This window comes from Molothrus aeneus, chromosome 1 (genome assembly GCF_037042795.1).
Source record: "Molothrus aeneus isolate 106 chromosome 1, BPBGC_Maene_1.0, whole genome shotgun sequence".
Taxonomy (NCBI): domain Eukaryota; kingdom Metazoa; phylum Chordata; class Aves; order Passeriformes; family Icteridae; genus Molothrus; species Molothrus aeneus.
In genome coordinates, this window is record NC_089646.1 from 146,814,625 (window position 1) to 146,958,803 (window position 144,179).

General features: G+C 38.1%; 1 protein-coding gene across 2 annotated transcripts; it reads left to right on the forward strand.

Annotated features, from left to right (window-relative positions):
• The first annotated feature begins 31,333 nt into the window (after window positions 1-31,333).
• KHDRBS3 (KH RNA binding domain containing, signal transduction associated 3) lies at window positions 31,334-121,506 on the forward strand. 2 transcript variants are annotated; one of them, XR_010785112.1, is made up of 11 exons: window positions 31,334-31,827; window positions 57,736-57,854; window positions 67,007-67,123; window positions 69,203-69,349; window positions 75,563-75,702; window positions 86,156-86,348; window positions 98,456-98,538; window positions 113,833-113,891; window positions 117,174-117,323; window positions 118,699-118,755; window positions 120,766-121,506. XR_010785112.1 is itself a non-coding variant. In XM_066566702.1 (9 exons), the coding sequence occupies exons 1-9, from the start codon at window positions 31,740-31,742 to the stop codon at window positions 117,263-117,265; spliced, it is 1,038 nt and encodes a 345-aa protein (XP_066422799.1). In that variant the 5' UTR covers window positions 31,334-31,739; the 3' UTR covers window positions 117,266-117,782. The 2 variants fall into 2 exon arrangements, 1 of the variants encoding a protein (XP_066422799.1); XM_066566702.1 differs by lacking the exons at window positions 118,699-118,755; window positions 120,766-121,506 and having other exon boundaries at window positions 117,174-117,782.
• The last annotated feature ends 22,673 nt before the right edge of the window (window positions 121,507-144,179 follow it).

Here is a 144,179-nt window from a genome sequence, read left to right on the forward strand (position 1 = left end):
TTATAAAGCCAGAAACATCTGGCCACATTTGTGGTCCTATTTACTGAATATACTTGAGCATCAAAGTACTGATAAATCAACTTTTAGCAAAATCTGCAAGAGAAATATTTCAGATGTGTCTTAATATTTCACAGCTGGAAGAGGATTATTGGCCTCTTACCTCTCATATCTCAGAGGGCTGAGAGTTTGAAAGACGTGTCTATACCACCTCCTTCTCATATCAACTGCACCACGTTATTCCCTCTAAATAACCTACAGTTTGGACTAGATACATCAATTTTTTTTTTTTTTTTTTGATAACTAAGTTGAAATATTTTGACCTTGGACAATGCAGCAATTGAAGGTACTAGGGAGAGAAACAGCTTGTGAAATGACTGGTGTCAGAGAAATTTGAGCCAGATCAGGATGGAGGGGGGAAAAAGATGTTGGCAAGTGAAACAGAAGTGGGAGGAGTAAATCCAAATGGGGCTCAGCTCAGCTGGTATCCACCACTGAGGCACCTCAGGTAAAGCAGGTTTCTCCTCCTGGCCTTGAACTCACTTTGCATGCCTAGAATTGCCCTGAAAAATAGGATTGGTCCATATCTCTTTCTTTCTACCTGGGCTGGAAGGTAAAAAGAGTAAGAAAGAAGTTTTACAGTGTGTTGAGGACCCCATCCAGTCTGTTCAGAGCCACATGAGCATCATACCAAGCACTGTCTGGAAGCTGCAGATTACATTTATATTTGCAGTGATACCTGATGGCCCTACCAACATTTTCTATATAACACATCACCTATTGGATTCCTCTCAGGCAGCAGACTGCACTAGCAGAGAAGAGGATTTCCATCCCTATTGGTGACATAGATAATGCTTGAACAGAGATGTGCAGCTTCTTTAAAACCCCAGTGCCTGAGAAAGGCCTTGGATCAGGGTCACATTTTGTGAGTAAGTTTCCAACCGCTTGTACTGAAGGTGAAGTGCAGCTTCTCCTGCATCTTTAAAAAGACAAGAGTGAATCATCATCACATGAGCCCTTTGACAGACTGCAGGGACTTTTCCTAAAGAGGACTTTGGGCTCTAGCTTCCAGATAGAAATTCTCTAAAAGACCTTTATTGGAACTGCTCATCTCTGGATGACAGTGAAGGTTGGAAAATTATCCAGATGTTTGGCAAATTTAGCAGACTGCATGGAGAGAGCCCTGAGCTCTGAAAGGGTTGAGTTGATCTAATACCTCATGATAATTTGGAGTGACCTGCCTATGGTTATATGCTCTTGTTGCATCTTACATCCATAGAGAATTTGCACATCACTAATCCAGGAGAAAAATGCTGAGTTCTCTACCTTAGAGTTTTTTTCAAACATAACAGAGGGAAAAAAGAGAGGGGAGGAGGAAGAAAGCTGTAGCTCTTGCCAAAAAGAGACCTCATCCAACCTCTGAGTGCACACTCCTAACTTGCTTTCTTTGCCTAAATCTCCCTTTACATCACATGAAAAGTGAAACTCTGAGATCTGGATGCAGTCCCAGGCACCAGGGAACTCCGCTTGTAGGTACTTAAGTTGTACACTGAATTAATTCTACAAGAGTCAATAGTGCAAAAAATCTCAATGCCCAATAACCACAGGTCAAACCACAGTAAACAGATCTGAGCTCTGCTGCACTTTCCTAATGACCCTCTGGCTAAGTTAAATTTTCCTCTTCATTGCTCAAAGATGGTGAGTAATGCAGAGAAAGTGATATATCCTGGCATGTGGAAAACACTTTGGAAATCCCCCAGAAATGGGTATTTCATCGTGTAAGTGAAAGCCATTCTAATCACTATTTGAAAAATAGGCCTTCGTGTCAATCTGACTGATCTCATGAAAACAGGTGTTACAAATAGATTATTTAACTTTTTAGTAACTCTGTTATTTTTATTCTTGTTATTAATAATGTTGGGATCACTGTTAATCCAGGATTTTACTTACTTTTGTGCCATTGGGATTAAGTCAGACTGGAAGTTTTTTTAATGTGCTAAATGGTAGCTGCTGCTCTCAGACAAATCCTAAAGGACAAGCCATAAGGGGTGAGTGCCAGTGCCCTCACCAGTGCAATTACTAATGGAAAAGATTGGAGAGCTGAATGGGATCAAGAAGCAGTGTGTGAAAGTGGAAGAGAGGATTTTGAAAACAACACATTATTTCAGCATTAGTCATCAATATGCATAATTTAAGCTAATCAATAGTGGTAATTACAACTCCTTACTGATCTAACCATTATCAGATGGTAATATTATATAAATATCCAAGTTATTGGAATGGATTGCCATTATTATTCACAGCTGTATTAATTCTTATAGTAACATAATGGTCAAAATCCTTTTCATCCATGCGTGGCATATTAAAATTTTAGTTTTGGTACAAAGAGATCTGCTCCATCCATTTTAACATAATTCATCTGCTGATGAATTTTCTGATTACTTAACCCTAAAGAATTATTCCCCCTAAACTGCCATTTCCTCTCCTCTAGTCACAATCTGCATTTCAGAATAGCAGGACAAGCGCTGGGAGGTGTCAAGCATTTATAATTTGACTTCAGTGAGAGTTGCAGATGCTCGATACTTTTCAGGTCATGAACCACCGTCTGCTTCTCCAGCTCCTGGAACACTAATGCTGTCCATTGTAATTTCAGTTCACTTGCAAATCATGGACTTGATTGTCAATTGCTGGAGTTAATGGCTGTCTTGCCATTCATCCCACATGGGCAAGAGAGAGATGCATGCAAAGCACAACAGAGATTTATTTTGCATTATTTTATTGAGAATTCTGTAAGAGAACTAAGGAATAGTAGAACAGATTTTATACACAAGTCATAAAATTAATTTGCCAATAGCATGGGACTGCACTTCATGTTCAGCTCCCAGTGAGTCAGAAAAACTCGTGGTAAGATTTGGTTAGGCTTTGCCCCAAGGTCAAGGATCCAGGTAAACAACAATGTATTCATTTACCAACAAAACAAAATTAAATAATTCTGTAAATAATAACTTAATTGGATTATTCAGTAAAACTATCCATAAAAAAAAATCACATAAAAATCAGATTAAAATCTGAAAAGAGATAAATATATAAAAAATTTTGCCAGTGCTCACATATGGCCATGTGTTTCTGTGCCTAGAGACTAGATGGTGTTTTGGAGAGGGTCACATGAATTTCAAATATTTATCTCTAGGGTGTACAGTATTTCTAATAAGTATTTTTTAGGCAAAAATACAGAGTTGCACTGACGTTTCAGCAAGGGTAAGATCTGATGCACCACTGTTTCCCAGCTGATCTATGCAAACATAGATCACATAGCAGTTCTGAAACTCCCCAAATGGGCTGACCACCCAAGGAGTGCAGTCTGTGAGTGCCCCTGTGAATGAAGAGCCACTGAACACATTGTGGTTGCACAGAATTGCACAAAATCTTCTAGCTCCACTGAAACTGAAGTTTCATGCAAAAAAAAAAAAAGATGTGACACAGAAAATGCTGACATCTGGTAGCCATAAACCACTGTGCTCTGCAAAGCAGAGATATGAAGCAGAAGGAGAAAGGTAAATTAAATGTCTTGCATGATGTTACAAATGAAAAATAGTTCCATTAAAAGTTGAGCATTAAAGAAATCTCAGAGCTGAGGTGACAGTGTACTACTGTCAAGACCACTGCAAGTTCACAGCTCTCTATTTATTGTATTTTTGGAAGGATTTTGATCTTGAGAGATCTTCATCACTTATAAATGAACTAGTCATTAGTAGCCTTTTATGTATCTCCAGAGAGCTATCACAGCTCTCATTAACCGCTGTATCTAAACAACTGAAATCTCCTGTTGCAGTAGCACGTGTTCTCAAGTCTGAATCTTTACCCACTACCATGTCCTATCTCACAGAAGCAGAATAAAGCCTGAATAAATTAGGGTAAACCACAAAACTTTCAGCACTGCCTCAGTGAGTGTTTAGGATGTATACAAGATATATTGAACTTAACCATTCAGGCCCAAAGATTCCTTCAAGAAAATAAAGCAAAAAGTAAAGGACCAACACAAATTTTTCTACTGAACTGGGTAGACAGAACTGGGTTTTTTTCACCAATTGCTGGTGATCTAGTTTATATCAGTCATTTGCTAGCTATGAATTTGATCATTTAGGTCAGAAAAGTTTTATACAAAACTAGTGTGGACAACTATGGAATTCTATCAAAAAAATCAGCTGTGTTTCTTGTTTGCTCTTTGCCATGGTTTCCTAGATGAAAAAAAAAAATCCAGAAACGAGTTTTCACCTAGTTCTCATTTTCCACACTGCCCTTTGCAGGATTCTTTGTCCTAGAGCATGTGAAAATACTATATTTGCTTAAAAAATGAAATGATTTTGCTTCTCTCAGTCTTACCATTATCCTTTATTTTAGTTAGAAATTTAAACCATATCCACACTGAGTTAGAGAACAGATCCAGCCTGCTGAGTCCTGTCTGCAACAGTGGCCAGTAGCTGCTGTTTATAGAGAGGTATAAAATCAGACTAAGATCCAGCAGTGTTTTCCCTCACACACATTCCCAGTTTCCAGAAAAATATAATGTGTTGCTTCATACTCATCTTTTTGCCCAATTTCTTCCCTTCCTGCTAACTTGAAGGATTTTATGAAACACTATAACTGCACAATCACTGTCCTCTTTTATGGGCACAGACAACATTTCCCCCCACCCCCCTCTTTTATTACATTTATAGTCTTTGCCTGCCAAGATTCTTTTATGGCGGTGGAAATGATTGCCTCACTCTTGATAAAGCCTGGAGTGTCCCTTGGTGCTCCATATAACCTGTCACAGGCTCTCAACAGCAGCTCCTGGTGTGTTCCTGACACTTGTCGCAGCTGCCCTGATGCGCTTCCTGACGTGGCAGAGAAAATTCTGCTTTACAGCATCTCCCACACAGGGCTCTGCACTGCTTCTTTCCAGGGTCTGCTCTTGCTTTCCTCACTTGTCTCAACTCCTGGGCTTTTGCCTTTGGAGACAATGAAAATTTATAGCTTTGCTTTGCACAGTAGCTACACAAACAATTTGAAGAAATACATTGCCTTTGCTGCCTCACATTTCTGTTGAGAGTGTTGTGTGCAGGGTATATCCCCAACCCTTTTATTTAATGTAACTGGAAACCAGGCAAGTTCACCTCACAGTATCTTGTACAGAGCAGCTTGCATTGTTGCAACCTCTTGGCTTTCCATTCAGCACAGCCTTGTTGCCTGGTTCATCTGCATTTCCAGCTCACAGAGGATTGCAAGTGTACTTTCTGTACTGAAATGTGGGACCTAAAGGCAATAAAAGACCAGGCAATGGTATAAAATTGATTCTTCTTCAGAGATCTAAATGGGAAAGAATTATTGAAGATACTTTTAGGGCCCCTTGCTGAATCATCAAACTCTTTTGCAGTGGTAATTGAGACAGCATATAAATACTGCATAGATATCTCTTCAGGCCATCTTCATAGAGCAGTTGTATTCCATTAAAGTGCTTTTCTTGTACAGGTTAATCTCTCAAAATAAAAGTGGAAAATACAGCAACAAAACAAGATGATATTTTCACTACTCAATAAACCTCTCTTCCCTTGTCTGTAAATAAATGATTCCCAGAGGCACCCTCTCCAGGGCTCCTGAAAACTCAAAAGGGCAAGGAAAGGAATTAAAAAATATCACACACTGCTGCTCATAGTGTTTATTAAAACAAACAAACAAACCAACCAGCACATCAAAGGCTGTCCTGCTTTATCCTACATTTACACGGTATGAAAGTTAAATCAGATTTGGATCCAGTCTGCCTGTGAGAGAGAGCTCCTTGTACCCCCATTGATTGACAGAAAGGTGAAAACAAACTCCCCACTGATGTGAAGCAGGAAAGCTGAGGTTTTTTTGAAAATGAGAATGACGAATCAGGCTTAATGATCAGGACAAATCCTAAGTGTGAAGAAGGCATAGAAGAAGTGCATTATCACCCATTGTAATTTTTTGCACATCCCTAATTTTATGTTTTTTCTTGTCCTGTGATTTTTTTTTCCCAGTTCCAGAACTATATCTACAGCAACTGAACAGCATCTGATTTATTTTGGATACTAAGACAGTGTAACTACCAGTGACAAAAATACATTCTCATTACAGCTGCACACATAGGAAAGTATTTCAACGCTCAGAGTTGGATTGATTTTACATTATATGTAAAAAAATACAAACGTCTCTCCTAAAAGAAGTGAAATCCTGAAGTTTAACAGCTAGATTCCAGTAACTGGGTGCTTATACAAATTACTTTTATTCATAATATATCTAATTATATATAATATCTGTCATTCTGTTTTGACATCTTTGTCCTTCTCTTCCTGTCCCAAACTGGTGTACTGCATATTTTTCCAGACAACTGTTTCCTGCTCAAGAAGTTCTTCATGGGCCTTGTATTTCCTCTCAAAAACGGTGTTTGAAGGAGTTCATAAAATGCTTTGGGATATTTGAGGGATGAGAGGAACTATATAAATCTTAGTTGTTATTAAAAGAGCACTGAATGAGTTGTCTAGAGTATGTGGTTTGGATCTTTATTGTAAATCATAGAAACCTGCATTACTGGTCTGCTTTACTGTAGATGAAACAAGTATTGGATGACACCTTGTATTTCACCAGCTGCTTTCCTGCAATTTTTAGAAGAAAGTAACACAATATATGGTCCACCTGCTGTGAGAACATCTGAAATACCACAGACAGTAAAAAGCCTCTGAGTAAAGCTCTTCCAGAGAGTTTTTTGTTGACATGCTTTATGGCATATACATATACCTTACATATAACATATACATAACACATACCTTATTCAGTTTTCAGACAGTATGTCTAGTTTCCCATGAAAAAGAACTATGCTTATAACGCTATTAATTTTTTTATGTGAATGAGAATTCAATGAGTATTATTTTTAAATGTTGTTTTCTTTTTTTTAGGCTTCTGGATTTTATAAAATTTTCTTTTAAGTTTCCACAAAGGATCAGTCAGACCATTATTAACTCATTGCTATCAAATACAAATTTAGATCCTGCAAGAGTCCTAACAAAGGACTAATTTTGTATCCTTGACCTATGTAAATAAATTTTCAGATGTTGGTGGAACTAATTACAAGAGCATTACTTTCTGCTTTCATCAGGACTTCAAGGCCTGATTGAAGCATGGTCGATACACACCACTGTCTTCCAATAATATTCTTATTTCAGATCTTGATTTAAAAAGTAGTGTCCTCTTTGAAGAGTGTGAAGGAACTTTATAAGAATTAATTCCTGTAGTGACCTGGAAGGGGGCTGCAGCCAGTTGCAGCAAGGCTTGGTGACTCATCTGATAGATCCTCATCAGCCACATTTTTCATAACCCACACAATTCTCATCATTAAATTCAGCTCAATTCCCTACAAGCACTCTCTGCCTTTGATTTATACCCACAAAGCAGACACTAATTGTGCTGTATGTACACAGTGGAATGGGACTTTAAGGGATAGGTTTTTAGTAACTCTTAGGACACCTTTCTAGTTAGTGCAGTGTAGAGGATCCTTTTTAAGATTGCTTTGTTTAATTATTTAAGAGCCATTATGGTAACTGGATATATTCTAACTGTAATTTATTAACTCATACACTTGAATTATCCAAGTCTCTATATCCACCTCACAGAATTACAGAGGAACTAGAATAAGATAATGGTATTGAAATGCTACAGAATATTCCCTCTGCTGAGAAGTAGAGAAGCTCTCTTATCTCTCATAGCAAAGGGGTTCATAAGCTTTTTCTAACTATGCACTAAGAGTAAAAGGATCATTTTATACTAGAAGCAGATGCTCGTATAGACGCTATTAAGAAAATGTGTGCATTTTCAATATATGTATGTGTATGTATAAGTACATATACACATGAATGTATACATAGATAAGTCTTCAATCTAGTACTGTGATTAGCTTCCCTTTTTTGTCTAAAAATGATAGTATGTCAATCTGTTCATTCTCCGTTCTCTGCTCTTCTGAATATGCTTCTTCATGCTCTGATCCTTGTATTTTTCCACCTTTTGCTTTCTTCTTGTCTCCACATTTTATCTATGTTTGGATGTTGTGTTAGAAGTTTCCTTACTCACTGTGACGTGAGTGGAGTCACCATCCCTGGGTGTGTTTAAAAAAAGCACTTGGTGCCATGGTTTAGTTGAGGTGTTGGGGCATGGGTTGGACTTGATGATCTTTAAGGTCTCTTCCAACCTAGTCATTCTGTGAATTCTATGAATTCTGTGTAAACACTGGCCACTCACTGCAACTTCTTCACCACTATCCTCTGTCCACACTGCTTGTCTGCCTTCTGCCTGCCTTTGTGGGACATTTTCCTTTTCCTCTGGAAAATGACAGCTCTGGGAGCAGCACCTGGAGAGTTCTCCGATAGAGTGTCTGCTCTTGCCATCAGCAGCTGCATTCTCTTCCTGCCATTTGGGCACTTTTGAGCAGAGCTGTCATTTGCAGAAAGAATGGAGCACATGGAGCAGCAGCCCAAGGAAAGAACGTCTAGACTAAATCATGTTATCAACCAGCCCCCTGAAAGCCATAGCAGCTACTCACAGACCAGCTCAGTGTCATAAATTCATTGGGAACTGCTTAGAAAGGAAAATTTTCAGCACTCTGGATTCTTATTTACATCAGTCTCTTCAACAGAATATTGCTTTAGTTTCAGCATGAATCTTTCCTAAGCTGAGATGTTTCCCACAATTCTGCTGTGCTCCAGACAACAGGTCATAAACATCAGGAATGTGAAGGAGAGCAATTATTAGCCCTGTATGCCGGGCTGCAGCATCCCTGCTGCTCAAATATACTGGCATAGGACAGAAAACTGATAACAGTAATTCTACAGAGCTTTTGAGCCAGAGAAGAAGAGGATTGCGAACAATTACTGCCTTGGAGGCTCAGATGTTCTAAAGCAAAAAGGGGGAAAACTCATAATTTACCTGGACTGACCACTTTTGCAATAAAAAAGTAATTTTCTCTAAATGAAGAGCCTGCCAAAACAGAAAAGTTAAGACAAGCATGCCTGAGAAAGATGATTAACAGATACAGAATGCTTTCCTGTGTAATCACTAATACACAATATCCCTCTTACACTTAACCTTTATGTGCTACCAAAGGACAGCACCAAGATTGTCCTTCCAGCACATGCCTGTTACTGAAAGCTTTTAATATCCTCCTTCCATCTCCACCAAAGCCAAGATATCAGGAACATAGAAAGATTTAACCACTTATTAAACAGAGATACCATGTCAGGCAATATGTTCTTCTCTACAGGGCACTACTGAATTGAATGTGCAAGAGAGACAAAGTGTCTAACAAAGAGAAAGCTGCTGCAGGACAAAAATTTTCTCTCCTCTCCCAAGAAACTCAACTAGCAAGGAAATCTCACAGAGTACAAACCAGAGCAAGCCGATGACAGCAGATCAGGCAATGGAAAATCACAGAAATAAAGGTGTGGAAAGAGACTTGTGGACATGAACCATTTTGTTCTGGTTTTTGTTTGTTTGTTTAATTGCTTTTTTTAGAGGGTTTTTTAAGGTTTTTTTGTTTGGTTTTTTTGGTTTTTTTTTTGTTTTTTTTTTTTCTTTTCTAATATTACATCAATAGCAAACAAAAACTTCAAAGAGTCATAGCTTCATAGAACAGTTTGGGTTGGAAGAGACCTTAAAGACCATCCACTTCCAACCCCTCTCCCATGGGTAGGGATGCTACACACTAAATCAGGTTGCTTAGGGCTCCATCCAAACAGGCTTGAACCTCATACAAAGTTGCTTGCTGGATCCAGCTTGGGATTTAATTGCTTTGATTACCTGTCTCAAGATGAAGTTGACTCTCCTTTCCTCTTTTTCTGCAATGTGGACTTGGAAACCCAGGTCTCACTGTCATGTTTCACACAACCATTACCCAAACACGGCGCACACCAGACCAGGTACAGAGCACAGCTGGAAACCAGGCTCTGAGGCAGTCACTGCTATCACAAAACCACAGAATACCCTGAGCTGGAGGGGACCAACAAGGATTATTGAGTCCAACTCCTGGCCTTGCACAGGACACTCCAAGAGTCACACCATGTGCTTGAGAACATTTTCCAAATGCTTCCTGAACTCTGTCAGGTTGGTGCTGTGACCACTTCCCTGGGGAGCCTGTTCCAGTGCCCTGCCACCCTTGGGGGAAGAACCTCTTCCTAATAGCCAACCTAAACCTTCCCTGGCACAGCTTCAGGCCATTCCCTTGGCTTCTGTCACTGTTTACCTGAGAGAAGAGATCTCTCTCTGCCCTTCCTTTTCCCCTCATGAGGAAGTTGTGACTGCAATGAGGTCTCCCCTCAGTCTCCTCAAGGCTGAACAAACCAAGTGACTTCAGTCCCTGCTTGTATGGATTCCTCTCAAGGCCCTTTGCCATCTTTGCAGCTCTCCTCTGGACACTCTCCAACAGCTTTATATCCTTTTATATGCTGAAGAAAATGAAATAAATATCATTCTATAACAACAGGTATTTAACACTGTGGGGAAGCTGCCATCAAGGATGGTTCCAGTGAAAGAAAACACAAAAAAGGGCTCTCCCCTGGCAATATTCACACATCTTATTGCACAGCATAGATGCATCACACATACTGACACAGAGAGGTCAGAATGAGTCTGTATCCAGCTTAACTACCCCACAGCCTCAGCATATTGACACCTGCACTATCTGGGGACACCAAACAGTGCAAACAGTTCAGGACTCCTACATTCCTATGCTGAAAACCTCTGAAACTGCTGCTGGTACAGATCACATTTGTTTCCTGTCTTTAAAAATGTGTCTAAATCCATAATTACCAGTTGATGCATAGTCATGAGTCATACAGACAAAAGCCACCAGCAATTCCATGCTCTTCAGGTTCTGAAAACCAACCTGATACATGCTTCAGCCTACAACATATCTCCTCACCTCTGCAAACTTCTGCTAATTGGAGGACACAGGGGCTTGGCCATAATTTTGGACAGAGTTTGACTCAGAATAAAAAAAACCGCCAATAATGGATGGGTGCATGGCAGCCATGAGTTTTAGACTTCCATGTCCAAAATGATTACCTAAAATGTCTCCTGTGACTTTTATAAGGCCTGGAGCATTCAGAGGCACCTTCTCACGGTCATATGAGATCTCAGGTGCAGTATTAAGGTGAGAAAGTAAACAACAAAGAAACCCCCAAAGCTACACCCCCAAAGTGAAATACAATTTCATTTCAATGGAAAGCTACAATATTAATATAAAAAAAATCAGAATAAATTATCTTGTTTGTTTCACTTTCAAAAAAAGGGATTTTTTTCAGTCAGCAAAACAGCCATTTAATTAGGCTTTGGAATTCACATGCAATTGAATAAAATCATGTAAAAAAAGGCATAACTGCCTCAACTCATTATACACTAGTGTTTGAATGAATGCAGCTTGCCCCCATAGCCCCTTCACAGTGACTTTCCACAAATCATCTCTGAGGGCTGAGGGACTGAGTGGGCTTTGTGCAGACAGGTCAAGTGGACCTTTGTGCTCTTGGAGAGTCATAAACAACACAAAAATCTAGTGCATGTAATTAAGCTGAAGGATACAGACTCATTAAATCATTTCCATCAAATGATGAGAAGTTTCCAGCAATCAGATTGCTCAGGATGCTGCTAAAGGAATTGCTCTGGATGCAAATTTGACTTGAGGAATAGAATGCTTTGTGCATCTTCTTTCAGAATCTTGCCAAGGCAGAATGAGAAGAAAACAGTGTATTGAAGTTTCCAGTCTGAGCCTCAATTACTGCAACTGTAGTAAAATAATCCTATGAAAAATTCAGAAAAAAGCATCCTGCAAACGCAGGTAGGGAGGTGCCTGCACCTTGTTGAACACAATAAAAGGAGGAGGGTACTTGTGTGCATTTTGCATTCAAAATACAAAAAAAAAAAAAAAAAAAAAAAAAAAAAAGATTTATAGCCGAAAATCGGCTGTAAAATGTAAAAGCATCGGGGATGAATGAGAGACGAAGCCACCGGGAGGCACTATTGCCACTCAGCAAGTGCGTGATCAGAGCCGCTCCTGCTGCCTCGGCCAGCAGCGAAGCAGCCTCGTGTGCAGGTCACCGTAGGAACCACAGCACCACTGCACTCAAAAGACACTTATTGAGAGGTGCATTTGTACCTGCCTGGAATGGTGCTGACAATCTTTGCAATAAAAATGATGTGCGACTTCTGCTAGTTACCAGAGACTAAAGTGGTTGTGGGGGTTTTTTTGTTTGTTTGTTTTATTGTACAGCATCATCTAATTTAATCCTGAATAAAAAAGAGGACTGTCATGAACAAGATGAAATCTTAAGGGATTATGAACGAACTTCCTTGTAAATTAGAAATCTAGGAATGTTTGCAGAATGAATACTTACCTTTCAAAACTGCAAATTGCTATGCAAAAAAGGAAAATGAAAGTAACGATAACATGACTCCTTGCAGTTGAAAAAACCCTTTAATTTTGCATTTTATTAATTTTATACTGTATCAGCCACTTTGATTTTAATCTCAGAAGAAAAAAACAAAGCCGAGTGCAATGCAGATGAAAGAATCAAAAACCACAGAAGCCTGAGACATCCTGTTCTTATATTGACACTCATCAGAATAAAAGTCCACAAAATCCAACTTCTCTTTCCTTCCAGCTACAACTAAATAAAATCTTATTTTTCATGTAATTAACAATTCTTTGGCAATTTGAAGACTATTGTACATCTTTTAAAACTCTGCATTCAAATATTTTGAAGTAACTTAATAAAAAGATTTGACTCTCATTTATGACGTATCACAGTCAGAGAAGGGTTTACCTAGTATTCTTCTTATGCATTTACTGTACTTTTAAATGGTGCCATAATCTAGATAAATAAAGTTTATTTAGGATTTTTGTCATTTTATAATGAAAATAGCATATGAAAAATTCAATTTAAAACAACACTTTATGATCTCTATTGACTCATCTGCACAAGAGCTTAATTCCTGAAGCAGATCACACATATAACATTTTCCTTTTCTGCTGTTATCCACAATAATTCAGATACAAGATATTTCCCCATTTTCATCTCAAGGAAGAAACACACCTTTAATTATTGATAAATGCGGTATCAGCTGCCTTGACTGCCCAACAACAATTAACACAGAAAGATCAGCTGAAAGCATTAAGTATAGGAATACAATGCAAAGAACCCAAAATGAACAATTTTAAGGCACATTATACTTTGAATTATTTAATTCACCACACAGAACTCATTCAGAGAAACACAATGCACATCTCAATTGAAACTCCTCCTTAGTGCAGAAGTTTAATGTCAAAGTGAGTCTGGTAGGTTAATCCATGGCAATTTCAGGTCTTGTCTGGCAAATTTGCCTGTGCCAAGAGCGTGTTCTCAGGCAGATGGAAACAGCTGGTTTAAATTTGCTTCTACTCAAAGCTAGAAGAATGAAAATCAGCTCCAGGTTTGATAGCCGTGCTCCTGCAAGATTTGTCACCTGAGATGATGGTTGTAAGCAGAAACTGGAGTCAATGACCCTAAATAGTTTTGGTTTTATGGCACAGCCACACACCTGGCTTGTGCTCTGCTGTGTGACAACGCAGAGGAAGGGGGTTTGCTCCATGGGTGCCAACCCAAAGCTGATTGCTGCTCTGTCATAGCTTACCTTTGGACAATTTTCTCTGCCTTGGATCTTCATCTCCAAAAGATTAATTCTGTCATTATCACAGTATTGTACAGATAATTCAATTTATGACTGCCATGCTCTTAAATACTGTTGTAATGAGGTTCGTATAAAAAACTTCAGAGAGGTCCTTCGAGCTATCCTCTACATAAACTGGACAAGCAGAAATTACATGCCTCAGACTCAAGATAACCAGCAGCTTCAAGAAGAGCTAAAATATCTGCTTATTTCAGGTACTTATTTAGTTCTTATTGCTGGACAAAGGAAACAAAGAGTAATCATTTAGTTCTACTCCAGAGAGAGAGAAAGAAATTGCTCAGTTCAACAATGTATTCACTGAAGAATGGTCAGGCATTGGAACAGGCTGCCCAGGGAAATGGTGGAATCATCATCCCTGGAAGTGTTAAGAAAACATTTAGATGTGGCACTTGGGGACATGATTTAGTGCTGGACCTGGCAGTACTGGGTTAATTGTTGAACTTGATGATCTCAGAGGACTTTTCCAACCTTCAGAATTCTATGAATCTATGGTAATATTCTGCCTGTTTTCTTCTACCTTTATTAAAAAACTTGTGCAATTATAGTCAAGTTAAATGTGGGATTCAGATCTACTTGTCTTTATGGGAGATTTCAAGTTCCCAGACAAAACTGAGAATATCATCCTGCCGTGACAAACTGACAGATCCTGAAAATTCTTGAAGTTTGCAGGAGGTAACTTCTTGTCACAGGTACTCAGTGAGCCAGCCAGAAAAGATGCCCTCCTAGATCTGCTGTTTGTGAAAAGAGAAGAATTCATGTGGGATGTAATGGTGAGTGGCTGCCTTGGCCACAGGGATGACAATGTGGTTGTGTTTAAAATTTTCAATGCAATGAGAAAAAGGAAGAGGAGACTTGCTACCCTGGACTTCAGGAGAGCAAACTTAAAGCAATTCATGAGCTATTTAACCTGGGATTATCCTGGGAATCTGCTTTTGAGGACTTGGAAACCTTCAAGAACTGATCAGTCTTTAAGAAAACCTTTTGGAAGCAGAGGATCAGGCAATTCAACTGTGTCTTAAATGGGATAGAAATCAAGCTTGGCTGAACAGGGAACTCCTTGTGGGGCTCTGGAGGGAAAATAAACTGTATGACCTGGTAAGTGAGCTCAGGCTTTTCAGGAAGAATACAAGGTTTGGATACTGTCCATCACAGCATCTTCTGGAGAAGTTGTCCAGCTATGGAAAGATCAGGCACACAGAGCACTGGGTGAAGAATTGGCTGAAGGACAGAGCTCCAAAGGTTGTCACCAATGGTGTTCCTCTGGGGTTGTTTCTAGGGCCAGTCCTGTTCAATATATTTATCAACAATCTGGATGCAGGAGTTGGATGCACCATTAGCAATTTTGCTGAGGATACAAAAATGGGAGGTGTGGTTTGCTTTTTTTGAGACACAAAAGGTCTTATAGAGGAAACTAGGCAGATAGGGTAATTGAGTGATGATCAACTGGACGAAATTTAAAAGCTGAAACTGTGGATTCTGCACCTAGGATGGAGTAATGCCCAGCAAAAGTCTAAATAGGGAGAGCAGTGGCTGTAGATCAGCCCTGCAGACAAGGATCAGCTCACCAGGAGCCAGCAGTGAGCCCTGGCAGCCCAGAAGGCAAATCCCATCCTGGGCTGCATTAAACCATTAAACACAGCATGAGCAGCAGGGAAAAGAGAGGATTATCCTGCTGTGCTCAGGGCTGGGATCACCAGGTGAGGATGTGAAGGCTCATGACTGTATCCAGAGGGTAACAAAGATGGTGGTGGGGCTGGAAGCCATGTCCTGTGAGGGGCACCTGAGGGCTCTGGGCTTGTCTGGCTTGGAGGAGGCTCAGGGGTGACCTCATTGCTCTCTGACAGCTTCCTGAGGAGGGGAGGGGGAGAGGGAGGTGCTGAGCTCTTCTCCTTGGGATCCAGGGATGGAACTTGTTGGAATGGTTCAAAACTGTGCCTGGGAGGCTTAGACTGGACATTAGGAAGCATTTCTTTACTGAGAGGGTGGTCAAGCAGTGGAAGAGCCTTAGATGTGGTCGTTGCTCCAGACCTGTTAGTGTTTAAGGGGTATTTGGGCAATGCCCTTAAAACACTTTAATTTTTGGTCATCTCTGAACTGGTCAGACAGTTGGATTAGATGGTCTTGTAAGTCACCTCCAACTGAATTAGTCTATTTTGTTTAGTTCTATTCTTGTGATTCACAGACAGTGATTAAAAATCAGCTCTGTCCCCTCACTGTGCTGAGGGTCCCCACGAGTTTGCTTAGGAACCTGTGATGACCTCTGTGTGTGTTTTCATTCCTGTGCTAATGAGAGTTAACAATATTACAGAATCCATTTTAAAAGCTGCCATTTCCAACACTGATGTCAGAGGTAACCTGCAGGTAGAAAATAGTTTCATTTGTTTTATTAAACAATTTGTTCACTTAGCCTAAGCCTTCTGGGGTTAGAAGTAACCAGAACAGCAGCAGTTTCTTGAACCTGTTGCACCCAGAACATCATCAGAGGGCATTTAGAAGGTTATATTTCTAATGTTGTTATTACAAATCAAGCCATTCCAGGCAGATACTTCCAGAAAAATCTGAAATTTGACCAAATGAAATTCACCTACCTTCATTATTTGGAAGATTAATTTGTACAGGACTGAGAATTCTTTGTTCTTTTTCCCTAAATGATAATATTTTTTCTACAAGCTGGTGGGAGTAGAAAGCTATAAACAGCTGCTGATGGGTTGTGAACTGAATAGAATAGTCATCATAATTAATAACTTAGTAATATCCACTACAATGTCATGACCTGGCAGAAACTTTCATCTATAATTAATTATAGTCCTCATTTTGGATAGGCTTTTTTTTTTGGTAGAAAAAGGAATGACAGTATTTCTGCTTATCTATTTAACTGCTAACATGAGTCTAATTTCATTAACAGCAAAATTTTGAGTTTGATTTGGAACAATAAAAACACAGTTGCATAAGCCCTGAAAATTCCCTTAAACTAAAGATTTTAAAGATTCCCTTAACTAAAGATTTTCTTGCTTTTACCAAGGTGGAAAATTAGAGTTTTTTCATATAAAAATAAGTTAGGAAAATATGCCCTTGCATACACTTATTGTCTGGAAATTGCTGTTGATTTTTTCCAAGTAGATAATGTAGCTGTTAGAGCTAAAAGACAGGCTTGGAGGACATTTGTTTTAAAATTTACTCCATGGAGACTTCCAGGATTTATATACTTTCATATGGGAAAGGGCAAAACAAAAACAATGTTGAAAACTAGGTTATATAAATAGAACATGCACCTAGTTATGTACTATAAATCATGCAGATGAGTATTTTTAACTGGGGGAAGGAGACACATGAACAATGAAGAAATATAGATGTTCCTAAACTCTGAGGTGATGATACTCTGTTCTGAACAAACCAGAAATGCTCATAGACATTGAGCTTGCTTCTCAAAGAGAACTGATAAATGAGGGAAGGCCTCTCAAGGTGTTCCCTTAGGTTCCCTAAGTTTAACAAAATCAAAAGTACTCTTCAGTAAATGCTTTTTCCTCTCATCTTTCCTCAAATGATATGAATTATGCACAAAGATTGTTTATTTCAATTTGGATGCTTTGGAATTTCTGTTGTAATAAACAGGGCTCTGAGGACTTTTCTGTAAATGCTTTTCCTGTTTATTTATGTCATTTTTATCAACAAAACCACTTATCTCAACCCCAATATCTTATGTCCCCCCCAAAAAAACCCACAAACCCAAATATTATTAGGTTGGAGACACTGAGATGTGTTTAAGTTGCTGCCTCTCTGCATCTTTCCATCCACAGAAAAATTGAACACGAAAGTTTATCTTCCTGCAGGATTGATAGTGAGATGTTTTACATTCATTATATACTTAGAAAATGGATTCTCTGGCTGTTTAAGTTAATTTTATAACTAAATTACCTGTAGGATTTTGGAATAGTCATGCACAATTAAAGAGAAAAGTGCAAATAAAAAAAAACAATCTGAGGATATTTCTTTATGGTAAATATGGCTTTTTTTTTTTTTTTTTCAAACAGATGTAATCCTGTCTTCTTTCCCTCACAGCCCAAAGCATGAGCTCTGTCAGGATCCAGAAAATATGTAGAGCAGTGCCTAAGATTCAGACACCCAGTCTGGAAGATGTCTTCTGAGATCAGCCAGGAGACATACTCAGAAGGGACAAAAGCTGCCAAAATACACTTGTAACTTTTTTCTTTATAAAACCTGAGCTGCAGCAGTATCTGCCATTATATTAGCCCAGCAGCCACAATATTTACCCAGAAACTGTTGAGAACTAACTTGTATGCTTTGGGAAGATTTTCCTCTCTTGGAAAGCTACCCTAGTCAGCAATTCACTCTTTCACATCCATTCTCCCCTTGCCATATGAATCTTTCCTCCTTTTCAACACAGGTAAACACTTTGAATGTACCCACAGGCTCCTGTGTTTTGCATTCAGTAGACATTGGATTTAAACAAGAAATAATCTTGAGGGCAAGTTCAGACTCCAGGACTCCACACTCTAAATTCAAGGCATTAAGCACTGGTGTCAAAGGATTTCTGATTGAGTGTTAAACCCAGCAGGATCTTTTGCACAAGAGCATCACAATGATTTTAGCACAATTTTTTTTTTCCATTTTTTAGATTAGATATCATCCCTCGCAACTGGCTTTAACTCTGGACTCTCAGAAGGTTATCTAGGATGTCCTTAACAGAACTCTGTATGGTGCCTAAATTGCAAAAAGGACAGAAAAAATGACTTCTCCCACACTCAGAGTTTTCCACTGGAAACTGCTGAGGTACCAGCAGTGCCCTAGTGAATTTGATTGTCTCCTCAAGGGAACTAATTCTTCCTCGAGCATTGCAGAGAAGGCATATGGTAGGTTCTGGCTTCCATTTCTTGGGGCCAGGCACCTAAAAAAAAACATTGCAAAAAATCCCTGCAGTCCTTTATCCATCTGTCTTTAGTGTGCTGGTGTGAGACAATTTCACTCCAAGTTCTTCATATTGATGGAGTCCTTAACTGAAGTACTGCCATAGAAAATAGCTGAGCAGATCAGCTCTTCCTGGATAACTTTGCTCACTGAAGCAGATGATAGTCATCCACAGACTTCCGCAATCTTGAGAAAAGCAGGAAGACACAGAAGGTTCATTTCAGCTAAAATTTTGGTGGTTCTCTGTTCCCATTATGACTGTGCTCATTAGAGTCCATCATAAGAGGCCATCAAATATGTTTGAAGTTAAACACCTACACAACCTTTTGCACAATAAGGTCATAGCTATTACCAGTTATGCTGGTATTTATTTTTTACCTGCTCTCATCCTAGTTTGTTTATAAGAGGCTACCAAAGAACTGTAATGTCCTTAAACACCATCCAGACATGAAAAGCTTGCTGGAGAACTTCAATCCCCACAGAAAAAAATATGGCTAAGCCATAGAGGAAGAAGTATTTACATTTTTTAAACATTTTTTAAATCACTAGCCTTACAGAGTAGACTTAATCTGTGAGAAAAAATCATCTTATGATGGATTTCTTTGGGGTTAACATCAAGGAAACAATGTGTTGCCATTGGATACACCTCAGCCATTTAGAGGAGAATAATTATTGTCTGAAATCAATATATTTGTGTCCTTCACTAAGATGAGAAATCCCAATCATTCCAACCATTTTTGTCTGTAAACGGAGAAGGTGTTTTTCAGGGACTTTCCATAAGCTACAAACAAATTCCCCATGGATGGGGAAGGGCTCAATTCAGTTGTGTAAGCACAAGCGCCAAGTGCTACTAAATGCTATGGTGTGGATAGATAGATAGATAGATAGATAGATAGATAGATAGATAGATAGATAGATAGATAGATAGATGATATGTGTGTGTGTGTGTGTGTATATATATATATATATATATATATATATATATATGCACCTTAGGGAGCACATATAAATTATATGTATATATTCTATAAAGCTGGAGGTCAGGTGTGCAATTCCAGATTTGTCATGTTACATCAGACACGTGTTTGGTCCCTGCCTCCCTGCCAAGTGAATACTCTGTCACTTTTATGCTGAAAGAGAGCTCAGTCCTTGCTGTGCACTCAGTGCTGAAGCACAGGTGGTGACCTTGCTGCCCACCTTTACTGATGGTCAGTAATTTAAACAAAGAAGCCAGAACTACACCCATGATTGTCAGCAATTCTTACTCGCCCTCTATTCCCCCTCCTTCACCTCTTTAAGATGTCAGCTAGAGGTAATTTTTTTTCATATACAAAATTTAAGCTATACATTTTTATTTCTCGGACACAGTTCATGCAAAACCTAGTTTAGAAATGAGTGTTATGATTTAAACATCCATTACTAGGCTCAGATTGACAGCAAAAAGAATTCACTGAGAATTTCTTTAAAAAAATGTCACACAGTTCTGGTGACCCTGATAGAAAATGTAAGAGATCACTGTTTCACAAAGTAAATAGCAAGTCTCATTTTCCTAGAAATTCTCCTCTGTTCAGATTCAACACACTAAAATTGTTTCAGTGGTAGAGCAACACCTGCCTGCAGGGGAGCATTCCAGGAAACTGACTTACACATTGTACTAAAACCACACCCTGCAGACAACAGAGGGGTATAAACAAAAGCTGGATCACCTCACTGAATATTGAAATAATGACATAAAACTGACGATTCCAACTACTACTACCAAAAAAAAAAGCAAAAACCAAAACCCACCAAACCTCCCAAAAAGCCACCTATCTTAACAGGAGCTCAACAGATGATTTATTGCGTGTTGCTCTCAGATCCTATTTTGAAGGAAAGAATGAAACCCAAACCAAAAGGTCCTACATGATGTTAATAAAATCTTCTTTGCAGAAAGAAATCAAAATATAGGCTTTAAACCCACCAGATAACCCTGACCAAATGGACCACAAACAAGGCTATGGACCCTTGTTGCACTCTAAGGCTCCCTTGCTCGTGCCACCGTTGTTAACTGTAAGACACAGTTTAACCACACACTACCAACTCTTCATCTCCTTTTTCCCAAGGTGTTAATAAGGTTTAATTAGCAAAATGATCATTTACAGTAGAACTACATTTCCCAGAGTGGTTTTCTTTTTGCAAAGCAGTTATTTTTCAATATCTGTCAAGATCCATATAACAGAGAACTTTCTTAAACGTTTGTCAGGGAATGGATTTTAAGACCCAATTGAATCAGTCAATACAATTGGTATTGTAAAGCTGTTCTCAATTCAGGGTTTTCAGGTATTTGTAAATGAAGACAAAAGATTAGGTTCTTACAGGGACCCTATCTTGTCCCAGCTTACTCCACTGTTGCATCTGTACAATTCTTTATATTATAACTGATTACTTCATAACAAAATTTAAAAGAGGAATAAAATTTTCTAAGAATTTCCTCAGCTCAGGAAGTGTTAAATGAAATGTAGCACGGGAAACATCTAGGGCTACATTGTGTGCTTTTTGGGGCTGCCTTATATTTTTTTTAAATACACAAAGGGTTTTTTAATATGAGATAGTATTATTTTAATATGCATTATTAGTATGCATTAACATAATATGCATTATGTTAATGCATGTTAACATTTATTTCTTCCAAAATTTCTTATATTGGTACTAATGTCCTTTTTTGGTGGGTTGGTTCTAAGACACTGGAGAAGCACAAATTAATTCAAAACTTCAGGGCTTCTTTTTTCTCAATTTGGATAAAGAAACACATTATAAAAAGCAATAGATGTGTGTGAGGCCTTAGGGTTTTGTGGGTTTTAAGGGTGGATGTTGATAGCTTTTTTTAAACCAGGTTAGAAATAGTTCCAGTAAAACTCCTGCTGTGTTAGCAGATCTGGATAAAAGTAATCAGTACAAAATGATGTATAAGTTTTTTTCTTTAATAAAAAACCATACCAAACCAAACAAAGCCCCAAAAGAAAACAGAAGTTGAGAGCTCAATGTAAATAAGGAAAAGCTAGCTGCTGCTGCCACAAATGAGTGGTTTAGGTTGCTTAAAGAATCGCCAGCAAGGGATCAGCAAAAGCAGGTTTGATATAAATTTGCAAAAGCATGACAAAGTTTGATGGCAAGGTTCACTCTACTACTTACTATATAAATAAAGCCCACAAATAAAAAAATGGTTGAGGAGTAACCTATGAAGACTTTTGCTGAGACCAGGGACACAGATGGGTAAGGAGGGAAAAGAGTAAGGAATGCAATGGATAACAGAGATCCTCCTGCTGATTCTCAAAGTTCAGAGTGGATGGCCTTGCCAAACTTAGCCTGAGACTGGATCAGCAGTTCAGGTCTAAAGGATTTAGCATAATGAGACTACAGAAAATATTTTCCATATATAGTGAGGGGTACTATACTGGCAGGAAAATTTAGGCTTTTATCTTTAGTTTGATATAAGAAAGGTTAACTGGGCACCTCTAGGTTTGAAAAATATCACATAATTGTTCACAATCTTTAGGTTGGGTGAATATTACTTGATTTAGAGCACTACAACAATGCAGGATGCATAAAATCACCCTGCATAACCTGAACAAGGGGGATAAACTTTGTCTTACAGCTTTAGGTCCTGCAGTGAGCTCTGTCCTGGCGCACTTGCAGCCCCCAATGCTTTACATAAAAGGAGGTGTGAAAGTGCAAGACAAGGCTGTTACTGGGGGCATTGTATCCAAATTTTGGCCAGACAGTTCAGCAGGTATTAGTGTTCCCTGGACTCTTTCCTTGGGCAAACTGTTGGATCAGGTCACCTTGTGGGGTCATTTTCACTCTCCTTTTCTTTGATTCTGTATCATGCAGCTCCCTCTAAGATTGTGCTGTTTGTGCTGTCAAGAAAAAAATATTCATGTTGATATTTTTCCTGCATGTAAAAGACAACAACATCTGGCAAAGCAATGTTTTATAAAGCTGTACTTGACCACTAACCTGTTGTGTTAAGGACATTTGAATAGTCTTCCATATTGAAAAACCAGCAAGACTTTTAACACCGCTGTAGATAAATACCATAATCTTGAAATGAAAGCATATGTTTCCTTCACACACTCCCACTTCTATGCTTTAATTTGTCCCAGCCTACCTGAAGTGTTTTTACTGAAATTAGATCTGTTACTAGTGTAAAATTATAGCTGTTCTATTTCTATGATATTAAAAAAAAATAGAAATGTATCTGGTTATACTTAGCATTGGATATTTTTAGTATTGTTTCCTAATCTTGCTGTGGAAATCTAATGCAATACAGAACATAAGAGATCACATTATTATACTTATAGCTACAACATAAGCAATCAGAAATAAAAAAACCCTCACAAACTCAAACAATAATGGATATTAAAAATCTAATTATTTGTGTCGTTTAGAGAATAGTATTTGTTTTATAATACAACCATGAATATGGCACATTTGTGTAACACATTCTGTTTATTGAAAAACAAATCCAAGATGAGATAATTTTAACTGCATATGGTATCATGGGAACCGGAGATTTGTGGCAAAGCACCAGGAAAAAAAAATCACAGTAATGAATGAAAAAATCAGTGGCTGAGAAACTTACAGCAAGGGACCCATTTGTTCTTTAGGATTTTTATGCTAATTTCTGGGACTTGCTGGAGCAGCAAAGTAGAAATTTTAGGATGAAGGCATCAATTACCAAATACTAATGCTATAAAGATATAATTCCCTTCTCAAGTTAATTTCATACACCCATTCACAGCCTACTTTTCAAGCACTGCACTTTTACTTGAACTCTGTAAGAAGTAAAACTCTTCAAAAGTCAATAAAACTTAACAGTTTCTTTATGAAAACAAAAGTGGTTTCCTTGGGAAATATTATGTTTTAATCCTCCACTAATTTGAAAAAAGATGATAAAATATCTAGAGGCCCCTAAATAAGACCAGGATTGAGATATTAGACTACTGAGATATTATTTTTAAGGAAGTGTGTGCTTGGATACATTTTAAGCCTTACTAAGCACTTCTTACCTGAGTTTACATTTGCGGCTGTTCACTGCCAAAATAAGGCAGTGCATGAATAAAATTCAAACTATGGATTTTTAGTAACTTATTTTGACAAAAATTTATTTCTCAATATAAGTCACATAACTGCATTAAGTCAGAATCCCAAATTAATAGGGGAAATGATGGGGGGGGAAATGAGGGAAGGACACTGCATCTAATGAAAATATTCCAGCAGGAAAGCAAAGATATATTTTTGCCTTAACATTTCACTTTATACATTGATCTATAATGAAATAGTCCTGCTATAATGAAATTGTCCTGCTTCTTACTTTCCCTCATTTTGCAAAAACTTAATAAATAGATGGAAGTGCTGCGATACTTGTGACTGTATGGTCAGGACTATTTTCTTTCCATTTGAGTTCTAAATTAAAAATCTGAAATCAGGCCATTATCATCCATTGAATTCTCAGGCACAGTTTATAGAAACAGGTGTTTGGGGTTTTTTTTGGGTTTCTGTTTGCTCTGTTTTGTTTTGTTTTCCAAGTGACTCCTATTTTTCTTCTCACCGCCACGTTTCCTTTAACATCCCCCAAAGCAACAGCTCTCCCAGCTCCTCTTGCTGTATCTTGCAGTGCCAACTCTTCTTGGGGTGTCCTGTGTAGGGCCAGGATTTGGGCTCAATGATCCCTTTGGGTCCCTTCCAACTCTGAATATTCTGTGATTCTATGATTCTGTCTATCTACTGTCTTAAGCTAAAGAACTACTAACTTAAATACTTGCTTACTGCAAAAATTTAAAGTAAATTTAGGTAAGTAAATATCTGATTTCAAAATATAGGACCAAAACACAATGATTAGAAGTTTCAACAGAAATTAATCTAAACTTATGTGACAGATTTAAGGAACAGATTTCTTGTGAGATAAAATTCATAAATATAGCAGGTGACAAAACTCTGCCTTGCTATCCAAGGTATTTTTTAAAATTATTAGCATTTACCAATGCATACACAGCTGAAATATTTTCAAAAACAATTGTTTTGCATATATCTTCTACCTGGCTTTGTGATATTAAAAAATTAAGCAATGAGATACATATGCAACCGTCAGCTCAACATTGTGGTATTGATGCGTAGTTTGAAAGAATTTACTTTAGAAAACATCAGACCTATTTAGAAACATTTAGACCTATTTTGTGTTATAAGTGCAAATTACACTATTTGGCGTTGGATATAAAATACAACATCCTTCTCAGGAACTGCTGGTGAGCTGAGAAAAACTCTGATGGCAAAGACTGATGACTCTCTCTGTTCCTTAACCCTCTGCATCACAAAGATACCAAGAACAGGATGCTGAGAACATTTTGCATTGTTTGATCCTTCCACTGTATCCTGGCAGAGTGGGTGCATGTATAAAATCCACGTTTCACAGACTGATCTGCATGTGTGCTTTGAGTAGGAGCTGAGTCTTACTGTCTTTTATGGTGAGTTCCTCTGTCACATGTTGCCTTGTAGAAGGTATAGAAGGAGAATGGTTCCATTTCCAAACAGAAAATATTTATGCCTTTTTTTGTTTGTTTTCTCCCCCCCAAAATTGCTTATTTTGCTGCTTTGCTTCATAATCTCACTTCAAGTATGCAAGGCCACTTAAAAGCAGCATTACTTTTGTACCCACTTGGTCTCAGCATAGTCTGCAAAGTTTTCATGAACTATGTTCTGGCTTACCCTCCAGCTTTTTAAATAAGATTTTTTATTCCAAGAGAAAAATGGACATTTTACTGCCAACCCTCCTCCCTCTTAAGAGAAGCTTAAGAAATGCTTTTTCTAAGACTGCTTTACTATTACTGTGTAGAGTTAAAGTTTAAAAGTAAATACAATAAACCACCATCACCAAATGGTCTCTATTATATAATAACTTTAGTTTACTCTGACTCTCTGAGGATCTGAGTGGTCTGAAAAGTGTTATTTTCTGATATATTATCAGAAGAAAAGAAACTGTGGTTTTCATGCACAGTAATGAAAGAAATAGGCTATGGGTAAATCAGAAATGAAATATTGCAGAAAATAGTGGTATATAGAAGATATTAGGGCAGCAGATTTATTTCAGGATTGGAGTAGCTAATATTCTTCACCTTGTTTCCAGTCAGTAACAAGGAAAAAGGCACTGATATTTTCAAAGCTCAAGTATCCAGTAAACTCATGCAAGCAGACAGGAAAACACAAATTGTAATTTTGAATTGAGTTCTGTTTCTTTTTCAAGAAAACATCACCATACAAAGATAAATATTGGGAGCCACATCATGGTCTTACCAAGACAACAGATAACTTATGGCTGATGAAACCTGGGTAGTTAGGAAAGGCAATCTGTGAGAGACAAGCTTTTAATGGATGGAATATAAGAAGAAAAAATTAGCCACAAACAATTTCACCCTGTAAAAAGCTGTCCTAAGAACAAAAGAGAACATTCATTAGCACACAACACAATGTGCTAAAAGATGTGAAAGCAGGAAGAGGACAGGTATAACAGAGATAAGGGTGTACTGGGTTTGGCATCACCCACGTTCAGAGCAATAAAAGAGGTATGTGGGAGGACCAGATGCATCAAGGTTTGTAATACACGTTGATTGTCCCAGCACCAGAGAAGGCAGTCACAAAGTGCTCAAAGCAAACCACTTTTGTAAGTGTACTAGGCAGAAATATAGGGAATTAAAGAGTGTACAATTTTGCAAAAGCTCCTAGCAGAGGAATTTAGCAATGGTACAACATTCCTTTATAGCTACAGTGTAAGATCAAGAAAGGATTACTAAAAATGTATTTATATTCAAATATGACACAAGAGAAAAAGACTATCTAGAAAAAGTTTTCTTACCTTGATAATGTTCATATCTTTTGCATCATTAGAACTATAGGAAATGTGTATTAGCATTATATACGTAATAGAAAATGACAAAAATCTAGATTTTTAACAAATACCTGTACAAAACAAATAATGGGCTGAAAAAACATTGCACCTTATTCAAAACAAGATTATGAAAGACCCTTTTAATAGTACAAAATGCTTCAGAGCAGACAATACAAAGTTCATAAAGATGCCTACAGGTACATCATATGACCAAGACACGCATGTCTGCAGCTCCAGGACTACAGTGCTCCTACAGGACTACACTGCAGCTCCACTGCTGCAGCTGCCATTAGCAAAATATCTAGAGGAAAGAAAAAAAATCCTTCAGATCATGGCATAATTGAATATAATGACAAAGGTGGTGAACTCACTGCAATGTATTGACTCAATTACTGCACTAGAAATCAGAGAGACTGCTCTGATACAGCGTGTTAGACCTAGAGAGAAAGTAAAGTAGAATGATAAAATTTATCTGCTCTAGATGATGCAATTGTTTTTCTCTACAGGTCTCATACATTCTATGTACTGTGTTCTACCTTAACTTGGCTGATTACCTTGATTAGGTCCAAAAAAAAAAGCCTAAACTTTGAATTATGAGGCAAAAGGTATAAAAGAGAAAGATGTAAATTTTTAGAGAAAAGCTTTTGAAAACAATTTGTCATGGGCGTTTTGATATGACAGCACACTCTTATTGATTTTTTCATATTTTGAAACACATGCAAGTTGGAAAAAAAAAAAAAAAAAGAAAAAAGCCACAGGAATATTGGAGAAAGGAGTGCAAGGGTACTTTCATCACCCCTAATAGAAATTGGCAAGTAACAGACTGCAATATTAAGGAAGCCAGAACCCACTTAGCAACATGCTAGTCAGAACTGCGGTGAGTCACATCAATCACTAAATATGGTATTTGTGACAAACCATTTATCCAAACAGACCCTGCTTGCACAGGTCTTCAGCTGTGTGCACTTTAGAGAGTTGAAGTCTCAAATAAATAATGCTTCTGTAACAGTCTGTTGTGGTCTGAGATTTAAATCAGGAACCCAGGAGTTAATCAGAGGCAAGGACTACATTAGTGGCATGTAAAGTCTGCCACAGAATTGGAAATTCTGTCACCCCAGCAGGGTGACAGCCTGTGGGTGCAGTGCCTTCTGTACCTCAGTGAGGGTGCTGCAACGGGCCCCCCTTGATCAGGTGCCTTGTAGTAGATCCCAACCACAAGGCTGATTTTGCCTAAATTACTGCCCACTCTGTTTGGTTCCTCTCCTGTGACAAGTGTTCCATCTATTCAATGACCACACCAAGCTGCCACTGACTGCTGTGCTCAAATCCCACAAAGCCAACCCTGTCCTGGGCTGCATCCACAGCCCTGTGGGCAGCACAGTGAGAGAGGTGATTCTGCCCCTCTGCTCTGGTGAGACCCCTCCTGCAGTGCTGCATCCAGCTCTGGGTCTCTCAGGACAGGAAAGATACGGATCTATTGCAGCAGGTCCAGAGGAGGCCACCAAGATGGTCAGAGGTCTGGAACACCCTCCCTGTGAAAACAAGGCTGAGTGAGTTGGGACAGTTCAGCCTGCAGGAGAGATGGGTCTGGGGAGACCTTATAGCATTTCAGCACTTAAAGGGGGCTTATAAGAAAGATCAGAACAAACATTTTAGCAGGAGCTGTTGTGATAGGACAAGGGGTAAGGTAATGGTTTTTAAGTAAAAGATAGTAAACTCAGACTAGATATAAAGAAATTCTTTACAATGAGCATGGTGAAACACTAGGACAGGCTGCCCAGAGAGGTGATAGATGCCCCATCCCTGAAAACATTCAAGGTCGGTTTTGATGGGGCTCTGAGCAACCTCATCTAGTTGAAGCTGTGTCTGCTCATTGCAGGAGCAGAGTTGGACTACATGACCTTTCCAACCCAGAGCATTCAATGATTCCAAGGAAATGACAAATATTTAGTTGTACTTGAAATATTTAGAACAAAGACTTTGGTGAAATTACTGCTTGTAATCACTGCTTGTTACGTTGATCCAACAAATAAAGAAAATCTAAGTGCATTAATTTGTACAGAATCTGTATTTCAGAGAGAGGACACAGCTCAGTTTCTGCCTCTTTACACCTGGTCCCCTCACATCTTGCTGGTACAAGAAAGTGAATCTCACTCCTGAGAGTGAAGATACCAACACATCCTAATGCTTCTAGCACATATGAGTATTAATGTTGGCACCTACAATTTTATCTTATAGATAGACACATTGTCAGGTCAGATAACTGGTGCTAAAAAGGGAGCAATGGATATTAGTCTGACATGGCTCCTGACTGATGTCCACCTACCAAACTAACTTCCTGAGACTACCACATGCATTAAACAGAAAAGTAGATGTGTACTGTTAGAGAGAAAACACATTTAAATCATGAGTTTTAGAAGTTTGGACACATGGCTTTTCAATTTTCATGAATCTTACAGGTAATACTTACTGGGCAGCTCCTTGAGCAAGGCTGCTTTTCAAGCTCTGCATAGATTTCAGCAGTAGGAAAGCAATCATTCCTTAAGAAGATGGTATTTCCTGCCTTTCCTGGACAGTAGAAGTGATGCTCAGAAGGCTTTTCCCAGCTAACCACATCCTGGGCTGCTTTCTAGGGCCCAAGGCTTGTAATTTCCCATCCTTTCTGCCCTCATCTTACTTTATTGCATCCTAGTGAATTTCATTGGAGAAAACAATATCCTGCATTTGTTACGTGCAGGTTTCAGTTTGAACAATAGGGTACAACATGGATAATTTTATAATTCCTATATTATTACAGACCTGGAGAGAACCAAGTCTTCAGACTTCCAGTAAGTCTTTCTTTGTTGAAAGCCAGAGGGAATTGGTATAATATGGGAAGAAATACTGTGGTTTCTTGAAACACCAAATGTTTGTTTAATCAGTTACCGGGGAGAACATGACTCTTTCCAAGAAAAGTGCATTGTTTTTTACACAATTTGTAATAACTATCTTTCTGTCTGAGGTCCTGCATGCTTTAGTACAACTTTAAGCACATTTAGGCTTAACTGGAAAAATAAGGATTTTTTTGCTCCAGGTCACTCAATAAAGATTACACTCCTACATATTGTTCTGTGTCAAGAGTTGTATGTGCCTGCCTGCTTCACAACAGATGGCTGCATTTCAGTACTTTTATATAGAAGATGTATATGGAAGGTTGAAAAAAACATTCATTTTAATTCGAATTCTTCCAGCTGCTTGTATGCTTTAGTTCTATCCATTGAGCTTGATGTCATGCAAAAGAATTTTTTAAATAGAACTTTGCAGATTTGTTTCTGTTCCTTTTGGATCAAGATTTATTTGGAATGGTTGTACAGAGAGTATAAATCAAGTATGCTTCATGTTGTAACATACCAGACATTGTTTCACGGGGCATTGCAATCTCTGAAATGCAACAAGGAATAAGACACCTTAAAATATAAGCTTTTGGTTTTCAGGGTGAAAGAGCACTTGCAGTTCTGAGAAGGGAGCCTTAACCTCTGCTTCCAAGCTTTGAGTGAGCATTTCTCATGCTGGTTTACTTTTACAGTTTCTTCCTCCCTGTATTGCAAGGATATGAGTAAGATATATTGCAGATTTTTTTTTTCTTCACGAAATACAGAAGTACACATATGGTTATTCAATTCACAGATATAAGAATATTTTTTCGTGGTCTTTTAAGTCTAGATCATCAAAGTCTCTTATTGGCTTACCCAATAAACACTGATTTAAAATGTTACTTTATGGATTTGGCTTCAGTGATTTAGTAATTTTCCTCTGCTTTGCCCTTGTGCTCTGTGACAGAGAAGAGCTGGTCTGGCTTCCTCCGGGCTTTTGTCACCCAAGATTCATTGATGAGACACCTAAGGACTAATAAGGAAGCGATATAAAGCCTCAAAGCTAAAGAATAGAGCCAATCATGACCTAGTACAACAAATGCATCCTCTAAAAAAGGTCTTTTTAAGGTCTTAAAGGTCTTGCAAGGTCTTTTAAACTTTGCTTCTCTTACCTGGTTTAGAACAGGGTGAATCCCAAACCCAGAGCCACACATCTGGGCAACTCATCAGAAATACGGGTTTTTAGCTGGTATTTATTTATTTACGGAAGTGGTTTGTATTACTAGAGGCAAAAGCACAGAACGCTGGATAGAGAATACGCTGTTTGTGAGAGAGAAAAAGAAAATAAAATCGCGTTTGCACTACTTTAAACACATAGATCTGCCTTTCTCCGTAAGGTCTAACAAGGACTGAAAGGACGCCGTCCTGGATCCCCGACCTCTCTCACAGATCCTACGGCCCCGGAGAGGAATCGTGTGTGGGAAGGGTCGCTGTGGGGTCTGAGGAGCTCTGTGAGTCTCGCTGGTGTACACATCGCCCCTCTCCCGCCCCGCTCTCGCTCGGCTCGCGGTGCGGAGCTGCTCTGGGAGCGCCCCTCAGCACCGGCCCCTCACCGACCGCGGGGAGGCGGGGCCAGCAGTAGCCACCAATGAGAAACGACGGGTCTTCTCTGATTGACAAGCCACGCCATCCAATAGGAGCCTTCACTTGAGCAAGGAGGGGACACTTGTGGGGCTCTGCTATCCCCGCCCATTGGAAGGAGCCGGGGCGGGGCACTGCTCCTGGGCGGGGCTAAAGGCCGCCGGGGGGCGTGGTCTGAGGTGGTATATAAAGCTGGTGCGGCGCGTTTTCCGCGCTCAGTGGGCGCAGTGTGGTTGGCAGTGCTGTTTGTGGCGTTGGTCTGTGCGCAGCACCTGCCGCCGCCTAGCAGTCTCTTTTGTTGTGTGCGCGGCTCCCGTCTTGCCTGGGTCAGCGGCTCCCGAGGCGCGTCTCTTTGCCGTCTTACCTCCTTGTGCGCTTCCGCAGAGCGATTTGTCCGCGCCCCTTGTCCGCTGAGGAGGGGCGTCCCCCCAACCCGCGCCCCTTTTCTCCCCCCTCCTGGCCGGGGGCTTGCGGCGCTTCCTTCTGGATGCGTCCCCGCAGCCCCGGGCGGGAGGCGGCCAGGGGGAAGCGCTGCCTCCGAGGATTTACCGCTGCCTGGGACTCGGACCCGCTCATTCCCCGAGGGCGCACCCGGCGCCCCGGCTCCGCTGCCGCTCCGGGCCGCCGCCGCTGCCATGGACGAGAAGTACCTGCCCGAGCTGATGGCGGAGAAGGACTCGCTGGACCCGTCCTTCACCCACGCCTTGCGGCTGGTCAACCAAGGTGAGGGGCGGCGGGGCGGAGCGGGGCTCCTTGTCCCGCCGTGGGGACGGGCCGGAGTGAGCGGCGGCTGCCGCGGATGCTCAGCCCGGGGTTCTCCTTTCCTTATTGCACCGCCTGGAGGGTTTTTTTGTGTGGAGGTTCTCGGTGCGGGGGTTCACCCTTGCCTGGCACCGCCTGGGGGGTTTTGTTGTGTTCAGGCTGGCGGTGTTTGCCGGCTCCGGGCGCCTTCCCCTTCCCGTGCCGGGCAGCATCGCCCGGGCAGCCGCGCACGCTGGGTGCCCGCCCGCACTGCCCCTCTTCCCTCCGTGTTTTCTCTGCCGTCGCTCGCTACTCGAGTTAGAGATTATTCCGAGTTGAATGGCTGTGTCTGCCGTGCTCTGCTCGGGCTGCATGTCAATTAAAACCCCAGAAGGTTTTCCTATTTTACCCCGTTGTGAACAATGAACATTGAATTGTTTACATGTGTGTGAGCCTTCGTAAGAACGAACCTGCTGCCGATGGCCTTTCTTAGAAACTTTGGGCTCTGCTACGTTTTAGTAAACCTTCATAAAAACATAAAGCATATTTTGTTTTGCAATTATATAACTCCAGATAATAAATTACTCCCACCCCTTCTGCATCTGTCAAGTCAGATGTGCTTTAAAGTGCTAGCTTTTTGTTTCAGTGATGCAGTACTGACTAGAAAAGTCATTCTGTGTGAATTAAAGTACGATTTAATGTGCATTTGGATATACTGTATAATTGGCAGGTGACTTTCAAGAACAGCTCTGGAGAGACAAATGCTTGCTCTAGTGCTTAGGATGCTCAAGTGAAATACGCTATGAATTGATCCTTTAACACACCAAACATAGTGATAGCCAAAATTATTTTGGCTTCAATTGCAGTGGTTGCAAAGCCGTGCTTGGTGTGCTTTTCCTTCTGTAACAGAAACAAGTTAAGTTGATGTGGGCTCTTCTAATATGTTGTAGATTTTGCTGTGTAGTAGATGCAAATGCCTGTCTCAGAATCAGAAGGAGAATTACTCTTGTCTGAAGTACTCTGGAGTTAGGGGAAGCTGTCAGTTTCAACTGTGGAATGCATATGCTTAGTGAATTGAAGGTCCATGTCCATGGGTGGTTGGTATATTACATTTTTCCAAACTTTGAAACTGTAAAAATGTCCCTGATCATTGTGGGAAAAGGAGAATTATGTTAAATAAGCAGTTATTTGCTGTAAATGAAAAAGCTTGTAAAAATTAAACTTGATGGCTATAAATTATTGAGGTTCCTCTCCAGGTAGTGAAAAATCTTTTTGCATGTGTAAATTAATCCAGGGAGTTACAGAACCATGTGATTTACTATTTTGTAAACAGTGTTAAAGAAAGTAGATCTGTTCTTTTGGCTGAGTTGATGATATTTTTTGAGGTTCTCATTGAAATGATAAATTGGAGGACTGAAACTTTTGCCTTTCATCACAGTATCTGCATGCATATATTCAGCTCCAGAAAAAGAACCTGTATGTGCATCCAACCTCTGTAATCTAGTAGGTGTCTTGATTTTTTCGTTTACTTTGAAAGTGAAGTCTTGAATTATATCTGAAGTGTTTCACATGTTAGAGGTGGAGAAAAGAAAGATTGAGGGTGACTAATCAACTGGCAATTAAAGTTTAAAATGGAAATTTGTATAATATCTATGTATAATGGTTTAATTGTAGAATCAACAAAGAGCTAGATCAGATGAAGTCTCTATATAATACAGGTGGGAAATATGACTTCAGGAGGGGATGTATTACTAACCCATCCTGCCATGACACTAACTTTATCAGGGATTGTTTTTTTCCTCAATTGTAATAATTCTATGCACTTAAATGAATGATAATTATTAGTGCAAATGTATATGTAATGGTTCTGGCTTGGATTTTGTATGCCAGGTCTACTCAGTATTTTCTGTATTAGTTCATGGGGAGGCAAATGAAATAGCTTGTCTAATTTTTTTAACTAGGTTTGTTTATCTTTTAAGTTTAGAATGAAATAGGTTTCTAAGTTTGGCTTCTTTTGGGTATCTGTGAGAGAATGTCTTAGCAAAGGTTTTAAGTGCTTTAAATAACCAGCTTAATTATGTAATAGCATTTTGGTGTCTTAGTGGCATTAAATTTGCTATCTGTATTTACTTAAACTGAAATACATCAGCTGGCTTTCTTCAGAAACTCAAGAGTAATTTGTAAGAGTTGTATGGATGAAGTAGAATCCTTTTGAGATGCTGAAGTAATTGAGGTGTGTTTGCTGCTTACACAAAAGAGCCAAATGGCTAAAAAATTTCCAATCATGTTGAAATTTGGTTTCTAGGGAAAATCCTGGGTCTAGACTTCTGAAATGTGGTAATTATAGTTTTCAAATGGAAGTGGATGAATTTGCATATTATACTTATAATTGCACATTATAATTTGTGTACACACAAATTACATAATTTTAAATTTAAAAAGTGAAGCTTGACCTGCTTCAAGTTCCTGGGTAACATTTCAGTTAAAAAAGAACAATGTGGAAATAACTAAGATGCTGTAAGAATATTTTTTGGGGCAGTATCATTAATCTGTCTTTCTGAATTAAGATATGAGAGGAGTTTCTCTGCCTTGAAATACTGTTTTGAAAGCACAAAAATCAAATATTAGTATCCTTCAATGTTCCTGCATAGTAAGTCCTGATTTTTCTTGTTGAGAACTCTGTTCAAGGATTTGTTGCCCTGTTTCCTTGGGACACAAATACAATGCTTAGTGCTTAAATTTTGTTTTAAACAGTCACTGAAACATTTAACTGCTGCTTAAATTGTAGAACAGTGGGAATCTTTTCCAGGAGACTAGACTTTATCCCTTGTTCTAATTAAAAAGATGTATTTATATACTTGAACATTAAACCATCCGAAAAAGGGGATTTTTTTTTTTTGCCTCTAAACCCTTAAGCATGTTATAGATTGGAAATGGACTTATTTGCATGTGTGATAAGATGACCATGCTAATAGGATTAATTTGCAGCTGGTATCAGACAGTGGGAACTGGAATTTTGTCCAGTTATTAGTTTATAGTAAGTTCTGTAAATGAGGAACCTGGGGAAAGATGAGCTTCTTTGAAGAAACACGAGCTTAGTACATTTGTGTTTTCCTATTTTCAACTCTCATGGGCTCATCTTTATGCGAAATCTGAAAAATATTTGTCTGTGCGAGTGATGGTAGTTCTGAAATCCACCCTTATTTTGAAGGCTGTTTTTGCAGTTGAGGTTGTTTGTAAATGTTGGTAAATGTGCAAGTGTAGTGTTGATCCTCATAACTTGGTTCATGAGCGATGCTCTAAAAGTACTGAAAGATCCGTGGCAGAAAAGTTACTTTACCTTCTTTCACGTTTATTTATAGTAGTGATTCAAGACGAGCAGTTAGTGAATGTTGAATGAAGTATGTGAAACTGCAGATGGAAGAAGCAAACTGTAAATAAAACATGGTGATACCAGACACATTTCCAACAGGGGAGATGTGAAAATGGGTGCTTGGCAGTTGTTTGGTTTGTGTGGATAATTAAATGTGTACATAATGAAAGTTAGAGTTGCTTCCATTGCTGAAAGACAACTCTCTTGTGCAGACTGGACCTCTGCAATATTTCCCTATAAGCTCATTTTAGCTGTTTTGAGACTGGTAGTATCTGAATTTGGCAAGGCTTTCTTTAGAATGTTGATGAGATGATGTACAGGAATACCAAGCCTTCCTATCAGAAGATGGCTGTATGTGCTGACTGTGTTGAATAGCTTCCCTGAGCCCGTGGCTAGTGGTGATCAGCAGGGGCTTCCTGTTTCTTGTGTCAAATTTTGCTTGGGACTTCAGTAATCAGAGCTGTACCTCCCTAAATATCAGGGAGAATGGAGTCTGAGGGAGTGTACTCACTTTCTGCTTTGTGAAGGATATTAGCGGTCTAATTTTTTTTTTCAGCAGAGATGGCTTTGTAAAAATGGTTGAAGTAGGAGCTAAGCAATAAATTAAGGTTCCATATATATTACTGATTTTTGTTGTGGTTTAAGCTCAGCTTGGTTGGTAGGTACTGTGCAGCCACTCATTGCTTTTCCCCCTCTGGAATCTGGGGAGAATGGAAAAAAAGGTACAACTTGTGGGTTTAATTACTGAAATAAAGTAAAATATAATAATTATACTGGAAATTAAAAAGAGGACTAAAACCCAAGAGAAACAAGTGATGCACAATACAGTTGTTCCCATCTGCTGACTGATGCCCAGGCTGTCCCTGAGCAGCAATCAGTGGCTCTGAGTCAACTCCCCCCAGTTTATGTACTGGATGTCCATCCTGTGCTGTGGAATATTCCTTTGTCCAGTTCAGGTCACCTCTCCTGGCTGTGCTCCCTCTGGGCTTCTGGTGCACCTACTGCCCAGCAGAGCGTGAGACACTGCAAAGTCCTTGATTTAGAGTAAGCACTACTTAGCAACAACCAAAACATCACTGTGTTGTCTGAATCACAGCACCGCACCAGGCACTAGGAAGAAAATGAACTCTATCCCAGCCAACCAGGACAACTTTCAATAAATCTGTGTAAGCTTGCGGGGGGTTTTGTGCTTTTCTTTAATTTATCAAAAATAAATGTGATTGTGGAGTGACAAAGCTGTGTTGTAACGTAAGTAATCAGTTTGCCACTGTAGCATCCACTTTCCTGTTTCGTGGCATGGCACAGACACATGGTACTGCTCATTCAGTCACTAATGGTGTTGAATCACCATCAGTGTAATGCCCAAACTCTCCTTTTTTGTTGTTATATTATCAATCACAGAAACAATACTTGTTTCAAGTGTCCTACTCTCTGAAGATTTCAGAGCACTTCATGAAGGTTATAGGTGTTTTGAAAATGAGATATGGCTGTAGAAAGCTGTGTTTTAAAATTACTCGGTGCATCGTATGAAATGCAGTAAGTTTTGTGCTCCTCAGGTTTTTTTCAGACTGCTGGTCACTTTTAGTTGCTATTCTTAGAAGCTAACCAGAAATAAACTCTTCTGGGTTTAGTCTGATTACTAGAAGACAGCACTGTAAGCAAAATGTTTAGGTGGAATTGGGTATTTCCCAGGCCAAGTGTGATGAGAAATTCAAATGGCAGTAATGGGAATGGATATGATGTAATGGTTGCACCATCAAGCTAGGGAAGGCTGACTTGGCTTCTATTTCTGTTTTCTTAAAGCAGCATGAAGAGTAGTAACTCTTGGAGGGCCGAAGGGATATTTCTGGGTCTGTCTCTCATCTCAGCTATCTGTATTTGGTAAAACTTCAGTTCACATTTTTGTTATGATTGCTCTTTGCTTTTACTTCAGTGAAACTATATTGGGGCAGTCAAAGGGCTTCCTAAAAGTTAGATCTCAATCTTGCTCTCTTAAAAGGCTGCGGAAGTGGTTTATCAGATATTCCAGTCATGTTAACAGGGCTTCTGCAAAATGCAGCTGAAGATAATCATACTTTCTTCACCCCTGGGCTCATCTGTTCTGAAGCCTGACTGAGCCTAGAGCCACTCACTGCAATCACAGTTAGTGTAAAGCTGACTCCTAATTCACTTGCACACTCACTTTGGCAGTCAATGAGAGAGATTAAATTCAAAGGTTTCAAATGCAGGCTGACATGGTTTGTCACTTTCAATCCTTTTTGACACCAGCCATGCAAATTAAAGCTGTAACCTTCTGAGTACTTATTTATGGGGGGAATCAGAAAGAAGGTCACAGCACTGTTCCTCTGGCCTGTGGCTTGTTGGACTTTTCTTGTGTATATTTAAAATTTATGTATGTGACCTTTCTGCCCTCTGACTTCAAGTATAATTAAGAAACAAAATAATTTAGGATGCACTTCTCTTTGAAAGAATCAGGTATCAAAGTTCAGAGTTGAGAAGAGTCTGTAAAGTATTCAGTGTGGTACTGCATGACTTTTTAATTAGTATTTAGCAGGGTTCAGTAAAAAGCATGTTTAGATAGATAAATTGGTAAGTGACACACCTAATATTTTATGGTGAATTAACTGACTGTTCTAAGCTGAGCTCTGCAGGAATCTTGCAAGCATAATGTTTACATTATTAATACTGTTTTACAAATAGAAGATAACAAAGGACAGGGCTTCTATACTGGGCATGTGGGATATCTTGATAAAGTGGTGTAGTCTACCCCTGAGTCCTGGGAAGGCAAGTCTCACCCATGCCATGGAAGCTGTTTGATAGGGGTGGTGATAGTTCTGGGAATTATTTTAGAGCCATATATTTCTAGCCAAGTGTGATTTTTTTTTTTTTTCCAAGTGTAACAGTAGCTAGAAAATTAAGATCTTTATGGCCTTAAGCTGAGGCCATAAGGGCATGTGGACTTGGGAATTTAATTTTCTTGTGGCATTCTACTTAGAGAAGTCCATATGTCTTAATCTTTGAGGAAATCATGGGAAAATACAGTGCTTTGCAAGTTTGAGAAGGTCTGTAGGCCTCTTGCTAGTCTGATTGGTATGTGAAAAGGATCTTTGACTTGTGTTTTGAGAGCCTGACTGCCTTCAGGAGTGAATAAAGATGTAAAGAGGCCCTGAAAACCAATGGTGAAATGTCTGGCCAAGAAGTGAAATGAAGAAATGCACAATGCTTTAGCAATAGATGATTAACTCTTAAACCAGATATAAGAACCAGTAGGTTTTGTGTGTCTTGACATCTTTGCCTCAGAATTAGTTGCATTTATGGATATTTGATCCCTGCTAAATTGTTAAGCTCTTTGAACTGTCAGTGACTTGGGCTGTACAGTAGCTGTAGGTTGGCTGTTTATGCCAAGGAACAAATTAAAGAGCAGTAACTGGAGAGGTAGCATGAAGAAGCATTGTTAGACTGACTGATGTATTTTGTACCTCCACAGCTGAGCAGTGCATGTTTTATTCTTGTGTGTTTATCCTATCTTAAATTTTTCCTTTGCTTAAACTTGCCTTTGTCATATTTATCACTTACGGTTCTTTTATGTTGTGTTGTTGTTTTTCAGCATTTTTCCTTATTGTCAAGGCAAACTTATTAAGAAACTAGGCAGTTAAATGGATTTCCTTTCTATTCTCCATCTCTAGTTACTATTTGCTGGATGCCTTTCATTTCTTATTTTGATGTGTTTTTCAGACTTTTGGCTGCAGGTAGCAACTCAACTTCAACAAAGTTGCAAGGCAGCAAAAAAAATGTCAGTTTAATTCTTGTAGATGGTAAATCTTTCACTTTTTTGGCTTGTATGGGTGTTCTTTTATAGATCTTTATTTTCTAGGAAGAATTTGTTGACAAAGTAATTGGAAACCTAAAATATTAGAAATCATTTCAGTAAACCCATTGTACTTGAGCCAACAGAAAATTTTTTATAACAACTGCTGCTGTGCTGATCTTGGTATAAAATAGTGACAGTGAAAACCTGAAGTTGCAAATCCTTTGAGGATTTACAGATTTTCTTTGACTTTAATAATCCATCAGGATTGTTCAAAAGGAACAGTCTGAGTAAGATGCCTTTATGTGGACAAGACAAAGAGCATAGGAAAATGTCTTAAGTACTGTGTGCAGTTTCAGACCCCACAATATAAATCACAATATAGCAAAGATATAGCACTATTAAAGGGTGTTCAGAGGAGGAATATGAAGATGAATGGTTTGGAGGAGAAGCCATATGAGATGTGACTGAGGTCACTTGCTCTGTTCAGCCTGGGGAAGAGGGGACTGAGGGGAGACCTTATTTCAGTCTGCAACATCCTCTTGAGGGGAAAAGGAGGGGCTGGCACTGATCTCTTCTCTGGGGGCCAGTGACAGGACCTGAGGGAAAGGCCTGAAACTCTGTCAGGGGAGGTTTAGGTTGGATGTTGAGGAAATGTTCTTCACCCAGAGGAAGGCTGGGCACTGGAACAGGTTCCCCAGAGAAGTGGTCACAGCACCAAGCCTGACAGAGCTCAAGAAATATTTGAGCAAGGCTTTCAGCCATATGGTGGGATTCTTGAGCTGGTCTTGTGCAGGGCCAGGAGTTGGACTTCAGGCCTTGTGGGTCCCTTCCAAGTCAGGATATTCCATGATTCTATAAATTGCTACTGCTCTCACTGCTGCTGCATTTGTTGAATGCTTAGAGAAGAAATGTGTCTGTAGCCTTTTATTGCCTCAAACCATTCAGTGACAGTACTCTGGGAAGCAGATGTGTTTGAAAGCAAAAGGTTTTAGATGTTGTCAGCCAATTTTTCCTACTGCTTTGGGATAAAAGTGATGATTTTCAGATGTAGAAATGGAAGGACTGCTTCTAATGTGGTCATTCTTCCTTTCATGTGTCCTTCTCTGTTTGCTGGTAGTGGACAAAGGTTTTTGTTACTGGTTCATTTTGATCCATGTCCTAATTAGCTAGAGGTGGTCAATACCAATCCTGATGTGTCCATGGTAAGAAGCCCAGTTTCTGCTCCCTGCAGTATTTGAGGGTTAAGGTGATTTTTGTTGCCTTTCTTCTGCTGTTAAGCAGAAATGTTGTGGTGCCCTCCATGCTGACTTCAGTGATACAGCTCCATGGGGTAAAGCAGTGGAGTAAAAAAAAATCACCCTTTCCTTCCCTGTCCACCTCCAGGCTAATGCTAAATGATAAATTTCACTTCTGTTAAAGTGAAAGGCACTATGGTTTTCATGTCTCTTTGGTTATTTGACATTTTATGGTGTTTAACTGTACCCCATCTCCCCTCCTGAGCTTGAAGGAAAACAGATTTTTCTCAGCTATAGAAGCACAGTTTGAGTATGATGTTCTTGATCCATTTGTAGAGTTGTAAAAGCTCAGAAGGCACTTTTTCACTTTATTAAGTATCCAACTGCTTCATGACCACTTCCAGCCTATTATTTTAGGCTCAAGTAGTCCTAATTTTGGAGAAACTTGGTCACAGATCAGTTTTCTGCCTTCCTTTAAAGGATTCCCCAAAATCTTTGTGGTAGTTGGAGATGTTTCTCAGAGGAAAAGTGTTTGTTCTTAATGATTGGTTGAGTTTCTCCATTTAAAGCCTGGTGTGTCTGGAGGAGCTAAGCTGTTTCACCGCAGATGGGCTGCAGTGATACCTTTAGCCCTTGTTAACACTTGCTCCCTATGTAGAGTTATCCCAGTAATATCCTAGGCTGGATTGTCTGCAAGGTGAAATGCAGCACCTTGGTACTGGATCTTAAAGACTGGAAAAGGCTCTTGTGGTCCAATTTGTCTTGTGTTACACAGATTAGTCTTAAAGATTCTTTTTGCTTATCATATACCCTTGACCTTTTTATTACACCATGCATCCATGGTCTGTAAAAATGATTTGTTTTTTATTGGCCTACTGTATAAAAGCATACAATGAAAGATTTATCATATTTTTAAGGCTTGCTGTTCTTTAGACCTTTTTGTTTCTGCAGGCACCTGAGTCTTCACAGAAGCCTGTTAATACCATGTGAAACAAATGCTGGGGATGATGTAAGTGTAGTCATAAAGTGCTTGTGAGGGATGTGGTGTTTTTGGCCGGGGTTAATTTATTTTTTTTTTCCCAGTAGCCAGTGTGGGGTTGTTTTGGATTTGTGACGAAAACAGTGTTGATAACACAGGGATGTTTTCATTACTGCTTAGCAGAGCTTACACAGAGGCCTTTTCTGCTCATTCAAGCCTTTTCTGCTCCTCACCCCACCAGTGAGGAGGCTGTGGGGGAACAAGGAATGGGGTGAGACACAGCTGGGATAGCTGGCCCCAGCTGACCCAAGAGATGTTCCAGACCATATGGCATTGTGCCCAGCATATAAAGCTGGGGGGAAGAAGGAAGAGAGGAAATTTGGAGTGATGGTGTTTGTTTTTCCAAGTCACCATTATGTGTGATGGAGCCCTGCTTTCCTGGGAATGGCTGAGCACCTGCCTGGCCGTGGCAAGGGGTGGATGAGTTGTTTTGCTTTGCCTATGTGCATGGATTTTGATTTACCTATTGTTAAACTGTCTTTATCTCGACCCACAAAGTCTATTAATTTTACCTTTGCAATTTTCTCCCCCATCCTCCTGGGGGGAAGGGAGCTTCTGTGTGGGGCTTAGCTGCTAGCTGGGGCTAAACCATGACAGAGGATTAATGACCTCTGAAGAAGTTTTCCAGCCTTATAACGTCTGTGAATTTTAGGATTTTGGGTGATTACAAGTTATTAATATGAGCACACTTTGGAAAGATTGGAAGCATTCCACAGTGGGTTTTCTGACAAGATTCTAATACAACATCTTACATGTAGTGATGCAGAGCTATTGATGATGCAGCTTTTGCAAAACGATTTTTGAATGCATCTTTGCCAGACAACTCTATTATGATTAGGGCACTAGTTACTAGAGAAATCATTCTGTATGTTTCATTTTTGGGGGGGACCCGTTTCCGGGAGGGTTTTAGTGTTTCGGGAATTATTTCTGGAGCGGTGCCAGGAGGGGGCGACAGCGGCCCGACCCTGCAGGGCTCCCGGGATCGGGTGTGATCCTCGGGAGAGGCGGGATCGGGGCGGTGGGATCGGGTGGGATTTGTTCTGGGTCGGGGCTGTGGGATCGGGTGTGATCCCCGGGAGAGCCGGGATCGGGGCTGTGGGATCGGGTGTGATCCCCGGGAGAGCCGGGACTGGGGCTGTGGGATCGGGTGTGATCCCCCAGGAGAGGCGGGACTGGGGCTGTGGGATCGGACGTGATCCCCTGAGAGAGCCGGGATCGGGGCTGTACATAGGGATGTGATCCCCGGGAGAGGCGGGATCGGGGCTGTGGGATTGGGTGTGATTTGCTCTGGGTCGGGGCTGTGGGATCGGATGTGATTCCCCGGGAGAGGCGGGATCGGAACTCCCGGTGTCGGGCGTCAGCCCCCCGGGAGAGGCGGGATTGGGGCTCCCGGTCTCGGGTGTCATCCCCCCGGGGGAGCTGCGCTCGGGGCTGTAGGAATGGGTGTGATTCCCGGGAGAGGCGGGATTGGGATCGGGTGCCAGCCCCTCCGGAGAGCGGGCTCGGCGCCAGGCGGTGCCGGTGCCATCGCTGTTCGCCTGCCGCAGCAGGTCCCGCAGCCAGATGTGTCCTGTCTGTCCCCAAGGCGCAGGTGTGTCCCTGTCCTTCTGTAACCCCAGCCCCCGCGAGGGAACGGGGGCAGGAATCGGAAGAGTAAAAACTACAAAACTCTGCGTGAATAGAGGGTACTTGGATAAGCGAGGTACAAGCTGCACACACACAAGCAAATGAAAACAAGGAATCCATGCTCTGCTTCCCATGAGCTGGGAGGTGTTCAGCCATCTCTGGGAAGGCAGGATTCCATCACACCTGACTGTGGCTCGAGGAGACAAACGCTTCCACCTGGAACATCCTCCCCCTTCCTTATTCCTCCCACTCCAAATGTCCACCTCTTCCTTCTGCCCCTCTCTTTATATATTGAGGATGACACCATATCATACACGAGGGTGGTTGTAAACTAAAGGGGGAGAAATGTAGATTATATGTTAGGAAGAAATTCTTCTCTGTGTGCTGAGGCACTGGCACAGGTTTCCCAGAGAAGCTGTGGAAGCCCCATCCCTTGGAGTCTGTTCCAGGTCAGGTTGGATGGGGCTCTGAGCAGCCTGGCCTAGGGGAAGGCATCCCTGCCCATGGCAGGGGGTATGGAACTAGATGAAATTTAAGGTCACTTCCACCCCAAACCCTTCTATGACCTGAAGTAGCTTTGACCTGTGTTGTTTTCTTCATGAATGCTTGAACTATTAAGACTGCTGTCAGTCCAATTTGAAAAATCTTGAATAAAATTTTAAAAGCAACTTTCCTAGACTCCTAAATTTTAAGCTCTTAAGATATTCCTTTATTTTCAGCTGATTAAATGGAGAGTACAGGGAAATTACCATGATGGTATTTATAAATTATTTATTTATAGGTGCACTTATATAGTTTGCAGACCTGAAATAATAGGCCTTGTTTGAAACCCTAAGTAATAGTTCACATAGTTCAGTATAACATTAATTAAAAATGCTGGTGTGTATTTCATTACCACATAAGTGGCAAGTAGCTGGCTGTGGGATCAGGTCTATAAAGAACTCTAAGCGAATTATCCTTTAGATTAATGCCCTGATAGTGGAAAATGGATGTGATTTGCTCTCTTAACTTTTAGGTTATAGTTTAGATTTCACTGGTGTGCTGAGCATTGTGCTAACATAATGTATTTTCTGCTTCTGAGTAGGCTGTAGGTCCTGAAGGTACCAATCCCTTATTCCTGTTCCTGTGTTCAAAGCAATGACCAAAGCTTCCAATGACTGCCTGGGCTAGGAGGCTGCTTGCTCTGATGCCTTGCAGGAGGCTGATGCTGATTATTTAGTTACTCTACACAATAACTAAAGTACTCAACTTGCTGGATAGCCTCCTGCTTGGTCATTTTTCTGGGGAATGCAGTGAAATGGATAGGAAATAACTGAATCAAAAGTACTTTTTCTCCCACTTGGATAAAGTATAAGGTAAAACTGTAGTTTTCATTCTTTACTGTTCTTTCAGACTATTTTGCTGAACTTTGTATTATTGCACTGGAGTAGTAGTAACTGGCTGGAGCTCTACCTTGTATTTCAGTAAGTGTTTTAGCAGTGACTTCATTATTTCGAAGTCTGTGCAAATGATGCCATGGTATGTCTTGTCAGCATCTCTATGAGGTATTTTTTAGCTTCTCACTTGGAAAGGTTTCATTGCTGCTATCAAAGCAGAGATTTGAAGCTTTTCTGCAGACTCATTGGAAAAGAGCTGAGTGGAGGGAATGCAGAAAGCAAACGTAGTTCCTTTATTCAGGTTTGGTACCTTAAACATGGCTATGCATACTGTCAATAATGGATGTCAAGCTGTGCTGTAATAAAACCAATGTTAGCATTATTTTTCTTTCATTTTATTGATCACTAATCAGCTGTTTGAGCTGTATCAATAATATCAATAATATTTTTGTAATAACACCTTTTCCCCTTACAGTACTTCATCCTCAAAACAGCCATCCTGACGTGGGAGAAATTTTACATGTACCTAATTGAAATCCTAACAGAATAGTGAATGCAATATCAATTTAAGCCACAAAATGAAGAAATAAGAGCAGATGGCCCCTTCAGAAAAATAGATTAAACAGAACAGATATTCCTGGCCAGCTACATAGTTAATCTCATGCTTCTTGTCAAGGGGTACTGCCAATATATAGTTATTATGCAAGGATAAAGTATAAGCTATATGAATTTAGTGATAAAAGCTTTCCTTCATTCCCAGCTCTTTTTGATAATTTAGTGTTATATTCGTATTTTTAAAGTTACAGTTATAGCAAGTATTAGTAGTAGTCTATTAAATTAGTTGTGTCTTGCTTTAGAAAGGGATCCTGCAAAAAGAGCAGGTCTGGGAATGTAGTTCCATTTATGATCTATGAAAATTCATGGTAGCATTTCTGGTATTTTCTGTCTCTATGACACACTGATGATTGAGTCTTTAAACCTACATGTCAGATTTGGTAGAGGGATTTGTGAGTGTGTCTCTCCTGTTGGCACGAGAAAGAGTTTCTATTCCTTGTGGTTAAATGTCCTTTTCAGACCTATTAGTGGACAGTCAGATTTTTCAGTTCAGTGAAGCACCTTTATTTCTTGGGTGTATGCAAAATAACACATTCCAGCCTCTTCAGGTGGTTATTCTGTATGTGACTGGACATGTCATTCCTGCACTTGCTCTAAGTCAATGAATGGAGAGGGGGAAGTGAGATTTGAGACTTAGTAACACATGACCTTTTCTCTAGGAAGACTTCAGGGGTGCACAAATACCCATTGCAACTGTTTGAGTTTCTTCCCAAATGCTCTTTGTTTTCTTTGTTTCTCTCAAGTAGCAAGGAGCAATAGAAAAGTCTACCTCTTAATTGGTTATTGCTGTCTCAGCTGTCCTTCATCTTTTAGGTACCCAGACTCCAAATTTTTTAAGCAGCTGTATTTTTTTAAAATTCATTCCCTTTGTCCTCTGCCACATCTAGAAGATAACTTCATTCTGTACTTTTGGAAAATGGAGCATCAACATTTTCTTTCCCATATAAAAGCAATTTAAGCATCACTGAATCAAGAAGTAATGGCACCTCAGGTAGTTTGCGTTGGCAATTTTCTTATTGTTTCTTGGCAGACAGAAGTGATGAAGGAGCAGAAACTTGAATATATGGGGCTGTGAAGGCAGGTGGGGAACAGGCAGGGCAGGTGTGTGGTTAGAAGCAGCTTCTGCAGGTTCCCAGCATGACTGTTAAAAATATGACTGGTTTTGTTTTTGCTGTCTCACCTTGAATGTAGGTGAACTTCCCTGTGAATTGTTCTACTGCACTTAAAGGTGTTAGCTGTTTTGTGCCTGTGACACTTTGTAGTAGTTGATTTTCAGTGTATAATCTGTAGAAATGTACTGAAATATGCTATTTAAACTATTGAATATAGGAATTACTCCCCTAAGAACCCATGTGCTCGTCACTGGGAAAAGTATTCAGTGAACGTTTGCATTCTGAAATTAGCTGGATGAAAACTAAAACAGTAACATGTCTAAAGTAAATTTATCAAATAACTTCATGACATAATTTGGCTGCAGTAAAACTTGGGCATCACATTTTAGATTTCTATATAAGCATTTGATTTTAAACTGTCTTCAAAACAAACCATTAAGACAAATGAATTTGTAATGTCTTGACTGCTGAGTTGCACAGAACATGCAGTTTTCCTGATTCTTACAGTTATACCATAACCACGTCTGTTGGAAAGAAACAGACCTTTAAAAATACTTTTTACTGAAGAAAGATGCTTTTTGTAAACAAATTTACTAGGTCAAAATATAACTTAACCAGAACTAACTGCTTAGTTACATTTAAGGTAAACATGAAGATAATTTCTTTAGAGAAAGATTTTTGAGTCAGAACTGTTTCTTACCACACCATAGTAAACCCACCAAAAAACAAATTAAAAAAAAAAACCCACCATAAATACTACTAAAACTGTAGTGTATTTTAGCTTTGTAAGGTGTATTTCTGCAAAAGCTTACTGGCATAAGTTGGTAGTTACTTCAGATATTTGTGCAGGTATAAAACATGGTTGTTGCAGTTTTTCTTAAATTTGGAAAGATGCATAATGTTCTACTAGGTCAATGCTAGAAATACTAGTTTAAGGAAAAAAACTCTTTTCTTCACAGATGCCATGAAAGTTGGAAGATTGCCTTTTTCAGGGAAGGTGCTGCATGGATAGGCACATGGTCCTACAGAGGCAGAGATTTATCCAGAGCTGTAGATGTGGCTGCTTTCCTGCAAAAACTGGTCTGTTGAAAGATCTTTGGTCCTTTCCTTAAGATTTACAGCTGGATTGAGTCCCTAAGATGGACTTTCAAGTTTTATAACACTTCTAGGGGAGTCTGATCTTGTTCTACAATTCTGCAAAGTGGTTCAACTAATTTCATAGAAATAAGTTTAGTAGCATAATGTTTGGGAAAAAAAAATTGAACGTGGTAGCAATATGCATTATTCTGTGTAATATATGTCTTCATACACAGAAAATAATTTGGATTTGCCTGCTATTGAGCATGTGAAAGGGATTGTAATTAATGTTATCCCTCTTCTAGTTAATTTTTAACTTGGATGTTTGAAGTTTTTAACATCCAATTTATGTTGAAGCTCATACAAAAAATTACCACACAAATTTCTTTAAGCTGCACTTTCCCATAGGACAGTAAATATGCAGGCTGCCTTTTCCTGCCAAGTTACATTACTGCAGCCCAGGACTGTAATGGGTGACAAAATATAAAGGTACTGCTTACAATAATTTTGTCAAAAGGTGCTTTACATCTTTTATCTGCTGGTAGTGGAAGTCATGGCCTCCTGAAGGAATCTTGAGGTGGTTTGGGTTGGAAGGACCTTAAAGGTCATCTGGTTACAATCCCCCCTGCCATGGGCAAGGACACCTTCCACAAACAAGGACCAGCTTGCTTAAAGCCCATCCAACCTGGCTTTGAGGTTAGAGGATTAGGGTTGTGTTAACCTGATCCAGGATGGTGTGTTGGAATTAGCCCCTTTTCGTCTACATGTGCCAACCACAGTCCACAGTTTTGTTTCCTACATCTGTGGGTCAGAATGCTCAAATGCTTTAGGTTGTTACCTTTTTCATAAATATTATGAAAGCATTTTTAAAATTTGTGATTTTTTTTTGGTTGTTTTGCAGAGTAAAATATGCAACTCATCTATTTTATGACCCATGACATACACCTGTTTTGTGGTTTTGTGTTCTTTCTGTACAAGATTACTTTTTTCATAGCACACTTGCAGATCAGTAGTTTGTGCTTTAGTAAACAAAGTTTCAGACACAGAATTTCTCAGATTCTGAGAAATTTATATCAAAGGAGCAGGAAGCTTGTGTTAAAAATCAGCAAAATGAGAAGATTACAAACAGTAGGTTGAAACAAGAGACTTTGCATGAAGATTACTCCAGCCTATACTGTTTTCAATGGTTCATCTTTTAGAGCCTCTAAGCAGTGATTGCATTCACTTTGAGTTCACTCAATCACTGCAATGCCACAGAATAGACAGATGTTTTTTATCAATTCTGTAGTAAGATTGAGGTTATACTGGTTGGTAGAGCTTGTGTAGGATCAGTGGGTGTGAGTTTAAGTCATAGCAGTGTCTGGTGCTAACTCTGAATTTCACTGAATTAAACATAAGAATATAAAAGCACTATAGATACTTCCAATAGCTTTATCTCTGTTCCTTTCCCTAACCCTGGGTGAAATATGGACAGTGACAAGTTTTTATTGGACAGAAAATGCATTTTGGACAATATTGCATTCTGGGAAGCAGTGGGAAGAGCTGCATGCTGTGTGCATTTTCAGCCTTGCACAATGGAGAGGGAAAACAATGGACTGCTGTACCCTGGGTCTGTCCTTATCTGTTTCTCTGGACTGTTTTAGCATTTCTATGATGAATGAATAACATTGATTTCTACCATGCTTTCAGGTAACAAATCATGGCTTTCTATGTTCCAGTATGTAGTGAGAAATAAATCTTGGGCTGGGGTAAGGATTTATTAGAACTAGTATTTTTTTTTTAAATACCGAAGATGGAACAAATCTTTCCTCCAAAAAAGAATTTCAAAACTCTTCAAGAAAACGGCAGAAATCTTGCCAAAACTTGCATGAGAGGAAGGATCACCACTTCCACAGTGCTGGCAGTGCTGTTCTGGTGCAGCCCAGGTGCTGGTGGCCTTTGCAAGTGCATCTTCCTGGCTGGAGCTCAGCTTGTTTGAGCTTCAGGTCCTCTTCTGCAAAGCTACTTTCTGGCTGTTTGCTTTCCAGGCATGAGGCTCTCTTGTATGAGGTTATTCCTCCAAAGGCACAGGACTTTGCACTTCCCTTTGAACTGCACAGGACTGCTGCCCATTCCTCCACCTCTTCCAGGCACTCTGAGTGTCATCACATCCCTCGGGTGTTTGGATCACTCCTGGTTTTCTGCTGTGTAAAGCTGCTGGAACTGCACTCTGTGCCATCAGCCAGGTCACTGATGAACATGTTAAATATCATTGACCCTCAGAGCTCACCCTGCTGTCTGGCCCCTGGCTGGCCTGGTTGTGATGCCCCTGACAGAGTCCTTTGAGCCAGGCAGGTCAGTTTTCAGTTTTCAGTCTGCCTCATGTCTCTGTCCTGTGCCTCATCAGTCCACATGAGGATGGGGTGTGGGAAACTTATCAAAAGCCCTACTACAGATGGGGTGGACACATCAGCTCTTGTCTCATCTCACATTGTTCATAGTGCTGTTTAGTGTGTGTGACTTCCCTGCCATAAATCTGTGCAAACTGCTATCATCTTGACCTTCTGTGCTTGGAAATGGTTTTCAAGAGCTGTTTACTACATCACCTTCCAAGAGATCAAGGTGTCTTAGCTTGCTGTGGTGTCCCAGATCCTCCTCCCTGCTCTTGAAGATAGGACTGCTTTGCCTCAGGCATCAAGGACATTCCCTGATGACCATGGCCTTACAAAAACAGTGGCCTGTTGATGGCATCAGCCAGCTCCCTCAGTATTTGGGCATGTTTCCTGAAACTTCTGCTGTAGTGATGGTTTCTAGTAAATTGTGACTTACAGAAGCTGTAAGTTGTGTTTTACTGGTATTTATCAGTGGGTTATGACACATTCCTGAATTAAGGATTGCCAGAGTGTGAGGCTCTACCCTGGCCTTTTGTCATTGGGATGGAGGCCCCTGGCAAAACTCTAGTTGGCTAAAAATGATTTTTAGAGAAGTAGAAGATAACACTTCTTGGTCTTGCTGATGGCTACATAAATCTTGCATAATGTAAGTAAACAGCTGTGCACTTATTTATGGAAGTATCAGTTATACAAAACACAGGGATGTGTTTTGTTAGCATAGCTATCTTCTAGTATTGAGTATGGTTTGTTTGAATCTGCTGGCAGATTTTTAGACTGCAGTCTTTGCCAGTGCCTTAAAGTGTTGTCTTAATAGTACTCAAGTCTATCTGTTGTAAGGGTCAACAACTGGATGTTCTATGGCTACTACCTCACCTTGGCAATAGTTTAAAATGTGATATTTGCACATGGAGAGCTGCAAGTTGTGTCCATTTTTCAGCTGAAATCTGATTTACACCTTTTCTTGTGAAAGTTGTCAGGGGAGTCACAGAAAGTTTGTAGTACTCAGCAGTGCTATGTACATGATAAAGAAGGAAGATTATAGACCCTTCTTGGTCTCTCACCAGAATGTCTAGTGAAATCTTGTGCAAGAGCTACCTGGCTGTGTTCATATGCTGAAATGAAAAAGGTGGAACAGCTGCTTGTAAGGACTCTTGATACAGAATATTAATTTCATTTTGCCTGGGTCCTATGCACCAAGCAGTGTTAAGATGCTCTGTATATTAGATTTTATTTTTAAGTTAAAGAACAAATGAGTTGACTTTTTGTAGTTAGTGAATGCCTGACCTTGCTAATTTAGAAATATTCATGCTTAAAGAAAGATCTGCAGTAGGTAAATGTACAGTAGGTACAGTGGGTAAATAATAGAGCTGATTTTAGCATTTTGTTATAAGTTATCTTCACACTGAGATAAATAATTTTCAGTGGAGTAGGTTGAGGATATGGGACTGATGTCTGTCTACATCTTGTTTTCTTCCTGAGCAAGACTGATTAAATATCTGTTAATACCTTATACATGATTTTGACAGTTCATACTATGGTACTTCCTCCCTTACTGCTAGTATTAATCAGCTCAAACAGATTTTAGTGGAGTCATTTCTGATGTGAAGGTAATAGGTGTTCATTTAGTTTTGAATTGCTTAAATAAAAAAGCACATTCAAAATATTTGTCATATTGGTGACTGAAATGTATTTTCAGATCAGTGCAGATAGTAGTACCTAGACTGTAAAATAGAACTTATAATGCCTGTGAATGCAATTTAAATAAAGATTGGTTTGAGTCCTTCAACAGGCATGTTATTATTAATTTGAGGGTTCTGAATGCTGTAGACATCATTCTGGCATGAACTGCTTATTTTATTGTAAATTGAAATTAGATTCATTGTCAGTTGCTTTTACAAAATTAAGGTGGTATATGAAAGACAGTTATTTGGAATTCAACTATTGTAATAATGAGCATTAGTTGAAACAAATTAATGTGTTTTTTTAAGCACAATTCACACTCTTAATGCTTTATTTTCTCTACCAGTTCAGAATTAGGACCTATTATGGATGCAAAACTTGCAATTTTTGAAAGGACTTTTTAAAGGATTAAAATGTTGGCTGAGGAGAATAGGTGAAGTTTTCTGAGGCTCTTAAAGGAATGGGGGTGGGTACATTAATAGAAAAACAGCATTAAAAATTGAAAATTCTGTTGCATTTTTTATTTGTGTTTTAGACACATTCAGGATGAGTCTAAATTTTGCTATACCACATATATTTAGTTTCCTTATTTTAAATATTTTGAGGCTATTTTTGTTTGATTTTCCCTCTTTCCCTAATTTTCCCTCTTTTTTTTTTTTTTTTATGAAGACACACTAATTAGTATTTACTTTGGAAACATCTTAGAGGGTAGAAAAAGTGATATTTGTCCAAGCATTTACTCATATCAGAAAATGTTAAGTTGCTGAACTTAACTGTGTGTTTTTCTGGGGTGTTGGGATGCCATATACAGTTGAAATTGGGAAATTCTGCCTTTTTTTTTTTTTGTGTGTGTCTGCACAGAGAAACTACTTTGAAGCAAAGTAGGCTATACTAGACATGTTTTAAGATACTCAAAAGTAGGAGGCTAAAGTTGCATCTTCTGTTTAGTGCAGAAATTGGGAAGGTTGTGCAGCTTTCATGCTGGTCAAGAGGACAGGGAATGAGTAGTAGGTCTTTTAGAGTCTGTTGCAAAGAAGTCTATAAGGTTGATTTCAGCAAGCCTTTTGGAATGCATTAAAGCTTTGGTGTGGTGATTTTAGTTCAAGCTGGTGCTGTGCAGTGCTGTTTTCAGCTCAAAAGATGAGAAATATTGGTTGGAGAGGTACTGATTCAAAGAACTTTGAATCATCCCCTACTAGGACAGGGAATAAAGGAGTCCAGGGTAAAAGATGTATAATCTAAAGCACAATCAAGACCATTTTACTACAACAATAATGAGATTAAGCTCTCATCAATTTAATTAAACTTAGAATTGTAATTGAGTTCACCCCTTGTGTACTCTGGATTTACAGAAATCCTGGAAGGTCTGTGGGCAATTAGCATCCAGCACAGCAGAATTCTATGACTTGGCTTCGTTAGGAAAATTTAAATATATTTTTTTAAGAACAGGTATTAAGATGTGTCTTCTTGGATATAATTATGGGTTTTGCCACAGTGAAAAATTCCAAATAAACAGTATGGAATGCTGATGATACTGTCAGTTTTTGTCCATTAAGGAAAAACTTTTTTTTTTCTGAAATTCCTCTACAACTGACTTGGAGCCTCCTTTTCCTCTGGGAGCTTGTCTCTTACCAAAGCTTGACTGTGTTCCTTCAAGGGGGGGTCTTCATGAAATGCAAACTACTAAGTTAAGGTCAGTTTTTTGTAGTACCATCACTTTGATTTGTTTCTGATGTGAAAGCAAAAGGAATCATGCTGCCAAGGGAAATGGCCATCGAGCTCAGCGTTCTGTCTCCATCAATGGGCAAAAGCAGTGAGTTTTCAAGAGCTAAAAGGACAGAGAAAATATGTAAAGATACTTAGCCTTCAGTTTGACTAAAGAGCTTTCTGAACTGAGGAGGGTGTGACTTTTCTAAGTCAACTGTGAAGTTGTGAGAATTCACTGAGAAATATATTGCTGTTGGGCTATGCTTCAGTAGTTGTACAACATGCTTGATTGAGTCAGTCTAAATTTTGATGTTTCCTTTTCTTAGATACAAGGCAATAAAATTGCCCAAATAAAGCAAAATCTAGTTGCTTCTATTGTATAATGTTAGTAATTTTCAAACCCACTTGATTTAGGAGCATTTTTAAAGGATAATGTAATTCTTAGAATATTTTCACTTTCAAAATGAATGTGGAAACTACTTCTAGTGCAATTGCAGTGCAGTTCCATCAATGCCCTGTTCTCTTAAGCTGTGATCATGTGGCTGTCCTTGAATGAGCCTTGCATTTTTCACTTTTTCTTCCATCCAAAGCAGGAAAAAGTTAGTACAAAATAATTTGGATATAATGGTGTGTTTGGTAAGACATCTGAATCTCAGGAAATAAAGTAGAAACTTTCTTAAGGATTTCCAGGCAAATTGACCTGGTTTCTGTTTCTCCTGATCTTGTTTAAAGGAAATGTTGCCTTAAGGACAAATGCAGTAAACGTTTCTGTTTACTTTGAGGTTCTGTTTACTTTGATATAAGAACATTAGTTCTTATATCTATTATATTGATTTACTACAGATAAATAGGGCATCACTTTGCTCAGCATTAAACACAAGTATTTATATTGGCTTAGCTGAGGGAGCTAGAATCCTGGATTGTACTTCTGCCCCAGGAAGATTAATTCTAATTGAAGAATAATATGAAACAATTCTACTCTGTCCTTATCTGATGTATTTACCACTATTATTTGGTGAATTAACTGAGGACTAATCATTGCTTAGATCTCTGCTATGATTAAATCTAAAGAAAAAAATCCATCCATGCAGTTATTACTGCATGCAGGTAAATTCCTGTTGCATTAGCTGCATCCTTGGTCTGAGAACATGAGATTTTAATCTCTAGCATTATGGGAAGTTTAATCACATGTTTATTTACTGTTTGTGATCTAGGAAATGGCATTGCTTCATATAGCAAAGCAGTGCAGAATGTAATCTAAGGATTAAGAAAAGGCAAATCTTCCTATCCATTTGACCTTGAAAATCTGATTGGATTTCCTGTGTGATCTGGCATGATTTTCCCTAATTATCTAAAGCTTGATGTATGTGAATGATATTTCAAGAGCTGTGCAGATATGGATAAAATTCTAATGCTTAGCTGTATTTCATGTTCATTTTAGATTTCAAGTGCAAAGAAATAAAAAAAGAGTAAAATCTGAGATTAAATGTGATCAGTGGACTGGACTTTGTTCATACAAACCCAAGTCTTTTACAACAGCAATGAAGAGGCAGAAAGTCTTAAATCAGTTTGATTAACATTAGACCATAGCAGGAAGAAATTACTTAATCTTGCTTTGTACTGCTTTGGCAATGGGCTATGGCTGTTTGTTAGTAAAGTAATTTGTCTTTAAAACAAATGGGGAAAATTGTGATCCATTTTGCTGAGAGCTGATTTGCAGCCTGTTAATGGGTTTCAGTAGCTTCTTCAAGAAAAAAAACGTTGTTTAAACAGTGCAAGTAAAAGAATAAAGGGGTTTTGCTTAAAATGGTCAATAAAGTGTGTAGATACTTGAGGTAGAAAAACTGATTTAAGGAGTAAGTAATGTGTTTCTTTTAATAATTACTTTAGTGACTTGAAGTTCAGTATCTACTAGAGCAAGAAGAGAATGGTCTTTTTATGTTTTTTATCAGCTCAAAGTAGTCCCATATTATGAGCATATTTAGCATTAATCACATTGTTGCAACCAAGTTCTTCAAATACCAATTCAAATAACTTTTCTGAGCTAAAGTATTTAGGAAATACAATTAGCACTGTATTGATCTCTTAAGGGATTTATGCTGCTGGCTCAGCTGAAGAGTGTTACTGAAGTTGAACTCTGTGCTTAACTCAACTGCATTTTAAGTGCATCTGAGGTGTCTGAAACAACTCATTTCCAGGTGTAATATTTTTTTGGTAATTTCTAGGAAGTTCCTTAAGCCACTGCTGATTCATCAAGTTGTGATTCTCACTTTCAGGTGGGCAGGGGGTTTGCAGTGTATGCCATGCTGTGCCTTTGGGGATAACAGCATATGACTCAACATGAGCAAACAAATTTTTAGCTTTACCAGTTCATAAAAACTTGGTGGGCTTTGATGTTGAAGGTACTTTTATTTTGTAAGTTTAGATTCTTCAGGAAAAAGTCCTTTACTGTAACAGTAATTACAGTGACTGAGAACTCATAAATGTCTTGCATCAGGCTGGGTTCAGTTGAACTACTTGGGAGGTCTTGGTGCATTGCTCTGTCACAAAAAAATACAGCAAAATGTATTAATTGAATTTAATATTTAATGGAGTTTAACTGTGCTTTTCTGACTTAGAAAAAATTTTAGTCCTAACATTTAAAATCAATACTGAATCAAATAGTATCAAGTTTTGTTGAAACTGCATTTGCTTCAGTCATTAAAAATGGATGTATTTTAATTACAGTTTTAATAATCAGCATTTCATGGTGTAAAATATTGCTAACGATTAGCAAATTTCTGGTCAGTTTTAAGCTTTGAATGTTTATACTAACAGTGTAATACCAACAGCAGCCTTAAAATGTAGTGTTGTGTTTCTACTTGTATAACATAAAAGCCTCTACGTACCTAATCTTGTTTTTCAAGAGAAATCAAAGAGCTTTGTCACTGCTGCCCTTGTTATATGAGGAAAGAGCAGTTTTAGAGGTATATCTGTATTTGAATGCTGTGACAGTATTATGCTTTTACACATGAATCTGATATTTGGAAACTGACTTCTAAATGGTCACCTGATTCCTGAGTGGGAACGTCAAACCCTCTAAAATTTTAGTCTCAATTTCACCTGGAATTGAGTTCCAAATTAAATTGATGTAACTTTACATTTGTTTAATTGCCCATAATTCCCTAGTCTGTAATGTGGCATTTCCAAATTTCCATTTTGACATAGATTTTGAATATTGAAATATTCTTGAATATTGAATATTCTTCAGTTGTTGTTAGCTGGTGGGATAATGGGGCTGGAGAGACTTTTTTTTTTTTTTAACTGAGCATGATGAAACAAAGGACGTGCTGGAGCAAGGTTGATTTGATAGGGGCTCTCCAGAATTTTTACATTGCTACAATCCATAGGAATCAAAAACTTCATAGAGACTTGACAAGAAGTTTTGAAAATTCAGCTGGGGAATTCTTTTCCTTCAAGAAGCCTTCAGATAGTCTGAGGCTGGTTTGACTTTTTTAGTTTTCAGGGACTGAACAGTAACTTGGATAAATTGTTTATTTCCTGTTTTGTGTTAGTGAAGTTAAAACTTGAATGGAAGTTAAGTTTCAGTTGTGAAAAAAGACACTGGCATCTTAATTTCTGTAGTGGTAAATTGAAATGGACTGGTATTCATTAAACAAATATCCTAATAATGCATGGATTTTTTTTTTTGTAGTTAGAGATTTTTTTGTTTATTCTGTTTTTAAGAATATAAAATAATTTCAATTATTGGACATAATTGAATATGGATAATGTGCCCATAATAGAATATGGACATAATTTCAATATGGACCTAATTTCAAACCAGACTGTCTTTGAAAGTGTACTAAAGGCTGGTTTCTCCTATATTTTAATTGGTTTCTTTGTGTTCAAGTTTTCATTATACTCTCCTCTCAGCCTAAGATCACATTCCCATTAAAGACGCTGCAGGGTCTTGATGAATGTCCTTAATTTCTAGTGGTCCAGTAGAGTAGAAGGGTGTTTCTTGTTGTAACAGATGAACAAGATATATGGAGGTACTTGTGGAGGACCAGTGCTAGATTCCCACAGGAGAACTTCTCTGGCACTTGTGCAATGAGTTGGGTTTTGGTGTGTTCTAACATCTTTAAAGCTGCAGCATGATGGACCCAACCCAGCAGAACTGCTTCACTTCATCTCCCTGTATGCTCCTCATGAATCCTCTCTAATGAAATAAAATCTGCAGTTTTTCATTAGCACACTGGAGAGTCAATATTTGGAGAAAAGTATAATCAAGAGTCAGTTTTGTGTGTACCTCTGGAATGAATTGAGCCATGCAAGCCAGAGTTTGAACTTCTAAATCCCATTCCTAATAATGTCATTGTTGGTATAACACTAATCTCGGATTTTTGGGTATGATCTATGTGCCTCAATTACATTTCTGAATTTCCAAAAGATTAACTTGACAGTTGTTCCTAAGTCCACTGTAGAAAGCCACCATTAAAACTGATACTTTATTTATAGAAGAGGAAGAAAATTGTTCAATATTAAACTATGCTATGTTTTTTAATTTATACATGCTCAAAGGTATCTAGGAATAGTTTTCACAAGCCATATAAAAAAGCCATATTAAAAAAAAAAAGTACCCTAAGTGTTAAGTGAGCACAGTGTTTGTAGTGCTAATTCAAGGTGCTGGTATAAACATGAATATACAAAAAAGAGAAACATGTTTTATCCTATTGGCCTTGTATAACCAATTCATGTGTTGATTAGACAATATGTCATAAGTATGCCCTACAGTATTAGCTTTGAAATTTATTTATACTGAATTTGAAGATTCTTGGGTTTTAGATTGTTGCATTTAACTAAAAAACAACTTTTTCTTTAACAGAAATTGAAAAATTCCAAAAAGGGGAAGGAAAGGAAGAAGAAAAGTATATTGATGTAGTCATCAATAAGAATATGAAGTTGGGACAAAAAGTTCTGATTCCAGTAAAACAATTCCCAAAGGTAAGCCCAGTTTTCATATTTGATAAATTTAAGTTCTTATAAAAGATACTTCACTAGTAATTTAACTATTCTTTAATGTAACATTTGAAACTATTACCTTACTTTTACTAAGGTAGAAGTGATTCTACCTTAGAGCTCCTACATTCTGCATTTGTTGGAATAAATGTGCAGGAAAGGGGTGCTGATCACACAAAACAGTATGTTGAGAGCAATAACTGAACCATATTTCTGGGATAGCAGGATCCCCCTCTTCTGAATATCAAAAGGAAAAACAAATTTTGAAGTTGAATCTGATGCCAGACTTTGAAACTTTCTTATTGTAGCTGGAAGTGCAGCTTAAAATGCACCATTAAGGAACTAATTGTGAAAATTTTCTTCTCATCCTCTTAAGTTTCAGCCATTGTTATTCTTGAATGAATTATAGCTTGACTGCTAAATTATGCAGTCTGTTCTGGAGGGGTAGAGACTGCTTCATTAATATCTTTGCCCACCATGAATTCTTAACACTTCTTTACTGCCAAGTATTATCCTGCACTAAAATATTGCTGCCTGGAAGCATTTATGCAACATTCAGTAGGCTGTGGAACTTTATTATTTTGGTACTGCTTAAAATTTTAAGGTTAATGTTATGACAATCAGATTAGCATTTTTTAATTTGTTTGAAATGGCTTTTTCTACCTACTAGAAATTTCAAGACTATCTGTTCATGGAGGAAAAAAAGTCACCATTCCTCCCTCCTATTTAGGAAAATCTTTCATAATTATTTTTTTTTTCTGCACAGTATCAGTGTTTTTCTCACAGGCCTGTGCGGGATAACTTGCAGGGATTTCCTTGGTGCTGTTCAAAGTTTCATTAAATATTCCTTGAGTGAGTGCAAGGCTGCATATCATGTGGACACCTCTTGGGAACTCTGACTTAAGTCATCTTTATGGCTAAGTAGAGCTATATACAAGCATGCAGAAACATGAAGATGGGAAGGTAAAATATAGGAACCCCTTGTTCCATGGTCAGTGTTTGCAAACAGGATGGTTTTCCTCTGAATGTTGAGATGTAGGTACTTGAGCTCAGGGGCAAGAAAGGCAAACTGGCTATTAAAAAGGGAAACACTGCTTTCTGAAAGATACTTCTGCTTCTTTATCTAGTGTCAACTTTCCTTATAGGACTAAACACTGAATTTATTTAGGATAGCTAGTAGGAAAGTCCTTGCCATATTTTGAGTGGCTGGAGTTGCTCTGCTGTTTGATTCTGACCCATAAAAACACTGAGCTGGAATAAAGCCTGGTGTGTGCTATGGAAGGAAGCCTGAACTTATGTCCAGGCAGGTCCAGGGGTGCAAAATAAAACAGCTGTGCAGAACAGACATGTCATGTGAGTTCCTACATCTCTACTAGGACTGCTCCACAGAAAGGAAAATACCTCTATTCGCATAAATCTCTCTTCTGCCTGAGTGAATAAAATCGTAGATTCTTAATATTTAAGAATATTTTTACCCCAATATCTGGGGGCTCAACTTCTCTCAGAAATTTCCATTTTATTGCATATAGATGGATTTTTGATAGAGGTTGCTCATTAAAGGTTCTGTAAAGTCAAAATGAACAGAAAATTTCTCACTGTATAGGGAGTATCAGTTCAGAATTATGATAGGTACTCCTGATACCTGTGAAAAGCACCTGCCCTAAACCACAACAAGTCACTGCAATTTTCTGTCATTTGGTATTAGAACCAGGCTTGTGGTTTTATTTTGAGATTTAATAAATTATGATATAATGTATGAAGTGACATAGCTTCAACATGGCAAGCAAAGAACCTTGTCGTGGGATACTCTAGTCTTCAGTAAGTGACATGAGTTTTAGATGCCTGAACATGGGAGAGCAAAGTCTTTTTGCAGCAATAAATTTTTGAGGTGCTAATCCTATTTCTATTTCATATGTTCAGAGGGGGGATCAGGAGTTAGAGATGCTTTGTCAAGATTTGTGGAATAGATACGGGGTTGTTCCAATCATCTTGGTTCCCCTGAACTGTATGTAAGAGTGCATGTATTGGATATTTATCCATGTTGGCTGATTGGTGACAGCCAAGTTGGCTTCACTAAGGACAAACTGTGCATGACAAAACTGGTGAACTCCCTTGACAGGGTTGGTAGATAATTATTCCTTGGTTTATATTTGCCAGGGATGACTCTGGGAAAGAAAGATGCCTCTGCTGTTTATGTATATTGATATTTAATTAATCCTATCCTAATTTTTGTTATAAAAGACATCTGTGAACCAAAAGAACCCCTCAGTGCACTGCCCCCAAACAAGACCGCTTGCTAGACCTGAAATGTATATTACACTGCCTTTTCCTTCTTAAAAACTTTTCTGTAACTCTGATTCCTTGAATAAATCATAATAGTCTCAACACAGGTCAGGCAGTGCAGGCTCTGATCAGATCAGCCTGGCATGGTAATGCTTGCTCACATTTCCTGTCCTGTCAGATCCATTCTCATGAGCCCATGGCTGGGTCCTGTGCAATTACCTCTGACAGCCCTGCAAGGTGACAGGTTAAGTGCAGCAGAAGCTCTTCAACTCAAGTGCAGAGCAGCTGGGTTTCTGTTGGAAAAGAAACCGGTAGACCTCGCATTCAAAAGTGTGTATTGCACTTTCTTGGGCATCTTTGCTCACCCTGAGAAATGATGAGTTTTTGGTCTTTTGCTTAGTGCACAAGTGGTTGAATGTTCCTGGTGATGTGCTTAACTGGGCTCCTGCCTAAGAGCTCTTGGTTCTTTTTGTGATACTCTGTAATTAAATCCTTTAATTGGAACCTTTTTCTTACTCAACCCTTGGCAGTGTTAGTTAACATGCTTAATCTTATGCTATAGATAGTTGGTCTAAAGGGGTTTTTTTCATCTCTGGGCCTTGATGGAAGGTGATGGAATAACCCAGACAACCTGAATTTTGTCTGTGCTATGCAATAACTCAAGATGATTAGTCCCAGGAGCTATGTTCAGTTTCTCCTTGAAGCTGGTTGTGCATTTGAATAAATTTCTTTGTGTTATTTACAAACTCCTGTAAAAAAAGTCCCTGATTTACTATGTCTTGATATGGTGACATAAAGTCCTACCTGGTAAGACAAAACCTTGTGGAAACTCCTTTATAGATTGCAGGCCCAGTCATATCTTTTCAAAATATGGTTGTGCAGGGTCTTAGAGTTCTTTGGTTTAGTCCAGCTCTGCAGATGCCTCCAAGAGGCCTGAAGAGCTGTGATACAGAAATTAATCTGAGGTATTTAGGTGAAGCTTGAATACGTTTTGGTAATGCTGTCTGCAATCCTGTTCTGACTGGGACATCTACTACAAGTAAGGATTAGTGAGGTTGGGCTTATGCAACCTTATAGGAAAAGGGCCAATTTTTTGAGGTAGAACTGATTTCTAAATCAAGTTACCTGTAGAAAGGAGTCCATGTGCATGCTGGGTGTTGAAACTGCAGATAGTGGAATGAGATCTTGTCAGCTTAGGGCACTGAGGTTAGAGTGACTTGCTCTTTGATCTGCTGAATACCTCAACTGACTGTGGGTTGTTTGTGAGAATGTGGTGCTTAATACCTGTGTTTCTTTTGTGTTTCATGCTTGAAAATAATCTTCAAACTTGCACAGACTTAAAGGCGTAAAAAGTGAGCTGGCCACTCAAGGAAGGTCCTGATGTAGTTGTGGAGGGATTCTGGATCTGTCCCAGCTCTGCTATGAAGAGCCATCACGTAGGAAAGGCGTTTTAGAGCTTTGTTGTGTACTTGTGAGGCAGGAAGGTGTTACCCTCTCCCATACATTTAATGAATATGCATTGTGAAGTAGTTTAGTCTCAGAACCCTGATTTTGCTTTGACAGTTTGCTGAACTTGGGTGTTCTGAATTAGGTGAAAAAAATAGCTTCCATGGGTGGTAAATGGAATCATGATGGCTTTCCTTGAGATGGATCAAAACTGTGGGGAATAATTATTTCCATTTTGACAGGCTACCATTTTAAAAATTGCTCATAGATCTACAGTTAAATACTGGGTAAATCTCAGAAGTTAGGAAGAAATGGTCTGTTGTTCCCCAAAGTGATACTTTAAATATATTTCCTCAAAAGTTACTGACCTGTGGAACTGGTATCCATTTAAGCCTTTTAGCTCAACTTTTAAAGTGAAAATACCTGTTCTAAAATATAATTGTCATATACAATATATCTGTCATTGTTATGTAAAGTCATGGAGAGATTAATATTTTAATCACATGACTAGTTAGAAAGCAATTTTTCATAATATTTCTTAAAGCAGAAATGAGAAAATGTCATTGCATAACCAGAAGTAATGTGGAGGAACAAACATCAAGAGTAATAGCAGAGAAAACTTTTGAGCAACTTTATAGCAAAATTGACCAAGCTTTCTGCTATGAATAAATGTTTAAAGACCTATTACCATGTTACATGAAGGAGAGTAGTTTGTGGTGTAACATTGATGCTTGAAGCACTTAGCTTTCTATAAAAACTTTATCTTTCTGAGATGAATAGGAAAAACCTTGAAGCTTGCCTTGTTTCAGGGGAAAGTGCTCTGAATCTTAACTTTTTTTTTTTTCTAGTGACCCTGTCACATTGAAACCATTGCAGAAAACTAATATGTGAAGAAAGCTTTCCATGGCTTTAATAACAATGGAGTGCTTAAAGCTTTGCAGGAAAGCATTTGGTCAAGCATTTATACTTTCACTAAGTGTTTTAAGCTGGATGAACCATTCTTAGCAGACTTGCCTTGGTTGGGGATAAACAAGGATTACTTCTTCTATTATATCCCCTTTTCTGTAATATATACATTTAAAAATGCAGTAGCACTGGCATTAGACTTTTTTTTTGTTATAATTCATATAGTAGGTCAAATGGTTCTGAAGAGAATATCATGTTCTTTGAATGTTCTTTGTAACTGTGTTTCTCCAGAAATGTTTTCAGGGAATAGTTTCAAGCAGTGCTGTGGTAAGGAGGCAGATCTCTAGACAACTGTTCAACTCATGTTTTGATTTGGTGATTCTGAGGAAATGGGTGCTACAAAGTGATGCCCATACACTCCATTCTATGATAACTGAAAAAATGCTTCTTAAAATGAGTATTTATGAACAGCTAAGAAAGGAGACTATTTTGAAGCAAAAACCTTATAATAATTTTTTATTGCTTCTATTGTGAAAGATGTTTTATATTTAAAATGTATTTTAAATTGGAGATTTTTGTTACAGACTTCAGGATAATCTGTAAAAGGGAAACAGATACATTCCTTCAGTACAGTATTTGCCAGCTAATGGACACCATGGTCAAGAGAAAAATCCCATGTCCCAGGAATCTGAGGAAGGGCTGTTGCACTGCCTGTTGTATCTTTACCCACAAAGTAAACCAGAGGTACAGGTTTCAGTGATCGCAGATTTTAGGAATAAGAACATCTCTCAAATCTTGCATCCTTTTGCTCAAACAAATGTATTATTGGATGATATTTTGTTCAGAGGGTACCATTTATCAACAGCAGAATATTATTTGGTTAGAAGTGTAACTGAGGTGCTAATTTTTCCCATTTTGTCTAATTGTTTGCTCCCTGGTCTGTTAATCTGAGTCTTGATATTGTTTTTGCAAAGATGTCTGTAATTTTGCTTGAGATACCATATTTGCCAAATCCTTCAGAGCTGCTCTAGAAGCAAATTTGAGTTGGGAATTTCATCTCCCCTTTTGTATGCCATTGTCCATAGTTTACTGGTACTTACCTTATACATTAGAAGCTGTCTTGGTGCACAGACAATTCTTGATTTGACAAAGGTCCAGTGTAGAGTGACATTTATGGTTGACTCTTAAAGAGTTCATCTGTCCTGTAGAACTGAAAGCTTCTCCAGCTTGCACTGGAGTACAGTGTGACTGCTTTAATACGATGTTAAGCTGAAGTTGGTGAAGGTGAGGACAATTTTTAGTATTTAGAGCAGTTTGGAGGCAATTGTGCTGTTTGAGGGGGGTGAGTAAAGAGGGGAATCTGGCATGTCTGATTCTGATCCAGCACTAGTGAATGTGACTGGTGTGACTCAGGCAGAGCAGCTCAGATGTCTGTTTGTTACTATCCACTGTATCTAATTCAGAGATAGTTTATAAGCTTGAGTTCCATAGTAAACCTGAATTTATTCTTTGTTCTTGTGATCTTGGGGCAAATAAACCCCAAATGTGGAACATGGGAAGCACCCATGCAACTTGTATGTGAGCAATCGTGTGTAAGAGCTAACCTGAATCTGCCAGGCTTACTTGCTGCTGTAACACCAGCAGATAAACAGGATTTGTTAATTTTGTAAATAACATTTCTTTCACTGTGTGCTGGATTTGTACCTTTAGGTTTGAGATATTCTATTATTTGATTGAAAACAGTGTATAAGTAATAATAGTAACTTAGTGACTGATACTTTGAGTGTTTCTGAATCTATGAAATATCTCAAAATAAACCTTTGATCAGATGTTTCCAATTTGATGTAAAAGGGAGATAAACCAATAGTTTGAACAAAATGCATTACCTGTTCAAAGTAAATGATCTGTTTTCTACTGAATGGATTCCTTCAATATCATAAATGGATTTTATTTATGGAATAATCAACTGAAATGTTCCAAAGCCTCTCAGTTTGCTATTTGGGAGCAAAAATTTGTGAGTGCGTTTCAAGCCATATTTTACTAACCTTTGTTTGTGTTTTTAAGCTCCACCTAGAAGCATTGTGCTTTTAAATCAGCAGAATTTCAGACTTGCAACACAAGTTTCTTATGCTTCAGACTTGTCAAATCAAATATTTGGAGCCTCAGTGCACAGAAAAGAATAGTTCAGTGGATCTCAGGATGCAGACAATACATTTTTATGTTCATTAAATGTGTCTAGAACATGTCATCTGTGCAGTCCTTGTATAGCTTCTGTAGTGTCTGACTTTGGCACTAGAGATTTCATGGTTTTTAAAAATGACAACTTTTGGAGGTATTTAAGTTTGGTACATCAAGTTTTAGATTTACACAACATTAAACTACTTAGTTTTAACTGAAAGAATATAGCTGCAGTAAAGAGTAAATGTTTATTTTTGTTCCCAGTAGCTTAAAAGGCTGTTATAAGTAGACATAAGTAATCTTAAGTAATGCTTGAAAAACTGAGATGGCGTTCCTCTACATGAAAGCTTTACTTTGAGCTGAACTATGAGCTTCCTTTAAGGAAACTCTCGCTAAGGAGTAATTGACATCTCGAGGTTCAAATTTGTTACAAATTGTTTCAATTTGTTTGCTCTCCTTAGTTATATCTTCAGAAACAATAAAATCAGAAGTCCAAGATAAAGGAATCTCTAGAGAACATCTGTGCCTTCAGATGTTCAACTTTCTGTTGAGATAATGATTGTAAATTCAATTGCACAGGACCCCATCAGTGGCCTTGAGTCCTGAATATTCTCAGTAAGCGAAATTTCTGCCTGTATCTGTTCAATCTTTCTGATTAATATTTTTATTGACTGTATCTTAGGAGCTATATGAAAAAAATGGACAACTCTAATAAAAAAATTAAAGAAATTCCCTGAGAATTTTTTGATGTGACCTGATAATTTCAGAAAAGACTGGTTCATACAAGGCCTTAAATTTAATAAGCCTTGTGGACTTTAGTAATCTGTAAGCCATTTTCTCAATAGTATTGTGTCAGGTCTACATTGAGAATTGAATTTTTAACTAGTAAGGAGAAAAAACTTATATTTCCATATTTAGTTGACCGTTAATGCTTGTTATTCTTTTTGTTCAAAGCTGAAAGAAATAAACTGGAGCTGTAGACTTTCTGCATTGTAGGGTGAGTGCAGCTGGGCCTTTGTTCCATCAGCACTTCCAGTGGAGCAGCAAGAGATTTGGGACTGCCATTGCTCCATTTTTAGGTCCTTTCAAGTAACTCCAGATGAACAGGGAGATCAGTGCAGCCCATCTTGGCTCTTCAGTGACATGGTAGTAGAGGGAAAAAGAAAGAACTTACAAACTATTTCATAAATTTGAGGCCATAAGGCTTAAGCTCATTTGCTGTTCAGCATCAGTATATTTTATTTCTGCCTAAAACTATATTTTTAATGTGATTGCATCACTTCAGTTCTTGAGTACCTCAACCTTATCTGTTGTAACCAGTTTTCGAGCATTGTTTATCAGGGCGAAGGGGGAACAATACCTTCTTTACCCTTCTTTTTCTGGTTGGGACATCTGGAGAAGCCCTTTCTGTTGCTTTTTGTGTCTTTTGCCAGATTCAGTTTCAGCTGTGCTTTGACCTTCTTCACCCCAGCTCTACACAACCATACTTCATCTCTGTACTCTTCCCAGGTCACCTGTCTTAACTTCCCACTGTCTGTATATTTATTTCTTGCCCTTTAGTTTGACCAGCCTGTCCCTGCTCAGCCATGCAGGTCTCTTGCCTGAATTCTTGCTGCTGGGAATCACTAACTCTTGTGTTCAATAGAAGACTTCCTTAAAGATCTGTCAGCTCTCTTCCACTCCCTCATCCCTGAGGGCACTCTCTCAGGGGATCCCACTGACTAGCTCCCCAAAGAGCTGGAAGTCTGCTTCCCTAAAATTCATGAGCCCAACTTTACTCCTAACCTGATCCACATCCAATGCATGATCGCTGCCTCCAATCCTGATGTCCCCATTTGCTTTGGTGACCAGCAGATCCCAAAATGCCTACCCTCTGGCAGGTCTGTTACCTGGGTCAGGAAATGGTCCCACATCCATTTCAGGAGTCTCCAGGGCTGCCTGCAGCTCACCATGCCACGTTTCCAGCAGATGTTGGGGTGATTGGAGTCCCTCAGAAGGACAGAAGCCTTGGGCACGATGCCTCCTCTTAGCTGGAGCAAGAGGGCTTTGTCAAGGCTCCTCTTGACCTGGCAGCCTGTATTGGACACCACGTTATCCTTGAGTTCAGATACTTCTATGTTGCTGGAGCCACTGACATTCTATTAATTGTACTATGTGATTGTACTGAATATTTTTTAATTTATGATCTAATCATTTGCACCTATGACCACAAGCTGTTTCAGCAAAATATCCCTTTTAATTTACTCATTGCTCACTAATTTACAATTAAAATCCAACAAGGTTAATGTATTGTTTTGTTGTTTTTTTTTTTTGTTTTCTTACAGTTCAACTTTGTGGGAAAACTTTTGGGTCCACGTGGTAATTCTCTAAAGCGTTTACAGGAAGAAACACTGACAAAAATGTCTATTTTGGGAAAAGGTTCCATGAGGGACAAGACAAAGGTAAGGCCAGACTATGCCAGAGGAGTTTTGATACTTACCTTAAATTTCTGAGGAGGGGAACAAACCTTGTAATGAAAATTGGAACAAATCAAAAGCATAGGAGATCCTAATGTGGATTATTGGTTAATGTCTCTCTTTAGCCAGTCAAGCCAAGATTCCACATGCAGTGGAATCAAGCCAATACATGTCACATAATGGAAGGCAGAGAATTTTATGGGAGCTAAATTGCTGTTAAAGAGGGATACTTGGATGGGAACAAGTTGTGATTTTTGTGTTGGTCTTCATGGGAAATGAAAAAAAAACTGAAATGCATAATATGTTCCCAAGGTTGTGAGATGTAGCCAGTGGGTGAATGAGCTCATTTTCATTTGTGTGCTGTTATAAGAGTTTTAGTGTGTAGTATTTTCATAGAACCACAGAATATCCTGAGCTAGAAGGTACCCACATGGATCATCAAAGTCCAATTTCTGGCCTTGCAAGTATTGGAGAAAGTAATGGAAGCATTGCTAAGTCATGTTACAGAACTAAAATAAAATACAATAATAAAGTGAACTTAGCAAAAAAAGCACAGAGTTACCTTAAACGTTTGGTTATGGGAATGATCTTAAAAAAACCTGCATTGAAATTTTGTATGTTTTGTTGAAGGTGCTGATTTAAATGCTTTTTTTACCAGATCCTATGCAGAAAATGGTGGCTCTTATATTGCTTATATCAGCCAACTTGATTGATAAACACAGAAAGGAAGTTTCTTAGCACTCTGCTTTCTGCACAAACTAACTGCACAGTGATTTTTTTTTTCCACTTTAGGAGAAAAGGACAGGGAACATGTGGTGCAAGTATATACTAAAAACCAGTATATGGAGAACTCAACTAGCTTCCAGGGCTGGTGACTCATATGTTTTGAGTAACTGTGCCTAAAGTATTTAACTGAGAAGCAGTTCCTATTAAAACTAAATACTTGAGCTGTGATGTTTATATTAGGTTACTTTCTATTTTTATGATCTCTTATTTTTATTGACAAAATAATGATTTTACTGATAGAGTCTAATCCTGCTGACTGACCTCCGAATATTCTCGGTCTGGGTGCTCTGACAGTGATTTAGACTGTGTTTTTTTGGTTATTTTTCCTGTTTTAAACATCTTCATAGTTAAATACAAATCATGTTGATAAGATTGTTATTCATGTGGAGCAGAAATGGATTGTCACATATAAACCTCAACCCAAAATTAGGTGTGTGCAGGGAAGATTTCAACTATCATTGCAATTTACAATTTTAGTAATCTTAAGGGTGAAGTGTTTACCTGGTGCTTGCCAAATACAGGAAGCTGCAGGGGCGTGTTAGTTTTTTAGACAACAGAACTGCTAATTATTTGCTATAATATTATCTGGTAAAGCTATGAAATTATTTTTAGTGCTAGTTTCATCCCTTTGGACTAGTCAAGTATACACAGGCGAGGGGCAGTCTGAAAAAAGCAAGTCCTGCCCTTTTGGTCTGTGAATATTTTGCATGTGAATGTCAGTATTTGAGAACTGAGCTCTGCTTTACTCCATTGAACTCAGCTTTGCAGTCATTGAAGTGGGTTGGGTGAAGAAAGATGAAAGAAATAACCTTGCTACTGAAATAGCTAGTGAACTCTTTTTGCTAATATTCTCCTCCCTCATTTCATATGCTGTTAGCTTTATCTCCAAATAGCACAGTTCTGTGAAGGATGCACTCATTGGATAAAAACTTCAGTGAGAACAGCACAGTAATACTGAGATTGAAATAATATTGGTAAAAGAAGCTTGCTCTTGTGGAATATTAGATCAAACCTGTTTCTGTAGACTTCACTTTCAAGAAAAAAAGTGTCTTCTTCATGAAACTGATGCAACTGGGAAAACTCTTGGAGGCATTCCTCTTTGTGCTACAGTTTCTGAATGTGAGCAGAAGCTGTTGGCTCTTACTTCATGTTACTTTTTTATTTGCAGACATTTGAACATGAGTGAACAGTGTCTGCAAATTCCTCTGGAGAAACTTCAACACTTGCATTGTTTCAAACAAGAATGTGTAAAAACAATCTTTTTTTTTTATCTCCTAGGAGGAAGAGTTGAGAAAAAGTGGAGAGGCAAAGTATTTCCACCTAAATGATGATCTACATGTTTTAATTGAAGTATTTGCTCCACCTGCAGAAGCATATGCCAGAATGGGACATGCATTGGAAGAAATCAAGAAGTTCCTCATCCCTGTTAGTATTTTTTTTAATGAGAATTCTGGTAGTCTTGAGTGAGAATTGTTATTTCTAAAATTGAGTAAGCTGGTCTAGCAAAGGTGTGTCTGCCCATTGCAGGGGGTTGGAGCTAGGTGATGTTTAAGGTCCCTTCCAACCCAAACTGTTCTATGGCTCTGAACACGCACAACATTGGTCAGGTCATGTTGCTTGATTTCCTTTATGAAAGAGCTGATGATTGTCAAATACTTTGTGTTTTGATAGAGGCAGTTACTGGGTGAATCTGTAACCGTCCACACAAATCTCATGACTTGATGTACAGTAAAAGAGAAACTTATTCTTGCTTAACTAGTTACATGCAAAGTATCAAAGACTACAAATAATTGTAAAAATCTGTAAAATGCATGCCTTTAATGTTTTCTTGGTACATGAGAAGCATCAGTTCTGTTTAAGAATTAATACATTTGAAGCTTTAGTATTTCTCTCACCTGTAATCCTGGTTTAGTGTTGAGTGCTGAGAATCAATACAGGTTTATCTTGCATCTTCATTTTTATCACAATACTAGTAATATATGAGCTATACTTGTTCTCTGGTGCATACTTCAGCTTCCATTGTATGGGTGTATAAAATGAGATCTGGTTTCCAGTACAATTTTGTACTCCAGGTTTGGGATATATCTAGTTAATGGATTTCTAATGTCTTCTATAAGAAGATAACTTCATCTGCTTCTCATGTAAGAAGCAACCTTACTTCTTTTTAATATTAAACTGCTTGAAAAAATCCAGCCTCTCTTAGGAAGTTCTGGAGCACTTGAGGTGATGTTTCTCTGTGTGAAGTTCCCAACTGTTTTAGCTCTTAAGGGAACATTTCTTCAGTGTCTATTGGTGATCAAAGGAATAGTATAGAGAGCAAAGCATTCTCAAGGCGCATGGACTTCTGTTTATTTTTACTGCTGAAAATGTTACCCAAGTGTTAGTGTTTATTTGTGTCAGATCTGGGAAGTGTGGGGACCTGGCCAAAGAAAGCTTCCTGAGGCATTTTTCTGAGTGACAGCAGCTTGGAAATGTCTGAGTGGGGCCAGAGTGGCTGTATTGGGGACCTGCTGGGGTTGTCTCTTGTACAGTTGGTGCTGGTGACTAAACAGTGCTGCTGTGTGTATTTTGGGAATTATAGTTTGTACCAAACCTAGTCCACATCTGTGTAACCACCCAGAGAGTGGTTGGGCACCAGAATAGGCTCCCCAGGGAAATGGTCACAGCACCAAGCCTGCGAGAGTTCAAGAAATGGACAGTGCTCTCAGGCAATGGTGGGATTCTAGCAGTGTCCTGTGCAGGGCCAGGATTTGGACTTAAATGATCCTTCTTGGTCCTTTCCAACTTAAGCTTTTTTATGAAACTAGGTCTCCAGGTGACTGGAGCTGTGTGCTCCTTGAGTATTTCTTCTGACTTGTTTTTGTCTGAATGAAGTGAGTTCATGTGCCCCAATACTACACTGTGGTATGAACCAAAGGATGCTAAATGACAATTGTCAGCAAGTTCTGTAGGAATATGTCCTGATGTGAAATAACCCTAATGTAGATGCACTTTAGGACAGTTAAAAAGCAAAGATGTCCTGGGTGTTATGTTCTCATCTTATAAAAAAATCAAGCTTCACATTGTACATTTGTCTGCGGGTTCCAAATTGCTTTTTTTCTTGGTGCATGTGAAAAGAGCTGAATGAGCATACTGCTGTTCAGACATCCTAACACATCAGACAGGGGATACTCAACAGGATATTTGTAGGAATGCTGGGCTTTCATAATGTCAAAGGTTTCTCTATTTACACGATTCATGATTTAATGGTGTGGAGAGATAAGGAGAATTAAATTCTTGGCTATTCTAGACAGCAAACAGCTGCCTTTTTTAGATAGAAATATGTTTAATTTGATAAATGCTTCTTGCACGTGCTGATAGGAAGGATATGCCTGATCCTTATGCCCCCCTTCATCAGAGGTCTTATTTTTCTTCATTGAGCTTGATTTCCCTAATGTTGCCATAAATGAAGTAAGCTTATCAAAACCTGGTCATTAGTGTGTTAAGCCAGTAGAATTACAGACTGATAATGAGCAGTTCATTGACTGGTGCTTATACACTTTTCCATCTTTATTTTTTGATCATTGCATCTTTATTATACCGAGCTGAACTGATGCTACATAATCTCTCCTGAACTGTGGGATCAAGCCAACACTGTCTTAATTTCCCTTTGGCTTTTCAAATGTAAGCTTATCAGAATTGCTCTAAATGCCTTAATCTCTTTCGCCTGCCCCCCCTTGCAGCAGCCACTGAAGGAATAAGGAGCAACTTTTTCTTCTCTAGAACAACTGTTTAGTTCACTGCTGCCAAATGAAACTTGGGTTTTAATTCTTTTTTTTTCTCCAAGGTCTGTTGTACCTTTCTTAAGAAATTACCTGTTTTATTTCAGGAAAGATGTCCTGCTATGAGTATATATGATTATGATAATAATTTGCATTCTCTTTACAATGTAGGGTCACTCTGACTTCCTACAGTTTTAGATGCTAGACCCAATTTATGAATATGGTTACTGTTCATTTTGCAGATCAATGCTGAACATAACATCATGTTTGGTGCTAGAATGCAGAATACAGAATATCCCTGTGGTAGCTGACTATAGCAAAAATGCCTCATCCTCTCTTATTGGATCTTTGGATCCATGGGCAAACATCCTTGCATTGAAATTTAACCTCAAGCAGCTGCAGTGGTGCAATTTCATTAAAACTATTGACATGACTCAACCCAAAACATAAAAACTGATTTTGAGGGTATTTTTGGCTGTTGGTATTTTATGTTGCCTTGAGTCTTGCCTTTCTTCTGCAGTTAGAATTGTGGCTTCTTTTAGTATATGCTTTTACCTTCCTTTAAATTAGCCAGACTCTTTAGTTCTTCTCCTTATTCTGGCCAGACTCTTTGATCAGCACTCTTGTTTGAGTATTAGATTGGTGGGTATTGTCCTTGATACTGGATATCTCAGAATTACTTCTGTCAGGTCAAAAGGCCAGGTACTTTCAACCTCACCTGCCCCTGTATTCTACCAGCGTTTCAAGGCCAGGCTGGATGGAGTCCTGAGCATCCTGGTCTCCTGGAAGGTGTCCCTGCCCATGGCTGGAGAGTTGGAATAAAATGGTCTTTAAGGCCCTTTCCATGCCAAACCATTCTGTGTTTCTATGGCTATGGCAGTTTTGGCCATTAGAACTTAGCCTGTTTTGCTTAATTTTTGAGCAGTGGCAGTCATTTGTTTTCTGACAGAGAGCACTAATTACCCTTTGCCTTTGGTTACCAGAGATTCTTGTTTTCCTTGTCTTTAAAGCCAAGTATAGAAATGTCTTTGAGAGAACAATCTATACCAGTTATATGACAATGTGAGCAGGACTCACAACCTTTTACTGTAGCCTGTCTTACCTTGTGTATATTTGGTTTGTAAATGTGGTGATGAAATAGCTTTTAATTGCATTTTGAAGAGTCTGTGGCCTTTGGAAGCTCTCACAGACTGTTCCTTAAGTAAGCTGGCAAGTAACTGTAAGGTGTAAAAAGGTGGCTGGAAACCTGATAATTATTGATTGCTCACTGTCAGGATAAAGATCTACTTGAGTGCTTTGCAAAGCTACAAAGGGTTTTGTAGGGACCTGTCCTAACATGATATAAATAAATAGCTTTGCTAATGGTTTGAGTGATAAATTGAAATAAGGTCTTAAGCTAGAGTGATCCCAAAGAGCTGCTGCCAATGCGTTGATCTGGCTGGGTGAAAATCATAGATACAATTTGAAAGACTTTAGTTAGATCCTGTAATTGTGGGGACTTGTGGGATGAAAATCTCCTGCGTGGATCTTGATGAAAATGCACCCTCCATGGTTGGATAAGACTGTAGTTAGTCAGGGTAGTCAATTTATTCATAAAGTGAGAGTACATCTGTTCAATTGAAATTCAGCAGCAACATTTGACTAAAATTCAAGTGCCACTGCCTAAGCTGTTCAGAGGAGGGATGCATTCTAAAGGGTTTCCATGTCTGTCTTCTAGGTGAGGAAAAGATTATTGTCTGCTTAATTTGACTTGAAGTGCACTGTTTCCAGCAGTGAGTATTCATAAATTGACCGTCTGCTACTTTTAATTGAGGAATCCATTTCAGAGTCTAATGGATTAACACTGCAGCTTATCGTGGCTGCCTTGTACTGCCCCTTCACTCTGCATCCTCCTGCTGCCTCTGTGATAAGGGCCATGCTTTCTGTTCTGTGCTGTGCACAGTGGAGCCCTTCTCTGTCACCTAAGGCTGCTGCTGTGTCTGGTAATGTGCTGCAGGAAAGTGAGAAAGCATCAGGGAGAAAAGAAAAAGGGACCCAACACACACAGTGGCAACCCGAGCACATCTTTTCTAGGAGATTAAATTAATTGAGTAAAAAATGATCAAAGGTGCTTTTCCAGGGGCACAGTTCTGATAAAGATGTTTTGTGAAGAAATTATAAAGGGCATCTGATACAGGCTGTCAGAACTTTGATATTGTGTGTTGGTGGTACAGTGTCTTGCCGTTTTGTTCTATACAGGACGTAGAATTTTGCATTTGCAGCCAGCTCTGATCCAGCAACAAACAAAAAATACAAAGTGGATTTCTGTACTGTAGCTGGCCAGAATAGTGTTCAGTTTCCTGTTTTTAGTCTTCTCCCTGTGATGGATTGGTTATGTATTGGGTCCTGGCCATTTAATAATGGACTCTGTTTCTGAAAAGCTTCAATTATGCCATTTGAAACAGTTATTTCAGTCTTTTAGACCTTTTTCATATTTGCTATTTTGTTTCTGCTGCTAAATTGAGGATGATCTCAGGTGGGCAGTTGGGAGTTAAATTTCAGAACCTATTTAATGTTATTTGGACAAAAAATGCTGTTATGGTACTTCTTCTTTTAACACCAGTAAGTTCCTTCAGCAATGGTGTATAAAGGACAGCTTTTTTATTTCCACTTATAGAAGTCTAGGAGAAGCAGAATGTTTCAAGGATAATTGAGAGATTTGAATTCATGGAAGTTTTAATCTCCTTTCAATGCAGGGTTATGTTTCAGAGTCTCTAAGACTCCCTGACAATCTTTTGGTCCTTGTCTAGTGAATAAATGTAATAAACTCAGATTTGCAGTGAGATGCAGATTCTTTGTTTTTTCATTGAATTGCAAAATGGGTGGTGTTAGAACAAGCCTTCCTTCTTGAAATGGTAGGATTTGCAGAAGAGCTATTGTATCAGAAGTATCCCTTTGTTCCTATGTGAGCAGCTATTAATATTTTGATTCTCAGTTAGTACAGATGCACCTTGGGTAAAATAGTTATCTTTAATTCACCTTTTTGGCTGCATTCTGCTTGGCTCCCTTTAAGTGGAGGAGAAATGATAGAAAAATACTTGTATCTCCAGAGTTCAGTGCTGGGTCTGTTTTATTCCTGTGTGCTCTGCTTGTTTTGGAGGTTGACTCAAGGTCCCTGAAAACTGTGCTTGAGAAGTACCATATTAATTCTGTCTGTAAAAGCATGAGCTTTCCTTTTACTAGACCTTGAGAGTAGAGGATTTTTGCAGACAGAAATAAGCCATATGTCCTTGGCATTTTTACCATTGCATGTTATAGAATTTAATTTTTTGAGCTCTTCTTATTAGATAACAGTGTGTGTGTGTATTGAATGAATTCCTGTGTTCATTCTGTAACACCTGACTTTAAAAGTGTGGATTCCTAATCTATTCCTTCATTTTCATGTGCTGCTCTCAACAGTTTGTTTATTCCCTACTCTTTTGCAACTCTCTCTCTCTCTCTCTCTTCTCTTTTTCCTGCTTTTAGCACACAGTCATTCTACAGCTGGAGCTACAAACTAGATCTCAGTTCAGAATATGGGATCTTGATTTTTTTTTTCTGGTTTCCTTCTATCTCTGCAGCATTTTAACTTTGCTATTTTAATTGGTTAAGCTACATAAAAATATATGCAAAGGCAAGAAAAACATGCCCGAGCGAAAAGTGGGAGAATCATGTAGAATTATACGTAGAATTTTCTAATAATGTTTGGACTGAATATTATTCCTATCTTATAATGTATATTAAACTTTTTCAATGGAATGTTCAACTTTTTAAGAGGAGACTTTCAGGAGCAGTGTTTGCTGAGAGTGGTGAGTAAACAATTAAATTTTTTTCTCACTCTGCCTCCCCCTTGTTTTAGGACTACAATGATGAAATCAGACAGGCACAGCTTCAAGAATTAACATACTTAAATGGTGGCTCAGAAACTGCAGAAGTTCCAGTTGTCCGTGGAAAAGCATCGATTCGAGCAAGAGGAGTGCCTGTCCCTGCGTTGTCCAGGTATGTGGAATTTCATTGCAATCCATGCATTTCAAGCTTTTCCCTTCAAACACAATTTCTCCCCCAAGTATGACATGAAGGATTCCCAAAAGAAGAGCAAAAGATTGAGGAAACAACCTTCATTTATTGATGGAAGTTTAGTTCATTTGGACTGAATCAACAATGCCCTTGTGGAACTGGAATGCTGCCTTTGGAAAGAAGCAGTGCACAGCACAGGAGATGTTCAGTCCTACTGTGAGCAACTTGATTTCTAGTCTTGAGTTGCTCCTTAGGTGCAGTCTGTGTTTGGGCCCTATGGAATTGACAGCAGTAAATCTCTTACCTTGGTTGATGTGAATTTCAGGCAGTATCTACAACTTATACTGTATGCTTTTCTTTTTTTATGGTACTACCAAGTTTTCATAGTCATGATGAAATGATATAGAAATGCTCTGGAGGTAGAATTTGGATTTTCTTGTTTGAGTGGCATTTTGTGAAAAGTGGCTTTTGTTTGATTTGGGAGTAGGCAAAGTCCACTGCTCTTGCTGTTTTTCTTTGTCACAGGAGATGTATTGTTTTTACTCTAGCATCCCCCATCTTCACTGCAGTACTGAGATGACAGTTGAAACTCCTTCAAGTTCAGAAGTGTGAAAACAAAACCTAAATAAAGTTCATAACTGTTTATGTTACAGAATACAGGGATTGTGGCTGCAGCACCTGAGTGTGACTGTTAGTTGTGGTGATCTTCTCTTCCGTTTTGTGTACAGTTCTTGTCAATGCAACTTGAAACTTGCATTTCTGAATGCAAGTTGTAAACTAATTTCTTGTTTCAATGCATTTCTTGTGAACTAATTTCTTAATAATACCCTGAAGCATTTTACCTCAGATGATGAAGCATATTAGAAGAAGCAGCACTAAGGAAATATTCCATTTATATAGATCTGCTTAGTTACATGTATCCTGAAAATGATTCAAATGCAATGCAGAGTGAATCTTAATTTAAAGAATATATTCTTACTGTGGGTTGTGTGTTGGGAGAAAAAGTTCTCTCAATTATCAAATTGTTGTTCTTGTATTTTGTAATATTATGTAAATACATATACTGCTTTTCTTGATTTTCATGTTCTGAGTAGTGTTAATTATATATTGAGATTCACCTGTTGGGTTTTTAATCTTGTAATCATCAGCCATACAAGAGTTCTTTCAGATTAGAGACCTTATTTGGTCTTGGAGGGTTTTTTGGGGTTTTTTTTTTTGGTTTGTTTTTGGTTTTTTGTGTTGTTGTTTTTGTGGGGGTTTTTTGTTTTGTTTTTGTTTGTTTGGTTTGGTTTTTTTTGGTTTTTTTTGCAAAATTTTTTTTTTTTGTTCTTTTAAATAGCTGTCTGTAACTTTGCCACAGTTGCCTGTAATGATTCTGCTACAGACTCAGAGTATGGATAAATTTTCAGTATTTTTTAAAGTTTATTTCATTTTCCATGCCCTTCAGGTAATATTTCTGGGATACAGAAGCTATTGTTTGGTCATTTCCTATCACCAAATCTTGATAACTAATTTACACTGTTAATACCTAGTATGTGCATATGTCAATAGTTTTTTAGAGTACTACATTTCTAACATCACGAGTTCAATCCACTGGATTTTGGTAAATGATTTTTTCAAATCTGCATTTTATGCAAGAGATAAACTGTTACAGAACTTACAGAATCCTTCAGGGAAGTGTCTTCAATGTAAATTAAAATTCCATTAGTGTTTGATTTGGAGATGACAGTAAAAGATTGTGGTTTTTTCATCACCATTTTTCACATATATTCTAAAGGAAAGTTAAAGTGTGTCTGTTTGACTTGTCCTTACTTCAAGGCTTGTCTTAAACTCCAAGACACTTTTTTCTCAAATTGAAGTGCTCTGTTAGCATATTCCTTAAGTGAAGTTCAGTTCTGTTGCTACTGAGATTCTACAGCCATTGAGCTGAAGATCTCAAACACAGTTATAAAGCTCTGATTCTTTTTTAGCAGAAATGGATTTCAATGAATAATACTTTTGTTGAAGCAAAGCTTTAAAGGCTTTGTCTCAGAGTTGGATAAAACAGTTTCAATAGGCAGCATCCCTGAGATATCCAGGAGAAGTTGAAGCAAAGCCTCAGAAGACTTGCAAAATGAAGTTTAAAACCTTGATCCTAACCTTTCTTTGTAATCTGCAGAATGGTGTTATGATACTAGCCTTTATACATGAAACATCCTGTTGAGTGTGTTTAAGTTCCCACTTTTGAAACCTTTATTACTCCTGAATAGTTTCAGTTAAAAAAAAAATACTAATTTATGCCTTTTTTGCTCCTTATCAGACATGTGAGAACTGGATATAATGCATCTTATTAAATCTATTTTTGGCTCCATAACAAAATTTTATTTTGTGGAAAACAGTAAATTTGTGTTTGCATGCAAAAATTGTAGTTCATATGCAGACATTCCTGTGTGTGGTAAGTAATTTCCTAATGGTTGTGGTTTGGAAACTCTATATTCTTTTTTCTGCGTTGTTCCTGATTTTCTTGACTAAATTTTTATGACTCTAGAGCCAAGTAATGTTTTGTGGATGAAATTTGTTCTGAAAGAACTATGCATTGCAGGCTTTACATTCAGGAATGTTCTTTTCTCATCATTGATCTCAGAGGATACAGCTGCTTTCTATAGATATTTCCTTTCCCCCCACCTTGCCCCAAGTTTTTGTCCCTAATACTGTTCAAGATGACCTTCAGATGTAATCACAGCATTTCTATTTTCTGTAGTGTTCATGCTGAGCACTTTAACTATGTTGACATAACTCCTCTTCCGTACAACAGGAAGGGAAAGTGGTGAAAGTCTGGTTTTTATTCCATTGTTTTTATTATGATCTTAAATTATTTTCTGGAGGCAACTGTATAACATGATCATACCAGTTGCTTTTTAATTTTTTGTGATAGCAAGCTTAGAAAGACCCATGGTGTTTAATGTGATGGTGTGAAGGTGTGAAACCAGAAAACGTAACTCTTTAGGAATCCGTGTTTCTTTAGTGCATGTGTGTTGCCATCCTGAATCAGGGCTTTATAAATGATAGCAACCAAAATTTAAATTTTGATTTCTGATTAACCAAAGACTTAAAATACACATATTAGCATTCTAGTGGAAGGTGTCCCTCCCCATGGAAACAGAGTTGGCATTTGATGATTGTTAAGGTCTCTTCTAACCCAAACCTTTCTGTGACTGTATACATGTTAATGTACACCTCTAAGGAGGTTTTGCAACTAAAGCAGCATTTCTCCCTAAAACTTCACACTATTTTAAGAATAACAGTAAGATTCAAGGATCACTCATTTGTGACTCCAACTGAGATGTTTTAGAAAAGCTAAATTCTAGAGGATGATAGTAATAAGTAAGAATTTGGCTAAAAGTTCCTTGATACCTTGGAGTGGCATGGAGGGAACGATTTCATGTCACTTATGGATGGAAAACAGTGCTACAATCACAGAATGGTTTGGGTTGGATGGGACCCTTACTGACCATCTTATTTCACCCCCTGCCATAGGCAGGACAACTTCCCCTATACCAGGTTGCTCCAAGTCCCACCCTGGCCTTGAACACTTCCAGAATTGGGGCATCTGCAACTTCTGTGGGCAACCTCTTCTGTATTGTCTCACCACCCTCATCATAAATTTCTTCTTTATTTCAAATCTCAACCTGCCTTTTTCAATTGAAAGCTGTTGTTCCTCATCCTATCAATAGGGACCCTGATAAAATTACTCTCTTTTTCTTATAAGCAGCTCCACTTAGTTATTGAAAGGCCACAGTAAGGTAGAGCTGGCTGAGTTCACACCCCAGATTAAGAAAGATTGTATTTGAACACAGTAGTCTCATTAAATAGATGGTAGATTTCTGGTTTATGCTTTCAAGAGGGTGTGGAGGGGTTTTTTCTTTTCAATTTATTATTCACATTTCAGTCTGTGCATGGCTGGGTCCTAATGGTTGAATGACTGTCACTGTCTGGGGAAAAATAAAACTTCTACAGAAGTTGTGAGTCAGAACTTGCTGTCTTATATGTTAGAAGTAAGATGAGCTGATGTGGATCACTGCTGCAGTGTGTTCACAACTTCCAGCTGCTTTCCTGCCATGAACTGGTTTCTTTTTTTAAGAATCACTTTTTCTTGAGAACATGTAGGTAGTGAAGTGCAAAAGATTCTGTAGCACAAAATAAATATTTGACAAAGCCAGCTCAGAATCTATTCCAAAGGCAGATTATTAATAATGTTCACTGTTTTGTTTTAGTTTTTGATCTCCCATTTTCCACAAAATTAAACCATGAACATATGTATTACTGTTTTGAAATATAAATATGAAATAAAACTTGTGTAAGAGTGTTAACTCAATGGTGGCTCTTTTTATTTGTTTGTTTCTTTATTCAGGAAGGATGAAAGGTCAGAAATCTGAGTTGTATCTGGATATCAGTGTTTTAGTATTTTAAAATGCCAGCACCAAATAACCAGTCTGTTATTTTTCAGATGTCTAATATAAAACAAAAATATTTACAGTTTGAGGAACACTGAATGTAGCTGTCTGTGCTCAAATTAAGATAATATATCCACATCTGGTAACCAAATTTGTTAGATCTGTTTATTGAAGAGTGTAAATCCCTGCAGAAATATAGAACTATGAATGCTAAAATTAAAGAACTTCAAGTGTTTGCTCATTGAATAATGTAGTGTTCAAGAACTAGTCCTAAATTTTGTAAGTATTGTTATTTTAAAGCTATTCTTCCATTTAATGTTTCTGGGGGGAGATAGTGAAAAGGATCGTCATACCATTAACTGTTCCAATTTTTTGTTTCACTAAAAGTGAAGGAAAACTGTGAACTGACTGTAGTTGGGGTTTCATGATCAGAATAATTTTACTAACTCAGCCATCCAGTGATAGGCTAAACTGGAAATAAAAATCAGTGTGATTCTGGAGCAGACAAAATGCCAAATGAAATGATGGAAGTGGCTGTTGCTGAGGGCAGCTGGAGATGAGTGTGAGATGCCGTGCCTGCTACCGTGGGCAAGGGCAGTAAGTGTGCTGGAAATAAATCCTAGAAACACTGTGGGACTACTAGAAAGTAGAAATGTCAAATATTATTGCTAACAAAGTCCAAAGAGGAAGTGTATAATCTGGGAAAATACAATTTCAGTGGGAATCAATGATTAGATCAGTACTTGTAAATTCCTTCTGAGCATTCACAAATGTTTTGAGTCTAACATTGTATAGCATAGTTCTAAGTGGCGTTAGATTTTGGTGTTAGATTTTCTTGAAAATGTTTAAGTAAAAACAATAAATTCAGGATTCAACCAATGAGATGTTAATCACAAAATTCAATACTTTACTAATGCTGTAAGTGGACACAGTAAGGTAGACTTTGCATTTGCACATTTTTAGACATTAACCATCATCTATCATTACTCCACAGTGTTTATAAATCACTTTAGCACCTTCTGACACTTTTGTTTGAGATTTTTTCTCCCCTTTCCTAGTGTGTTTATGGTTTTATAGAAATTGTGCTTAACTTTGTATTTTCTTGTATTTTCTTTTTCCTCATACACTGAATTGCAAGTGTAAGTAGTGAAATAATGTCACGAGAGGAGAGTTAGGTTCCAACAAAAGCAGCTTTCATAACAGTATCTTCAAGGGATGATGTGGTATGTGAGTTAGATTAGATTATTCCTTCCATTTTGTCATGAAATAAAAGATATTAAATGAGTTACTGAGATTTGCTTTACTTAGTCTAGTCCATGGTACCCAGATATCAAAGCCTTTTTTTATTGCAGAGCCTACAAGATAATTACCCAGCTTTGGGAGTAAAATTATTCAGAATTTAACAATCTAAATTGTTAACTTGTGTGTTTAATGGAGAAGGGTTAACTTTTTCACTGGATTCACCACTGCCAGATTAATAAATTCAGGAAAGTCAAACCCAAAGTGATTCTGAAGATGAAACAAATATTTTAAATTTTCTTGAAGCAGTAATAATCTGGCAATAAAATGTTTCTTTGAGAGCAGGGCACAATGGACTCAAGTGCATAGGTGAGCATTTTGTTGCTGAAGCCTTTTTGGAAGTGACAATAACAGTACCTGGCTAGGCAACAGGATTTGCTGAGTGTGTTTACTGCCAATAACCAAATACTAGAGTGTGTTTGATAGAAATTGCAGTTAATAGGTACTTAAAGTTTTTCTCAAAAACAAAGCAAAAAGAAATTCAAATGCTAGAGTCCCCTGTAATGCTCCAGTACTTGTTTACTGCAGTATCATACTCTGAGGGGTTATTGGCAAGAACCTATTTATTTCACCTTTTCTGAAAATAAGACACTTTAACCTTGTTCCAAAGTATTTGCACAATCAAAGTTCTCAAAAAGTTTGGAGACAGGTCTGTGGAGTTCCAGTGCTTATTTGTGCATGCAATAAATCAGCCTGGATATATGGACTCAGCATTGTAAGAAGTTTTTATGGGTTCTTACTCAAAAGATATTCTTATTGAGGACACTCAAAAGATTTCTTACAGGGACAGAGGTGACACCATGGTAGAGAGGAGAGAAAATAAAGACGAAAAAATACCTTTCTTATATTTTAGAAAGTGAACTGGTAATCAAGGCTGACAATGGGCTGACAAACCAGCTTTGATAATGTGTAACTTGTTACAAAGGTTTTATAAAGGAAATAAAACTAATAAGCAGTCTGATAGAAAACACAAGGGGAGTTGGTGGCACCTGAAATTTGGCATCTTGAAAGGATATCCTTAGACTAAGAAGCAAGCAGTGGAAGTGATCTAAGAGCCATAAGAAGTTTGATTTAATGATAAGGTATCTCTTAATGTGATAAAACAGAGCTGAGATAAAATATGTAAAATAACTGTTGTAATTATTATCAGTTGTGCAACGATTCTTTCAAGTATAGGTGAGATAGTTGTAGAGGGGAAAGGGTGGAGAACAGACCCTCTGGGCAGTTTCTTCAGATGCTTTGGAAGCAGATGGATACCCCTCAAAAGTAGTTGATCAGGAGATGAAAAGTCCAGGAAAGAAGGAAATTTCAAAATCAGCTTCATTCAGTTTTGTTCAGTCCTGTGTCTGGAGGAGCTCAGCACCTCCTGTTGCACTGCTCGCCTTGAGGAAGGTGCAGATTGTGCTGAGGGCACCCCTCAGCCTTCTCCATTCCTCTGATGTTTCTGTTGGACCCGTCAGATAAGCCTCAGTTGTCATTGGTGGTATGAAGTGCCTTAATCTACTTAATTGTTCTTGGTATGTGAGCAGTTCTAGACTGCTGTCATCTTTGACACAGTTTCTGATGCACGTCCAGTTATTTTATGGGTTTTTTTGGTTTTTTTTTTTTTTAATTAGGAAATAAGCTGATTTAGGAAACTAGTCTGTGAATACACACAGTTGAGTAGTGAAGTTTTGTGTGTACTCTTATATTTTCTAAAATTGTATTTTTTAGTGTCCTGACCTCTGGACCAATCTTAGTTCTAGATGTTCTGTAGGCAGTTACAGTGCAGAACCTATTGGTTTGTGTAATGGTAGGATATATAAATTTATACATGTGTAGTTATTAACTCCTAAGTGTCCCCTCCTGTAACTTCAATTTTTTTAGCAATTTTCTAAAACATTTAGGTTGGGATTCAACTAGAATTTGGAGTAGGCATCTGAACCTCTGTTGCAATTTATTGAAAAATAGTGCATGTATTTTTATTTGTTCCTTTTGTTCTGTAATTTGTTTCTAAACCATTGGCAGCACTATCCAGTGGATTACTGTAAGAACAAATCTACCATGAGGAACTTGTTCAGTTATTCTTGATTGTGTAGCAAAACCTTAATGTGCATGTGCATGTAGACATTCATATATGAGAATTGATCTGCTCTGGTGATTGAGGCTTGCTCTGAGAGGTTTCCTGATTCTGGGACAATTGAAGGCCTTCGGTTATCTTGGACCTGCTTTTCTGAGTATTTTCTTATGTTAGGATTCTTCCTTTGAGATTAGAGTTGGGTTCAGCCTTGCAAGTGATACCTCTTTTAAAACTTGTTCTAGCCTTACTGAGCTCCTGTTGCCCTTTCTCAGGCACTCTTTTTTGATAATTGTTGTGTATTTGCTCTGACTTCCCACAGAATTGCTGTCTCCCAATATCATATATGCACATTTCACTCTTTTAAGCATTTTTAAACATAATTTGTGTAGCTGCCCTTTTCAAATTAAGCATTACCTGAACAGATCTGTTGTTTTTGCAAAGGTGTGCAAAGGTTCCTGTTCAAGTGGTTCCTCTGTATTTTGAGTCTGTTCATTGTAAATGTCCGTCAAGCTTCTTTGGTTCTCCTATAGCTTCTTTAAAAATAACAATTCTTAAATTAAAAGGATTTACAATTTACAAACTTTTATACAAGTAAAAGAAATAACAATTTACAGTTTCTAAAAATTTCCTCTTAGCATCATAACCCGTGTGGTGCTGATTGAACTCTCCTGTCACTGCGTTTTCTGTCTCAGTGCTTTTCCAGTCTCCTCCAGCCTGATGCAGTAACATGAGAACCATACAACTCAGAGTAAGAGGTCCTCTAGGAGGAATGAACAAAGTTATGAAAAGATCGTAAATGATCTCATAATACAAAATAAATATTATTTCCTACCCATCACCATTCCAATCCTATTAACTGTTTTTTGAAATGCAGAAAAGACCTCATCACATGGATCTGGTTTTCTAATTACTTCTCAAGAATAAATCTATGCTAGCTTGAAAAACTGTAGCTTTTTTCTCCCCTTAAATGTTTTTCCATGTTTTTGAGCATTTTCTGCTTTCACATCATTCACCCTGCCTGAAGGATGCTGTCATGATTATGCCTAATGATTCTTGAATCTTTTTACTGACCTTTTTCTTTTTTTTTGACTTGGTATTGACTATATTCTATGCCACTAGGTTCATTTCCCTTTCTCTGGCTTCTCCTGGAAAGTATCACATTTGCTATTTCTTTCTATTACTTCGGCAGGCTGTGTCTGGAAACTTCACTGCTCACCCCTGCCCCCACTACAATGAAGTCAGATAAGCAGCTGTACCCTGTCCTGAGGAGACATTCTAGAGATTAGCTAAAAGCAATTAATAAGGACAGTTTTAAATCATTTACTCTCTAGGCTTGTTTAAAATACTTTGTGACTGTGTTTGGATCAGTAATAAAATTAATAAAATCTATCCTGGTTGTATTTTTACATTTTTTGCATTCCTCATTCAGTGATGCAGTTTTTGAAATACTGCTTATTTGTGGTAAAATGATTGTCTTGTTTTGTGATTTGTTTATTGATGTGAAATTATACAATTTGTATGAAATGGGATAGGAAATCATAAGGCCAAATCTGGATCTTTATCATGCTGTTCATGTTGGAAATTTCTACTGAAATTAGGACATTTTTATTCAATTACTGGTCTTGAGATTGATTAGATAATAGCTTGGTAGGTAGAAAGATAGGGTAGAGCTTGTGCCTTGTTTCCTTCTATGTATCTGTTAGAGTGTATGATAAGGGTCTGACTTCTTTGGAACAATTCTATTTGCCAACAGCAGTCCTTCTGACTCAATTGTAGCTCATAGGTTGAAATTATCTTCTTAAAAAGGAGATGTCTATTAGCAATGTTCTAGATTTCTTGTTTAAAAGAGTAATTGATGAAAATTTCTCTCTTTAAGTCTCTGCCTTCACTACAGGGAGGTAGGAGGAAAAGCCACTTCTAAATGGATCTAATGTTTTTTGAAAATTGGTTTAACTGAAGTCTTATAGTTTTCATCTAAATGTTAAGTGTCCAAAGTAATGGAATGCAAGTTAGTGCCAATCATGCTTTCAGAGTTTTTAGACCAAATATACTGTTATTTAGTGTTCTTAAATACATACAGGACATCAGGTTATATCCTATAATCACCCTGCACGTTTTATTACGTTTGGATGTTTTCTGAAATAGATGGAAATCTCTTCAGGAGCAGAAGAAAATGTACTTTTTGTGTTGCACTCAGTGTCTCACAACCAGTGTGATTTTTGGGTTGTGTTCAGAAGCTTTCATGGGATCAGAAGGGAGTGGCACAGATTCCTCTGTGCAGGGTTTGAGTATGATATTGCCTGACACCTTCCAATGAAGCTGCTACTCTGTGCTTGTGATTTCACATACTAGACGTCAAATTCCAGTGAAGTTGACTGATTCCAGCAGATTGTTTTGGGTGTGCCCGAGTGTGTGAGAATGACTCAAGTCAGTGCATTGTTCATCACTGAATCCCATGTCTAGTTTGTATCTTCCAGCATTTTTTTTGCATAGCGCATGTAATCGGATTTAAGCCTACAGAGAAAGGACAAACTCTCAATCTCTTCTTGACTTTTTGTGGCAGACCTGCCATGATGTGGGGGAGGGAGGTGTTGGAAGGGAGGCCCTGGGTCGTGTCTAATGGTCAGTGATCGTGTGTTCGCAGGGGCCGTGGGGGAGTGCCTCCGCCACCAGCAGGAGTGCCCAGAGGGGCACCAGCTCCCCGGGGAGTCCCTCCCAGCAGAGGACCAGTCAGTCGGAGCCGGGGACTTCTGGCACCCAGAGCACGAGGAGTTCCTCCCCCGGCAGGGTACCGGCCCCTGCCGCCGCCCCCGGCACAGGAGACCTACGGGGAATATGTAAGTGGAGCTGTGGGTGTGCTGTGCGTGGAGCCTGGCTGGTTCTGGAGAGGGCAGATCCCTTCAGAACTCTGCAATTAGCACCTTAGTGCTAGCCCAACATCCCTGACAAATGTGTTCATCTCTCTTTATCATTCCAGGCTTGAACTGCTTAATTAAAAAAAAAAAAAATCGTGTTATATGTATATACCACCATAATGACATATACAGTGCATTTGGCAAAATAGTTATGTGTCTCTTGAATGTTTAATATTAGGTTTCTGCTTTCTGAAAAATCTGAAAAATCACGATTGTTGTAGGCTTTTAATTCTCAACTAAAACAGAATAATATTCTAATCTTCCTTCCTAAGCCTATCTTTGTGGTCATATAGTGGTTTAATGATCGGACTTGTAAAGTATTTTTATGAAAGCTTCAGAACTAATCCTAAAATTTTAACAATGCACCTCAATAAGCCATACATATTCATCTTGATTTTATTGTATTAAACATTAGAATCATATCAAAATACTTTTTATGTTGTATATGACAAAATTATGCAGTTATGAATTAAGGAAAATTTAAATTGAACTTACAGAGCAGTAAGATAGAGAAAAAAGATCATTAAGTCAAAACTATAGTGATAAAAATGAATTTAGTCTTATAGAAAAATAATACCTTCAAGGACAATGCTTTTAATACTAAAGGTTTTAATGTGCCCTCTTTACAGCCAAGTGTGTCTGGACTTCATTGTTTAGACTAGGAAAAAAGGAGATTCTGTGTTCCCAAAAATTTGCTATTTAGATATTTTTTGCTTTACTCTAAACCTTTCTTTCACCTACCTTCACCTCTCTTCTTCCAAAGATCCCCACCAAAACCATCTAAATAAAATACCAGTTTTTTTCCCTTTGGGCAGAAAACCAGTTTTCTATGTAACACTTGTAGCTCTATAAGGGAAGAAGTTCAATGTTGTTAATATAAACATTTATGCATATAATTGAAAAATGCAGAAGTTAATGTAGTTCATTAATTTTGAGGAAGAATACTTTAACAACATGCCTAAATTTCCCCTGGCTATACTTGACTAGTCAAAGTGGGTACTGCAAATAAGTGGTTCTCTCACAATGCCTTCCAAGGAATCAGTCCTCATTGTACACCTGTTTCCAGGACATACATTCTAGAACACATAGAGAGATGGTAGAATAGAAACCTCTTTGAGTAACTTCATATTTCTTTATGATCTGCTATTTATGGAATGTGCCTGTAGAAGGGGTGTGGAACTAACCGCTGCTTGCCTCAGTATCCTGAAGTATGCTTCACTTCTGGGAGAATAATTAGAAAATAGCACTGTACGGAAAAATAGTGCTGTGCTAAATAACTTCTAAAAAGAATTTCCTTTAGAACTGGATCACTTATCTTCCAAAAAAGATACCTTAGCAGGGATAGATATAGTTAGATAGTTATAATACTTAAAGCTGTAGTTGAAAAAGCAGTCCTAGATGGTCTGTTTTTTCTTTAGAAGAATGTTTAGCAGGGACATAAGCCATTGGTGTGTTGCATGTTCAGGGTTAAATTTGATGCTTGGTATTTTTTTACCTGTCCACTTGCAGTACATTATCTAAGTGCCTCATCTCTGTCTTTTACAGGTTAAGGGAGCATGGTATGAGTCTTTAGTAGTATTTCTGTGACTTCTTTACTAATTCCTGCTTAGTTATATCTAATACTAAAGCATTAGTTTGCCAACCTGAGCAGAAGAAGGTCTTGTTGATTGGGAAGTGTCTGTAGAATAACATCAGAAACACTGGGGGGTACCAAAAGCTATTTTAATCACCATCAAAGCTTTGGAGACTGAGATATCCAGAGAGGTTACAGAGAAATCTTTAGAAGCGTACTGGGTTTTTGTGGTCAGGTTTTGGCAGCAGAGGGGTGCAGGGGTGGCTTCTGTGAGATATTTCTGGAAGCTTCTGCTGTGCCCAGCAGAGCCAGTGCCAGCCAGCTCCAAGGCAGTCCTGCTGATGGCCAAGCCAAAGACCAGCAATCGTGCTGCTACCTCTGGGATATTGTATTTAAGGGAGGGGAAAAAATCCCAGTCTGGAGCAGTCTGTTCCTAAAGGACTTCACCCTGTGCAAGGTTCCTACACTGGAACAGTTCATGACAAGCTGCAGCCCAGGGCAAGGGGCTCACATTGATGTTTGTGTTGGACTGTCCCTGTGGGAGGGATCTGATGCTGAAGCTGGTGAAGAGTGGGAGATGTCCTCTCCCTGAGGAGGAACAAGCAGGGACAAGGTGTGGTGAGTTCTCCATAGCCCCCATTCCCATCCCCTGCATTGCTGTAAGGGAACCAGTAGAGAATTTTGGAGTGAAGTTGAGACTGGGAAAGAAGGGAAGAGTGCAAGGGAATGTGTTGCTCAATTGAGTTTTTATTTCCCATCATCCTACTCTGATTTCATTGGTAATAAGCTAATTTATCCCAGTTGGGTCTGTTTTGCCTGTGACAATAACTGGTGAGTGATCTTGAGCCATGAGACTTTTATGTCCACCTGATGAGGAGGGGAGTGACAGAGTGGCTTTGGTGGTCACCTGGTGTCCAGTCAGTGTCAACCCACCACAAGATTTTCTATTGAGGATTGCAAAGTCCTGAGGATTCATGAAGCTTTTCATTCCTTAGGCTTACAAGCCTTTGCTTTGTACTCATTAAACTAATGTGAAACTGTGCAAGTCCAAGAGGAAGCAAACTGTGTGTGGATGGAAGCTTTGAACCACTCACTCCTGTAACTGAATATCTCAAAGGTGATTTAGGGCTTTCAGTATGTAAAGTCCTTGTCCATTTCCTCTGTTGAGTGCTATTAAATCTTCCTTGTTACAGACAATGAATTACAGCTTCCTTTTTCCTTCACTCCTTTTGCTAATTCTGTGTAGTCCTTGAAACCAATGAATTTGTAATATCTATGAGGAACTCAATTCTGCCTCCTGCTTATCCTGATATCTTTCCTTCCTCTGCTTGATTAATTGATTGGTTTTTTATACATAGTTGTCTTCAAAATGGGAAAGAGAATGCCTATTTCATTCTGAAAAAATTGGAAGGCTTACTCCTGGAGGCAGTATTTCACATAGGAAAAATATCACAGACAAAAAGTCATTAATTTGAGATGCATTTTAATGTAAGATCAAGAAAACTGTGAACATTGCTGTCCTGTGTTTAGAGCCCACAGGGGAGTGTTCCAGAATCTTGCCCGTTACAGAAAGCTCTGCTCAGAGTGAGCTGCCTCTGTCTTCTGTCAGCTTTCTGGGCTCTGTGCATTGGGGGCCTTTGAATGCTTTGGCTTTCTCTGCAGAAGTCACACAATGTACTGGGCTAGCAGCAATAGTGGCACGTCTTTCCAGTTCAATATAAGCAGTTTTCCCACTCCACTGTTGCCAGTCTCACTTATATATGAGTCTCAGCTGCAGGACTCATTCCTCCTGAGACCCCACCACACTGTTAGTACCATGATGAAGCTCTTGAAGCCACTAAATGACAGTTCCTTATCATTTTCTCTGAAGACTGACTCTTTAATAGCTGTAGCATCAGCTTATATAGGAAAAATTCCAGCCTCTACAGCCAGCCAGCTTTATAACTCACTGCTCTGGTTGCTGTGATAAACTTTCTCTGAAGACTAGCAGGACTCTCATTTTTCTTCCCTCAGCTGTTTAGGTCAGGAGAAAGCATGTTGTGACGTGTGAAGCATGGCCAGGATTATTTTTGTAACAGTTGGATGAGGGAAACCATACTACGGGGTGCTACATTTGTTGAAGAACTTACAGATGGTTTCAGGAACATTTTTCTCTTAATTAAATGGGATTTTTCTCTACTCATTGAACTATGCTGTACAATAGAGAAAAAAATATTTTTATGGATTTTTAGCTGACAACTTATTCCGATAAGAAATAGAAACTGTATTTAAATACTAGCTGAAAATTTTAAGCTTTTCTACAATTTTCCAAGAAGCAGGAAATTTGTAGTGGTGTAAGGTCAATTCCTTAGCAAATGTAGAGTCAAACATGGGTTAGAACAGAACTGCTCAGTCTCAGTTACTGCCTCATCACATTTGTTGCTCTTGGCCTCGTCCTGCTGTTGTCTTCTTCTCAGCTTCCAACCTCTGAGGCTTTTTTCCAAATTAGCAACACAGCAGTGGGACTGAAGGTTTTTAAGACTAGATTTTTATTTGATGCTGTTTTCATTTTATAAAGGCAAATATTTTGCAAATATTCTACCAGTCTTTCACTTCTGTACTTTGCATGAATATATTTGTGATTATGCTGTGTCAAGTCCTGTTTTGGCTGCCTAATTGTGTTAAATGCAAAGTGAGTTTTATCTGAGTTCATAATCACATTTTTATGCATTAAGAACTTTAAACGTGAATTTAAATTTAAAAACTGTTGCTCTGGCAGTATGGAATGTCTACACTAAAAAAATAACTCATCAGTCCAGCATGTTGTGGCCAAGACTTGCTTCAACACTACTTTGGAAGACTGTCAGATCTGAATATTCCTCCCTGTTCTGGGGAAAATTTGTGTCAGAGCTTTATTTGTGGTTTTGGCCAATTTATTTATGTTTTCTTGTGTTCAGAAAGGGTTAACTCAGCAGCAGAGTTTTCTGATGCACTGACCACATGTGTAATTTCTAGCAGCTAAAGCTCCAATGACATTGCTTTGTGTATTAAGAAATGGAACCAAGATGGAATGTCTACAAATAGGAGACCAAGGGAGGCTTTCTGATGTTAAGTAAATTGTAACTTAAAAAAGAGCACTGTGCATTATTTCTATTTAGATTTCAAAATTATTTGAACTTGGATACAGATACAGGCCACTCAAAAGGGTGTACAAACAATTTGATAGAAAAAAGTTACTGATAGCAAGAAACTTCAAAACCTATTCTTTAAAGTCTACATTAGTTATTTCTTCTTTCTGCAAAACCATAAAAGTTAGGGATTTTTTTTATAAGATTTATAGTTCCTGAAGCATTCATATGTGGATGTTTCCAGAAAAACATGGCTTTAACTGATGAACAAAGCCCACCTCAGACTCAAGATTATAGTTCTTACACTAGGTCTGTGTTGTGAGACTGTAATTAGCACTGTATGTGTACTGTGAAGTACATGTGTATTACAGATATTACAATACTTTGAGACTATGCTTGTCCTGTTTCCCATGAAAAATGGGGAAGACCCAAATCTTACCATAACCTGCTGTCTAATGAAATCTCACCCAAAATAATGAGCAGATGTTGTGTTGCTCTGTCTCTCTTTGTAAGTGAAATCTCAGTATTTTTCTGGTACTGGAAGGCCTGTGGTTCAAATTCCTGTTGCAGGTATTCATATTCCCTTGGGTCTCTCTGGAGATGATGTACTGACCACCAGGATACTGTCCCAGCATACACAGCACTTTTCTGTCCTTTTGGTTTTGCAGGAAATCTTACAAATTTGGTAAGCCTTAGGGAAACTTGATTCACAAATAGTGTTTGTCTGGATGGCTAAGAAATTAATTTCATGATCCAGTCAATATTACAAATATGAATGTAGGTGTCCATTAGATAAAAGAATAATTGCAGTCTTACTGTTTACAGGGGAGAGCCCATTCCATTGAAAAACCTATATCCTGTTATTTAGTTCACTTCCTTAGAAAACCAGTGCAAATTCTGTTTTCATCTCCAGCCTTAAGCTTGAATTCCCTGTCTCCCTATTGAGATCATAATTAATTTACGTTTTGAAAAACTGAAAATTTGGATTAATGTGGAAGCAATTTCTTGGAGCTATTAATACACTGCTGATTTTGAGTGGTGAACTGTTTTTAAAGTGAAGTTTTCTCATTAACATTCACTTGCTGTTTGGGGTTGAAGAAGGAAAAAAAAAAAAGGAGAAAAATCTCTGTATGCCATATAAAAAACGCCATTTTTTATTTACAAATATAGGCTTCTTGAAGTTGAGGTAGTAAAATATTAGTGAAAACAAGGGCTAGTCCAGATGGCATAAGATTTTGAAAAGAATTTAAATTCTTGAATGAAGTTCAAGTATAATTTCAGTGTCACTTCGCAAGATTTACACCATGTTTTAATTTATCTTGGTCTTGTGAATGTTGATGATCAGCTTCCTGATGATGAGCAGCATTTTAAATCAGTGAGTTTATCTGCTTAGTTGTTTGAATGTGAAGCTTTTTGTTTGGGTTCCTGGAAAGGGCTTGAATTTGCTTCAGTCTCTAAGAAGCAGAGAAATTATCTTTTGTCCATGCTGTCGTTCTTCCCATTTGCGGATAATGTTGTGGTTTCCATTTAGGTATTGTGCCATTTTCTAAGCAGTTTGTTCGCTGAGTTCTGGCTTTTTACAAGTGCTAACACTGTTCTTAAATTCAGGGGGAATTTGTGTAAGACTTTTGGAAAGCAAGTTCATAACATGAAAACATTATTTCTTGGCTTTTTCTTCCCAATACAATGTTCTTTTTCATAGTAAATAAGACAAGCAAGAATAAATAAATGGAGGGGGGGGAAGTTTTATATTTTAAGCCCTTCAAATGATTGCTTTTTTTAATTTCAAATCTTTTATCTGCTCTGGGGTTTTCAGGATGAGATGGAGAGAGAATGCAAAATGTTTCTATTTTCCCAGGAACTGGGGTGACATTGGCTGTGGAAAAAGTGGAGTGCTTTGGAGAAAAGGCTGGACAGCTTTTCCCCTTGCCTAACTCAATGTTCACCTATAAAGTTCCCATAAAATTCCTTTCTTTTAGTATTTTAGTTTAAGCTGCTTATCTGAAACTTGGTATTATTGAATGAGTCCTCCTGATTCTGGCACTGCTCCCTGCTGTTGTGTATAGAAAACCAGACTTGTTTTGGTCTGATAGTAATTTGGTTTAAATGTTGCTGTCTATATTCATTAGCAACTCCTCAGGGTTTTTTTGAGGTGCGTGAAAAACAATCCACTCCTGCATCTCTCATTCTATGAAAACCTTATTTGTTCTGGTTGGATATGCACTAGGCTCCTTCTGGATGAAAACAGATGAAAATCTCCAAAACAAGAGCTTACAGTCTGTGCATGTTTGCTGCTAATGTCCTTGATGTTGGTGCTCAGACTTAAGATGGTTGTAGCTACCCATATTTGTTCTGATTGCCTCATATTCCCTGTTGATTAAATGAGGGGGGGATGTTATTACCATGTAACAAAATGCCTGTTCCTTCCCTTTACAGTTCTAATTTGCCAAAAGGAGTTCATTGCACCGATGTTGTTTTGTGTTGTCTCCTTCATGTCAATCTCTGCATAAACTTTTTTTTCTTTTAATTTGATAGTTTTTATCTAAAATAAATATGTGAATGTGCTCCTCGTGTTCTGGGATAGTATAGTAGTGTAAGTATTAATTTCAGAGAATGATGAGGAAAAGAAGCAATGTAAAAAGAAAACATTTTAGCTGTAGTGGTAGTGTCCTTATTTTTTTCCCTTGGATGGATTTCCTTAGATGGGAACTGCTGGAAAATTGATTTCTTATTGATTTCATGATCTTTTTTCCCAGCTCTGCAAATGGCCTTTCTGTTAAAAGCCACTTTTACCCTCTTCTTTCTTTCTGTTTCTCTGTCTTGTTCTTTGAAACATTGTTCATTTTCCTTAAAGAGGTTCCAAACAGTAGTCTGTCATTGTCACTGCCAACAGCTTCCAATTTAAAACCACCATTTCCTATTCTCCACTTGCAAGGGTTTGTTCAGAGTACTATTTTAATTAAAAAGCACTGATGAGCAAGGCTTAGCATGATTTATAATGTTTTGGGGAGTGCAGAAGTTGTGGCAGAGATTGCTTTTATCATTTTTTGACCCATGATAATAACTTAATATATTCAAATGGTGCATATTTACACATTGCCTTTGATTCTATTAATGAATAATGTCTGTTCTTTACATGGAGCAATTACAGCTACCAGTGCTGCTCTTTGGATTTATTTCACCTGTGGGCACCATCAGTGAGACCACTGCAGGCAGAAGCTCTCTTTAAGTAGAAACACTTATAGGTTGGCTTAATAAAGGACTTTATTATTAAGCTATGAGATTTTACAGAGTAATTTCATTCTTTTCAGATGATCTTTGTTGTAACTCCAGCTTTTCTGTTACTTTGGGGGAAGATTCTTAAGCCTGAAGTCAAGACAGTTGCTCTTAATACCTTCCTGGTGGATACTTCAAATGTTGGGTGATAAATACCTGTAGTTTAAAAGGACTTCAGCATTTTCAGCTCTTTTTTCCCCACATTTCTGTTGTAAGCACAATGTTCAGCACACTTGCTGCCTTTTGATCAGACTAATCTGATAAGAGTTAAGTTTTCTGGGTTATCCTGAAAAGCAGAAGAATGAATAACAGTGGAAAGGCTTCTGTTCGTGGCATGAAGCCATGATCTGGTGTGGGCTTTTGGGTTTTGAAGTGGGAGATGGAATATGGGTTCACCAGTAAACTCTCTGATATCTGAATACATTTAGGAAAAGCTATTCATAGACAGATGCAGTATGAATAGAGAGGGAAGTCCATTGTATTACATTTCATAGATTGAAGGAATACAGACACTGTCATCCATGTGAAGAAGAATAATAGCTTTAAATACGAAAGTGAATGCTTTTATAAGTAACTGAAAGATGCCCAAAAATCAGCAGGAAAAATGTAATGAGAGGGTTCTTAGGAAAGTATAATTCTTTTGTTATTACATGGAAAGATATCTGTATAGCAATGCTTGGGCTTAGTAGAATGTACTTAGTACAAAGGTGTACTTCAGTACAGGTTTTCTGTGTGTGTAAGTTCAGTTCTGTCCATTTTCATTATATATGTGTAAAAATTATAGTTATTTTCATTTAAGTTAGCATGGTATTTTATAGCACTGAAATGTGCCAGATGGCCAGGGATATTTCACCTAAATACTAAATAAAGTTAAAGAAAACATTCACTGAAGCCACTAGAGGTCTTATTCAGAAAGAAAATACCCAAGTAGCATGAATTTAATTTAAAATTATAAAAATTCTGTCTTGGTTGACCTTGTTTGTAACCTCCTGAAAGAGAAAGTTTTCAAATACTGCATGACTAAGAGCAAATACTGTCAGACCTAGTTCAGGGAAAGCTCTGAAACATATTTCAGCTGCTCCTGCCTAATTGCTACTTCAAAGGAATTGTGCAGAGCAAACACATATTTTGGAATTTGAATATCTTATTTATTAACAGAACAAGCTATTGAGAGCAAACCTATTTTATTTTTGGATCATGTTGCACATATTTATCTTGTTTTTAGTGTAAACTTTGAGGTTTATAACTGTAAATATTAGGGAAAAATTCTTTCCCGTGAGGGTGGTCAGGCTCTGGCACAGACTGCCCAGAGAAGCTGTGGCTGCCCCATCCCTGGAAGTGTTCAAGGTTGGATGGGACTCTGAGCAACCTGATCAATTCTGGACACATGGAAGGTGTCCCTTTCCATGACAGGGGGTGGAACAAGGTCATCATTAATGTCCCATCCAAACCATTCTGTGATTCTATGAAATGCATCAATAAAAGATAATAGATCTATTTAAGTAGAATATAGTAATCTCAAAAGCCCAGGCTGACAATTTTAATTCTGACAGGAGTCCCACATATAAACCACAAATCAGATATCTTTCCATACAAGGCTTCTAAGAACCACCATCAGCAATATCATAATGCAGGGCTTAATTTCAGCAGTTATAAGCTTATTAACACATGGAGTGGTGAACAGTGATGAATCCTGGGCAAAACTTCTCTGGAAGACAAGTGTTAATAAATGAATTTGTTCAGTCTGATACAGAATGGGCCTCACCCAAATTTTCCTTTTGTTCTGCTGAACATCTTATGAAGGATCTTCTCTTTTCAAATTTATTTTGTTCCTCTGTTTTCAAGAAGTCATAGAAACACCATAACTTCAAAGCAGTCTCTTACCATCTTTCTTTCATGATTCATTTTTTCAGTGAAATATTTAACATAAATGTGAAAGAGTGGACTGATTGCTCAAGAGGTCTCTAATGATTCTTCAGGGACAAAGCTTTTCTAACACATTAAAAGCTTAATTTCAGTCCTCCACTTTTATTTCTTGCCACTGCTGGATGTGCCCAGTTTGAACTTTGGAAGGGATGTGGAAGGGATTTGGAAGTTTTAGGGATGGCTAGTTCACATTTGGGAGATCTATGAGAGGAGACCGAATGTCATATAAGTGTTCTGGAACAGAGCAAAGAAATTGGCTCAGGCAGCTTCTGCTGTTGGTCAGGGTCTGTATTGCATCAATAAATAATAAAATGCCTGTTTGGAATAACTGCCAGGAGGCCCTGGGGTTGGGGTTTAGTCTGTCACTTATCAAGAAAAGCCTTATCTGATGGGCAAGAAAATCCTAAGAATCTGTTTTAATTTTTAGTTTTAGGGCAGTGAATTACTGAAGGACAAAATGCATTTCCTTTTTTGAGTGACTATTTATTCATGGATCCCCATGCAACTGACAGTTGAAAGAATCCTAGTTTCTTCTTCCAAAGCACTAAAAAAACTTACTCAACTGTGCTGGCAAATATTCACAGATACCTTTCTCCTAATTACTGCTGTGAAACAATCACGTGCAGTGATCTAGCAGTGGTGAAGCCCTATTGATAGGCAGGTTGCCTGTTTTCCATAGAAGCAATTTCAAATGACTGGAAAATTTGCTAAAAACTCATAGGAAATTAGGTTTTCTGTCAGTTGTTTTGAGGATGCCTTCTGCTGTAGCAAGCTGTCAGATTCCCATCATTGGAGATGTTTTCTACTAGAGTTAGACAATCCATCATTTGTCGTTCCTACCTAAATTGATTGATACTGATTGTTGGTTTTGTTCTCTGTCACTGCTGAAAGATCCTTAAACATTCCATTTATTATAATGTTGGCTCTTTCATGAGGCTTTATCCTTTAATTGCTAGAGCTGGATACACACTTATTCAGAAAACACCATTTATATATATGTATGTGTATATATATATATGTATATATATATATACATATATATAAATATATATGTATATATAAGTATATATACATATATATATGTATATATACGTATATATATAAATATATATATAAATATATATAAATATATATAAATAAATATATGTATATGGGTGTGTATGTATATATATATATGTATATGAAGGATGATTTTCCAGTCTTCAAAGTGTCTTCTCATTAGGTCATTCTTGTCTGGCAACATACTCCTAAATATCCACTGAGGTCTTTGGCATATTTAGACAGGATTTAGGTATTAGGATATCCTAGGAATCAATGTGCCATTTCTGTTTTTCCTGTGTTTATCTCACTTAGGTTTATTACTGGACAAAACAGTAAATTGATGACAGTTCTTCAGATTTGTATAGCTCATCCTTCTCTGTGAAAAGACATAATCACTGTCACTTGTTTTTATCTTAAACTTCTATATGGCTGGGGTCAGTAGTTTCTTCAAATTGGTGTTCAAATACAGCACTGCTTTGAGAAGAGTGTTACTATTGTATACTTAAATGTGTGACTAATGTGGAGAGAAGTAGGAAATCCTTACTCATAGTTTCTTCTCCAGTGCTAAACTCCCACAAGTTGAAGCGTATTCAGAGGGCATTCAGAGTAGTAAAATTACCATTCTTGCTAGTCTTATCTCTAGGGAAGTCCTTTCCTATCCAAAATTACATAGAATTGAATTTATTGTCCAGAAATAAATCAGCTACCTGAGTCAGTTGTAAAATATTTATTCACATGTTTTGACTCCTGAGATGCTTCCCAGAGCTTTTTTTGAAGATCAGTGGCTCACTCAAACTCAAGAACATGGAGACATGAAATGCTTGTACTGTCATCTGCACAAGCCAGTGTTAACTAAAAAAAAAAATCTTTCCAAAGCACATTGCCAATAGCTTAAAGTATCTTTAAAGAAATTATGGTCCAAGATGTATAGGTAGGAGGAATCTCAAAATTCATATTTTTCCATTTCACGGTGTTCATATGTTATACATACAGTTCAGGAGAGTGTCGTCTTTGACATGTAGAACTGGGTTACTGCTCTGTTTCTGGAGTGTGCTTGAAGTTAATATTGCATCTTTTATTTTATTGCATCTTTTGTATCATTTCAGGAGTATGATGATGGCTATGGAGCTGCTTATGATGAACAAAGCTATGATTCCTATGATAACAGCTATAGCACTCAAGCACAAAGGTAAGCCTCCAAATCAACTGTAAATGCATTTGAAAAATTCTGTGGTTGGCCAGTTAATTTTACTTAGAGTTTTTCAATTTCATCATAAACAGCAAAAACTTTGAGAGGATTTTAGAAATAACCCCCAAGTTACTTGTCTTTAATATTACATAAGTATGAAAGTTAAATTTCTGAGAGGCTGAAAAACAGAACTGAAAACTTGTACTAGTTTTAGTGATGCCAAATCCTAAATCAAAGTTTTCAAAAGTTCAGAAAATTCAGGGAAATTTAGTTCAGATTTGCAGTGGGAGGGACAAATGGGTAAGGAGGGGAGAGGAGGAAAAAAAAACTTTATGGAAGTTATTAAATTTTCTGAAACACAACTGATTAAATTTTCTTACTACTTTTACAAAGTTATATTCAAGTATTTTACCTGTATTTGACTGTAAAACAAATACACCTGTCAGTTTGCTTTACTCCTCTGGGACTCCTTGTGACAAATTTGAATCTCTTGCCATTTGTTTTCCTTCTCCCACTTCATTTTCAGAAGTATTTTTAAGCACTTTTGATTTTTTTTTTAATTTTGATTTCTTAAAGGAGTCATTATTTTGCAACTCCATGAAACGCAATATGACCCAATGATGGGAAACATGCTGTGAAGTAAAACTACTTCTTTTATGTGGTTTGAACTTCATGGCAAAAATCTCATTACAAATATAGCACCTTGGATGATCATCTCCACTTCTGGAAACAGAACTTCTGTCCACCTTTTACTGAGCTGTAATTTATTTTCATTCTTTTTTCTCTCAGACCAAGCATTCATAATTTGCTCAGTAGTATATGTTTTAAAGTCTTTGACAATGTCCTGAAATTCTATGGCAAAGTTATGACTTGCCTCTGAGGTAAGGTTACTGAGGTTTCTGTTGATAAATCCCATGTAGTGAATTAAACTGAAAAGTGTATTTGATGCAGATTTCTTTTACCTTCTGCTAAATATGTAAGATTTACAATGCAGCTTTATCTGAAATAGTACAGAATTGTTCTTAGCAAAGTTGAGAACAAAGCTGTTTACACCTGGCATCTGCTCTGCTGTAGTGTTATCACACCCAACTTCAGTTTTGTTGTGTAAATGAATATTTTTCTGTGCTCAACAGCTTAGTCAATGTGAAAAACCATAGTGGAAAGTTCAAGTGTCATTACTGTTGAGAACTAAAATAATGAAATTAACTTTGTGTCTGATACTTGGCTCGTACAGACACTAAGCTTAATAAAAATATGACTTAAGAAATCTGCAGTGTAGAAACTTCAAAATATGAGACTCTGTAGAGTGTTACATTTCGAGAACAGTTGCTGGTAATGGATTTTTTTCCCCCCAAAAGACAATTGCCAAAATAGTCCTCAACTTTTATGTTTGCAATTCTGTTCTGCCTTCTTGCTTGTGCTGTAGGTAAATGGGGTTATTGCACACAAACATTTGGACTTCATTACAGAGTCATTTGCCTGATTCAAAATTAAACATTACTTGGATTTGATTTTTTTTTTCCCCACATTAAGGTTTTCACTGAGTTTTTTTTCCTTTAAACTAAAATTAGGAAAAAAGCAAATCTCCCCAGGAATGAAATTGCTCTTGTGAAGGATTAATACATAAGAATGTGTAAAATTTTCTTAGATACATTTGCACATGCTTAGCTATCTAGAAGGAGATATTTCATAAAATGATTGCTTTACTTTATATTTTGCCCATAGTTTCACAAAATATGTATTGTTAGATTATAACAAATTTGTTACCATCTTGATGATTATTTGACATTTTCCCCCAAATTTTATTTAGTGCTCTGTGAAAAAAGAAAGCAAGAAATTTTTCACTTGCACTTTCCTCACAGGATATCAACACTCATTTTCTGGCATATTCTCTGGCTTGGCAGAAAGATTTTTAGGATAGTATTGGCAGGCAAAAAATAATAACTATAAACAGCCATCTGAGCTACCTAGACCAGAATTCCTGTCTTTAATCTGAATATCTCAAGTAGTAGCCCATATTGCAAAATATCATTCCGTAACCAAAATGAGATACTTATCATATTTAAGAGCATTACAATGCCTTTACTATGAAGGAAATTAGGCAAAGTGCATTGTTTTCATAGTTTAGCCTTATTTATTCTTGATTTTTTGCCCTCATAAAAAATTGAAAGAAACTGCATTTGCATATGGAAAGCAGTGATGTGTTTAAAATTCATAATTTGGTGACCAGCATGTGGAAATAACTTACTCTTTCCTTTTCTAATTTGAAAATAGAAATCTTGAAGTAATAGTATTTCTCGTATGTCTTCTGATACTGATTCCTGTAGAAATACTGTGATATTATTGATACCGTGTATTAAAGAGGAAATATGAGAAATAGGTAGTCAACTGAAAATGAGTTGTCTCTTTAAATTACTTGCAGTAGTTTTTAGTACATGACAAAGTTTGAGTGCAGGAACAGGGCTTAATGCTCACAAGTGTACAATTAGGATATTTGATATGGCAGAAACAGCTAAGATTTTCATTTTTGTTTTAAATATTTGGCTTATTTAGTAATTCCTCTGTTAAAGATAGAAACTTGGAATAGAACCTCAAATATCTTTAGGAATTTTGGAGATCTCTAAGAGGTTGCATGACAGCAAATCTGTTGCTGCAGGTGCACAGGAGTGCATTCTCCAAATTCAGTCTTCAGCACCACACAGTGTGACTCTCTTTTATCGCTCTTTTAATCTGGACATTTCAAGTGTATTTCCCATAAATGGCCAAATGTGAGTTGGATTAGGATGAGTGGCATGTTTAGATATGAAGAGTAGGAAACTGTGTATTTCTGTGCGCATTAAGGTAGTTGAGACTTTGTTCTGCAAATAAAGTATTCCATTCTATGTACTAACTTCTTGCTGACACTAAATCATGAGCAGTTACAAGTTTAATGGTATTTTATTTAACACTGTGTGAATCCTTCCTTGTGCCTGGCAAGCTGAAGTTGGAGTTAAAACCTGCCACAGCACTAACAAGAGAGAGAAACATGAGAATTTTGAGTTATCTATCTTAATGCCCTGTAATCCTATAAAAAATGTTGTTTTCCTTTAGAACATTTTATTATCCACTGTTGCTTGTTCATGGAACAAAGCCCCAAATAGTGCTTCAGGATGTCCTTTAACAGAATTATTTTTTATGGTAGAAAAGACTTAAAACATCCCTTGAAGCTGTACTGTGCTTTACTAGATATCTAATTGATTTTTAGAAGATTAAATTACATGTATAGTTTTTTGCAGAGGGATTGTTGGTAATTTTATCAGTATAAGCTGGGATGTTTAATAAACTGGATTGTTTAGTCTTGTTATAAAAAACCAAAACTATCTAAATTTTTTTTCTAAAAATTTTTTTTCTAAAAATTTTTTTTCTAAAAATTTTTTTCTAAAAATTGCACTTTTTGGAAGTCAGAGTAGCAAATTCTTCATAGAATCATAGAATGGTTTGGGTTGGAAAGGACCTCAAAGATCTTTTAGTTCCAACCCTCTGCCATGGGCAGGGACAACTTCCAGTAGACCAGGGTGCTCTGAGCTCCATCCAACCTGGTCTTGAACACTTCTAGGGGTGAAGCATTCACAAATTCTCCAGACAGCCTCTGCCAGTGCCTCACCACCCTCACAGTAAAGAATTTCTTTATAATATTTAATCAAAATCTCTCTTCTTTAATTTAAAGCCATATCCTCTTCTATCACTTCATGCACCAATATGCAATGTGTCTTTAGGGTTACATGATGTGCAGTCAAGGGCACGTTATGTAATCAGGAATTCCTTCATAAAATTTCTCCTACATACATATTTATTAATTTCATGTGTGCAGTTGTGTGCCAAAAGCCTTGGCAGGATCTTATGGTAAAATATGAATTAGAGTTGTGAAAGCCAAACTCGTGACTCCTGGTGCTGATATTTGCCTATGTCAGACTCATGTAGTCTTGTCACCAGCATGTATGCATGCTTACACAATTTAGCTCACTCTTAAAGGACTTCCCAAGCCTGTCTAAAATTTTAATTATTTACTTGGATTTATTTCAGAAAGTTGGGGGTGCTTTAATGGCCTGGTGTTAATGCTAGAACAATTTTCTTATGAAAATTCAGCTAATAGTATTGTGGAGGAATCAAGAGGATTTAGTTGAATCTTCATTTAAAATTGTAGCTTAAACATTTTCAGCATGAAAAAACCCTAGTTATTTTAAATCTCTGAAATAGGCTTCAAATTGAGCCAAAGTGCTTTTGGTCCCTTGGTGACTCCGTACATGATCTACACAAGTGTTTGCCAGGACAATAAGGAAATGCGAGGCAAAGGGAAATGGATGCTAATAAATCAATTGTCTCTGTCAGCTCCCAGTTTAATGTTCTCTAGAATACATAAGATTTATCACTGAGGAATTGTAGAATAATGGTGGTGTATGGAAACAAAGTCCACCAGGGAGATGTACTACATCATTTGGATTTAGCGCTGCCATCTGCTTAATGGCATTGAGATGACTACAGAGGTACTTATGATCAACCATTCATAGCAGTGACAGATGCTGCAGAGAGTTAACATGCCAGGGAATGAGGTTTGGTGCTGAAATCCAGATTATGTGGCAAGGTTGCTGAGAAAGGGGGGCTGGGTTTCTTACCTCTCCAGTAGCATTAGAGAGTTTACTGTGTGCTTTTAAGTTTACTGTTGAGAGAGGATGGCTAATACAGTTACTGTAGTGCAGAAAAGAATGTGGACAAACCCCATCTGTCTGCTTCATGCACTCAGAAGTTTCAAAGAATTTCTTTAGGCTTGTCTTGCTAGCATTTAAAGTGGGATACTTTGCCTAGGAAAAAAAGAAAAGGTTTTTCTAGATTTATTTTCAGCCTACAACAGAGATCAAAAGCGTAAACTATAAGAGGAACACTCTGTGTACCTCTATGCCACTGCCTAGTCAGGGACAAGAATGAGTCATTTATGTAGCAATGTCATTTTGTGTTTAATTATAGTTCATAATTTTAAAAGTATTTTAGATCCTCAGTCGAGGTGATCTCACCTTCACTCTGTTGCAGAATTTAATCTAAACACACACATAAAAATGGGAAAATTTGGACTTGGAAAAATTGCTGGATTTGTTTACAGTTTTCTGCATTGTTCTGTGGTTTCCACATTTACCTAATACTGCTATAGATTTCTCTTGGCAGCAACCATTTTGTCATTGACTTAAACAGTGCTTCTCAACTGCTCTTTGTGCATATCTAGCAGTAATTACTATCACTTCCAATCATACCAAAATGTGATAAATTCAAATCCCTGCAAGTTGCTTGTGAGCTTTGGAGCCAGACTGTTAACCTAATCTGAGCTGAGGGAGCTGGCAAATTCTTTTTAGTATACCTAAGTTTATTCAGTGCCACTAAATCATTCTGTGGTTATTGCTGATGTGTTGGGAAGTAAGAATTACACACTGCAGCTTTGTTAGATCATTTACTTAAATGTATAAAAACATAACTGCCCTTGTGGTAAGTCCTAGGCATGTTAAAAATACGGTGTTATGAATTATATAATTGTTCAGGTTGGAAAAGACTTCCAAGATCAAATAAAATTGTCAACCCAGCACCACCATGCTCACCACCAAACCATGTCCCAGGTGCCACATCCACACTTCTTTTAAGATTTTCAGTCTCTTGGGCAACCTTTTTCAGTGCCTGACCACCCTTTCAGTGAAGGAATTTTTCCCAATATCCAGTATTTCTCACATGGCAGAAGACCTTTCCACAGCCTCCTTTCAGGGAGTTGTAGGGAGTGATAAGGTTCCCCCTGAGCCTCCTTTTATCATCCATTATCTTATTTACCATTTATTTCAAAAGTGACTGATTCAAGACAGAAAATTTCTCTGTAATGGGGAAGACTATGCACAAAAACCCTGTGGTGTGAAAGGTTTGAGGAATTTTGTGTTTGGTAGCTTATGGTAGTTATCTAACAGTGGAGAAACTGGATGTTGGGTTGAAAAGGACTTGGAAAAACACCTTGAAATCCAGTAGTGGCCATTGTTCAACTGATGCTTGAAGAATACAACTAAATTGATTTGCTAAAATCCTTCAGATCCTTAAGTACTGCTTTTTATATTATTCCAGAGGCACTTTAGTTACAAGAGAAGTTGATTCTTGGTATGTAGCTCTTGGAAATACCCTCCTCATTTCCCACTAGGAGCTCAAATTTTGAGGTGTTTGTTGAAACTATGCTTAGTAGTCATACAAAAGATTATGACATTCCTGTTTAATAGGAGGATTTTCATGAAGAGCTGAGCATATGGATTTGAAATTAGCTTATGGAGATGTTGCTATTGGTATTTGAAAGTTAATTACTAACAGTTTGTTTGTGATGCTCAGTGTTTTAAATTTACATTGTTGAGTTTGTCAGCAATCATGCATTTCCAGGATGTATAAATATGCATTATATGCAAATGAGTGTCTGTTACTGTAGTTTTCCAAGATGTAGTTCTCTCCATTTTAATGCTTGTAGCTGTTTGTATTTCATGCTTTGACTTATAAATCAAATCAGTCTGCAGGAGTTTGATTTCTGGGGATTGTGCAAAGGGTTGGCATTCTGTGTTGCTATTGTTTATGAACACCTGGTATGTACCAGAGTGTACTGGAGGTTATAATTCTGTAAAATAAAGCCTTGAAGCATTAGCATAAATAAGCTAATGTAGCTTTTGAATGAAAATCCTGACATGTAGGATCCTGCTTAATTTTTGCCCTTACATTATTGAAAGAGATTATTTACTGCAGTTTTTCAGATCTAATTTTTCAGATTTAGATAGATGTTTTCCTTTTCCTTCACATGTTAATATGTGACAAGGTAAACTATTCAGAAGTGCCTTAGTAGCATAAATAGGTTTAATTGTGAATCTAGTGTACTTTAATTTTTCTTAAATTGATTTACAGAAATCTGGTCTGAAATGTCAGTCAAAAGGAATATGACTAAGATGATTCCACTGCAGTGATGGAAAAAACACAAGCATATCTCATGGTGCACTCATAAAACTGGAAAATGGAATCCTCATAGTCATATTGGTAGATGGCTTCACTGTTTAATAAATGTTAGGATTACTCTTCATCTTTACTAATTATAAAAAATAAAATTCATTTGTTTTTTTCCTAATTTTGCCATTAAATTTAAATGTGTCTGTGCCTCCTTATTTAGGAAACAAGTAAAAATGCATTTGGAAATAAACTTAGAAAACGGCTAGAAAAACTAATATGCAGGAGTTAAAGTAGTAAAAAAAAAAACCCAGTAACATCAAATTACAAGTATTGAGGAATCAAGAAAAGTCATTATTTAATAAAACTGTATTCATTTTGCATGATTGGTTTAAATTTACTATGGTGATTTTACAGCATCTTAAACCTGGTGGTTGAATTCCACAATACAATTAAATAGGATTAGTAGTTGGTAGGATTTTGAATTTTTTTCCTTGACTGATTGCAGAAGTGAAAACATGAGGAAGGGAAGGGTCAAAGTGGATAATCCAAAATAGAAAAAAAAATCATTTACAGGGAATATTTTGTAAACCTGAAGTGCTGTGTTGTACCCATTAGTGTAAGTAGTGGAATCAGTCATAGCTAAAAAAAATCTTAATTAAAGAAAGGCTTCAAATTAACTACAGTTTGTTTTAAAAATAAGGTTCTTTAAGCTTGGAGGATGGAGGTAACAAAGAGAAAAGGAGAATACCCAGTTGCCAGGCATCAGCAGGATGCTGTAGAAATGTGCTGGATATATGGGCTTTGGAGACAGAGCACAGATAATCAATCTTACAAATTAAAGTTATTTATTTAGAAAGGACTTCTCAAGCATCTCACATTATAATTAACTTTCCAGCAATTTGGTTAAGAGATACAAAGTTGAGGAAAAGAGACTACATATTCTCTCCAGACTAGAGAAAGGACATCTTAAATTTTCATTTGCAGACTAGAGAATGGCATATATATCTATATAGGGAAGACTTTCTTTTTTCCCTGGTGTGGGGTGAAGAAGGAGCTTCCCTGGAAACTCACACTTGGAAGCCAGTGCCTATTAGCTGAATGAGAATTCAGGCTGCATCAGCTCAGAACGTATTTTCGTTACAGAACATGTTTTTGTAGAGGAAGATTTGACACTGTTTTGCTGGTTGACAGTCAACACACTTTGGCTGCTTACTAGAAGTAATTGAAAGGTGCAGTTTTCTCTCTGAGCACCCTGTTGTATTCAGTTTGTTTTTCAAGGGAAGAAAAAATCTTCTTTCTGTCGGTAAGGAAATACCTACTTTAATCGGGCAACTAAAAATTGGAGATGGTTGCAGGAAAACTTTATAATGGTCTTAATTGTATTTTATTTCAGTAGAAATATTGAGGGCTGTAAATTGTGCTTTTAAGCATGATTTTGATATAGTTCAGGTATAGATGGTGAAAAATAATGTATTACTAACAATCACAACCACATTTATCTTGGTGTAATTGTATCATGAGTGCTGTATGTAAAGCACCTGAAACATGAGTATGGATAGAAGTAGTGGAGCTCACGTGAGGCCAGGAAATGAGTCCTTGCACTTAAATGGATTGAATTGTCCTTAGGAAGACAAGTCCTGCCTTGCTGTACTTGGAGAGGCAAGGTTTGGACCCTGCTGGTGCAAAGGATATTAGGGAAGTACTGGAAAGATCATGAACATGGTAAAGCTTAGGATTACACAGCCCTGAAAACAATTAAACCTAAACTTTCTTTTACCAAATGTGTTCCTTGGTGGTACTTTCATTATTTTTGAATTTTACAAAACCATAATGGAATGATACCTTTTCTCTCAAATGTTCTTCAATTTCAACTTGTAAGGCCCCAAATTTTTAGAAAATTGTTGAAAGTTGTACTGTTCCTTGAGTAAATTAAAAGTACAAGAATGTATGATGTGTATCTTCTGGAGCAGTATTTGTGCTGATGGAATTGTGACAAACCACCTGTGCCCTTTTTGAGGGCAGTGTGTTAGAGGCAGTGTTGTCTCATACGCCAGTCTGTGACAAGTGACATCATTTTGGATCTCTGACAACAACATATGCAGAACTTGGGGGATAACCAAGAATTACCTGGAATAATACCCCAGATCTTTCTAGTATTACAGTGAATAGTCTAAGGAATTTTTGGCTGATATCTCTCAGTTCTTCACTGGGCTGCTTGCACTGCCCAGAGTAATTTGTCTTTTTGGAGAGAGAGGGAAGAAAACATCTTTTTCTGATGTTCATGTCGTGTCATGTCTTTTTTCTCCATTTAGCAGCTGAAATATGATTGGTACACCCCCAGATAGTTAAAAACATCAAGTTTAGCTTCCTATGGTAGCAGTTCAAAATCTGCTTTGCAAAGCAGACAGATGAGGTGTAGGGTGCCTGGGGCTTGGTTCTAATTCACCAGCCAAACCAAAATGCTGAATTTATGCAACCTGAGTTTTTAGTTTTTCTGCTGGTACTTTCTTATTTAATGTAGTGAATTTTTGACATTAATTTGGTTAACATTTCTCAGGTTGAGGGATGTTTTGTTGCTTTGTTCTGTTCATAGTTTCAAGGTAAAGCTGTAGCTCTTGCTGCTGCTGTTCCTGAGAAACCTTATTTGTACCATGCGCTTCAGTCACCTCTTTTAATTGCCATTTTCCTTTCCTCTCTTGAGAGGTGGCGTGAGAATGCAGCGAGGAAAGACTAACTGAGTTGAGACAGAAATAAGTGGACATTTCACATGGTAAAACTGCCCATGGCAACTGTGTAGAGTTCTGCTAGAAATACCTAATAGATCTGTGCCTGGTAGGTAGCACCAGAATGCAGATGCCTCTGAGGACATTTCAAATTCAGAAGTGACATTGCTCATTTCTGCCATAAAAAGTAATTCCTAAATAGTGATAGCTAAGGGGATCTTTGAGAGGGCACTCTGGTCACCTTTTAGGATTACAGGTAACAGATCTGCTGTTTGTATGATCCATTTGAGAGTACAGTAGGCTGTAATTCAAAGAAGATGGTGTCATTTTTCTGTATTTTACAAAGCATTCTTTTAGGGGTCTCAGTTGTTTTCTGAGATCATTATCTGTTTGACAGATATAAACTGAGCTGCAGGGATAAAAATATGTACTACTAAGTAGCAGCAGAACTGGGGATTAACTAAAAATTTATCTACAAGATGCAAGAAAAGATGTGGGTCTCCTCTTGATACTCTGGATTTCTGCTGTCCTGCTGTAAGCTGGATTCCAGAATAGGATATTCTAGTGATCCACAGAAGCATTGAGAACAGCTACCCAATGTTCAAGACATTACAGAGTTATGAGAAGCTTCACTGCAGTGATTGTTGTCTTGGGTGCTCTTCCTGTTTGCTGTTGGCAGATGCTTTTTGCAGTCAGAAGTAGCTGGGCCTGAAGATCTGACAGGAATGATGGAAAGAGGCTTATCCTTATGGAAGAGTTCTCTTCAGATGTGATCATATCAATCAGGGTCTATCATATAAGAACTCTTGCTAGAGAGAATCCTCATTTGCTTTTTATGTTTTGTTGTTCTGTGCAACTCTGGGTGGAAGCACAAAGGATGGTGCTTGTTGGATCTTCCCTTGGCACAAAAGGAAACCTTGGTGCTTGCAAGGGTTTTATTGTCACTTTCTGAAACTGTCCTGGTTTCTACCTAAAGGAATCAAAATTACTCCTGATACTCATGTGAAAAAGCCAAAATTTTGGTCAGTTTTTCCCTAATAAGCCTTACTGGAGGCTGAACTGTTGGCAAGGGCTGTTTTTCATCAGAAGCCAAAGACAGTTTCAGATCACTTGGTGCTTAAACTGGGCTTGTCAGTGCTGAAGTCTGGGATTTTCCAATAAACAAGGAGCTTTCAGTCAGAGACCTTTTAATCTTCCCTTAGCAAGCAGGCTCCCTGCCATACTGCTTCTATTTCAAACACAGAAATGTCATAATGCCCATTCTAAAAGATGCCTGTATCAAATGTAAAGAGCTGTGGCAATCACGTGAATTAAATGCAATATATTTTTACTACCTTTGTGCATTTTTGGAGGTACACTTGGACTGTGTGGTTGATCTGCCTGTTTTAAGCTTGTCCCAAAAATAGCCTGGTGACCTCTTCTGGTATGGAATCATAGGATCATGAAGGTTGCAAAAGACCTCCCAGATGAGTCCAGTCTTTGACCAAACACCATCATGTCAACTAAACCACAGCACTCAGTGCCACATGCAGACATTTCTTGAACACTTCCAGGGATGTTGGCTCTACCACCTCCCACAGCAGTTCATTCCAATGTCTGACCACCCTTTCAGTGAAGAAATTCTAACTGATGTCCAGTCTGAGTCTCCCTGGTACATCTTGAGGCCATTTCCTCTCATCCTATCTCCAGTTACCTGGAAGAAAAGACTGACCCCCCCCTCCCAGGAAACAATCTCTTTTCAGGAGCAGTAAGGTCTCCCCTGAGCCTCCTTTTCTCCAGGCTTGTGGCTAAACACACCCATCTCCCTCAGCTGCCCCTCACAGGACTGACTTTGCAGACCCTTCCCAGCTCTGCTGTCCTTCTCTGGACACACTCTGGTGTCTCAATGTCTGTCTTGTACTGAGGGACCCATGAGAGGTGGGTTGAACCTATTGCTGATATCTGTCCTAGGAGAATATTCCAGAGTCTCTAGGCAAAATAACCTAAGAGTTAATTAAGTGTAAAAGGTAAAGTTCCTTAAGACTTCATCATGTTGAGAGCAGTTATTCCTATTTGGTTTTTGTAAACATTTATTCTATTATGGTTCATCAAGATATTTTCAGAAACAAATCAGCTTAGTAGAAAAGCCTGAGAAATTGAGGTCATTTTTCATAGGGCCTTTGAAGGCTTATGTTGAATACCTCTAAATTAAAGTATTTTAAGATACTTCTCACAGTGATTCTAGAGAAATGGCAGGAAGCTTCCCAGTCCTCTTTACTAAATAAAGCCATAGAGAAGCATTTCTGTTTCATCAGCACTGCTGTGCTAGGATCTGAGCTTGCTCTTTTCTGTCTGAAGCTTTTTCTCTTAACACAGAAAACAGACTCTTCCCCTGGCCTTACTTACACTCTTTAAGCCTCATTTCACACTTCCTCTGAACGTTGTAGGATTACTGCCCAGCCCTCAGCAATTAGAAACAACATACTTACATTTATTGTTGTTTTTTGATCCTTCCATAGCATTAAGTGGTTTCGAGTTTTTATGCTGACATAGAAAATCAAAGCAATTTTTCTTTGGCATCTCTGTCTTCTCTCTTGTCAACCCAAAGCCATTATGCTGGAATGGGAATACAAAAGAAGCTAAAAAGAAGGGATATAAGCAAAAGGTCTGAATCATAGCTGATACTCCAGTGCTAATTGCACTTGTACCATTTACTTGATGATTAGGAAGATGCTTGATGACGGAGCTGGATATAGCATGTAATCCAATTTTTTTATCTAAAAAAGTAGATGCATAGGAAATGAAGAAAAATAAAGTGGTTTCATGAGGACAATTCATGTATGAAAACAAAAGAACTCCAAGCAGAGTCCATGTCTAGTTGTGTTGAGTTCAAAAGGGAATAATCCATGTCATGTTTTCTCCTTTTTTTTTGTGAAAAGAGGGAGTCACTTGAGATAAAGAAGAAAATTAACTGAGTTTGTGGACTTTTTTTTTTTTTTTTTTTTTTACATTTCTATGAGACAAAATGAAAGGAAGAGCAGCAACCTGACCTACCTGGTAGTGGAAAGTGTCCCTGCAAATAGAATTAGGTGATGTTTGTGGTCCCTTCCAACCCAAGCCTTTCTGTGAAAAGACCTTTCCTTGCAGAATAAATCAGTTAAGGGAAGTAAAAAGCTTAATATTCTTCAGTCAGACTGCTAAGATGTCAGAGAATGTATATAAAAAGTCTAAATGTAAAGGGTGATTTTAAAGCAAAAATGTATATCATATCTTCTGTCCACAGGAAGAATTATTTAATGTAGCTACTGAAGTCTTTGTAGCAGAAATTACCTTAATAGTCTCAGTTAACTCAGTTAATGAGTTGAAATTTAGAAGTTTAGTATTGCTTTAGGGTGCTTTGAATAACCTTGCTTTTTGAAGGCAATTGCTCGGAGACAAAATACAGTTCTATAAGCTGTGAGTTCATACACAGGACTAGAATTTTCTGTAATTCTAAAAAAACTCAACCACATTATCATCAGTCTTAGTTGTGAACATCATGGAATATTTATTCAGACTCTTTAACAAATTAAATTTTTTTTTCTGTTCTTTTTCTTTTTTTTTTCTTTCCCCACCTAGACCTCCTTACAACCATCTCTATGTACCCTTTTCTTTGGGTCTTGAGGTTTTCTCATCTGAAGCTTTGGGCTTGTTTAACACAGAGCTGACTGGAGAATGTTGGCATTATTCATAGAACATGAATGAAGTAGAGCAGGGAGTACTGAATTGCACTGGACAAGTTTCCTTCCCATTGTACCTTGTACTTTTCAAACAGATTATTAATTTTGAAGGGTTTGTCTGTTAATAAAGATGAGTTGTATATATACTTTCAGTATAAGTGAAAGGTTCCTTCCTTTTTGATGTTTATTTGTTTTGCAGTTTGTGTGCTGTAAAGTGAGTCATTTTTTTGTTTAATAGATGTATTAGATCTATGACATGAGACTCCACAAAATCATTCTGACAGGATTGACAGATACAGGGATGGAGCTCAGCTGCTTTAGACTTCTAAACTCGATCACAGTCTTAAAATAAATAAGTTCAACGTGGAAGGATAGTGAATGTTGGTTTTCAGTTCATTGTCAGAATAAAGATTTTTATTACTGGCTGCTGCAGGGAAAAAATGCTTCTTATTCAAACTTTACCATTATTCTGGGGTCCTCCTCACCTGAGAATCCATAAAGAAATGGATTTGTAGGGTTAATTCTTTGTGGATCTTCAAAGTTCAGTTGGTTAAGTTTTTTTTAGGAAGCATTATAACAGCAAGAAAAAATACTCATCCAGACTTTTTAGATATGCATTTGCACACATCAAAACTGTATTTTTTTTTTCTGTCCTGGTTATTTTGAGGAGTTTAAAATGTTTAGTTTAAGGAAAAAACAAACACAAAAAAACCAAAAACAAAAATAAACACAAACTCAAGCACAATAAAGTCTTTTGTCAGTTCAGAAGTAATTGTGATGTGCTGTTTGTTTTATATAAATGCTTTACCTACTAATTCATGTTAAGGCTATAAATTGTTTATTTTCACTCTGGTGTTTATTTTGTTAGCAATCAATCTAATGTTAGGAACATTTTGTCAATATTAGTAATTACTTGCTAGTGATCATATATTAGTGATTTCCTTCTCACTCAGGAGGTGATGCTATGAAAAGGTCTTTCCTTGCAGAATAAATCCATTAAGGGAAATAAAAAGTTTAAGAGTCTACTGATCTGATAGCATCATGTCATAGAGTATTTTCCAAATATTGTCAGCCCTGAGTCTGGCTGTGGTTAGAAATAAAAGGAAAAGAACTATTTAGGCACTTGTTTTTCATATTCTACAGACTGTGTTAAAGACTACACGTAGGTAGACTTGGATGAAATACAAGAGCATAATGGAATTATGTGTAATAAGGGCCGTTCTTCAGTTTCCATTTAGGGGTCTTAATACAAATATAAAAACCCTTATGAAAGGGAGGACTGTTTTAGGCCATGATTATGGCATTCATCCATACTTTTGAATCCTAACAACTACAGATTTCATCTTTGAACATAGTTCCTATTGTCATTTCTTCCTGTTAGAATGACAGCCTTTATATTTGTGTTCTGCTGTCTTGTTTTGAAGACACTGGAACTTGTACACGCAGCAGATGTATAACCTTCCAATCACCAAATATTTGCCTTTTATTGCATTCTTATCAGATATATATCTTTGAAGATATAAAAGCAAAATACTAGTAAGTGATGACAAGGAAAGTATAGATGAATGACTGGTTCAGTACCTACATCTCCATTTTTTTCATGAATATTTGTAAGATCTTTAACTTTCCCGACTATAATTTTAAATAAAAAATTCCCACATCCACATTTACAATGTGGATGAGTAACCAAGTGATGAAAAAAAAATCCTGAATGAAATTAAATACAGTTTCTAATCCATAAACAAGCAGGACCTCAGTTGTCACTGCCACATGGATACTTACTTTTCTTAGGGCATGTGCTATATCCCTCAAGCTCTCTTTTCAGAGGTAGAATGTGTAATTATTTCTTCTCATGTTTTCTTCCCTGCTCTCTCCATGCCCCTCTTGCCCTGCAGTGGAGCAGATTACTACGACTATGGCCACGGACTGAGTGAAGACACCTACGACTCCTATGGTGAGTGGCCTTATCAGCTCAATCACTGCAGCAACAGACTCTTGGAAAAAAAAAAAATAACATAATGAAAGGATAATTTCTGTCAAGCAAGGCTTAGTCCTGCAGCAGGCAATGGCTGCTCAGGGATTCCTGAGATGTCAGAGCTTCTCGTGTGCTTATTGAGAAAAATGCCCTCTGTGGTCTGTTAGCTAAAGCAGTCATGGGAAACTAAAACCAAAGATGCAGAGAAAATAAAACTTAAATCACGATGCATGCTGCCTTTTCATGTCTCATTCAGTAAGATTTAAGAAAAAAAAATGGGGGTGGAGGACCTTTTTACAGGAACTTTTGGCTGCCAAAAGCCAAATGCCTGTGGTGTGGCACAGCTTGCATTGAGACTTGGTACAAGGAAGGAATCTGCTGAAGCTCCCAGCTGAACTAGGGCCTAATTGAGTGTGGTTTAGCTTTGTATGGTCCTTTTGTTTTAATTCATTTTCATGCATCAGTCCTGGGAAATCAAGCAGGGAGTCATTATGTAAAGGTTAGGGAAGTACTTTAGGTAGCTAATAGACATGAGGGCAGGGGGTTACTCTGTATAGAGACAAAACAATGCATAATGAAGCAAAAAAACATATGCTAGTTGTAAAGATCACTTTTTTTTTCTTTTCTTTTTTTTTTTTAATATACAAGTGTGATAGTGACAGGTTTAATTAAAGAAATCTATTACGGGTTAGAAGCATAAAGCATTTTAAAAGGCACCTTTGATTAAGGAAGAAATGTTAAGTCTCTGGCTAGAGATCAGAGAAATACAATTTAGGTCTCTTAAATCTCAAACATTTCAGGGTTGTTAGTAACCTGTGTAAAAGATGTGATTCTGAGTAATGAATGCTTCAATAACTTCAGAGCTCTACTTGAAATTTTCTGAGGTCTGTTTCTTTAACTCCATGTGGAAGTGCTTCCTGCTTGAAACTAAAATGACCTTAACTAAGCTGTGATAAATGCACCTAATGCAGTAGTTTGCCCAATATACCTGCTTAAACTAATTCTTTTGCTTAAGGAGAAAGTTCATCAAAAGAAGAGGTCACTTGAAATTCCCCTGTCCCCCAGCACTTTCAGTTGGTGTTGGATAGATATATATCTTAAATCTTAATTTCAGCATTAAAATAAACTGTTTGCCATTATAAACCTGATATTTTTAAGACTATTTCAGTAATGCAAAATTGATGAGGGAAAAATGTGTGAAACTGCTTAATGTAGATAGACTGATGGGGAGAGATATTGATTGCAATATTTAGGGTTGAAAATATGGATTTTACATTTCTTTTGCATTTAAAATTGGTTTTCTATTTATCAAAGTACAGCCACTCAGAATAATAAGTGATGTGTTTATTCAAGTTGAAAGAAAAACTATAAATACCTTGAAGAATGATTATGGGTTGAAGCCACTGTGCTTTTGCACATATAAATAGTTACACACTTTATTTCTTAAGTATATCCCTTAAAAGCAGAGTTAGAGATTAATAACCATCTTCACTGTATGTAAAGAACAAAATTAGTAACACTGCCTAGTGAGCAGGTAGTTGTCTAGTGGTGGCTGGGAAGAAATTCAGATTCCCAGGAGGTATCTCAACTTTTCCTTTGAGAAACTGAGGTGACAATCCAGAGGATGTAGGGAGAATATCAGTGGTTTTAGGATTTGGCGCCCTGAACAGCACCAAAATGAAAACTGAGAAACAGTAAGATAACTCTACCGTGCTGATTTGTTCAACGGCTTGAGGAAGAGCAAGTATTCCCCTTAAACTGTAACCAAGACTTTTAACTTAATCAGTTCTTGCAGCAGTGTTTAAAACCTAGGATATTTTTAATTCCTTCCTCTCAGTCAGCTTCCAGTGCTATTATGCTCAGGGTCTTTTTTAATGTAAATCTTGCTTTCTGTGTGATGAAGAAGCATGAGAGGTTGTTACCAGATGCCCCTGGAAATTGCCTGAGGTGAAAGTTTAATTCTTTCAGCCTTACACCAAATTTGAACTTGTTCCTTTTACCTCCTAGGCAAATGTCCTGGCCACCTGGGTATGATTCATAGCCTGGACTCTGCAGGCAGCCACCTACCACCTACATTATTAAAAAGTAGTTAGGATGAGGCTTCTGCGAAGGGATTGTGAAACTGAACCCTTGACATATGGGATCCTTGTCATCTAATTTCAGATATCTCATGTCAGAGCAAGTTACCTCAGCCTTCAAATTGCAGGGGTTCTTTTGAGTTCTTTTTTTTTTTTTTTAAAGACAAAGTGATGTCTACATTTATTCTGCCATACATTTGGATTCCACCTTTAGTTTCTGGATTGCATTGGGCTCACTGGAGCACCTGTCTGTTTAGGGCAAGGCAGTTTAGCAAAAATAAATAGGGAAACACATACACTGTTTTAATGTGTGTTTTCTTTTGGGCTTTTTCTTTAGTGCTGCTTTTTTATTTTTGTTCTCACAGATGTGGCATAGTACTCTGATTTGATTACATCATTAAAGCGTAGCTAAGTACTGTTTCCTTATACTCTGCCTTTAATTATATGTTTTCCCTTTTGCAACTGCCTGGCATAGTAGGTCTGACCCTCATTTAAGATAATAATTATTGCTACTTTTAAAAATATTTATTACCATTAAAAGGTGGTAGGGTTATGAATCATTAAATACAGCACAAGCTTTTTTTATAGACTTATTTTATAGCCAAAATTCAAGCAACCAATGTTACTTGTTCTTTTAATATATTTTTTTTAATAGCTCCTATTTCTTGCATTTCAGAGGAGGTGTGTGTTTACCTCCAGAGAAATGGAATATTGGCCCTAGCATGTTAAAAGCCACAGGTGTTTGTAGTGATACTTGAGGCTTGGTTTGCATGTTTGAATTAGGCCTAAATTGGCACTGATGCAGAGAAACTTATTTCTGAGGGCAGCTTATTTCCTCATACATAATTCATGCCTTCATTTCATCCCATTGCAATTATTGCTGTGTCTGCTACAGGAGCTGACATTTCTGTGCATTTGCAACAATCAGGTCCAGCTGAATTTCCACCAGCTGTAGATATTTTGGCCATTATCCTCTCATGTTCCCTGCTCCTGTGTGCTGAGAAATCACTGTGGGATAGCTCAGATAGATGTGCTGTACCCAGATTTCTTGTTTCAAGTGTTAGACTTGTACACCTTGGTTTCTGTCAACAGAATGTGGCTGCTTGATTCACAGATAAGAAGAATTACATTCAGCATCTGAGAATGTTGGAAGGGCTCTGACCATATTTTCTTTTCCTTGTAGGGCAAGAAGAATGGACCAACTCACGACACAAGACACCTTCTGCAAGGACAACAAAAGGAGTCTACAGAGACCAGCCATATGCCAGATACTGATTGTACTGTCTGATGTTGTGAAATATCCAATCTCCACCAGTCCTGTATACTGTTCAAAGTAATTTTTTCTATGAACAAACCCTTTTTATTAACTCAAAGTGCATAAAATTCTGAATGGATGGACTGAACTTTAAACATTTTGTTGAAAGAACAACCTGGACAGAAAGATATGTAAAACAAGGAACTTTGTTATTTCCAAACTGTGTTTGAAAAAATAGGTGATCAAAAAAATAACCTTTGATTAACTAGTGTTAAACAAAAAATAGGTTTACTAAATACGTTAGTCCATTCTTTTTAACATAAGTGTAACCTTTTATTTTAAAGGTTTTCAACAATTTAGTTTTTAGCTTTTATTTTCAGCCATTTGCTAGATTTTCTCTTTGCAAACATGCGTAAAAAGGGAAGCAAACTACAAATGCGAATAATGTGGTATTTTGTAACTCAAGTCTTGAAATGTTCTGTAGTGTTAAGCAAAGTTTTACCCTTGCTTGATACTAAATAAACTTTTGAAAGAAAATCAGTGTGTGTGAGATTAATTTTATGCTTTATCTTACAATAAAACTTCATAAATAGTAGTAAACAGGGAGAAGTGTTTAACAGTGATCAGCATAAAAGGCTCATATTAAACATTGTGCAATTTCTTTTAAAACAAAATGGTTTAAACCTAAATGTATCTCTCTATATACTCACATTAGATATAAATGCTGTTTAAAATATCCCAATGGTATGGATCTGCTTGAGTGCCACATTAAATCAAAATACTTTTGTTTAAAAATGGTTTAAAATAGCTAATGAATTTTCTGGAAAAAGATGTGACTAGTTTTCACCTTGTTGAGCATTTTTTCACTAGTGCAACTTTGGAATTTTTATGAGAATTTTGGTACCTTAATGACCCACCTCGCTCCGTGCTGGAAGCAATAAACACAAAGCTTTTAAAGACTTTCTGACTTGACTAATTGAGGTCGCTTTCGTCAGAGGCAGAGGATAACCCTTAAAACGGTCTTCATTTCCAAAGGTAAATAAATCAAATAAGATTTTAATCTCACTTAAGTTATCTTAATATAACCAATAAAAACAGGGAGGCTACAACTTAGAAAGTTTCATTTTAGAATGTAGGAAAGACTTGTGAGGACACCTAAATTCTCATTTTAAAACGTTTAGTTTGTGTTAGTCATCTAAAAAGCCTTAGCTTAGCTAGTTAAATTTGGACAAACTATTCCCTATTAAACAACTGTAAAACCTCATAACCAATAGTTTGTAATATATTCTTTTTCCATAAATTCTAGTAACTTAAACATTGCAAATGTTATCTAAAGCCTTTTTTTAAGCATTGCTTCTATTAATTACAGTTTGATTTACATTGTTTTCTTTAGTTTTTATTTTAAATTCTTTGAAATTTAGTTAAAACATCTTTTTTTTTCCTCTCTTGTCAGGAAACTCACCTCCTTGGACAGCCAAGAGAACAAAAACCCTAATCTTCTGATGCTCTGGTAGGTATCTTTACTCATCTCTGAAATTATTAGATAGATAATGGAACTTTTGATCAGGTGCTTAATTCTGCAGAAAGCTTTAAGTTATGTGTCACTGTCTGAGTTCAATTCTGGTAGGAAAAGTAATAGTTTTAAACTTTCATTAATCAGGACCTTAAGCTGTCACAGTGTGTGGACACTCCCCTGGCAGTTTATTGAAGGGTGTGCATAGCTTTGGCAACATCTCGAACAATTAAGTCTTCGATTGGACAAGGGAAGCTGAAGAAAGCAAATGTAATTTGATGCTCGTAGTTTTCAAATAGGAATTTAAAACTCTAATCTGGTCAACAAACATGTCTAAAATATGAAAAATACATTTTGTAAACTGATTTTCAAAGCAGGCATTTCTGCACAAGTAGCAGACTGATTTCTGGCTTTAATTGAAGGAGAACAAATCCATTAAGAAACATTAGCTGAAGAATAGCTGGCTCTACTGTTTCTGGTCAATTCAATATACAAAGTAAGAAATAATTTAACTGTATTTATGCTCAGATGGTGTATATTTTAAATAAAACAGATTTTTTTCTACTTGGACTGGTAATTCTTCCTGCTAACCTCATGATCTCAGTGTTTTTAGTTGACAAGGCTCAGATAAATAGAGCTTTATACTGTGAAATATTGCATAAGTTGCCCTGCCTCTGTGTACTGCAGTAAATTTAAGAGGCTGCTGTCACAGGCTAAAGGAACCTTTTGTACATACAAAATGGCTTTAGAACTGTTTTGAGTGTTTTAAGGGCTTAAATCAAAGGACTCTGAGAGTAGCAGAGCTTGAAGAAGATTTCTCCCCTTTGGGGCTCAGAGGGGAAAGATTTAATACTAGCTGCTAGAATTGCTATGGCAAAACTGAATATATAAACATCTTTTAAAAATATTTATAAACATTGGCACAATCTCTCCTGGTCACATCTTAAATCACATAATATGATGAATTACATAGGAAGTGTTCATCTACAAACATCATGTATTATTTTAAATAAACAGAACGAAACTTCAGGGGTTGAAACTAAAATACCTAGTAGCAATGGTGGCTAGTAGATAAATAAGTGAATCAGAAGTGGATTCAGTGTTCTGTATTGTTTATCCAACTCTCATTTATTTAATGCAATATTTTCTTATTGCCTCCAGTATGGAGGATGACTGTGTGATCAGCATGTGTGATTTCTTCCACTTCGCTGCTACTCTGCCTGAAGTCCTAGAGAACCTTAAATTGTTTTAGGTTCCCTTCAGGGTGGAAAAAAGTGTCTCCCTGAAAATAGAGGCTCTAAGTGCGCCACTGAATGATTACCATATGAATGAAGTCTTCCTTCTTCCAATGCTCTACATCTTATTTCTCCTAAGAAAATGGGTTTCCATGCCTCTTCAAAAAAAGAAAGTATCAATTCTCATGTCCTATGGTGTGCACAATAAACTACATCAGTTCAAACAAATGGTATTGGATATTCTTCAAAACTATATTTTTGCAGTGCAAAACTTATCTTGGCATTTCCTCAAAGCATGCACTAACATTGTTCTGCTATTGCATTTCTCTTGTGGGTATTTTTTTTTTCCTATGGAGTAATAGCTTAAATTAAATCAATTTGATCTTGAGCAGAGGGAAAAATAATCTAAAAGGTCTCTACATGAAAGAAAAGCAATGTAGAAGGCAGCCTTTTTTCCATTGTGACAAACTTAAAGGTGTGTTTTTATTCTAGTAGAGTTTTGCACTCTGACACTGGCCTGTTACTGTATGTTACTGGTCAAAAAGTCATGTTAATGGTCATAATATCAATAATTTGCCTTTATTGAATCTTCTTATAAAATTTCCACTGAATTTCAATGATAGCAGTTTCTGCAATGCTTGCCTAGATCCACATACATTTATTATATGCAGAATGGTCTGATTCCTCTAGTTGCAGTCTGTCAGGCTTCAGAGAATTCATGATCTCTAGTCTCAAGATATATACAAATAAAGTGTATTTTGCTCTTTTTCAGGAACTTCTGCCATGTTAATTATGGACTGCTTAGAGCACTGTACTTATCTGTATGCTCAGACACTGACGAGACCGAGTATGAAAATCCTGCTCAGCATTTCTTGTATGAAAGCCTTAAAGTGTATAACAGCATACACTTTTTAAAAATAATTGTATATTGAAACTCTTAACTGTATAGTGATGCAACAATGTTTTATTTGGAGCTCAATAAAGAATTTCCATCTAAGATACTCTTACAAAGCAATAATGCGACCTCCTTTCCTTTAGTGACTCTTTTTAGCCTTATGCAGCAAGTGTGAGAGAGTGTGTGAAGTCTCATGACTAGAACTTAAATGCTTCTGGAAATAGCTTGTCTAATGTATGAACAACATGGATAAGTTAAAATGAAGATTGGTGTTTTCTGCTGAAGCTTTTTTTAATAGCTAATTGTAAACAAGTCTGCTCCAGACAAGATTCTTGGGTAGAAATAATGCTCCAACTTCCATTTCCTTCAAAAACTTGTATAAAAAGAAGGTGTTTAATCCCTGTCAATTATACTATGCTGCTTATTCTCTTTCACTTGGTGTTTGATGCATAGGAATCTTTAATACACAGTCGCAGGTTTTCTAGTAGTAGAGTCTTGGATGAGGCTTTTACACCTTGATAAATCTTGTATCCAACAGTCATGTTTCCTCAGTGCTTTCTGTTTTATATTACTTGTGATTGTGATAATTTGTAACAGAAATAAAGTTCTGATAATTTATTTTCTTCTGTTCTTTTTCATAAATACTGCTTGCAGAGCATGTGTGCCTCATTCATCAATTATGGTTCCATCAGATGCATTTTTCTTCACTGAATCTCAATTTATTGCCAACAAAAGTATAATTTTGCTCTGTGTTGTTGCTGTTTTGAGCATAAACAATACCATTTGACAGTTTCACACCAAAATGCTGCCTCTTCAACAGGTTTTCATAACTTCTGATTCCATATACTGGCTACTGAAAAATAGCTTTGAAGATGTGGGGGTGTGGATAAAAATAAGATTTCCTATTAACTGTGGCACCAATCAAATTATCTTGAGTAAGGCAGTTTTTAATAGACTAGTAAACTGACCATTAAAAAGTATGTATGTTTAAACTCTGAATATTTAAGGTGATTTTGTCAGTTAATCTCGCCATCTGGAGAGGTTTTCCCTGCCTTCATCTCTCACTGTGCTAAAACTGCATTTCTAAAATATTTTCTCCAGCCAGGAATAGTAATTATTTAAATAAGTGAAAGCAAAATCAAGGAAAAAACCTTCTTTGAATGAGCACAAGAGATGTATAATAACGATTCCTTCAGACTGACAGGCAGGAGCCTCTGGTGTGGAACAGCACCTGACATTTTAAATGCAGGCCAACTATAAAAACTGTGTATAGATACTGCGTGGGGAATTTAGATAAGCAGAATGCAATTTCACTTTCTGTAATTTGGACACCAGGATTGCCAGCACAAGTTCATTTGAGGAGTGCTGTGAACTACTCAAGGAGTGAAGTATCACCTTCCACTCTGGAGTCATGGGCTGTTTAAGGGCAATACTAAAATATTTTTGGCTAGTATGACTTACGTGACTGTCAAGGCTATCTAGAAAATGCGGCTTTCCTGGGGTCTTGTCTGATTGCTGAGTGGCCTAAGAGGAACCGCTGGGGTCTGGTCCAAGTGGGCTGCCTGTGGCCATCCAGCTGTTGGGGTTACAGGTACTTTGCTTTGTTTCACTGAGAGTTTAAGGACTGGCTGTCCCTGGCCTGGACTTTCCAACCCAAACCATTCTCTGACTCTGTGGCTCCATTTCTGCTGGGTATTATCATCACTGGGTAAAATTATAAGCTTTTGTGATTGTGTTCTGAGTGAAATCTGGGTCTCATTTGTCACTCACTTGAGGAGCACACCTGCAGCCTTGTGCTGCCTCAGTGATGCTGCGCTGTGGGACGCTCCTGCTGCTCTGTTCCCAGAGGGGACATCAATTTACTCCAAAGGTTTTGAGGAAGGAGGTGAGCCTGCTACTTCAAATGAGTTGTCCACTCTGCATCACAGCCTGTCCCACTGTGTCTGCTCTTTTGGGGATGACCCCACCTATGAGGTACAATAAATCTATGAAAAGATCTTTGTTCCATGACTATGAATTAGAACATAGTTTGAGGTCAGACATCTTTCTAAGAACATAAATTTCATACTGGAACTTCATCCTTCTGGTAACAAAGGAACTGAAAATTTAAAGATCAGAATGCAAAGCTCAACTTAAAATGCATATATAATTATTTGGTGTAAATAAAATCAAATCTGTTCTTGAGTGGTTCTGCTCGAATTTCCCCACAAAGAATTTTGCAATCTCTTTAAAACTACTTTAGCTATTATAATTGGATTTCTGTAGTAAGTTCACAAGTGTGTGCTAAAAGGCCAAATTTGTAGAAGAATTTCCAGGTTGACAACATCCAAGAACACCAGCATTGTTGGCAGCTGAAGTAAATACACACCAAGAATCCAAATATCTTTGACTTTATAACTTTATGAAAAAGACTAATTGGATGAAGGGGCTGAGAATTTCTTTCACAAGCTCAGCAGTTTTGTCTGAAACAGCTGCATTTGTTTAATGGGGAGAAAAACCCTGTTGGTAATGGAAATTATTGAAGGTATTTAGTATTAAAGCAGACATTGCGAAGATAAATGTTTGTGCAGCCTCAGATACTTCATTGTGCATTGACCCTTGTCTTCAGGCAGGCTTTCCACATGACTGCAAGTCAAGAGAACATCTCTGGCAAACCTGGATTTTAAGGATGTTTAAGCTGTAGCCAGGGGCCAAAATAAAGCAGCTTTGCTGCATAGTTCTTTTTTTTAGATTTTTTTTCCATCAGTGGGAAGGTATTAAAAAAGTGTGAGATGTCAACACTCCTAAAAATAGGGCATTAGGAAATAAGCTTAATGGACACTTTCACTTTTTGGTCAAAGATGTACTTGACAAATAGGAAATTAAAATAATTTATATTTAGTACAGGTTTATAGCAAAATTTATCAGGAATCTATATATCCAGTAATCAAGGAAACTCATTTTCTTTCAAGATAGCCACTGAGCCAGAAATCCTGACTAAACAAGATTCTGATCTTATTATGCAGAGAAAAATCAAATATAAATCAGTCCTTGGAGTATAGTTTCTGCTTTTGCAAAGCTAAATACTAAACCCCTTCTTTATGCTTAGAACCATTTGGCATGAAATAGCATAAATAATTTTATCTTTATGTGCCTACTGAAATTTAGAATAAAAAAACAGTTTTCAACCAAAGTGAAATTCCAGCCCCTTTGTGAAGATAATGGGAAGTTGTGGGTTATTTCCTGATGTCCAGAGAGTGATTTTTTTCTCCCTTAGACAAGGCATAGTAAATTGTTCCAAATGCTTACTCAAGCAGTAACCCAGGAACTCAATTTTTTTTTGTCTTCAGTGGCAAAAGAGTTGGTGGTAACTTGTGCTCTTGCTGTTGATCTGTTTGTGAAGATCAACACAAAGATCCTGATGTCCTAAACATCTCAGGAGGATGAAACACTTTTTATTCATTTGAATACCTGCCTTGGTTTTTTTGTTCCTCTGTTAAAAGTTGAGGTTTCATAGTGTGGAGATAGCTGTTTGTTGTCTTTCTTACTGAAAAAGATATGTAGACTCTATCTCAGAATTAACTAAAATTATTATGATATTAAAAACAAAAAGGAAAATACATTTTTCCATTAATTAATTCTTCTGATAGTGCTATTACCAGCTCAGAAATCCATGGATGAAGATGCTCTTGCTTCAGATAGTGAGACTGCTAAGCCTGCATACACAGACTCTGGGCTTTTGCTAAACCATTTTGCAACATTTATGTTACAATATAAGTATTTACTATTTAGAAAATTTGATAGATCTTTCAGGATAGTTAATTACAGTTGGAAATCAAGTGAGAAGACTGTACAGACTTCTGCCTGCCTGCATACTGGAAATCATCTGACTAGTGTTGATTATCTGAACTATCCACATGTGAAAGTTGACCTTAATCTTTTTAGTAGGAGTTTACAGATTCACAAAAAGAGAGTTGGAAGGGACCCACAAGGATCATCAGGTCCAGCAGTTACAGGGACTGACCCCACACCCTTGGGGGGTTACCAGCACCAAGGTGCTCTGGCCAACTGAGCCAATCTCAATTATAAGCGACGAATAAGACAGAACAAACCTGCTTTCAAAATTCAAAATTAGAGCATATACCATGCATAGTTTCATTATTTTACAGCACTTGAGGCTCTAACTTCAAATGGTTTGAATAGAAAATTCCCTTAGATATTTAAAATACTCCAGTGATGATTTTCTCATACAGCTTACTAATAAGAAAAGTGTGTGTGGTTTTTACATTATTCATTGTAAGACTATATTTTTTTTTTTTCACATCAGAAATAGGATCACTCTAAGACTGACAGAATTAATAAGTCAAGAAAGCAGAGCTGATCCTCAGGCAATTTTCCTGAACAAGCTACAGGATGAATGCATAAGGGATAGTGGCAAAGTTTTGTGGTGTGTTTGATGGTGGTGACCATGAAATGCATTTACCTTATTAGACTCATTACAGGCTTGAGGAAATGAAAATGTAAAAAATAGTGCAAACATATGACACAAAAAGAAACTGAGAAGTGGTTGTTAAAAAGAAGCCTAAATACTAAAAGACAATTTGGATTTCAAAATCTGGAATTGAAGAGGAAAATCACCATGTTCCAGAACATATCTTCCCTAAGCTAGCTTGGGAAGCCATGCAATAGCTGCTAATCTTTTTTTTTTTTCTGTTTAGATTATTCCATCTATTTTTCCTTGAAGCTCACTCTCAGTTTAAAGGTATTTGATGTTAGGAAGTTGAAGTGATATGTCATAGTCCAGATGGGCAAGATAAACACAGTCACAGTTATGGCCAGTGATAACCAACTTTTTTTAAATTTTTCTGCCCATATGTAACTGGTCTGGCATTGAAATTCCTCACCTAGTGGGAACAGCAGCACAAATTTTTGGTGATACACTTCAAAAATATAAGCATATAACTTTTGTAAATGCCACAATCAATATTCCTTTGAAAGGTCACTTTGTGTACTGAATAATATTTATAGGCATGTGTACATAATTTAACGGTTTTGGTAAGGGCCCTTCAGAAGAATAATTCAAAGGACAGAAGGTGATATCTTACTGTGAGAGACTTAAAAAGCTTGATTATGATTTATAATTGCTCACACAGGGAGAAAATAACAAGTACTAAATTACTCTAATCTAGTAGTGAAAAAAGTAAGAACTAATGCTGAGTAATAACCCTGCAGTCTTAAATAGAAATTAGGCTCAAATGAGAGTGATTAACCATAGCAGCAAGCTACATGAAAGGAATGGGCTTCTCTTTGTTTTCCTGCGTAGCAGCGAGATTGGATGATCTCATAACTGTGTCTGAGCTTGAGAGTCATGGATCAATGATTTTTGTATAATGATTCTCACTGTTACTTTCTTTAATTGATTTTCAGATTAATATGTGAGAGTTAAGATGATCAAAATTCCTTTTATTCACAGGGGTGAATTTTCCATTTCTGTCTGTGTGATCTGTGTACTGCACATCCTACTGTCTTTGCAAACTGAAGGGGAGATCAGTTGGTATTTCCTGGTGTGACACACCAACGCAACTCTTGCTCCTTGTGCAGGCTGCACCTAGAAGTTCTGGGTATTGCTGTGCAAACCTCACAAATTACACTTTTTAAATGAAACTATCTACTTTTTGAATTAACAGAAGGCTCTTAATTTTGTTAAAGAAATAGGCTGGATTTTTTTAGTTCTGACTTATGTATGTACAATTCAGATGACAAACTCTTGACTGTTTGCCCAGGCTTCCCTTATCATTGACCAAGAGAAACAATTTCAAAGGATAAATCAACTTTTTGAGAGAGAAATGGATTGAGCTTAGGGGACTGACTCACCCTCTGAAAGCACCTGGCTCTTCCCCCTTGACTCATGTGGGTGATTAAACTTATCTGGATGTTTAAACCTTAGACGTCTGAAGTAAAGAATGATGAATCTCACTGATATTTCTGTTCCAAAATCACCTTTGCTGATACCTTTAAAACAACAGCAAGGAGCAAAGAAAGGCAGACTCTTTTTTGATGGCTTCTGCTCCAAATATTTCTCAATCAGCCTTCTTAGTTTATGCCTTGATCAGGAGGTTTTCACACTCAGTATTTGTTTCCAGTGCCTTCTGTTAAGCACAGCCACATGTTTTTGGTTGTAAGCATCTTAAATCTCAGGATTAGGTTGAATATTGGCTGAGAGGACTTGTACAAGAGGGAATTTCCCTTCCAATTCAGGATATTCTCTAAATCTGTATTCTTGGGTCTAGCCTGTGCAGGGACAGGAGTTGGATTTCAGTGATCCTTGTGATTCTCTTTCAGCTGGGGATATTCAGTGATTCTATGAATTTATGGTTATGCTGTAAATGTTAGTCACTGTTTAAGAGAAAGCTTTAAAATCTGAAAGAAAGACTAGAGACCAGAAAAAGCGTATGAATTTCTGTGCATAAATACTTGGAACAATGTGAAAGTAAAAGTTTTCTTCTTTCAGTCTAGTGTTTGAAATATTAGTATCCAGTCCACACTAATAACCATTAGATGTTACACAGAAGGAAAATAAAAACCTCCAGTGTACTTATCCAGTTATCCAGAGCAGTTTAAATAACATTATCCATCCTTCGGAATATGTGCAGGGTATCTTTTAACTAGGAAACAGAAAATATGCAGCACTTCTGCTAATGAAAATCTAACACTTCATACCTCTGTGGCTCATAACACTTAAGGAATTCACTAACTTTCAAACACTGTTCTGTTAAGGGAGTGGTGATGCAGGTAGATAATTTTTGCACTATACAGAAAAAGAGCTGAAGCAAGCCTGAAGTTTAGCATTAGTACAATATTCCTTGGAAGTTGAAATTTTCCCAGAAAAACATGGGTCTGCAGAAGAAAAAGGATCAGGAACAGAGTTACTGTTTAACTTTAAAATAACTTATTTCAAAATTTCTTTTTAAAAAATGAATCTTTTTAAAGGATGACTTTCTTTCAGGACAGTGTACTAGTCAGCATTTACCCAACACCCAAATGGAGGTACTTGAGAGGAGCCCAAACTGACGCAGGTTCTTCCTTCTTCCACTTCTGTAAAAAAATGCATAAGAAGGAGGTTAAAAGTACTCTGCATGCTTTCCTGCTGTTACTTTTTCTTCTCAAATCCATCAAGGTAAAATAGAGATGTTTGCAAATCTTTACTTCTCCCTCAGCCAGCAGGCCTTAGGGCCATTACAACTTTTATTCAATAGTTTGGAAGCCTCTGCACAGCGTCAGTGTCTGTTGAGGTCTATGTGTTTTAGGTGTGTCAGACCCAGATAATGTGACCCTAAGGCTGGCCTGTAGCTGTTCTAGGCTCCTTTATAGACAGTTGTGGTATAAAGCCATTGAAGAGAGGGGGGAACAGTGCTAGGTGGGATTTGGTTACCCTGGGAAACATCAGGAACTCTGCTCCTAGGCTGAGAGCCTCATTTGTTTGCCTCAGGTTATCTCACACCTCCTTACTGACTGAGGGAAATGGCTTTTGAAATAATTGCAGTTGTTAATAGAGTTAAAAAATAATTTAATAATGAGTAAACACACTAAATATGAAGTTGGTGCTCCGTGCTCTGTCTTCTGTACTGTGCAAACAGAGACTTTAAGTGAGCTGATTAGAAATACGTTTACAGTGATCAGCATATCTAAGCTTACATATCTAAGTTTACATATGTCAGCAGGAAAGTGTTTATTTCCTTGTGCTACTTCCCCACCAGGCCTGTTATTGTCCTTCACTGCTGAAACCTTGTTCTGCTCATTCCAGTGAAGGACTGTGCAAGTGGAAATACTGTTAATCAGATGGTGCTTGAGGAACAGTGCTACAGATTAATTATCCCTGCAGATCTTTTGTTCTACTACAGGTACATCTAGAGAACAAGGCAAAATTTTCATAATATATGCAGGCAATTATTTTTCAGGGAGCTTCTCAGAATTAAAGCATCAGAATATCTAGCAGACTTCAATATATTATTTATTTTCTTCTCAGCACCTAGTGAGTATTTCAGGTCTAGTGAGCAGAACACAACTCTGCATTAGTACATTTATCTGTGAATGTCTTTTTCCTACTAGCTCCATGTAAGAGGCATTAAAATTTAAAAAGCCCAAAATTAAAAATTAGGGTATGCCTCATGATGTATCAGTATATTTCAAAAGAAAAATTAGAATTTTAATTCCCTGGCCACACTATATTTAGTTAGAATGGAGACAGGCTGGAAAGATTTACAGCTTTGATTTAGACAGCTAATCATCAGAGCACAAGTCGCTGACCTTTAGGCAAATTTCAAAATTTTTTAATAAGGTACATATTTGCAAATCAGGGCTGAAAGGAATAGAAATCTTGAAAATAAGAAAAGTATAATAAACACTCTGGAAAAAAGATATGATCAAATAAAATGCAATTGAGAAAAAAAGAAAGCAAATTGAGTGACTACAACCAAATGGACTGAGACAAAATGAAAAGCAGTGGAAAGGACAGAAACTTGCCAAAATTATTACCATTGAATTCCCAAAGTCAGGCAAGAAAGGTAAACAAAAAGGCAGGTGTAATAATGGAAGAAATTAAATTCTCCAAAATGACAAGAGAAAATTCTGAAAAAAAAGCAAAAACAAGAAAAGTGAATGAGGTGACATGAAAGGCACAGAAATGGCCCAAACCTTGTCCAGCTGATCTCCATTGAAATCACAAGATTTCATTTCCTTTCCTGCCCATTAAGCTACTCTTTTAGTCTTCTTCCTAAATGGTCAGGGAAGAAAATATAACGAAAGTCTCATTTGTGTGTGGAGATGTGGGTAGGGAGTGGTCACTCAGCAATCACCATCACAGTGTTAATTGAGGTTGATAAGCATTGCTTGCCATGGAAGTTTCCAGCCTGATGGTTTGAATGTCTCATTTGTTTGGGTTGTTGCACCCTGTGTCCATATGCAGTGAATGGGAAGAGCAGAACTGAATCACAAATTACTGGACGTGGCTGGCAATTTTTGGGTATACAGATCAGGTCCCCAGTGGGACTTGACAACATCTGCTCAGCTGTGTCTCCATCTTTTACTCAAACCTTAAGCGGATATTAGGAAAATTTTCTTCCCTGGTGGTCAAGCATTGGAACAGTCTGCGCAGGGAAGTGATGGAATCCCCGTCCTTGGAGGTGCTCAGAAAATGTGTGACTGTGGGGACATGGTTTGGTTCTGGACCTGGCAGTGCTGGGTGAATGTTTTCTGCCTCAATTTTCCAACCTTCCAGTGATTCCTACTGCCCTGCCCAGGCCTGTAGGTTAGCTCAGTGTGCCACACTCCTCCCACCCAGGCTGCTCAGGCTATTTGTGCCAAACCCTGGTGACTGTCAGATCACCTCCCCTCCTCCTGGTTAGAGCACTGATTTGTGAGCCCCACAAGAACTGCCTCAGTGCTCCTTCTCTGGGAGCCTTTTACATTTACAAATGCTTTAATTAGGTGTAGCTAAATCCTTTTATGGGGAAATCCATCTCCACCTCCTAAGCCTCTGGTGAAGCTTGTTATTTGTCTCTTAGATATCCAGCAAAAGTGTTAATTTTCATCCTGCACTTTCCTCCTTAATAAGTGAGTAAAGCACATCGATGCACATCTAATATTCATCCAGAGCCAGGTATTTATTATCTCATTTCAGTTTCCTGTTGACTCAGTAGGTGGTATAGCTTTTGATTTGTATTTGGATTGCTGCCTTTCCATTTTTTTCAGGGTTTTTTTTTCTGTATTTTTTCTTCCTTTTTTCTTTTCCTTGTTTTCCACCACTCCCTTTTGAAAGCAGCCAAAGACATTTGCTCCAGCAAACTCTGTCTGTAACCAAGAGATTGCTTGTGAGTGAATTTGTTTATGCTGTTGTGACATCAGAACAGCACTTGCAGCAGCAGCAGCAGCATCAGAGCAAAGGGCCCTGTAAGTGGTGGCTGCCAGGCTTCAAATAAGATATCAGACTTCAGACTTTGCCACAGAGGAGTGTTCAAAGGCCCTGTGCTACAGGAAGCCTAATTTCCATCTCTGTCCCAAAATTCTGAAAGGGTAATGACTGCACTGTTTGTCTAGAGAAGTTCCTAGTGCTGCTGTGCTTTCACGTGCAATTTTTCCTTTCCTGTCAAGTTCCTGTGTGGCATCACTATGTGTTATTACACAGCTGCTTCTCTTTACCCCAGAGAGAGTGGCATTTCAGCAGAAGACAAAGCAATTGCTGTTCTTCAAGCATGTGAAATTCCCTGGGAGTAAAGAGCTCCTAATCTTCTACCTTATTTGACTTTAAAATCTTTTTCAAACATCTGCAGATTTAAAATCCCATATTGGTAAGGATGCAACCTTAAATTATTATATCCTTGCAGATGATTACTTCTTTTCACCTCCCCCCACACAAAAAAGAAACAGAAAGTCTTTTAGGCTTACCAAATCAGAGTAAATAGTTGTAATTAAATATCAGTGTGCTAGAGGTCATTTGTGTTTGAAACAAAAAAAAATAGCCTTAAAATCCTACCAGATGTGCTCCTTCTGCCTGTTCTTGGGATGAGTTATATTTAATTTGAGTTTGTGTTTATTCCTACTGTAGTTTTTCAGCTGACTTCCTCCATTTATACCAGAAGATCTGACATAAGTGTTTTGGTAAAATTAGATAATAAGTAAACAATCTATTATGCAAAAAAGATGTTAAAAACCCAACCAACCAACCATCCAAAGAAACAAACAAACCACAAAACACATCCAAACAGCAAGTACATATTTTTCTTTAAAGAAGGAAGATGTATCATCTTGGCAAATTCACATAACACAGAATGAGGACTGTGAAGTGACCTCAATGCAGCTCGTTCAAATTAGCCATGTGTGGTGTGCAAGCTCCTTCCTGTTACAGAGAAAAGTCTAGTCATGAGCTGTTTCTGGTTTTCAGGACTAGCCAAGCTAAGCTTAGAAATAGCTCCTGCAAAATTCAAGGATGCTAATTTTTCCAAACCCTCAGGATTGGTCTTTGTGTACAGCTCACCTAAAAATAGTCTTCACACAAAGATTCTCTGTGCATATATGAAATTCACTTTCCTGCTGTGCAAGCTCCATAGCTCGCCTTCATTTCAGCAATTTTACCTTTTTTAAAGTAGAGGGTTGAAAGAATTTCCACAATGTATAATAAGAATTTGACATGGTAGAAGGGTTGTGTCTCATGAATGGGACAAGTCATGGTCACGACTGGGTTGGATGATGAGTTGGAGTGCTTCCCTAAATGATGGATGTCAGATAACAAATCCAAATGAAGCAAAGACATACATTTAAATAGGTTAATTAAAAGTAATTCAGTTTAATATGAGATTCTCTGATTCATAGAATCATAAAAATGTTTGGATTGCAAGGTACCTTAAACACCATCTCATTCCACCCCCCCTGCCATGGCCAGGGACACTTTCCACTATCCCAGGTTGCTCCAAGCCCCATCCACCCTGGCCTTGGACATTTCCAAGGATGGTTCATCCACAACTTCTCTGGGCAAAAGAGCTGAACAGGCTGTAAGAAATGGTGAAAGGAGGCAGGAGTTTCCCATGTAGGTATCTAAAAAAGTTTCCTTTGATTCTTGTTCACAATGGTGGATTCCACAAACGTCAGTTTCATATCTGGAAATCAGCTGCTAAAACTCAGTGAATTGGTGTCTGGTTTGGACACTGAGCTTGGCTTGGGGTATTTTATCTGGGATGATTTAACAGTGACAAACAAAGCCAATTGCTTTTATCCCTCAGCACTTCCATCCTATTTCCCACCTCTCACAATACCTATGTTGCTATGGGACATGCTAATGAATGTGTATTCCTGCCATATGTACAGAGAGACACATCCTGCATTTATTTCCTCTGTTACAAAAGTTGAAAAGGTCATTCTTACTCCCATTTGAACCAACAGTAACTGCAGTTTGCTCATCAAGCAAACTGGAGGGAAGGGCCACACCAAGTGGGGCACAGATTACCTGAATTTGATGCACTTTTCCTTCGTATTTTATGAATGTAATGAAATCCTTCTGGAAATTATAAGTGCTAATCTGATAACATTAACTTGAACTGCAAGAAATTATTAAGCCTTAGCTAAATTACTGTGCTATGATTGCACTGAGTGCAGCACAAGGAATTCCAGTCCTGCTGCCGGTGCTTGTATTCATCCAGTAGAATAGGCTCAAATTTCTTTTCCCCCTCAAAAAATGCAAATTCAACAATTCTTTCCAAAGCTGGATAAAAGGATCTCAAACCTTGTTTAAAAAAAACACAGAAGACATGTCCTTCTTTTCCTTGTGTAATTACTGTGCTTATTTCAGCTTTTAAGAATATTATTTCTAGGGTATCATCACTGACTTTAAGGTTGAAGTTTTTTAGTCTCTAGCTTCCAGCTCTTGTTAACAATGCCAAAATAAATATTAGGGTGTTTGCATGCTTTCACTCCTATGGAGTGAATTAGCCCAGAACTGCCGCCAAGTATTTTTATTTTACACTTTTGTAGGTGTGGGTGATGAGAATATTACATTCTGTTTGACTAGGAGATGCAACTCTAGAAGGTGACACAGTGACATCTTTTCTAAAATTTCATAGCATGTCACTTCACAAGTGCCAGAACTGACACAGCAGAGAAGGTCTGAGGAAGTCAAGTAGAATCTGTCCCCAACAACACAAACACCACAGGGAGGATAGCTATTAGGAGAATAAACTGTTGGGATAATACATAGGAAGGCTTCAGGGGGAAAAAGACCAAACAAGGTCAAAACCTCCAAACAAAAAACTATCAAAAACCAGAGGGTGATATTCAGATAAAAGATGTCTTGGAGTGTAAAATTCCCTGCCCTGTTCATTAGCCAGCATGTTCACAGAGTTGCCTGTGCAGACAGATGCAAATGCTGTGCTCCATCACAGTCAACAGCACAGGGAAAGAGGGAGCAGCTCCACTGCTCTGCTGGGACTGGGAGCTCTGCTTAGCAAAGCCAGAGCTTTTGGTCTTTTTAATAAAATGACAGTAATTTGATCATAATAAACATTAGGCTGTCACCGTAACATAGCAGTTTGTGAATAATGTTGACATTATCTTATGCTGCATGTCAGAATGTGGGTCTGCTTCATCAGCTGATTAATGGGGAAATTGGATGAAATTCTTTAAATCTGACAAAAGGAGCTCGGATTGCACTGGGAATAAATTTTGTTTTCACCTGTTCCTTTTAAGCCCTGGTAGGGCTTTTTCATCTGCTTTTGTTGTTTGGGTTTTTTCTTTTGTTGTTGTTTTTTCTTTTTCCTAATTTTGAGCATTTGTCCAAAGCTGTGACAAGGTCTGCATAAATGATAATGTTGGCTTAATTACTGGAGGTGCCATTTAAAGAGGCTCTGGAGCTGTTTTTTTTTTTCTAGAAATACACAGTTATGAAATAGGGAAGTTTTGCTTTTTGTAGTGAGGTGATTTTTCTGGGGTTGGTTGGTTGGATTTTGTTGGTTGGTTTCTGTGGTTTGTTTTTTTGTTAAAGTGGTTTCATCATTAACTTCTGTCTCCCCGCTGTCACAGATTGTTGTTGCTCCTACATAGTAGTGATCTAATACAAATGATGATCAGACTTCCAGAATTCATTTTGGAACTGAAGAAATTTCTGAAGGCAAAGTATTACCATGTAGTATCCCCTTTCAGAGGTGTTTGAGCTTTGTGCTGAAAGATCACCTGGCTCATACTGGTGGCTGTGTGTGCTGAGTGTGGAGAATGAAGAATATTCCCACCTGTCCATTCTCCCAGGTGTCTCACACAAATGGAGTATCCAGCACCAATGTGCCCATTTTATGGGCTCAACAGGGGTTCAGGTTTAATGGGACCCCAAGAGACCTCTTTTGAAACTTCCTTCTCTAAACAAGGTCAGCTATGGGATCCTGTAACATGGCTCTGTTTAATCAATTTGAGCTTGAAAAGCTCCAAAGATGAGAAGGCACGATGTAGCTGGGCAATCTGCTCCACTGCCTGGCCGTCATCATAGGGAAAAAACCTCTTTCCATTCAGTGTGAGACTCTGATATCCTCCCACCATGCACCACAGGGAAAAGCCTGGCTCCACCTTCCTGAGGACCTTGCCATGGCAGCTGCTGTGAGGTCCCCCAAGGCCACCTCCTCTCCATGCTGAGCCCATCCCTCAGCGCCTCCGCTGGGGCATTTCAGCCCTGATCACCTCAGAGTCCTCCTCAGGACTTGTTCTTGATTGGTGATATATTTTCAGTATTGATTCTGTATTTAACTCTTAATTAAGTCCGTTGAAATACAAATTAATCACTTAAGCCCCTGTAGACCTGGTACCAAGACCTGTTCTGTGAATGGTGATAGCCTGCCCTTTCCATCTCCAAATCCCATGGGCAAGAGGACAGGATTATCTTTCTTTCAGGATGAGAGATTCAAACATATTACCCAAGTTGGACAGAGGTGTTTTAGTCATTCAGGGACAGAGTGTCCTGGTTTGAAACCATGACACAGAGTCACCTAGTCCTTTCCCAGCTTTGCTGGACTGGACCTCAAAAATCCATTTGTTTTTGCTGGCATGGGATGACAATGATGATTGAATTTGCAATGAGTGTCAGTAAGTACTCCCAAGAGGCACTTGACACCCTCTGCAGGAAAGTCAGCAGCCAGTATTAAAAATCAATTAGCATTTTCACAGCACAACCTTTGCTATACAATGTACAATGACCTTTATAGGCCAGAGAAGAGTCAGTTTAATGTACTTACTATATAATGCCAGGTGGTAATGTCTTCCCTCACTTAGGTGGCTCATGATTAAACTCAATTATCTCAGCTACCAATTGACCTTTATCCATCTCCCACTATTTAGTGGATGGAAGTTGGTAAAAGCTAGCAGGGTGGATACATCATGTTATGACAATGTCTTCTTACAAGTGGGAATGAGGCCTTTCTGATATGCAGTTGTATCAAGAAAATTTTGTATTTTTCCAGATAAAAACAACTTATTGAGATGCAACCAGGTTAGTTTTTTGTGCTATGTGTACATTTTCCTTTCCTCTTTTCAGTGACATGCTTAGTTGGAGGTGTTCAGTAGATAAATATTTTCCATTTAACAAGAGTAGGAAGAGACATTTATCATACCCAGCGGGTGGTTCAGAAAACAAGGAGGGATTTTACTCTCCTTATTCACCTTTGGAGGCTTTATTCAAAGTACATCCAGTAGTTGATACTGTGCAGAGCCACAGTGCAAGAAATGGCCTTTGCAGTAGTAGTTTATCTCCTTGCTGATGCAGTAGCTTCCCATGATCCAAATATTTGCTAGCCCTGGAGGTCTGACAAAAAATGTTCTGAGGTCAGTAGTAAAATGAAGTATCACAGTGCAGTCTCCTCTCATGTACAACTAGATTATTCATCTCACTTACCCCATTTTTAAATCTGTGCCAGGGGAAGACTAGTTGATATTTCTAAAACACATATAATTTTTCAACCTCTTCAGTCCAACTCGAGGAGGAAATTATCATTTAAAATTGCATTTTCATTGGGAAAGTTTGAATTTTACAAGGCTCCAGCATGTACATGGCACGCTTGCTCATCCTAAGAGTTGACAAAGTGCTTTTGTTTCTTGTAAATGTTCCTCACATCACTGTGTCCAGGATACCAGAGTTTGAAATCTGGTTTAAATGAAAGCTGATTTGGGCTCTCCCTGTGGAACAGGCTGTGGTTAACTCTTCCCTACAGTAAAGCAAACACAGCATTTATAGAGTATTTTTATAAATGAAACAGCACAACTTTGTAAATAATTGAGTATTTTGCTTCTTTGGTTCTTCACCATGTTTCCTTTCTATTGAAATACCCTGGAAGCAAAGGGAGGGCAGTTTTATCATGCCCTATTTCTATGGGCTCATCTGTTCTTCTCTTGTTGATTTTCACTCTGCTCACACTTTGTCAACGCCTAATATTTTTTTCCCCTATTGCAATTGTCATCTGGAGCTCTCATTTGGCAAAGCTCTCCTTAAGGTGTTTTCGTTTCCTCCCCAGGCTCCAAAGATGCCAGCATATGGCCATGGAACACCGTCACTGAATTACTGTCTCTTTTCGTGGTAATTAGTTTAGACTTTTGGACCACATCTATCCTGGTTAATTGAATGGCACCAGGGAATGTTCCCAGCAATGGGAGCTTGATAGAATGTCCTGTTAAATGGCTCCTGCTATGATTTTGGCCCCATCCAGCTGGCACTCTCCCAAACGAATCCTGGACACAGCCATGGAGTCAGCACAGACCCAGGACCATTCCCAGAAACCAGTTTGGATGCCCACCCTGTTTCCAAGGCTGGGAGAGTTTAACAGTACAGATAGAGGAAAATCTATGCCAAGGAATGATCCCAGACACATGTAGTATAATTATCTAGCCATATTGTAACTCAAAAGCAGGTTTGGATTCCCCCTTTTCCTCTTTATCTGGAAAGAATCACGATTACTGACTTAAAAAAAACCAAAAAAAAAAACCAAAAAAAAACCCCAAACTATGTGTTTTTTTATAGATGTATAACATATATATTGGGAATCACTATAACTTTCTGTGACAGCTGAATTGGTGCTGTTCATTCCAGCCATTGATTGTACAAATAAATGCACATATTGCATCTGTGTATGGGACCTGCTCCACAGATGAATCAGGACTAAGCAGTGAAAGGGCTCCACTGCCCAGAACGTGGCTTGTGGCAGCAATGAGGTGTTATGTGATGGATAAGAAAGAGAATATGGGGATGGAAAGGAGGAATTCTTGCTGAGCATGGTTGAGTACTGAACTGAAGAACTAGATACTATCCCTCCACCCAGTGCAGAGCTCCCAACAGATGCTCTGTGAGAGGCTCAGAGCCAGTAGTATAGCCCAAGGTAGAAACTTTTACTTTTGACACCTCAGAAAAGTAGCCATTGTCTGTATCTGCTGGTTGTAGACAAATTCAGAGTGGGCTACAAAGAGGCAACCATGACTCATTGTCTTCCTTAATCAAAAGGAAGGAGGAAAGAGAGGCAGGAATTATGTCTTTGTTAAACAATCATATGTGGCTGTATCTAGGTTGATTTTTTGGGGTATTCAAGTAGTTCCTTGGGGATTTTCTAACTAATCAGATGGCAGATGTTTTCATGCCAAGTCCTTTCCTTCTCTCAGAAGGCCTGGACGTAGCTCCTTTCCCATGGTTACAGCTCCACATATCACTTTTTCATGTGACCACATACTCACTTGAATAGGGATTTTGGGCAGTGAAAGCCTTCCTGTGGTGTGCATCAACTACACATTTATACAGATGTTGTGGCCTTGACACCAAAAGTTGGTGATGGCTTGGAATGATCTTAACCTGATTGTAAATATCCCAGCTGCAGTGGTTGACAGGAAATTTGCAGCAAAACCTAGAATTTCACATCAGAATTAGAAAGATCCTGCAAATAATTTTCTTTTCATGGAATGTGCAGTTCTCTCTTACATCAAAGGAGGAGAAATTATTCTCTCATTAAAATGGAACAAAAATAGTTTTTAAATTCAACCCGCTATTAATATTAAAACATTGTAAAAGCAACCCTGTGCTCCAGAGATGTACAATTCAATGTCCCCAGAATGTAATATCAAGGATAGCAGGTATTATTGATTAATTTCATTATACAGGGTACAGTATTCACTTTGGAGAGCCACTCAATACTAGTTATCAAACTATATGCAGAGGACAGGGAAAGGTTATGAAACTGCCTGGAGAACAAAGCTAACAAAGTGAACTCTCAGCTGTGAGTCCTGTACGTGACTTAGTACTGCTAATAGTGTGAGTTTGTGCATATTAGAAGCCCTATTGATCATCAGGAGCTACACTTCAAGTCAGAAATAACAAAGGTAATGAGACAAACACAGAAAATGATGGCCCATTAATCTGGGTAACAGAAGCAAACTGTGAAGTTTGAAAGTCCTTGGTAGAACAGTTTTATTCTACTCAGGAAGTAGCTAAAGAGTGGAGGACAATGAAAATTAGTGTCTTTCCTCTGTCTGAGATTGGTACTGCAACAGGTAGAAATGCAAAGCCACATATTTACTTTTTAATGCTGTTATTATTGTTTCCAGTGTCCTTAACATCTCTGCATATATAGGTTTGTTTTCACCAATTGGCAGTAGCTTCCACTAAAAGCAATTTACTATCTAGAGGTCAGACATAAGGGTCCTTTCCCTGAAACAAAACTGCTCTAAAACCACGGGCCTTTTGATTAATCCTTCTCTGCTTTTACCACCTTTCCTTTGCATTAGAAACATTTATCTGTAGTGGCTACTTACCTCATCTTTTTCCAGATGATCCTCCCACTACAGCTGCAAGATCTAATGCTTTATGGTAATACAAATGAATAATAGCTCTTACATACCAAACAAGAATTTAACTTCCACTTTGGAAGAAATTAAACCCCTCCTTAACAAAGAACAAATAAATAAACAACAAAAACATCCCTTCCCTAAAAAATCTTACTGTCAGTTCTTAATTTTAGAGTTTCACACTTTTGAAACTGCACAGAAAAATCAGACTATCTGGAAACTTTTTTTATTCATGATAATTTTAATCTAAACTATAGCAATTTCACTCACTCTACATGGCCATTTCCAGTTATTTGAGGTGACAGGGACAGTGAGGGAAGTCAGCTGTGTCACCTGGCTGACGAATGTGTTGGACATCTTTCAAGTTTCCTCTTGCCAGCTGAAATGAGGATTCTCTCCACTCCTCTCCCCATATGGATGTGGTCAGCCAGCCACCTGCAGCTGGGGGCTGTTACACCCACCCAATCACACCAATCTGAATTGCCCATGAAGAATTAGAGTTCCATTCTTTATTGCTAAAGAGGAAAGTTAAGGAAAGACGGCTTAGGAAATGGAAATCAGCACACTGAGCTCTGTGGCCACCTGTGTCTGACAGGCTTGCAGGTTCATTTAGCTGGTGGAAACACATGATTCACTGGATTACAGGGAGAAGATGGAAACTTGAACCCACCTGAATCCTGTAAAATTACTTTTCCTGATGATGTGGCAGCTTTGTCATCTTTTACTGTGACTTATGGGAGATAACAAACACCCTCTACAGGGAGGCTACTCTAACTCTCCTATTGATTTTTGCCAGTCCTGTGTGCTTGTTTAATAAGAAAAATGTTGCTCAAAACTGAGTCTGATAATCTTAAATATGTTATTTACTTTTTGAAAGGTGAGCTGGATTATGATTAATATGGTAAATAGCTCAAACCTAATAGAGTCAATGCTTCTTTATATCTCACAGTGGTCCAGTCCTGGTGTAGAGAAGAAAGTTACAGTCAAGCCTGAATTAAACACTCCCAGCTTTCATGTTTGTGGTTTTGATTTATTTATTGATATCTATGTAGAGGCCTCCATTCAATCACAGGAGCTAATGTTATCCTGCTACATAGCTGGGGATGAAAAACTCAGCTAACTGCCAGGTACAACCTCCTTTCTCACTTCCCCTGCCCTTTTCTGGGGTCAGTCAGCACTGGGACCTCTCCCTTTTGATGATCAGCTGCGAAACTTGGTACATGTTTTCCTGAGAGTGTATCAGACACACCTTTTAGAGGGAATATGTGACAGTTCCTGTCTGTTGTTTGCACTGTGACAGGCACCTCATGGCACCAGCATAGCTCAGGAGGAAGGGGACAGGTGACCCACACCAACCTGTACTGATCCCTGCCCCTCTCTCCTCTTCACTCCATCTCACTGCCCTTTTTAACTGAAATCACATCCTAACCCATGTGTCAGACCCTCAGCAACTCCCTTAGGAGTCACCCTATGATGGAACCAGGCCCCCCTCAAATACGCCTTTCCCACTGGAAATGGGGTTGTTTGCCATGAGACTGCAGAAGATGCAGACTCTCCTTGGCAGGGAAGGCACCATGGATGATCCCAGCCTGGCAGTCCTGCCCTTCCTTGCTGGCTCTCAGAAGGGTCTCCAAGGCCCCTGTCAGCCATGAACCTGTCATAGGAGGCCTTTGTGGTGTCTTTCCTGTGGAATACACAGCAACAGGAGTTCTCCTTGCTATTGATTAGCAACAGCTCAATATAAAAATGTTTTAGGCAGCAGAGCTTTACTGGAACCACAGTTGCTCCTGGTGCTGCTGACTCCCAAAGACAGAGCACTGCTCATTACACTCTTCCTGAGCTCATCCTCCTTTCTCTTGAGATCACTGTGTACATTTGTCATCTTGTGCAGGACCCTACAGACACCAGTGCTTGCTTTGATTTTCCTCTTGGCATCCCAGCTGGGCACTGATAAGTTGTCTTGTCATGCTGAACTACTGCTTTGTTTTGATATTTATTTGCACAGTGATACAATATTTCCCGACTTTTTACCTTGAAACTGGAGCTGGGCCTGAATGGATGGAAAAAAGCCCCCACTGGTGAAACTTTCTGGTTAAAATAGAAAAATAAATAAAAATAAGGTATTGCATAAGACTTTATGTGCTAATTCTCACAATGGAATATATCTACAATGAGGTGTGGCTTACAGTTACAATTTTAAACTAGTGGTAACTTTTTACACTGTCAAAATGTAAGAAGTTACCTCCCGACTTTAATAAACCATCTGCTCAGAATAGCAAAATTTCTCCCATGTTCAAAATAGGATTGGAAAGAAACTCAGTCCTAAAGACCAATCAGTATTATTTTTTCTTATTGATGCTGGGAGGAAATTCTGATGTGTTTTGTAAATTTGTACCAGGAACATTGACTCTTCAGTCAGGATTCATTCTGCATAAGGAAACAAGCACAATTAAGTTAGTAAGACATCAATGACACTGTGTTGAAGTCATGAAGAATAATGAAAACCCTGAATAACTCATGATTACTGGTCAGCATTCCCAGAAAACTGTGATTAAAAACATTAGCTGCAGGGTTTTTTTGTGTGCTTCAGTTAGCTCTCTTCTCTGATTTAAAAGGAATAAAATATACATCAGAAAGGAACCAATACAAAAATGAAATTGAGGAATATTTTAAGTAGTTGAGTATTGGTCTAGTAAATGCTGATGTGAGCAGTGAAATGTGTGTGGTGAAACATCCGCTCTGGCTCTCATGACAACATAATTTTTCTAATTAAGTGTGTTTCTATGGATGGAGAATCCATACCATGCCCCCTCCATATGGATCATTTGGTGCCTAAAGTATAGCTGAAGTTGAGGTTCCTTGGGGATTACACTAACTTGGGTCTTCCTCTATGTATTTCATCACAGCATAAAGAAATTTTGTAATTTAAATTTAGGTTCCTTCCACCAATAGAAAAGTTTAACCACTTCCCTACTCTGTCTTTTCTTGCCTCAGTGACTCTCCCATCTTGCAAGTATTTACCTATTTACCTTGACCTATCTACTCTTTTATCTCACATATCTTCAAATAAAAAAGGAAAAGAAAACATAAACAAACATTTTAAAAAGTTATTTTCCTTCTCAATTTCTGCTCCGTGTCCATCTCCTGCTCTTATTAATGTTGCTGCCTAAAATCATAATCTGAAATTATTTCCTGCAGATAATCCCAAGGTTCTGTTGAACTTTCAGTTCCTTAGCAGTGTTCAAATTTAAGCCTCACTCTTTCCCAAATTAAAGGCTTTTGTAGCCACTCTGACATTCCTGCCCAGCTTTTGATCAGCTCTTGTTTTCATAAGCAAGAAGCGTGCCTGTCACCCTGCCCTGTACAAGCTGAGCTTCCTCTTCTCCGTGTAAGTCACTGCTGTCAGGAGTGATCTCCCAGCCTACTGAGCCCACATCATCCCACCATGACGTCGCTCTGTGCTTCCCTCAGGAGTCTCTTTTCTTATTACAAGAAAACCAAAACAAAGCACCTATTTGCCTGAACTGAACCAAATGAACTGAACTGAACTACCTCCCCAGCCTCTTTCAATCAGTATCACAGAGTCAGCTCCTGCCTCTGCTCCACCCACGATCTGCCAGCTTCCACTAGTTGCCCTCTCCCTTAATGCCATTTGTTTCCCATAACAAATGGCAAAATTCATGGCCTTATCCTCCTTAAATACCCACAAAGTCCATCCTCATCATGAGCCCTACAAAGAATTTGACACTATGAAGCCACCCCCCCTGCAACCTGGATTTTTGTCTTTGTTTTCTTGGTTTTCCACTTCTACCGAGGTGTTCAGTTTCGACTTCACTGGAAGCAGTTTTGGGGTAGAGCCTTCATTGGTTGCCTGGTTGGAAAGCAGCCTTGACTTATCAGTGTGAGAATTTGTTCCCCAAGTGTCCCAAGTCTAACTTGATGTGGTTTTGCATTTTATATTTTGCAATTTTTGCTGTATGATTTTAATCTCAGAACACTTTGCTTCAAACTAGATAGACTCTAAAACTTACAGTCATCCAAAAGACTGTTGTAGGTGTGTAACAGAAGCAGCCCCACATTCTTGTTTGTCTTGGACTCTTCCTCAAGCTCACTGGTGCTTTCCCATAACTCCCACCTTTGTGAGAAACTGCCCTGTCAGGACTCACAAGCCTTTTTCTTTTGGCCTTCATTCTTTTTGTTATCAGATCCATTTAGCCAGTGCCTTTTCTTCTTATCCCTCCCTCTCTGCCTGAATGACTCATCTGTTGTATCCCTTCTGGCATTTAACTTCAGAGTTGTCTGGCAGGGACTCTGTTGCTGTGATTTAACTTTATAGCATCCAGTCCTGAGGGACTCAGATCCCCAGTGCTGGTCTCACAGCACTCCTGACTTCCCAGTGATTCTGTTCCCTGCAGCAGGCTGCTCAAGAAGTACCTGAAAATATATTAAAGACATAGACAATGACATATCCCAAAATAATCTAATTTAAGGCCAAATCTTTGTTTTTACTGTACTTTCTTGTTGAACAGTCCAAGTTAAGGACAAAGCGTCAGCCTAAATTTACCATCTTTGGTTATCTCCTGTCACAATCTTAATCTTATTTTAATGCAGCTTACTTAGACATGCAAAAAATAAAGGTCATTTCCTTCTACTAAAAAGAATTTGTATTTCTTTATTTTTAAGAATGACCTTATTGCTACTGAAGAGACAGACAGACAGGCAGTTGAGAAGAATGGAATAGTTTATTCCAGAGTTTATCAAGCATGGAGAGTGTGCTGTTCACAGCGCTCAAGCAAATGCAGAAGGAGAAAGGCAGCTGCACCCGGTGGTTTCTTTAGAGATGTGTCTGAGCTGAGGACATGTGTGCCTCTGCCTAAGGTCATTAATGTTGATAAGGCACAGGTTGGTGATGCAGGTGCAGATGGAGAAAGCATTGGGTTAGGAGTGATGGCTGCACGATGTTCATG

Bases quoted from the DNA above. Each gene is read 5' to 3' on its own strand.
- KHDRBS3 (XM_066566702.1), top strand. From the start codon at position 31,740: ATGGACGAGAAGTACCTGCCCGAGCTGATGGCGGAGAAGGACTCGCTG. The intron at 67,124-69,202 runs GTAAGGCCAGAC...TTTATCTCCTAG, and splicing joins CCATGAGGGACAAGACAAAG to GAGGAAGAGTTGAGAAAAAG. The intron at 69,350-75,562 runs GTTAGTATTTTT...CCCTTGTTTTAG, and splicing joins TCAAGAAGTTCCTCATCCCT to GACTACAATGATGAAATCAG.